This window comes from Medicago sativa, chromosome 3, assembly GCF_051527215.1.
Source record: "Medicago sativa cultivar Bolivia chromosome 3, Bolivia_mono, whole genome shotgun sequence".
NCBI classification, from domain to species: domain Eukaryota; kingdom Viridiplantae; phylum Streptophyta; class Magnoliopsida; order Fabales; family Fabaceae; genus Medicago; species Medicago sativa.
The window spans coordinates 11,410,208-11,515,423 of NC_140751.1; the positions used below are offsets into that span (position 1 = coordinate 11,410,208).

General features: G+C 35.5%; 7 protein-coding genes and 5 long non-coding RNA genes across 17 annotated transcripts; 10 read left to right on the top strand and 2 right to left on the bottom strand.

Moving 5' to 3' along the window:
• The first annotated feature begins 27,517 nt into the window (after nt 1-27,517).
• LOC146935709 (ankyrin repeat-containing protein BDA1-like) lies at nt 27,518-29,535 on the top strand. Its single transcript, XM_085750812.1, has 2 exons — nt 27,518-28,301; nt 28,452-29,535. Exons 1-2 carry the CDS (start codon nt 27,675-27,677, stop codon nt 29,145-29,147), a joined length of 1,323 nt encoding a protein of 440 aa, XP_085606938.1. The 5' UTR covers nt 27,518-27,674; the 3' UTR covers nt 29,148-29,535.
• A 6,813-nt stretch (nt 29,536-36,348) lies between these two features.
• Nucleotides 36,349-38,447, top strand: LOC146935710 (uncharacterized). The gene is made up of 2 exons (XR_015030336.1): nt 36,349-36,783; nt 38,196-38,447. It is a non-coding gene; the product is annotated as an uncharacterized LOC146935710 (long non-coding RNA).
• A 295-nt stretch (nt 38,448-38,742) lies between these two features.
• Nucleotides 38,743-41,805, top strand: LOC146935711 (uncharacterized). Its single transcript, XM_085749085.1, has 2 exons — nt 38,743-40,974; nt 41,776-41,805. Exons 1-2 carry the CDS (start codon nt 38,743-38,745, stop codon nt 41,803-41,805), a joined length of 2,262 nt encoding a protein of 753 aa, XP_085605211.1.
• A 608-nt stretch (nt 41,806-42,413) lies between these two features.
• Nucleotides 42,414-45,278, top strand: LOC146935712 (uncharacterized). 2 transcript variants are annotated; one of them, XR_015030333.1, is made up of 2 exons: nt 42,414-43,614; nt 45,027-45,278. XR_015030333.1 is itself a non-coding variant. In XM_085750813.1 (2 exons), the coding sequence occupies exon 1, from the start codon at nt 42,490-42,492 to the stop codon at nt 43,108-43,110; it is 621 nt and encodes a 206-aa protein (XP_085606939.1). In that variant the 5' UTR covers nt 42,414-42,489; the 3' UTR covers nt 43,111; nt 45,027-45,278. The 2 variants fall into 2 exon arrangements, 1 of the variants encoding a protein (XP_085606939.1); XM_085750813.1 differs by having other exon boundaries at nt 42,414-43,111.
• Nucleotides 45,279-45,573: 295 nt separating this feature from the next.
• LOC146935713 (uncharacterized) lies at nt 45,574-48,425 on the top strand. The gene is made up of 2 exons (XM_085749086.1): nt 45,574-47,828; nt 48,371-48,425. The coding sequence occupies exons 1-2, from the start codon at nt 45,574-45,576 to the stop codon at nt 48,423-48,425; spliced, it is 2,310 nt and encodes a 769-aa protein (XP_085605212.1).
• Nucleotides 48,426-49,429: 1,004 nt separating this feature from the next.
• On the top strand, nt 49,430-52,106 carry LOC146935714 (uncharacterized). The gene is made up of 2 exons (XR_015030334.1): nt 49,430-50,445; nt 51,855-52,106. It is a non-coding gene; the product is annotated as an uncharacterized LOC146935714 (long non-coding RNA).
• Nucleotides 52,107-52,401: 295 nt separating this feature from the next.
• On the top strand, nt 52,402-55,464 carry LOC146935715 (uncharacterized). The gene is made up of 2 exons (XM_085749087.1): nt 52,402-54,633; nt 55,435-55,464. The coding sequence occupies exons 1-2, from the start codon at nt 52,402-52,404 to the stop codon at nt 55,462-55,464; spliced, it is 2,262 nt and encodes a 753-aa protein (XP_085605213.1).
• An 821-nt stretch (nt 55,465-56,285) lies between these two features.
• Nucleotides 56,286-58,947, top strand: LOC146935716 (uncharacterized). The gene is made up of 2 exons (XR_015030335.1): nt 56,286-57,271; nt 58,696-58,947. It is a non-coding gene; the product is annotated as an uncharacterized LOC146935716 (long non-coding RNA).
• Nucleotides 58,948-64,047: 5,100 nt separating this feature from the next.
• On the top strand, nt 64,048-65,134 carry LOC146935717 (uncharacterized). The gene is made up of 2 exons (XR_015030337.1): nt 64,048-64,174; nt 64,672-65,134. It is a non-coding gene; the product is annotated as an uncharacterized LOC146935717 (long non-coding RNA).
• Nucleotides 65,135-77,846: 12,712 nt separating this feature from the next.
• Nucleotides 77,847-81,079, top strand: LOC146935718 (protein FAR1-RELATED SEQUENCE 4-like). The gene is made up of 6 exons (XM_085750815.1): nt 77,847-77,990; nt 78,202-80,354; nt 80,426-80,497; nt 80,599-80,694; nt 80,777-80,833; nt 80,922-81,079. The coding sequence occupies exons 1-6, from the start codon at nt 77,969-77,971 to the stop codon at nt 80,973-80,975; spliced, it is 2,454 nt and encodes an 817-aa protein (XP_085606941.1). The 5' UTR covers nt 77,847-77,968; the 3' UTR covers nt 80,976-81,079.
• An 856-nt stretch (nt 81,080-81,935) lies between these two features.
• On the bottom strand, nt 81,936-84,227 carry LOC146935719 (uncharacterized). Its single transcript, XR_015030338.1, has 2 exons — nt 83,884-84,227; nt 81,936-82,612 (listed from the first exon to the last, which is right to left on the bottom strand). It is a non-coding gene; the product is annotated as an uncharacterized LOC146935719 (long non-coding RNA).
• Nucleotides 84,228-85,700: 1,473 nt separating this feature from the next.
• On the bottom strand, nt 85,701-89,813 carry LOC146935720 (uncharacterized). Of its 5 annotated transcripts, XM_085750817.1 has the most exons (9): nt 89,478-89,813; nt 89,076-89,138; nt 88,833-88,948; nt 88,434-88,610; nt 88,250-88,342; nt 88,043-88,147; nt 87,581-87,952; nt 87,368-87,454; nt 85,701-85,937 (listed from the first exon to the last, which is right to left on the bottom strand). In XM_085750817.1, the coding sequence occupies exons 2-9, from the start codon at nt 89,122-89,124 to the stop codon at nt 85,929-85,931; spliced, it is 1,008 nt and encodes a 335-aa protein (XP_085606943.1). In that variant the 5' UTR covers nt 89,125-89,138; nt 89,478-89,813; the 3' UTR covers nt 85,701-85,928. The 5 variants fall into 5 exon arrangements, with proteins under 5 accessions (XP_085606943.1, XP_085606942.1, XP_085606945.1 ...); XM_085750816.1 differs by lacking the exon at nt 89,478-89,813 and having other exon boundaries at nt 89,076-89,445; XM_085750819.1 differs by lacking the exon at nt 89,478-89,813 and having other exon boundaries at nt 88,697-88,948; nt 89,076-89,153.
• Nucleotides 89,814-105,216: the final 15,403 nt, after the last annotated feature.

Genomic DNA, 105,216 nt, shown 5'->3' on the forward strand with positions numbered 1-105,216 from the left:
GAAATGATACAATATTTACATGTAAATGACTTATGTTGATTAAATGTTTAGATGTTTGCATGTTTATGTTGTAGTTTTTAGTTTTAGGGTATCTGTGTAATTTGCATTCCAAATGTTTGATGAAATGTTTGAATGAGTTTTTCATTTATTGCTATTAATTTCTTATGGTGTAGATCTGAAGCAATGGACAATTATCCAGTAGATCCAATCACAATGTTAGTTGAAGTCTGCTTCAACAGTGGAAAGCCCAGCAAGTTGTTCAGAGTGTGGGTCAATGTCACGTTAAAAGATTTAAAGGATCAGCTGGATCAAATAGACCAACGACTTAACCACAAAGACACAAGGAGGGTGGAAGACGTTGGGTCTCAACGTCCATCGATCACCTCAGTCGGGAGATTTACGTTTAGCTGGATGATGCTCGCAAATGACAACGACGTGAGGAGCATGTTCTCGATATTTGGCCAGCACGACATGTTCCCGAAAATCAAGATGGATGCTTCGTTGTTGAGATCACCTGAATATATTATCAAGAGTCTGATTCTGCCAAATGAAGATGTTTAGGTAGTATTATTGTGTTGTGTCATTATTTTGTTGAATTTTAGTTGAATTCTTGCTAGTTTGCTGAAGATGTTGGCATTGAAGTGTCTTATACTTAGCATAAAGGTTTGCAAGTCTCTTTGGAAACTCAAAAGAATGAAGAGAACATATTTAGGTTTTCACATCGAATTCCTTTGTATAAGATGAGTGTGACAAACATCGAATTCTCTGTCAATTGAAACTTGTCAGTTGGTAGGGCAGTAGGATTAAGTTCAAAAGGATATATTGGAATCCATTCCTATTCATTGATACCCATCTTATATGAAGGGATTCGATGTGAGAACATGTATACATGAGTTGGTAAAATACATGTGATGTGTTCTCTTCATTCTTTTGATTTTTCAAAGATACTAGCGAGTTTATACACTAAGTATAAGACACTTCAAAGCCAACATTTTCGGCAAACTTTCATGACTTAATTTAATTCCAACATCATGATGATACCACATATTTAAGGAGAATGTAATGTAATGTAACACTTTGTTTATTGCTCGATTTGAACAGAGATCAAATTAAAACTAAATAAATTTGTTGTATTTTATTATTTTGGAATTGATTTTGCGTGCTTGTCTATTTTTAGTTATGATTTATTTTGGATCATGAGTGAAATGGTCTTTCTAACGAATGCTTTTAAAAAATGAACATAACATATTGTACGTTTAAGGGCTTAAAAAATTAGCATCTTTATGAAGAATTGATGGTTTGTTAGCTTATCTAAAACCAACACAAGTTAACTCAAGTTGACCACCAACGCAAGTTAACTCACGTTTGTTCAACGTAACTTAACTCACGTTGATGGTACCGAACGTGAGTTAACTCTGTTATACCCTAATTTTGGACCTAAAAATACTTGTTTAATTCTTCTTTTCTTGCATTATAAGTCATTTGATATGTCTCTGATTAATTGCATCTTTCTCTGCATTTTATTTCAATATTATTTGCAAAATTCATGTAAAAGGGTATTTTAGTCATTTCCTGCATTCAACTCATTTTAATCTTTGAAAATTGTTTGAGTCTTTCCTTGTTTCAATCTCATGTCAAAATTCATTTCAGAAAGTATCAGTTGAGTCATTTTTTAGTCAGTTTAGCCCCTAGGGGCATTTTAGTCATTTCCTATGTCAAAAGTTCTTTCAGTCTTTTAAAGATTTGTTTGAGTCCTTTCAAGTAGTTTGAATAAGTCTCTGTTTCATTCTATGTCAAAACCCATTTTAAAAATTGCATTTAAAGTCATTTTGAGTCAGTTTTGCCCCTAGGGGCATTTTAGTCTTTTCATGTGTTAAAACCCTGTTTAAATTCTAAAAATTGTCTCTGAGTATTTTAATTCGCTTGTATAAACTCTTGCTTTAATCCCTTGTTAAAAAATCATTTTAAAATTGCATTTGAGTCGTTTTAGTCCCTAGGGGGCGTTTTGGTCATTTCACATAAAAACTCTTGTCTGCTTCGTTGTTTTTAATCGTCTCGCTTTACGTTAATTTTCAATTTACTTTTTTCAATTCAATTTTAGTTTAATTTTCATTTTAGTCCTCGTACTTTTGTTATTTACATTTTAATCCCTTTTAAGTTTGTTAGAGTCCAAGTGCCATGTGTCCAAATGTTATTGGCCTTTAAAAGTTTGTTACAAGTCAAGTCCATGTGGCATTTCCTCATTGGTCCAAGTTTACCACATCACCTATATAAGTCAAACTTGTGGTCAATTTTCATTCAACTAATCATTTTTTTACACCAATTTTATTTTTCAATTATTTTACACAAAATCATAATTATTTTTCCCCCACTTTCTCTCTCCTTTAACCATCTTCACCTCTAACCACCACATTCATCACCAAAACCACCCTAACAACCTTTTCTTTCAACTCTAACAACTTTTCACCACCACCAAAACCACCCTAACAACCTCTAACCGCCACTTCCACCACCCTAACTAACTCAATTTTTCACAAAAACAATCCAAAATTCAACGATCCTCCATCAATTCCTCCAAATAATTTCACTTCTTTATCCAATCTTCGAACAATTCAGCAATTGGACTGGCCTTGCGCGGAATCAGACACGACGGTAACGGAATTGGATTGAAACAGAATCGAAGCTTTCAACAATTGTTTTCGGATTCCACCTTCAGCAACACAAATTGAAATCGAATCACACTTCAACCTCAAATTCGAACTCAACGACTTCAGCAAGTTCGAAATTACGAGACTATTACAGCCAAAAACCGAGTCAGATCAGAGCAAGAAGAAGTTAAACGCAACCGCAACCGTCTTCAGGTGAAGCAAAGCTCAGCGACGACAACACAAGCCGTCGTGAATCAATACGGAACGAAGGTATATTTCTTCCTCTCTTTTTCGTTCTTGATGGTTGTTGTTAGATCTAGAAACTTTGGTGTCGTATTTGAAAATTTTGATGCTGGATCCGATTAGAGGGCGAAGAGAGCTTCGATTTGGTATAAAACTTCTTCGAAAACGGAGCTGTTTTGAACTCCGACACGGTGGTGCACCACCGGCCACCGTGCCGGAAAGTCTTTATCTCGCCTGAGAAGAAGAGGTGTGCGGCTCTGTTTTTATGAAAGAAGAGAGAGATGAGAGCATATGTTTTGAGTGGTAGAAAGGAAAAAACGTGGAACATAACAACATCATCCTTTTATACCCACTCCATTTGGAGCTGCTCCACCAACCCATGGATCCTTCTCTATAACCGACCCATCTGGGTAGTCCAGCCCAGTGTGTGGTTCTGTTTTACTTGCACCCCCCTGTCTGTGTATTTGTAATGAATCTTGCTGTTTACACCCCCCTGTATATTGTTTTCATGCATAAAAATTCTATAAGAAAATTCCAATGTGTTCTTGATACCTTTTTTGTGAATCTTGATGACTTTTGCATGTTAAATCTTGATCAACATGTGTGAAAATATTTTTGTGCCTTTGTCAATTCAATTCATGCTAGTTTTTCTTTTGTGCTAAAATTGTGTTCGAAGTTTCTAAGACTTGGGTGAATTTTTGTGTGATTAGTTGTTGGCACTTGATGTTTGCTTTTGGAAAATAATTACATGTTATAACCTACTTCAAAAATAATGTGTGTTTGTTTTTGTTATTTTTGCCACTTTTTGTTAAGATTTTTGTGAAAATTGTGATGTGATTTTGTCCTTGAATTTTGGTGCATAAGTGTGACTTTGAGCATGCCATTCTTGGAGTGATTTTGTTTCTTGATTTAGCACATGCTTGCTGTTCTTGTTATGGATCCTTCACCTTGTGAACAATGTGGATTTTCTTGTGTTAAATAAAGTGCAAATAGGCTTGAAAATACTATGATTGTATTGCATGCTAATGTCCCTTAATTTCTCACATCATGATGAATTTAAAACCTTTGGAATTTTACCATTAATGTGAGGATTCTAGGCCTTAGTTTCGCATTAGAATTTTAGTAATCTTTCAAGTACTATTTCATCATGTTTTTTGATTAAGTTCTTGGTTATCTCTTTGTTAATTTCTAGTTACTTTAATTCTCTTTACTTATTTCCATTTCTTTTCTATATTTTTGTGCTACTAACCCTTTTCCTTTCATGTTTCATGAGCATATTTCATCCCTCAATTTTAGTTTCATTTCTTGCACTTTAATTTCGTGCCGTTTAAATTCATGCAAAAATTAGAATGTAAAACTTAGGAGCTTTTGTAATATTTTACTTCATGCAATTTCAATTTCTTGGCAAAGGGGCCATAGAATGTATCTAGGGTATGATGTAAAGGACAACGGACTCTAATGATGTACACCGACACAAGCACCGACACATGCACACACACCACTTTAGATATATACCTAGAATATGCATGTTTAGATGTATGTTTAGGATTGTATGTTTAGATGAATGTTTAGGCTTTATACTTAGAAAAATCATTTTCCAAAAAATATGAATAAACTTCACTCAAATCATTTTCAAAATAAACCTTGGGATCAAAATCCCATTGAATTTTCCTTTTGCATTTTCTTAATCAAATTTCAATGAACTTTAATCATACTTTGACTTTCTTTTGCAAATCACTAATCCAACCTCACAATTTCATAAATCTCATGCCCTTGAGGCCTCTCAATCTCCATTCTTCAAAATTCATTTTCAAACTTAAAATCAACCAACAAAAACAAAAACATTTTTGGAAGAGAACTACGGTGGATTTGATCCCTTAATCGGGTACGTAGGCAAGGAACAAAATTCCTTCAATTCAACTAAAATAAAAATTCAAACACATTCTTCTCCCTCCAATTCTTCACTTAGAACATTCTTAGGTTTAATAAACACTTTCAAAATAGCATTTAAAAATAAAGTGCGCGCGTAGAAATTAAAGACGGTTCCTATAGGATACTATAGTCGTTATGGGTGCCTAACACCTTCCCGTAGCGAAAACAACTCCCGGACCTCGATTCTCAAGGGTTTTGCTTACTTTTTCCCTTCCCAAGAAAAAATAAGATATCACCGGTTTAAAAGGTTCAAACGTAATCAATGTTTGACACCCGAAAAACCAAGATAAAACAGCTGGCGACTCCACTGGGGAGATTCGAGAGTTACGCCTAGTCTTTATTTCCACGCTTGTGCTTGTATTTTTACTTGCTTCCTTTACTTGCTTTCCTATGAGAATAAATGTTTAAATTCTTGCAAACGTGTGGGGTGAGAATATCAAAAGTCCTGCACCCGGGCTGAGTGAACTTAGGATTTAGGGGGGATATAATCGACAATTCATTCCGGGGGTTGCCTCGTGTTTTGGATTATGCGATCAATCCCACATAGCTGAGGCATTTTGGAGGTGATGTTGTCGGCGCGAGTTGTCGCGTTTAGGCACTTTACTTCTAATTGTTCTATGACGCTATGAACCGTAGATAACCAAACCCATCCATGGCCATTTTCTAGGATGTAGTGCGGAGGCTAAACCGGGTGTTGTCTCGAGTTTTAGTCGTCACGCGATACTACACTCAAGTTAGACCTTCCACGTATAATCATGGAGCGAGAGTTGTCTCGTGACACCATGAGATACGTCGGAGAGGTTGCAACTTGGGAACCTTCTTAGAACCCGGTTACTATTTCCTAAAACCATAGTTTCACCGGACACCGTGTCCACCCATGACTCCTCGACTTTGAACTTCAACCCACCATGTTTTCTCCGAACTTGAACATAATCACGCATTCATGCATACATGCATACATGCATAAACTTTTTTCCATGCATTTATCGGAGGACTTAGACAAGTCATCTTTTGAACATCACGGATGTGAACACCAAGTGATACCATCTCAACTAAACTTTTAGTTTTGATCAAGATTTTCAAATAAAACCGTGTTTCTCCGTGATGTTCACAACCACTTTGACAAGTCCTCTGACAAAAAAGAGTCTTTTCGCATTTGCATATCATGCGTCATATGCATCATTCATCGGTCACAAATGGCTTCCCGTGCTCATTGTCTCCTGGTTCTTCTGCCGCAGTCTGAAAGGTGGCTCGTGCTCGCAAGATTCACCAACCAGATAGAGTTTATCAGACAAGATTGTACCAGAGAAGAAACATGGCTAACCTTGAGGAAGAGAATGCCAGCCCCTCGGGCCAGCCCAATCTATTGAAGAGTCTAATCTGGATGAAATTCTGAGGCTTATCAAAAAGAGCGATTATAAGATTGTTGACCAGCTGCTGCAAACTCCGTCAAAGATATCCATCTTGTCTCTGCTCATGAGCTCAGAGGCTCACAGGAAAGTATTGATGAAGGTACTGGAACAAGCTTATGTTGATCATGAAGTCTCTGTGGATCAGTTTGATGGAATAGTGGGTAACATCACTGCTTGTAATAACTTGGGGTTTGGCGATGATGGGCTCCCCGAAACGGGAAAACACCACAACTTGGCTCTACATATCTCAGTACACTGCAAGTCTGACATGATATCCAATGTGTTGGTAGACACTGGATCGTCTCTGAATGTAATGCCTGAATCCACCCTAAGGCAATTGAGCCATCACGGAATTTCTCTGAGGGGTAGCAGCTATCTGGTTAAAGCTTTTGATGGATCCCGCAAGGATGTTCTCGGGGAAGTGGACTTGCCAATCACCGTCGGTCCCGAGACATTTCAAATAACTTTCCAAGTCATGGATATCAATGCTTCCTACAGTTGTCTCCTCGGAAGACCATGGATCCACGACGTTGGAGCAGTCACATCCACTTTGCATCAGAAGCTCAAGTTCATGAGAAACGGTAAGGTTGTCACCGTATATGGTGAGGAGGCATATCTAGTTAGCCATGTATCATCGTTCTCTTGTGTTGAAGCAGGATCCGCGGAAGGAACGTCGTTTCAAGGATTGACCGTTGAGGGCGCAGAACCCCGGAGGGCTGGTGCTAGCATGGCCTCACTGAAAGATGCCCAGAAGGCTGTCCAAGCAGGGCAAGCTGCTGGCTGGGGCAAGGTGATTCAGATCTTGGAAAACAAGCGTAAAGAGGGCCTTGGATTCTCCCCGACATCTGCTGTTTCAAAGGGAACTTTCTACAGTGCTGGGTACATCAACGCTATTACTAAAGATGCTGCTGAAGGTGGTTACGTGCCTACCTTTGTTATACCAGGAGGCACTGTGAGAAATTGGGAAGCCATTGATGTTCCTTTAGTCATGCATGCTTCCATGTAATGTGTTTTGTTGCTCATGTCTTTTGTTTTCAAAATAACAATCCTTTCGCTCTGCCCAAGGCGAAAGTGATATCTTTGTAAGGGCGTGTTTGTTTCGGCATTGCCGTTAATCAATAAAAAGTTGTCGTCTTTCTCACGACTCTTTGTTTTTTTACTTTTTAGTGCCTTTTTCTTGGAAATAATGGTAATGCCAGAAAAAACCAAAACATCTGTATTTTTCTTATTAATTTCAAAAATCTGCATGAAAAACTTTTTCTAAAATCATCCCAATCATATTATGCAGATTGAACCATAATAAACCCGTTGAACACAGTGACCCTATGGTTCCTCCAAATTTTGAATTCCCTGTATATGAAGCTGAAGATGAGGATGATGATGAAGAGATACCGTATGAGATCACTCGACTGCTTGAACAAGAAAGAAGAGCCATTCAGCCTCACCAGGAAGAGATCGAGCTCATCAACCTGGGTACTGAAGAAAACAAGCGAGAAATCAAGATTGGTGCTGCACTTGGGCCCGAAGTGAAAAAGAAGATTACTCAGCTTCTCCATGACTATCCAGATGTCTTTGCATGGTCCTATGAAGATATGCCGGGTCTAGATCCCAATATTGTGGAGCATCGGATACCGACAAGACCTGATTGTCCTCCTGTCAAACAGAAATTGAGAAGGTCTCGTCCAGACATGGCTCTTAAGATCAAGGCTGAAATACAAAAGCAAATTGATGCGGGCTTCCTCATGACAGCTGAATATCCTGAGTGGATTGCTAACATCGTACCAGTACCAAAGAAAGACGGGAAAGTTCGAATGTGTGTTGATTACAGAGATTTGAATAAAGCCAGTCCAAAAGATAACTTCCCATTGCCTCATATTGATGTGCTTGTTGACAGTACTGCTCAGTCTAAAGTATTCTCCTTCATGGATGGTTTCTCTGGCTACAACCAGATCCGGATGTCACCTGAAGATAGAGAAAAGACGTCCTTCATCACTCCATGGGGAACATTCTGTTATAAAGTAATGCCGTTCGGTTTGATAAATGCTGGTGCTACCTATCAAAGAGGTATGACAACTCTATTTCACGATATGATTCACAAAGAGATTGAAGTATATGTTGATGACATGATTGTGAAGTCAAGTGATGAAGAGCAGCATGTTGTGTATTTGAAAAAGATGTTTGAAAGACTGAGAAAGTACAAGCTGCGGTTGAATCCTAATAAGTGCACATTTGGTGTAAGATCGGGAAAGTTGCTAGGCTTCATTGTCAGTCAAAAAGGTATTGAAGTTGATCCTGACAAAGTCCGAGCCGTCAGAAAGATGCCGGCCCCTCAAACTGAGAAGCAAGTCAGAGGTTTCCTCGGACGTCTGAATTACATTTCAAGATTCATATCTCACATGACTACTACTTGTGGTCCAATTTTCAAATTGCTCAGAAAGAATCAGCCTGTTGTATGGAATGATGAATGTCAGGAAGCTTTTGATAGTATTAAAGAATACCTGTTGGAGCCACCTATCCTTGTCCCGCCAATGGAAGGAAGGCCTTTGATTATGTATCTATCAGTGTTAGATGATTCAGCGGGTTGTGTTCTCGGTCAGCAAGATGAGACTGGTAAGAAAGAGCATGCTATCTACTATCTGAGCAAGAATTTCACCGACTGTGAGACTCGGTATACAATGCTTGAAAAGACATGTTGTGCTTTGGCTTGGGCTGCCAAACGCCTGCGTCATTATATGGTGAATCATACAACTTGGTTGATATCCCGAATGGATCCAATCAAGTACATCTTTGAAAAGCCTGCTGTTACTGGAAAGATCGCACGTTGGCAGATGTTGTTGTCTGAATATGACATTGTATACAAAGCTCAGAAAGCAATCAAAGGAAGTGTCCTTGCTGAGCATCTTGCTTGCCAACCTCTTGATGATTACCAGCCAATTAAGTTTGATTTCCCTGATGAAGAGATTATGTATCTAAAAGCAAAAGACTGTGAAGAGCCACTGATCAATGAAGGGCCCGATCCCAATAGCAAGTGGGGATTGGTGTTTGATGGTGCTGTTAATGCTTATGGTAAAGGAATTGGGGCCATCATTGTAACTCCGCAGGGGCACCACATTCCTTTCACCGCTCGAATAACCTTTGACTGCACAAACAACATAGCTGAATATGAAGCATGCATCTTGGGCATCGAAGAAGCCCTTGACCTGAGAATCAAACACCTTGACATCTATGGAGATTCTGCACTTGTTATCAATCAGATAAAGGGTGAATGGGAAACTCATCATGAGAAGCTGATCCCATACCGTGACTATGCAAGACGTCTGTTGACATACTTTACCAAGGTTGAGCTGCACCACATCCCTCGGGATGAAAACCAAATGGCTGATGCTCTTGCTACTTTGTCTTCTATGTTTCGTGTCAATCACTGGAATGATGTGCCTGTAATCAAAGTGCAGCGTCTTGATAGACCCGCTCATGTGTTTACTATTGAAAATATGCCAGGTCAAGCTGATAGAGATGTGAATGATAAAAAGCCTTGGTATTACAACATCAAACAATTCTTGCAGAATCGTGAATATCCACCTGGTGCTTCCAACAGGGATAAAAAGACTATGAGACGATGGGCTAGCAAATTCCTTCTGGACGGAGAAATCCTATACAAGAGGAACTACGATATGGTCTTGTTGAGATGTGTTGACAAACAAGAAGCCGAGAAGTTGATGCATGATGTACATGATGGTACTTTTGGGACCCATGCTTCGGGCCACACCATGTCAAGAAAGCTATTGAGAGCTGGCTATTACTGGATAACTATGGAGCGTGACTGCCACAAACATGCTAAAAGATGCCACAAATGTCAAATTTATGCTGACAAGATTCATGTGCCTCCACACGCCCTCAATGTTATATCTTCCCCATGGCCTTTCTCTATGTGGGGCATTGACATGATCGGAAGGATTGAACCGAAGGCTTCCAATGGACATCGTTTCATTCTAGTGGCAATTGACTATTTCACCAAGTGGGTTGAAGCTGCTTCTTATGCAAATGTGACCAAGCAAGTGGTAGTGAAGTTTATCAAGAATAATATCATCTGTCGATATGGTGTTCCCAACAAGATCATCACTGACAATGGTTCCAATCTGAACAATAGCATGATGCAAGCTTTATGTGAAGAATTCAAGATTGAACATCACAACTCTTCTCCGTATAGACCTCAGATGAATGGTGCAGTGGAGGCCGCTAACAAGAACATCAAGAAGATTGTTCAGAAGATGGTCACTACTTACAAAGATTGGCATGAAATGCTACCTTTTGCCCTGCATGGTTACCGTACTACAGTGCGCAGTTCAACCGGGGCAACTCCTTTCTCTCTTGTATATGGTATGGAAGCAGTTCTCCCTTTGGAAGTGGAGATTCCATCTCTTCGAGTAATCATGGAAGCAAAGTTAACTGAGGCTGAATGGTGTCAAAGTCGGTATGATCAATTGAATCTTATTGAAGAGAAACGTATGGATGCTTTGACTCATGGACAGTTGTATCAAGTTCGAATGAAGAACGCTTTTGACAAGAAGGTCCGACCTCGAGAATTCAAGGAAGGCGAACTTGTATTGAAAAGAAGAATAAGTCAGCAACCCGACCCAAGGGGCAAGTGGACACCTAACTATGAAGGTCCTTATGTTGTCAAGAAGGCTTTCTCTGGTGGTGCTTTGATTCTTACGCACATGGATGGTGTTGAGCTTCCAAATTCTGTTAATGCCGATATAGTCAAGAAATACTTTGTCTAGAAAGAAAAGAACAGCGTGGTAGGTCGAAAACCCGAAAGGGCGGCCTAGGCAAAAATGCGCTTCCCGGTGGATCGAAAACCCGAAAGGGCGATCCAGGCAAAAGTTAGGGACAAAAAAATGAATATGAAAAAGCTCGCTGAGATTGTACGCAACTCAGGCAAGAATGAGCGCCTCGATGAGCCGAAAACCCGAAAGGGCGGTTCATGCAAAAATGAGGTTGATAAAAGACAAGTAACTATATCTGGCAAATCACCATCACCCCTTGGGGCATCTGCAACTGTCAACGATCGTCTTCATCAGAGGCTTCTGTACTTGCGAATTCAAAATTTCTATGAAATGTAGCGGTCATCGTGTTCAATGTATCACCAACCAATAAAATTACCATTTTCCAAGCTTTGTAAGTCCGTGAAGTCATGCCTTTGGCTGACTTTCACTCTTCTACATCAATTTGAGCCTGTGCTATTGTTTGAAACTCTATTTTGCCTTCTACTTTCAATGCTTTATACAAAATATTTCCTTTCCATTTGATAAATGTCAATGTCTGAAACAAACATTTTTGAAAATTAAAACATTTTTTCTGTCTATTTTGAAAGCAAACCTGAGCAACAGGGTACATTTCAATGAAACATGCATGAATGAATGAATATCAATGTCTATTTCAATACATGTTACAAGCAGGTTACTCCCCAGGATGATCTGTGGTCAATGGCAAGAATGAAAAAACAGAATGAAAATGAAAAAGAAAAATGCAAATAAAAAGCTCGCTAAGCTGAAAACCCGAAAGGGCGACTTAGGCAAAAATGAGCACCCCGCTGATTGACAACCTATGAAGGCAATTCAGGCAAAAATGGGGCAATGAAAAGAATCTTATTCCCCGGTGAATCGAAAACCCGAAAGGGCGGTTCAGGCAAAAATGGGGTTTGAAAATGAAAAATGAAAGAATGAAAAGAATATAAAAGCATTGACCACAGATGCGAACATCCAATGTTTACCCAGCACTGACACGCCTAGCAACGGCGACCTGTATCCAAGAACCTTCCAAGGGTCCCTCCTCTACAAGTTTTACTGCCCTCAGCCATGGTTTCGATACGTCTCTCAACGACGGTCTCTCCAAAGAGGTTTTCCCCTGTGAATATGTCGCAGCACGAGCCACTACGTGCCCAATCTTCCAATGTCTCGTCTGCCTTTGTGAAACTTTCTTGTCAAGTTACAAGCCAATCATGCATTTCAAGCATTCATACATGCATAATCATGCATTTTATGTGCTCATACATCCAATAATCTTGCTATACCATACATACATGTTGCATATCCAACTGTCAACTGTCAAATTCAATGCCAATTTCAATTTCAATTTCAAATGTCAATATTCAATGTCAATGTCAAATGCAAATGTCAAATGTCAATGTCAAATATCCAATGTCAAATGTCAAATGTCAATGTCAATGTCAATGTCAAATGTCAATGTCAAATATCCAATGTCAAATGTCAATTTCAAATGACAATGTCAATGTCAAATGCAAATGTCAAATGTCAAATGTCAAATGTCAATGTTAAATGTCAATGTCAAAAGTCAATAGCCAATGCCAATGTTAAATGTCAATGTCAATTTCAATGTCAATGTCAATGTCAATGCCAATGTTAAATGTCAATGTCAATTTCAATGTCAATGTCAATGTCAATGTCAATGCCAATGTCAAATGTCAATGTCAATGTCAATGTCAATGTCAATTTCAATTGCCAAGTCAATGTCAATGTCAATGTCAATGTCAATGTCAATTTCAATTGTCAAGCCAATGTCAATGTCAATGTCAATTTCAACTCAATTCAAATCAATGTCAATTTACTCTTGGGCCAACAAAAATGGTCATGTCTATTTTCAAATCAGGTCAATGACGATTTACCCTCAATTGGTATCTTGTTAAACCAGACTCTCAATTTGTATCTTGTTACTGGTCAAGTGCCAGGTTCGATCCAAAAAAGAACCACTTGTACCTGTTCATATACCTATGCTTTCGGTCAAACGGCAAGTTCGATAGAACAGTTTGTACCCAGCTCATGCTTTGTTATCAGTCAGACGGCAAGTTCAATCTGAAGAACAGTTTGTACCCAGCTTATGCTTTGTTATCGGTCAAACGACAAGTTCGATCTAAGAGAACAGTCTGCACTCTCCCACATGATGTGGTGATAATCCAAAAAGCAAGTTCGATCCAAAGAAACAGCTTGTATCAACCCTTTTGTCTATGTCTCCAGCCAAACGGCCAGTTCGATCCGAAGAACAGTTTGTGTCTGTCTATCTGTTTGTATTTTCAATCAAGTGTCAAGTTCAATCCAAAGAACAGCTTGTATCTGCCTATATGTCTATGTTTCCGATCAAGTGTCAAGTTCGATCCAAAGAACAGCTTGTATCTGCCTATATGTCTATGTTTCCGGTCAAGTGCCAAGTTCGATCCAAAGAACAGCTTGTACCTGTCTATTTGTTGCCCGTTCTTTCTACCTTGATGTCTATAAATCCCTTTGTGGTGTGACACAGCCCGTAGATTCCGGTTCGATTGTCATGCATTCATAAATGAAATGTTGCATGACATTCATGTTTTTGAAAATCTGAAAGCGTATTTTTATGTCCAAAAGCAGTGCAAATGTTAATATTTAAGTATCTTCGTCCCGTCAATTCTAAGACTTCGTCTCTTGACTCTCCGGACAAAGAAACTTAAATAGGGGCAGCTGTTATACCCTAATTTTGGACCTAAAAATACTTGTTTAATTCTTCTTTTCTTGCATTATAAGTCATTTGATATGTCTCTGATTAATTGCATCTTTCTCTGCATTTTATTTCAATATTATTTGCAAAATTCATGTAAAAGGGTATTTTAGTCATTTCCTGCATTCAACTCATTTTAATCTTTGAAAATTGTTTGAGTCTTTCCTTGTTTCAATCTCATGTCAAAATTCATTTCAGAAAGTATCAGTTGAGTCATTTTTTAGTCAGTTTAGCCCCTAGGGGCATTTTAGTCATTTCCTATGTCAAAAGTTCTTTCAGTCTTTTAAAGATTTGTTTGAGTCCTTTCAAGTAGTTTGAATAAGTCTCTGTTTCATTCTATGTCAAAACCCATTTTAAAAATTGCATTTAAAGTCATTTTGAGTCAGTTTTGCCCCTAGGGGCATTTTAGTCTTTTCATGTGTTAAAACCCTGTTTAAATTCTAAAAATTGTCTCTGAGTATTTTAATTCGCTTGTATAAACTCTTGCTTTAATCCCTTGTTAAAAAATCATTTTAAAATTGCATTTGAGTCGTTTTAGTCCCTAGGGGGCGTTTTGGTCATTTCACATAAAAACTCTTGTCTGCTTCGTTGTTTTTAATCGTCTCGCTTTACGTTAATTTTCAATTTACTTTTTTCAATTCAATTTTAGTTTAATTTTCATTTTAGTCCTCGTACTTTTGTTATTTACATTTTAATCCCTTTTAAGTTTGTTAGAGTCCAAGTGCCATGTGTCCAAATGTTATTGGCCTTTAAAAGTTTGTTACAAGTCAAGTCCATGTGGCATTTCCTCATTGGTCCAAGTTTACCACATCACCTATATAAGTCAAACTTGTGGTCAATTTTCATTCAACTAATCATTTTTTTACACCAATTTTATTTTTCAATTATTTTACACAAAATCATAATTATTTTTCCCCCACTTTCTCTCTCCTTTAACCATCTTCACCTCTAACCACCACATTCATCACCAAAACCACCCTAACAACCTTTTCTTTCAACTCTAACAACTTTTCACCACCACCAAAACCACCCTAACAACCTCTAACCGCCACTTCCACCACCCTAACTAACTCAATTTTTCACAAAAACAATCCAAAATTCAACGATCCTCCATCAATTCCTCCAAATAATTTCACTTCTTTATCCAATCTTCGAACAATTCAGCAATTGGACTGGCCTTGCGCGGAATCAGACACGACGGTAACGGAATTGGATTGAAACAGAATCGAAGCTTTCAACAATTGTTTTCGGATTCCACCTTCAGCAACACAAATTGAAATCGAATCACACTTCAACCTCAAATTCGAACTCAACGACTTCAGCAAGTTCGAAATTACGAGACTATTACAGCCAAAAACCGAGTCAGATCAGAGCAAGAAGAAGTTAAACGCAACCGCAACCGTCTTCAGGTGAAGCAAAGCTCAGCGACGACAACACAAGCCGTCGTGAATCAATACGGAACGAAGGTATATTTCTTCCTCTCTTTTTCGTTCTTGATGGTTGTTGTTAGATCTAGAAACTTTGGTGTCGTATTTGAAAATTTTGATGCTGGATCCGATTAGAGGGCGAAGAGAGCTTCGATTTGGTATAAAACTTCTTCGAAAACGGAGCTGTTTTGAACTCCGACACGGTGGTGCACCACCGGCCACCGTGCCGGAAAGTCTTTATCTCGCCTGAGAAGAAGAGGTGTGCGGCTCTGTTTTTATGAAAGAAGAGAGAGATGAGAGCATATGTTTTGAGTGGTAGAAAGGAAAAAACGTGGAACATAACAACATCATCCTTTTATACCCACTCCATTTGGAGCTGCTCCACCAACCCATGGATCCTTCTCTATAACCGACCCATCTGGGTAGTCCAGCCCAGTGTGTGGTTCTGTTTTACTTGCACCCCCCTGTCTGTGTATTTGTAATGAATCTTGCTGTTTACACCCCCCTGTATATTGTTTTCATGCATAAAAATTCTATAAGAAAATTCCAATGTGTTCTTGATACCTTTTTTGTGAATCTTGATGACTTTTGCATGTTAAATCTTGATCAACATGTGTGAAAATATTTTTGTGCCTTTGTCAATTCAATTCATGCTAGTTTTTCTTTTGTGCTAAAATTGTGTTCGAAGTTTCTAAGACTTGGGTGAATTTTTGTGTGATTAGTTGTTGGCACTTGATGTTTGCTTTTGGAAAATAATTACATGTTATAACCTACTTCAAAAATAATGTGTGTTTGTTTTTGTTATTTTTGCCACTTTTTGTTAAGATTTTTGTGAAAATTGTGATGTGATTTTGTCCTTGAATTTTGGTGCATAAGTGTGACTTTGAGCATGCCATTCTTGGAGTGATTTTGTTTCTTGATTTAGCACATGCTTGCTGTTCTTGTTATGGATCCTTCACCTTGTGAACAATGTGGATTTTCTTGTGTTAAATAAAGTGCAAATAGGCTTGAAAATACTATGATTGTATTGCATGCTAATGTCCCTTAATTTCTCACATCATGATGAATTTAAAACCTTTGGAATTTTACCATTAATGTGAGGATTCTAGGCCTTAGTTTCGCATTAGAATTTTAGTAATCTTTCAAGTACTATTTCATCATGTTTTTTGATTAAGTTCTTGGTTATCTCTTTGTTAATTTCTAGTTACTTTAATTCTCTTTACTTATTTCCATTTCTTTTCTATATTTTTGTGCTACTAACCCTTTTCCTTTCATGTTTCATGAGCATATTTCATCCCTCAATTTTAGTTTCATTTCTTGCACTTTAATTTCGTGCCGTTTAAATTCATGCAAAAATTAGAATGTAAAACTTAGGAGCTTTTGTAATATTTTACTTCATGCAATTTCAATTTCTTGGCAAAGGGGCCATAGAATGTATCTAGGGTATGATGTAAAGGACAACGGACTCTAATGATGTACACCGACACAAGCACCGACACATGCACACACACCACTTTAGATATATACCTAGAATATGCATGTTTAGATGTATGTTTAGGATTGTATGTTTAGATGAATGTTTAGGCTTTATACTTAGAAAAATCATTTTCCAAAAAATATGAATAAACTTCACTCAAATCATTTTCAAAATAAACCTTGGGATCAAAATCCCATTGAATTTTCCTTTTGCATTTTCTTAATCAAATTTCAATGAACTTTAATCATACTTTGACTTTCTTTTGCAAATCACTAATCCAACCTCACAATTTCATAAATCTCATGCCCTTGAGGCCTCTCAATCTCCATTCTTCAAAATTCATTTTCAAACTTAAAATCAACCAACAAAAACAAAAACATTTTTGGAAGAGAACTACGGTGGATTTGATCCCTTAATCGGGTACGTAGGCAAGGAACAAAATTCCTTCAATTCAACTAAAATAAAAATTCAAACACATTCTTCTCCCTCCAATTCTTCACTTAGAACATTCTTAGGTTTAATAAACACTTTCAAAATAGCATTTAAAAATAAAGTGCGCGCGTAGAAATTAAAGACGGTTCCTATAGGATACTATAGTCGTTATGGGTGCCTAACACCTTCCCGTAGCGAAAACAACTCCCGGACCTCGATTCTCAAGGGTTTTGCTTACTTTTTCCCTTCCCAAGAAAAAATAAGATATCACCGGTTTAAAAGGTTCAAACGTAATCAATGTTTGACACCCGAAAAACCAAGATAAAACAAACTCATGTTGGGGTTATTTTAGGAAGCTTGAGGTGGGAATATGCAAAAATGTTTGGGAGAAGAACAGTTTTCGGGTAAATACCCATGTTGTAAGGTTTGGGATCAGCATGCACATTATAAAAACTATAACTATAATTTTATATAATTCTAAAATTAATTAATCCTAAGTCTTTGATATTTATTCTAATATGCACTTATTTTATACTTTAGATGCTTTTTATTTAGCTAAATAGTACAATGTGTAATATTTTATACATTGATTTGAAAGATTTTTTATCATATTTTAATTAACTTGTGATGTTTTTCTATTATTTATTATCTTTTTGTTGTTAAACTACAAGTCATTGGTGCAGGTACATGCGCTTAGGCGCCCAGAAAGTACGGGGATAGACACCAAATTTATTTTCCACAAAGGTATAAGCTAAGGTAAAAGCATTTTTTATAAACGTAGATATGAAAATGTGCATTATAGTACCCTTTCCAAAAGGTAGCCATTGTCATCCTCAAGTAACCACTCCAAGAGAAAAGTTTAAGAGATAAAGATAAGTAAGTTTATTCAAGACATCCTAAAAAACTTGAAAATAAAAAATTGTAAAAGACAAAATAAAACAGAATTTGAGCCTTATTTATAACTTTGTGAACCTTTAAGAGAAGTTCGTGATCCTCCATCCAATTTGGAGTCTATTTCATCCTTCTTTATCAGATCGCATGTGTTGTGATCGAAGTTGTTTGCTTCCAAATTTGACTTTTGCACAGCAATCTTTGAAGGAGTTATATTTTTAGCATGCGCAGCAAACTTGGACTTGGCACAACAACCATAATTCGACAAAATTTCAATTGTGTGGTTGTTAACATTCTCGCAAGCACAGCTAGCCAGAACCTCCTAATTGTTGTTAGCCTTGATATCTCTAGCAGGACCATCAACACGTGGAAGCAGCAATGTAAAACAAAAAGCAAACCCTAGCAGAGCCCCATTCACCAAGAATCAACTATTTTTTTAAAGAAAATATTTCTTATATTATAAGGTATTTGGTATTAGGAAAAGGTTAATTTTTTAAATCTTGGAATTTGGTTAACATGTAGATAAAATTAGTTTGAAATTTGAATTCTTTAAAAAGAATTAATTTAAAAAAAATGACATGATTGGATGATAAGTACATATTCTACCAATTTTATGGAGTATTCACCTTAGCAAAAATGTCTCTTTTGCAAGTTTTACTTTACAACCATTATATTTGATCACCTTGTATTTCTACATGTTTATTCAAAATGTAATTTTATCTCTATTTCTGTCTTCCTATCTCACTGTCAATTTATTATATTTTCACATCACTCTCTGTTACTTCCATCTCTGTCAAGCTGTATACACTCATGTGGATGTACACCAAACATTTTCCTTTACTTTAAGTCATAAACTTAATTTGCAGCTTATGCCATAACAATTTGTCATGATAAATGATTATGTATAAGCCATTTAGAAAGACTACTATTTTTGGTACATTTTCCTAAATTATTACGTCTGTTCTTTACTTTATATCAGGGCTAAATATGTTTTTATATAGTCTCCTTAAATAATTCTGCTTTTATTTTTACTCCCTCTAAAATTTCCTTACCAACGGTGGATCTTGGTGGGATTGGGCTGCTAGCATGTCTAGTCCTCAACAAATTTTTAACATATAGTCTAATATGTGAGTATGTGACATTATTTACAGTCAATAGTAAAAGGCCATAGAAAGTATTCGAAATCACGTATAGGGTTATTTACAGTCGATATTAAACTAATCAATCAATATGAGTTTATTATCCGTTAGACTTTTTTAAGCAAACACAAATTCAACCAACCAATCAATATAACACAGTCATAAAAATTATTTAACATAATATCTGGATTACAAAGCATTTACTCTCAAGTGATATGTATTCATGACACATATATAACATGATACTCGAGGTTGAAATGAAAAGAAACATCATTTCATAGCTACAAAGTAGCAAATTACATTACAATAGAAAACAAACAGCCCCGTAACTAGGATCACTTATTCAATATAGATATATTATTCAGAAGCCTCTATCATTGCATGCTTTAGAAATGAGTTTTAATTGGATATATAGTGCTTACAATGCATGAGGACATTTAAAAGGATGTGATGAACTAAGGCTTATCAATTGGTGACTTGTTCACTTGATTTTTTGGCTTGTAAACAGTTGGTTTGTACACAGGTGGGACTGGCGGCGGCCTGCCACGTCTTGGTGGTAAAACCGGGGTAGGAGGGACCGGCGGCGGCCTGCCCTTTCTTGGTGGTAAAACAGGAGTAGAATGTATATATTCATGAATACCAAACCCTTGAGGGATGAGAATTAGAGATGCAAGGAACCATACTAGAAAGGATAGGGAAAAAGAAGCCATTCTTAGTTACTGATTTTCAGTCTTGGTGGATAAAGCATAGAGAGTACTACTCATGTTTTATACTGGGCATCAATGAGTGAAGGGGAGGTGCAATTATTGATTAGATTACGTCAGGGCTGTTGTCACATGCCTAGGATTTAACCTACACCCCACAAACCTAACCAAACTTTCTAAAAGGGACGTCCTTCGGGGTGATTTTATATTTTCTGTTTTTTGGATTTTAAAGTTTAATTTGATGAAAATAAAACATATTTAGGTATAATGAGGTTGAATTGATTTTTAATTTAATTTGAAAATAATTTTCACTTATTTTAAACCACAAAAATAGATTTTATAGTTCTTGTTTTTGTTTTATCTTTAAGAGTGGGTCTTGTAGTGTAAGCTTTGAAGTTCAGAGTATCCTACTCTCAAGCTTAAATGTTTAAATATTTTGTGTCAATTTCTATATTGAGTCGGTTCATATAGTGTTTTACCTTTTCTTTAGTTGAGTCCCACGCTTAATACTTTTTAGATCGAATACTGAGTTTTTAAATATATTGCATCTATTATACCACATATATGATATATATTAATATTTTTTTTAATAAGTCAAAATGAGATATATATTAACAACCAAATAGGAATCCCTCGAGCACAAGGTGTACTAGAGAGACTACAAAAAGTTTACAAAATTACTATCCAAACAAAAGCAGCGTCAACCAATGCTCAACCAAGCTAACAGGACTTGCCACCACAAATGATAGCCAAAAGGAAAGTTAGCATATTTTGCCTTCAGCTATCAAAAAGAAATCAATCGTACATTATCTAACAATTGCATATATGTATATATAACATGTGGAACAAAAAACCAATTATGTTGTTAAGTTCTTTTTAAGGATTCTTTCAAATAAAAAAAAAAATTTGTGATATTATTTTTTCAACAATGATATAAACAGACACTCTTTATTTTTCTACACTCATTCAATAAATTATTTTTTTATATCTCTCTTCTTCCATCACATCACTAAACTATCATATCTATGATATAGCTCTCTTTTTCTCTTTTGTTTTAAGGTATATATATTCATGGTGTACGTACAAAACATTTTCATTATGTTTTTAAGTTCTTGCATCAAAATTCCTACAAAAGCTTTGGGTCGGCACTATATTATCGGCACTACAAAAGCTTTGCATCAACATTTTCATTATGTTTTTATGTTTTGTATGTATTTTTGTATAGGTGTCTACAAAAAACCAGATCAAAATTTGATTTCTAGGTCGATGTTTTGATTTTTTGGCGCTTTAAAAATCCATTATTAATCCGTCCCTTGTCGGAAAATTCTAATTTTTTGTGGGAGATTTTTTTTTTATGTCCCAAAAATGTCTGCTAAATATCATTAAAAAATTCAACCTTTAGTTCACTTTTTCAGATTTTATGTTTGCACAAAAAATTTACCATTTTTCTACAAAATTGGACTACAACTAATTATAGTTGTACCAAAGGTATTTAACTACAATTGCATGCAGCAAACTGCAATTAACTACAACTGGGGGTAAAATTGTCTTTTCCATGTGTTTTTAACCAATTGTTCCCGTGGGAAAAGCAATTTTCACACGATGTTAGCTGCAGCCTGCTACAACGGTAGAAAGCCCAATTTGTTCAAGGTTTGGGTTGTATCATGTTCGGGTCGGTATTGGTTATCGACGTCCACCGATTGACTCAGCCGGGAGATTGCAGTTCAGCGAGATGATGCTCAGGAATGACGATGATGTGAGGAGCATGTTCACGATATTTGGTCAGCATAGTATGTTCTCGATAATCACGTTGGATGTTTCCTTGCTGTGATCTTCTAAAGATATTCTCCAGAGTATGATTCAGCCTGATGAAGATAAGGTTGTATTATTATGTCGTGTCAATATTTTGTTGGATTTTTTTTTGAACAATTATTTTGTTGGATTTTAGTTTAATTCTTGTTAGTTTGCTAAAGATGTTTGCATTGAAGTGTCTTATACTTAGTTAAGGTTTGTCAGCCTCTTTGAAAACTCGAAAGAACAAAGAGAACACGTTATATATTCTACCTAATGAGTTGTACAAATTCTCACATCAAATTCATTCATATAAGAAGAGGGTGACGAAAGGGAATGCATTTCTAAGAATTTTTTTTAGATTGATCATACACCTCTGTCAATTGAAACATGTCAGTTGGCAGGGCAGTAGGATAAATTTTCAAATAATATATTGGAATGCATTCCTTTTTGTCACAACTCATCTTATATATATATGAAGAAATTTGGTGTGAGAATTTGTACCATTCATTAGGTAGAATACAAAATGAGTTTTCTCCATTCTTTCGAGTTTTCTCCATTCTTTCGAGTTTTCAACATTAATTCCAACATCATGATGATACAAGATCCTTATGGAAAATGTAATGTGACGCAAGGCTACATTTACTGCCCGATTTGAACATAGATGAAATTAAATAGTAAATGTTAATTTGTCGAGTTCTATTGTTTTGGAATTGATTTAGTGTACTTGAGTATTTTTAGTTATGATTTATTTTAGAAATTATTTAATTGATCATTCTAAGACATGCTTATCATTGAGCAAATGAACGCGTTTACAAAATGTATTGAATGACTGGAAATGAAAAAAAAAATGAACATAAGATTTTGTCAATGAATGAATATGGTGATCATAAGGTATTGTGAATGAATGAATGTGGTGAATGAATGTAGTATTAGTCGATGATGGATATTGTGAAAGATGAACATTTAGGTGCTTAAAAAATAACAAATATGTCAAGAATTTTTCTTCTGTTAGCATACCTAAAACTGGCGCATGTTAACTGTCGCTGGGGTCAGTGCAAGTTAACTCACGCAGGGTGCCGAGCGGCATATAACTTACGTTGGGGTTAATTGTAGAAATTCGAAGTTCAACCCCTCTTACGTTGGGGTTAATTGTAAAAACACTTGGAATTATATAGAGTGTCACTGTTGCTGTTATAGAATTCTTTAAAACGAGATTCATGCCTAAAATTATAAACAATACCTATGTGACTTTGATTCCCAAGGTTCCTAATGCTACATCAACAAAGAACTAAAGACCCATAGCTTGTTGCTCGGTGATGTACAAGATTATATCTATAGTCTTAACAAATAGAATGTAAGGGGTTCTTAATATCATAGTTAGTGATAGTCAATCTGCATTCATCAAAGGGAGGGTGATATTTGATAATATCATTTTAAGTCATGAGCTTGTCAAAGGTTATGGAAGGAAAGGGACCTCTCCAAGATGTATGCTAAAAATTGACTTACAAAATGAATATGATTCTCTTGAATGACCTTTTGTTAAATATCTTATATATGCTTGAATTGGGGTTTCCTTATAAATTTGTGAGCTGGGTGATGGCATGTATTACCACTGCATCTTACACTTTCAATGTTAATGGTGTTCTGACTAGCCCCTTTCAAGCTAAAAAGGGACTTAGACAGGGTGATCCAATCTCTCCTTACTTCTTTGTGGTCTATATATAATATTTGAATAGGTGTCTTATGCAGCTCAAGAACAACTCAGACTTTAGATATCATCCTAGGCGTAAAAGGCTGAATTTAACACATGTTTGTTTTGCTGATGACTTGCTACTTTTTTCAAGAGGTGATATGAGATGTATTACTCAGTTGTTAGAAGCTTTTAATATGTTTTCTGCTGCCACTGGTCTCAAAGCTAACCAAGCTAAGAGCTCAATTTATTTTGGTGGTGTAATTGTAAGTGTTCAAAGAGGTTGTATACAATTTATTCTGAAATATTCTGGCATTCCTTTCTTTCCAAATCATATACTGAGTTACACAATCACTATCACTCTACCCAGTTGATGTGTACCATTGCTCCTGTTGCATTGACTTTGAATATATATATTGCATCACATCCTGCCAATTACTAGTATTAATGTTCATTTTGTTCCATTGTGTTGCACCTTTCCACACAGTCTCAGAATACTCACAGGTAAAGAAAAGATGAGAGTGAGTTTCATTTTCCTTTTTGCACAAAGTACACAATTGGGCACATTGTACTCCAACTTTACTCAATATATCACAAGTTGGCAATCTACCATGTATAGCTAGCCAAGAAACAAACAAACAAATCGGAGGATCAGGGTTATTACATGTCATTTTCCTCCAAGCAACCTTGGCAAAATCACCTCTTAAATCACTATACATTCACTTAATTGAAAAGTGGTGAAAGACATTACCATTGACATTTGAATAGGTCTTTGCTGCATCAAACATTTTCACTAATCATCATCAGTCAACTCGGGAGCTCCTCGACAAAATCAAAGAGGTTGTATACATTAGAGGTCTGAAAACTAATCAGCTTAAGAGGCGAATGTTAAGATTGTGAGGTGCTGGGACCATCTTCTTGCTTTTTTGTTTTGTTTTGTTTTTTTTAATGAGCTTAGCTCTTGTTTCTTTGTTGTTATGGTTTTTTTCCATGTAGTTTGTAATAACTGTGTTTTGGTTAATGAAAGTAATCTCTTTTTACCAAAATTTTAACAGGGAGAAGAGTAATTTTCTATATCTTTCTGATTAATCGAACATCAAACTCCATACTGACTTGAAAAAATATCGAGAAAAAGGTGATAAGTATTTTTATTTGTGATATGTATATATACACACAAACACCGGTGCTGCCTCCGATGAGAGACTTGAGAGACCTGCATAGGTCTCCTACCGTGGGAGATCCCCTCCTCCTTTTTTTTTTTTTTGGTTTCAAATCAATTAGAAACCTTTTGATATACATAAAATTAGACATTGAATGACTGTGATGTATACGGAATATGAATCACTAAAGTTAATATTTAATCATAAATCTCAATTTTTAAATATGAAATGAAAATTGGAATTAAACTTAGGAAAGGATGTTTTTGGAATTAAATTTTATTTTAATACATTTAAAAAAATATTTTAATCATATTCAGCTGCAGAAGTTCGATAAAAAATATGCAATACAACTGAATATAATTTAAATGATTTTTTTTTTGAAATGTATCAAAAAAAAAATTAATTTTAGAGAAGTTTAACTAAAATTATCAAACTTTATAATAATGTTTTAGCAATTGTAACCAACAAATAAAAAACTAAACATAATGTTTCAAGACGTTCCTGGGTTTTTTTTTTTTGGTGGTGACTGAGGTTTGAACTCCAGACCTTGCATATATTATGCATTGTCCCTACCAACTGAGCTAAGCTCACAAGGACCGTTCATGGGTTTTTAAAAATTTGTGACGATTTCCAAAACACCCTTTCCAAAGTTTAATTCCATTTCTATTTCATTTTTTAGAATCAAGATTTTTGTTTAAATATTAACTTTACTGGGTCATATTCCTTATACATCACTACCAAAAAAAACAAAAATTAGTGAGGGAAATTTAGAGATGGAAAACTTGAAATCCCTCTCTAATTTCGTTACTAAATTATGCGACCAAAGAATTTGTGAGGGATTTTACTTTTTCTGTCGCTAATTTCCCTCCCTAATTTTGCTTTTCCTAGTAGTGGCATAGTCATTCAATGTCTTTCATGTATATCTAATGGTTCCTAATTGATTTGAAAAAGAAAAAAAAAAGAAAAAGAGGGGTGAGTCTCCCTCGGTAGGAGACCTATACTGGTCTGTCACCGGAAACAGCGCCCACAAACCCCTATAAAGAAATATGTATGTATTATTCTTTATTTAAGAAAAAAAATATGTATTATTCTTGTTTTGAGATTAGGATATGTTATTTCTTTTTCTTTTTCTGATAAAGAGAGGATATGTTATGTTATGTTATTTTTTTTTTCAATCAACAAAATTTTATTAAAAACCAGGTCTCTGGACAAGAAAAACAGAGACCAATGCTACATAAAGTACAAACTAAAGGCGCCGTATATAGGCGAAACACCTGAAAAACAAACATCATCAAAGAAATATACTGTAAACATTATTAACTAATATAACTAGTGTACCAGAGCACTCTTTAACTAAAGGTCATAGAAATATACCATTTAATTAAAGGTCATAGAAATATACCATTTAAGCAAAATTTTATTAAAAACCAAGTCTCTGCACAAGAAGAACAGAGACCAGTGCTACATAAAGTACAAACTAAAGGCGCCGTATATAGGCGAAACACCTAAAAAACAAACATCATCAAAGAAATATATTGTAAACATAATTAACTAATATAACGAGTGTACCGGAACACTCTTTAACTAAAGGTCATAGAAATATACCATTTAATTAAAGGTCATGGAAATATATCATTTAATACTACAATTTTCAACACAAAATTTCATAGAAATATACCATTTAATTAAAGGTTTTAAAAAGTGTCTGGGTATGCTCGTTAGCATTTCTCAACTAATATTATGATCTTTATTCCCTCATTTAAACTATAAGCATATTTCATTCTCGCATATTGTGCTTTCAATTTCTCTCTAGTCTCTCAAGTCGTCTTCTCCTTTCATTCTTCTCCTTCCTATATTCCATTATTGATCTTCTAAGAGGAAATCCCCTTCTTATAGATTTCAATTTATTTTTCCATCTTACGCAATTTATAATTTGTTTATTATTATAATGAGATTCGTTATATATATATATATATATATATATATATATATATATATATATATAATATGCTATAAATTGATATATATGGTGTGTCTGCTATTCAAAATTCTTGGATATGCTACAGTATATAATGCCTCTAGTAGAAATTTCTGACTCCGCGAAATGGATGCTACTGTATATAATGTTTCTTGAGTGGCACTTAAACGGGAAGCTTATAATTTGGTGACTTGACATTTGGAGGATTGTAAAGTGAAGTTCACACATTTAGATTATGATAGAAATTTATAAGATTTAATTGATTTTTGTATTGATCTAAAAAACATTGCTAACCGCCTAACCCTGTAGTGTACAGTTTACCGAAAAACATTGCCATCATTTTAATTAAGAATGTGCTTTTAATTAATGGGCTAAGCCTTAATGTCGTTTTCTTTGTCGGTGTTTTTTCTTCTTTTCTTGTTTATCTTTTGGTTTTGCTTAATAGCTTCTACGGTAAGTCGTAAGAGTAAAAAAAAGAAAAGTCTTTTTAGCTGCTAGCACTCGTGAACCCTTCGGTGAATTATTTAGACATCATACATAAAGATTCAAGCAATACAACAGCCTTAGACATTTGTTAAGAAAACATATTTGTCATATTTTGTTTAAATACTAAAATGAAATTTACTATTTTATTTTTATCCGTGCTTAAACATATTTTAAATATATAGAATCTGTTTTTTTTTTTTTATATCAAAAGCGATGTAGGTTGTTAACTTAATCTTTAATGTTTTAAGTGGCATATAGACACACACACATACATACATACTAACGTTTAGACAGCACTTTGTGCCTGTTTATCCGTTTTCTTATTGCGCTAACTGGCATATACCAATAGTTTTTTATCAAATTTTGATTAAAATTATATGTATAAAGAATAAATATTTTGTATTTTCATATTATAACATGCTAAATTTTTTTTAAAAAAAAAATATAACAAATTAAACTTATTTTTTCAACAGTACCAACACTATAACAAATATAATATCTTTAAAAAAAATATAGCAAATATTATATAAATTCTTATCGCTCTAGTGACACAAACAAAATATGATTTTTGTAGTCAAATTTGCTTAAGAGTAAACTGAAAGGAGAAAAGGTAAACAAAAAATGATCTACTTTCTTTATATAAAGCAAAGAGTAATGAAAATTGAAACAACCTACCAAAAACCAAGAAAGTTGTTTTATCTTGCACACACTACTGAAGAATGAGTGCTTCAAACATGAATAGCACAAATAATGGTGACCGATTGAAAGTTGCAGCTGAAGCAGGTGATATAGATCTCCTTTATACAGTAATTCAAGATGATCCATTCATTTTGGAGATGATAGATTTAATACCATTTGTTGAAACTCCTTTGCATATTGCTGCATCTATGGGTCATCTCCAATTTGCCTCCGAGATTATGAAGTTAAAACCTTCATTTGCTTGGAAACTAAATCAACAAGGATTCAGTCCTATCCATCTTGCTATGCAAAACAACCAAAAAAGTATGGTTAATCGCTTTGTGAACTTCAATAAGGACCTTGTTAGAGTTGAAGGAAGAAATGGCATAACTCCTCTTCATTTTGCGAGTCAAATTGGCGAGGTTGAACTTTTAGCTAGTTTTCTCTTTGCTTGTCCGGAATCTATTGAATACTTGACTGTGAGGTTTGAGACTGCATTGCATATTGCTGTTATGAATGAACAGTATGAGGCACTTCAAGTGCTTCTCGGCTGGCTCAAAACAAATAAACAAAGAGGTGCGGATTTGCTGAAATATAAAATATTAAACCAGGAGGATGAGAATGGCAACACCATCTTGCACATTTCAGCGCTAAGTAGCGACCCACAGGTAATCATTTTTTTTATTTGATGAACACGAAAGAAATCGTATAAATTAGACTGATGGTTTGGATCTAGCACACTAAATTTGTAGATTTTTAGTTGCTAATTTGAATGATCTCTAACAACAGTATTTTTTATTAATTTCATGGTAGCACAGGCGCTCCAATTGTTGATAAAGACTAGGATAAATTTGTGCGCGAAGAACTTGGAAAACAAAACATCATTAGACATGGCAGTCACTAGAGAGATCAAGAGTATATTATTAAGTGTTGGAGCAAAACCTAGCTCGGAAGTCACCAATACACCCACACTTGCACATAAATTTAAATCAAATACTTCGTTTATGGGTAAAGTGTTACTTTATTTAGTCGGCCTTAGAAACGATATATCAAAGGAGCAACACAACACTTGGTTGATAGTTGCGACTCTTGTTGCAACCGCCACCTTTCAATCGGCAATGTCTCCACCGGGTGGAGTATATCAGGTTAATGCTAGTGACAGTAGTTTGAACATCACTTCAGCCAATTCTACTATTTCTTCCACGGGAAATGCTGGGAAATCGGTCTTGCCAGGAGCTTATTTCAATATGTTTATATATCTGAATATGCTATCTTTTTCCCTATCAACTATAACAATATTAATTCTGATCCCAGCTGGTGGAAGATTAAGCACTCTAGTATTCTATCCAGTGGCTTCATTTGTGGGTTGTTATATCTTTTCTTTCGTCGTGATAGCACCAACAAACGCCAGTTCAATATTTCTTTACATCTTTTCGGTTTTATTTATGGCATGTTGGCTTTTAATATTATTATATGGCTCTCTAAATAATTTCCGTGCAGCGTTAAGAAACTGAATAGATCATAACATTGTTGCAATAATGGAAACATGAATCAAAGGTTATTGTCACAAGATAGATGATGGTACGATTGCTAATGAGATCTGCAACTCAAAAACAGTTCTGGCCAAATTCACAAACAACAATATTTCAACGTGGGTTTGAAATTTACCTTGTCATTGTTATCATTGTTTCTGTTCAACTTTAGCAAAATATGTGCAGTTTTTTTCTGCTGTTTCTTTTGGTGGTGACCATGGGTTTTGAGGTTTGGTGTTTCCCTTCGGGTGTTCTATATTTGCTGGATTTTGTGGCCAGTTTTTTATGCCTTTCAGTGCTCCTGCCGTGTTACACAGGGAGAGTTTTGTAAAAAAAATTGTAGTCCGTGTATAAAATTTTATTTTAATCATATCTTGCATTTTTCTTTTCGGCGTAAACCAGCTATCATCGGCGCAAACTAATCCAATCTTATCATATCTAGCGCTTTTGGGTATATGCATTGATAGTTTTTTTTTTTTTGGACGAAATACATTAAAGGAAATCAATTATATGTCTTTCATTGATAATGATCAAGAGTATAAATAGTTACAATAATGATCAAGAGTAAACCAGCTATCATCGGCGCAAACTAATCCAATCTTATCATATCTAAGCGCTTTAGGGTATATGCATTGATAGTTTTTTTTGTGTGGAAGAAATACGTTAAAGGAAATCAATTACGTGTCTTTCATTGATAATGATCAAGAGTATATATAGTTACAATAGGTAGAGTCAAACCTAGGTGGGTAATTACAAAATAATGGAGAGTAATTACAAAATAATAACCAACATAATTAGTAACATAATTACATAAAGTCAAACATTCCATCACACCCCCGTAGTCGAAGCGGGAGGTTCACGGATGCTTAGGCTGGTCCTGAAATCATCAAAAAGAACTCGAGGTAGGCCTTTGGTGAAGATGTCAGCAATCTAATGACGAGAAGGAACATGAAAGACGCGTGCCTGGCCACGCACGACCTTTTCCCGAACAAAGTGAATGTCCATCTCAATATGCTTAGTACGTTGATGCTGCAATGGATTACTAAAAAGGCAGATGGCACTAACATTATCACAGTACACCAAAGTAGTCTGGGAAAGTAGGTAGTGAAGCTCTAAGAGAAGATTGTGAAGCCAACATGATTTAGAAACCACGTTACAACACCCCTGTACTCAGCTTCTGCACTGGAGCGAGAAAGCGTGGGTTGTCGTTTGGAAGACCAGGAAATGAGGTTGTCACCAAGAAACACACAATATCCAGAGGTAGAACGACGGGTGTTAGGACATCCACCCAAATCAACATCAGTCTAGGAGATAAGTTTCTCAATAGGGGATGGATAGAGATGCAAACCATAGTGTAGGGTGCCCTGAACATAACGCATGATGTGTTTGAGGGCAAGCATGTGGTCGGTGCAAGGGGCATGCATGTGAAGGCACACATGTTAGACAACATAAGAAATGTAAGGTCGGGTGAAAGTAAGATACCGCAGGGCTCCTTCAAGACTTCGATATAAAGTGGGATCGTTGTATGAACTGTTGGCGGTAGTACTAAGCTTCTAACTGGTGTCAATTGGAGTAGCAGAAGGTTTGCACGAGGCCAAGCCTGCTCGAGCAATAATATCACTAGCATAAGTACTCTAGCTGAGGAAGAGTCCACCGTCATGTCTAGTCACGGCAATGCCGAAGAAATAACTCAGTAGACCCAAATCCTTCATGGAAAACTCAGATGCAAGGAGTGCCATAATGGATTTTCGAAGATCATGGGTGGAGGTGATGAAGAAGATGTCATCAATAAAAAGCAAGATGTCAGCCATATCAGAGCCACGCCGGTAGATAAAGAGTAAGTGATTTGAAGTGTTATGTTGAAATCTAATGGTGGAGACAAAGTCAACAAAGCACTGGTACCAGGCACGAGACGCTTGCTTAAGACCATATAGTGATTTTCGCAAATGGCACACATAATTTAAGTGATGAAGATCATGAAAACCCAGTGGCTGATGCATGTAGACTGTCTCATGAAGGTCACCATGTAGAAATGCATTCAAAACATTTAGCTGATGAATAAGCCAGAATTTGGATAGAGCAATGGTGAGAACGGTGCGAATCGTCACCGGTTTTACTATATGACTAAATGTCTCATCACAATCTAGACCTGCAATCTGTTGAAGTAGATAAAATAGTCACAAGAAAGGGGGGTTTGAATTGTGACCCTTTAAAAATTATCCTGAAACTTAAAAGTTATTCTCAAGTAGTTTACTTGGAATGGTTAAGTTAACTTTCTGAACTCAGAACGTTCTGAAGTTCATACACAGAAACTGATTAATAAAGTAAATGTGTTGGTGTGTGTTGTGTATACTAAAATTAAAGAGTATAAGGAAGAAAGAAAGAACACACAGAGATTTATAGAGGTTCACCCAATGTGGGCTAGTCCTCTCCTCACAATCTTGTGAGAGTTTCCACTATGATGCTTGAGATAACCTCTCAAGTCCTGCACCTTACAATCTTTGTTCACCTGAACAATTACAATCCTGTATTCTCTAAGCCTCAGCAGGCTTGCACCTTCTTGCTAAGTTACCCACTTAGACTTTTACAACCTTTTCTCAAACTAACACTTTAGTACCCCTAAAGCTAGATGAGACTTAGTTACAATTTGTATGGAAGTTGAATGTTTGTGAATCAAACAGAGGAGGAAGAAGAGAAAGGAGTTATCTTAGAGATAACAAGGAGTATTGATTTGCACTAAGTAATGAAAGCCTTAGAGATTGATCAATTTCAGTTTGCAAGAGCTTCAAACAAAATCAAAGTTATTTTCTTGTATGCTTTGCAATGGTGCAAGTAATGCTGAGCCTTTGAACTGTATTTATAGAGTCCTTGGGCTCAAATAGCCGTTGTGGGGTGTCCAATGGTGTTATGCCATGTGTCCTGGGTCCCACAAGCTTTTACTTGAAATTATGGGCAAACATTCTGATCTCTGATGAACTTCAGAATGTTGTTGCGTTCATGATGATCTTCATCTGGGTTCATCATGTTCTTCATCTGGGTTCATCATATATGAATGAACATATGAAGTTCTGGGCGTGTCATATGCTTTTCATATGAATTTTTGGGCAATAACCAAAGTATGGACTTTTCTTCATACTTCAGAAAGTTCAGTTGCCAGATCTGCCTTGGAACTTGGTGCAGGAGGATATAGTGGGATTCTGCATCTTCATACACAGGCTTTGAGAGATTGTGTGGTCCTTGTTCTGTACCAACTCTCATACGTGTCTATCTCTGATTGAGCAAGACATATTTGCTTTGCTTTGGCTTTTGCTTTTCACCTACTGTACTGTTCATAAAGTAAGCCTGTGCTGAGCTGAACATTCTGACCATCAGAATGTTCCATTTGTTTCACTTAGGATGATTTGTAAGACTACTGTCATACCCCAATTTTTGACCTAAGATACCACTGACACGCGTCGTTTAACCCTGAGTAATCCCCGACTTTTCAGTAAAAAAATTCGGCAGAGAGGTATTTTAAAATACCTCATTTTTGGTTCCGAGTCGGGCCCTCTTCTCTCTTTATTTTTATTTTTTTATTTCATTTTTAATTCCATCTTTTATTTAAGCTTTTTTTTCATTAACTAACTTTAATTTTGTTTTAAAAAAAAGTATTTCTTTATTTTTATCTCATCCTTTTTAGTCTTTATCCCTTTTTTTATTTTAATTCATTATTTAGTCTTTATCCCTTTTTTATTATTTTCTTTTCTAGTCTTTATCTCTTTTTTTATTTTATTATTATTGTCCAACAAAATCCAAAAAAATATACATGTTTATCTTTTTTTTCTTTATTTATTTTTATTTATTTATATTATTAGATGATATGTACAAAAAGTCCAATCCAAAACCTGCAAGCTGTAAAACGCAGATGTGTTCTTCCTCCATCTTAGTCCCAAAATTCAGCAACAAATTCTTTTTCTCCTCCCCAAGCCAAGCATTCAGTTACTTCCTTTTAAAACCTAGCCCTCACACTATAAAACCAAGTCTGCACAGCCAAGAAAAACACACAAAAATTTCACCAAACACACAAACAATGTCATATTTTCATAACCCTAGTTTTTTCAGTTTTGAGTTTTATTTTAATTTCAATAGGAACCCTAGCTGTCGTGTTTTTAATAGTTCCCTAGCTGTCGTGTTTTTAATAGTTCTGAATGATATTTTCTTTTCAATAGAAACTTTCAATTTTCCCTTATTCTTTGCATTCCCGTTACTGTAGCAGCAGTGCCTCCAAATTTAATTCTAATTCCTTATATGACATGAGTTGAGGCACCCGTATCAATATACAATTTGGATTGAATTCCCTTGTGGTGCCGTTTTACAAATCTGTTTTGCTACGTGGTTGCTTTCTTGTTTGCTGCACTTATTTATTTAATTCCATTGCCGCCTTGTTTCTCTATGATATATTCAATTCCAATTCTTGTTAATGCTCCATCGTTACTGTTGATTTATTTGATTCCAACTCCTATTACTTGATTTCAATCCTTATTAAATTTTATTTTATTTTTGCTGCTACGTTCTCATTCCATCCCAATTATTTTTTCTTGTGCTTGTTCCATTTCATTCAATTTAGAATTGTTGCTGCCATGTTATTACCCAATTACCTTGTTTCATATTGCTACACTTTCTCACTTTTTTTTGGTACAAGGCACTTTCTTACTTTAAATTCCAATTGTGAATCATTGCTGCTGCTACTGTGTCGTATTATACATATACTCTAATTGTTGCTGCGTGGTTGTTTAGTTTCCACTTCCAATTGTTTTGAATTGTTGCTAGCCGCTGCTGCTTATTTTATTTAGAGAATCCATCAAAGTGACAGTGTTTGCCGTGGCTGTTCTATTCCGTTCCGATCGCAAGGCTGTGGCTGCTCTCCAAAGTTAAAAGGTTTCATCATAAAGAGAATTGGTGGCCCCCTTGCATTTTCTTTATTTCTGCATTTTATTATTTTTATGTTTATTAGATTAGGTTGCATAATTATCATTCATTTATTTATTGCATATTTATTTTTATGTCATTTAGAATGTATATTTAGGCTTTAATGTAAATCATTCATGCATTTTTTAGTTTAGCACTATCATCTTTCATTTTTATTTACTTATTATTATGTCATTTATTTTTATTGCACATGACTTAGAATGTAAATTTAGGCTTAATGTAAATCATGCATATTTATTTTCCCCCCGCAGACTTTAGAATGTATATTTAGGCTTAATGTAAATTTATCATGCATATTTATTTTCTCGCAGACTTTAGAATGTATGTTAGGCTTAATGTAAATATCATGCATGTGTGTGTGTGTGTATGCTTTATTTTTATGCTCTATAGTTTAGGTTAAAGGTTTTTGTGGGGATCCAACGTCACCACAAAATACCTACGTTTTTATTTTTTTGCTCCGATAGCTTTAATTTTAGTTTAGTTATTATTCAAAAACAACAAAAACATGCAAATAGTTCAAAAACACAAAAACATTTTCATAAACAAACCTTGATCTTAAATCAAGTGACGTCTTTTTTTTCATTTTATTTTCTTAATCAAATATCAATCAACTTAACTTTATTTCGAGTCCATTTTCTTTCAAATTAAAAAACACAAACAAATTTATTTGCCATTTGGCTTTCTTTCATTTTAAAACCTTTTTCAAAACTAATAAAAAACACTCAACCAATCAAAACGTCAATTTCTACCCCGAACTACGAGGTTTTGATCCCTCACGGGTACGTAGGCAGAGGATACTCGTCCTTCCAAATCATTAAAATGTAGATAATTAGGTCCTCCTTTATTAATCATTTCAAATTCTTTTTTTCTTCAAAAATAAGCAAGTTATAGCACATTATTTAAATAAAACCAAGAGGTTCCCGTAGAGTACTACGGACATAAAGGGTGCTAACACCTTCCCTTCATGTAACTAACCCCCGAACCCTAAATCTTTTCAAATATGGGGTAGTTTGAACTTTTTTTCCCCTTTTCTTAAAAAATTAAATGTTCGGTCGTGAAATAATTAGTGAGTCAATAAGCTAATCAAATAGCCTTGATCTCCGAAAAATGACGCGACAACTACCATTTGATGTAATCAAATCCTAATAGTGAGACACCATGAAGAGCAGTGATATTAACATCTAGGATGATATTCTCTTGTGGAATATTCCTAGGACTTTAATGTTCATAGTCTTAAATGAACATAAAGTATCCTTTTTGACATAATCCTTGTATATGCCTTTATTGCTTGATTGATCCATGCAAAAGTACTTCTCTTGACATTTATTTATGTCACATGTGCCTTGCATGACCTTGATCCATGTTCTTGAGATTTTGGGCTTGTATAGAAGCAACCTTCTGATCTCATGTGCGAACATTCTGATCTCTGAGCAACATTCTGATCTAACCTTCTGATCTCAGTGTTAGATCTTGTATTCAAATGTCCTTTGATTTCTTGTTTCTTGGTATGATTTAAACCTTGTTCCTGTCTTAGTAAAACACTCAAGAGCACAAGTTAAATACCAAGGAAATAATCAAAGTCCATTAATTCTTTAATCATATTGGTTTATTATCTTTAAAATTAATTAGGGATTTTGCCTCAACATCTGTGACCTGCCATCACCTACAAGAGGAGCTTTGTAATGCTCAAAACCACCATTAGATTTCTTTTATGACGAAAAATCCACATACAACGAATAATGTTAACATCACAAGGTCGTGGAACCAAATCCCGCGTATTATTTCTAATAAGAGCATTAAACTCATACTCCGTTGCAGATTTCCAATTAGGGTCAGATAGGGCTAGTTTAGGGTTTTTGGGAAGAGGTGAGATGTGTGGATCATCAATGGTAACAGAAAGGTTAAAGAGCTTTCTAGGTTTGAGTAATGCTAGCAACACTCTCTCTAATACTCACTCCTCTATTGGTTTAAATCATTGTGGGTCTACACTTTGAAAATTGAACCTACACAAAATTGTGGGACATACATTGATTTCATCCAATAAAATTGTGAGTACTAGAGAGAGTGTTGAAAAGATAGTGTTGCTAGCATTCCTCTTCTAGGTTTATAGCTACCTCGCAGGCTACGGGTTTCCATAGTCTGAGTAGGTGTTGCAGGTTGGATCAGTGGCGCATGCTTGGCTATGGGTGTAACACCCCATTTTTATTTAATTATTTTTAGTAGATGTGTGAGTATTTTTATATGAATTTATTTGTTAAATAGATGATTTTATGTGAAATATGTGTTTTGGGTGATTTTATGTGATATATGGTGTGATGCTATTTTATTATATGATTTATAGAGTTGTGTTTTATTTGAATGAATATTGTCTTATTATTTGTGGAAATAATAGGAGAAATAGAAATAGGTAGAAATAGTATTTATTTTAGTTAATGAGAATTAAGTAAATAATTATGAGAGTTTAGTGGGAGTTAAGTGAGAAAAGGAAAGAGTTATATTTTTGAGAGTAAAAGAAAGAAAAGTGAGAACAGAAACATTTTCACGTACAATTGAGAAACAACTGGTTTTGGAGAGGAAGAGGAGAAGAACCAAGAGAGAGCTAGGAAGGAATCGATTGTTGTAGCTATTCGTTCATTTTTGCTGAATTAAGGTAAGGGTGGGATTCCTTTCAATAATCGTGATATATAATTTGAAAATTGATGAATTTGTTGTTCTTGGTTTCTAGGGTTTGAGAAGTTATGATAGATGATGAATTATGATGAAATTTGTTGTTGAATTGCATAATTATATGTTGTTTTGTTCCCTATGTTGTATACTAAACCTGTAAACATGTTTCTAAGACAATTTGGGTGATTAAGGGATCAAAGATGGGATTTTCGGGTGAAACTATGTTGAAATCGCACTTTTGAAAAGCTGTTTTTTTGACCTGGTACTGTCAAAAGCGTGGCACGTTTTGGGCATCGTGGCACGATTTTAAAATGTCGAAAGTTGGGTTTTTCTGGTCGTAAAAACGTGGCACGTTTTCCAAAATCGTGGCACGTTTTCTGCAAACTTTCTCCTCGATTGTTCACTGATTTTCACCCGTTTCTGTGTTGAATTAGCTTTCGGTGTAAACATGAAAGTTGTAGATAATTAAGTTAGCTTTATAATGGCCTTGGTTTGGAGTGGAAAAGATTTGTAGATTTTGAGTTATGATAAAAATAGTTCAGGTGGGTCTTCAGAAAATTTTAAGAAAAACTTAGCATAACTAATCTCTAGTTAGTCCAAAAACTTATGGTTGGTTTTCCAACTTCAAACTTAAGTGTTAGGGATTTAGTTGAGGTGTTTTATTGATATTTGACTTATGTTCTATTGATCAAAACTTAATTGCTTTTGGGGGATGTTTTAGACTTTGAGATGAATGTAATTGATTTATATATATGCTATGTTGTTGATTTCCGTTGTTGACGTTGTTGCATCATCTAATGTCAAAGTTGGGGAGTGTGTCATAATTGTTTTAGGCACATATGTTGTTGTTGTAGTCGCTGTTGAAGTTGTATGTTGATATACACAAGTTGAGTCCATTTGCATACTCACATCTGTTGGGGGCTTATGCCCTGGAATGTTCATCATTCAACCCGTTGGGGGCTTATGCCCTGGAATGTTTATCATTCACCTGTTGGGGGCTTATGCCCTGGGATGCTTTAACCATCCAAATCGTTGGGGGCTTATGCCCTGGAATGCTTAGCATTCAACGCGCGTAGATTGGTACCACCTGCATGATGCATTAGTTGTTGTTGTCGTAGCATTGTTGGGTTGTTGTTGTCGTTGTAGCATTGTCGAGTTGTTGTCGTTGTCGCATTGTCGAGTTGTCGGTGTCGTTGTGGATAATGTTGTTGTTGTACCTTGTTGCTGAAAATAATTATGTCGTTGCTTATGTGTTTATTTAAATACATTATTAATGATGCCTGTTGTGATATGCTTTGTTGTTTTCATTAATTTGATGAATTATATATTATTATTATTGGATAAGTTTCTCACCCCTTCTGCGTATATGTTGCCTCGACCGTGGGTAATGTGCAGGTACTGATGACTTGTAGGTTTGGTCGGCTCAAGTGTCTAGGGCTCTGATACATACTAGGATGGGGAAATCGTTGCGAATGTCTTCTCATTCTTTTATGTATCACATATTTTGGAAAAGACTTGCTATTAGAGTTTATCGTTGTTGAAAATAAAGTTGAATTATGTTGGGGCCTTTGTGCCAAGATTTTCATTAATGTTGAATTTTGGTTGAAATTATATTTTAAAGAATTATTCCGCTGCAGTTTATTAAGATTCTTTATGTTGGCCTTAAATAAATAGATATTTTCTATTTATGAATTTTTGAAAAGTAGTGTGACACTCCGTTGTGTGATTACTCTGATTATAATAATTAATATTACGTTGTTGGGAGAACGGGGTGTTACAATTGGTATCAGAGCAGGTCGGTCCGTCCGGCCAATTAGTAGAGTCGTGTCGAGCCATGTAGAGTTGTTTGACAATTTATATTGTCTTAGTTGTGCTGATTTTTGTTGTTATGTAGAGTAAAGACCTGGAGGCTGCGAATATTATCTGTTACAAGAGAAATAGAATGGCTGGAAGAAACGATGCTGCGGTGGCTGCTGCGTTGGAAGCTGTAGCCCAAGCTATAGGACAACAACAGAATGTTGGTGCTGGTGTTAATGCAGATGTAAGAATGTTGGAGGCCTTTCTGAGGAATCATACTCCTACTTTCAAAGGAAGGTACGACCCTGATGGAGCACAGACATGGCTCAAAGAAGTTGAAAGAGTTTTCAGGGTTATGCAATGTACTGATGACCAGAAGGTGCGTTTTGGTACGCACATGCTAGCTGAGGAAGCTGATGACTGGTGGATGAGTCTCTTACCTGAATTAGAGCAAGGTGATGCAGTTGTGACTTGGGTTGTGTTTAGGAGAGAGTTCCTAAGCAGATATTTCCCTGAGGATGTTCGCGGAAGAAAAGAGATTGAGTTCCTTGAGCTGAAGCAAGGAAACATGTCGGTGACAGAGTATGCAGCCAAGTTTGTGGAGCTGGCTCAGTTCTATCCACACTATACTGGAGATAATGCTGAGTTTTCCAAGTGCATAAAGTTTGAGAATGGTCTGCGTGCTGATATTATGCGGGCCATTGGTTACCAACAGATCCGTGACTTTTCTGCTTTGGTGAGCAGATGCAGAATCTATGAAGATGATACCAAAGCTCACTACAAGGTGATGAGTGACCGTAGGGGTAAGGGACAGCAGAGTCGTCCGAAGCCTTACAGTGCCCCTGCTGACAAGGGCAAACAGAGGATGCCTGAGGAAAGGAGACCCAAGGGAAGAGATGTTCAAGCTGAGATAGTTTGCTACAAGTGTGGTGAGAAAGGCCACAAGAGTAATGCATGTACTCAACGGGATGAGAAGAAGTGTCATCGTTGTGGCAAGAAAGGGCATATCATGGCTGAGTGCAAGCGTGGTGACATGGTTTGCTTCAATTGTGATGAAGAGGGTCATCTTAGTTCTCAGTGCAAGAAGCCTAAGAAGACTCAGACTAGTGGGAAGGTGTTTGCATTGGCCGGTACACAAACGGCTAATGAAGATCGACTTATCAGAGGTACTTGTTTCTTTAATGGTACTCCTTTAATTGCTATTATTGATACTGGTGCTACACATTGTTTCATTGCTGTTGATTGTGCAAATAAGTTGGGTTTAGTTATGTCAAGTATGCCTGTGGAAATGGTTGTTGAAACTCCAGCTAAGGGTTCAGTAACCACATCGTTTGTTTGTCAGAGTTGCCCTATATCCATGTATGGTAGAGATTTTGAAGTTGATCTTGTATGTTTGCCATTGACGGGTATGGATGTGATCCTTGGTATGAACTGGTTGGAATACAACCATGTGCATATTAATTGTTTTAGAAAGACGGTGTACTTTTCTTCTGCTGAAGAAGAGAGTGGAGCAGAATTTTTATCTACCAAGCAGCTGAAGCGGTTAGAGCATGATGGAAACTTAATGTTTTCCTTGATGGCGTATTTGTCTGTAGAGAGTCAGTCGATAATTGATAGATTGCCCGTGGTGAATGAATTTCCTGAAGTTTTTCCTGATGAGATTCCAGATGTGCCACCAGAGAGGGAGGTTGAATTTTCGATTGATCTTGTACCGGGTACGAAGCCTGTGTCGATGGCTCCTTACCGTATGTCAGCCTCCGAGTTGGCAGAATTGAAGAAGCAGTTGGAAGAATTGCTTGATAAGAAGTTTATAAGACCGAGTGTCTCACCTTGGGGAGCGCCGGTATTGTTGGTGAAGAAGAAGGATGGTAGCATGAGATTGTGCATAGATTACCGTCAGCTTAATAAAGTGACGATAAAGAACAGGTATCCACTTCCGAGAATTGACGACTTGATGGATCAATTAGTGGGTGCTCGCGTGTTTAGTAAAATTGATTTGAGGTCAGGTTACCATCAGATTAAGGTGAAGGATGAAGATATGCAGAAGACGGCCTTTAGGACACGGTATGGCCATTATGAGTATAAAGTGATGCCCTTCGGTGTCACTAATGCGCCAGGTGTGTTCATGGAGTATATGAACAGAATTTTTCATGCTTTTCTGGATAAGTTTGTTGTTGTATTTATTGATGATATCTTGATTTATTCTAAGACTGAAGAAGAGCATGCAGAACATCTGAAGATTGTGTTGCAGGTGCTGAAAGAAAAGAAGTTGTATGCAAAATTGTCAAAGTGCGAGTTATGGTTAAGTGAAGTAAGTTTCCTTGGCCATATTATTTCTGGTAGTGGTATTGCAGTGGACCCATCGAAGGTTGAAGCGGTATCACAGTGGGAGACTCCTAAGTCAGTTACGGAGATTAGAAGTTTTCTTGGTTTGGCTGGTTATTACCGTAGATTTATCGAAGGATTTTCGAGGTTGGCACTTCCATTGACTCAGTTGACCGGTAAAGGTAAAGCTTTTGTGTGGGATGCTCAGTGTGAGAGTAATTTCAATGAGTTGAAGCAAAGATTGACGACGGCTCCAATTTTGATTTTGCCAGAGCCAGATAAACCTTTTGTTGTTTATTGTGACGCGTCCAAGTTGGGCTTGGGTGGTGTGCTGATGCAAGATGGTAAGGTAGTGGCTTATGCTTCTAGACAGTTGAGAATTCATGAGAAGAATTATCCTACACATGATTTAGAGTTGGCTGCTGTGGTTTTTGTGTTGAAAATTTGGAGACATTATTTATATGGTTCCAGATTTGAAGTGTTTAGTGATCATAAAAGTTTGAAATATTTATTTGATCAAAAGGAGTTGAATATGAGGCAGAGAAGGTGGCTAGAGTTGTTGAAAGATTATGATTTTGGTTTGAATTATCATCCGGGTAAAGCTAATGTGGTTGCAGATGCCTTGAGTCGGAAGACGTTGCACATGTCAGCTATGATGGTGAAAGAATTTGAATTGCTGGAACAGTTTAGAGACTTAAGTCTTGTTTGTGAATTGGCACCTCAGAGTGTGCAGTTGGGTATGCTGAAAATTAATAATGATTTCTTGAAGAGTATCAAAGAAGCCCAGGAGGTTGATGTGAAATTTGTAGACTTGATGGGTGCTAGTAATCAGAATGCAAATGGTGATTTTCAGGTTGATAATCAAGGAATGTTGAGATTCTGAGGTAGGATTTGTATTCCTGATAATAATGAATTGAAAAAGTTGATTTTAGAAGAAAGTCACAGAAGCAACTTGAGTATCCATCCGGGAACTACAAAGATGTACCACGACTTGAAGAAACTGTTTTGGTGGTCTGGGTTGAAGCGAGATGTCGCACAATTTGTATATGCTTGTTTGACTTGTCAGAAATCAAAAGTTGAACATCAGAAGCCTGCTGGTTTGTTGACGCCTTTAGATGTGCCTGAATGGAAATGGGATAGCATCTCCATGGATTTTGTGACTAGTTTACCAAACACTCAAAGAGGGCATGATGCCATTTGGGTTGTTGTCGATAGATTGACGAAGTCGGCACATTTTATTCCAATTAATATCACTTATTCGGTAGCTCAGTTGGCGGAGATTTATATTCATAATATTGTGAAGTTGCATGGTGTCCCGTCGAGTATTGTGTCGGATAGAGATTCGAGGTTCGCTTCGAGATTTTGGAAGAGCTTGCAAGAAGCTTTGGACTCTCAGCTGAAGTTGAGTTCAGCGTATCATCCGCAAACAGATGGTCAGTCAGAAAGAACGATTCAATCATTAGAAGATTTGTTGAGGGTGTGTGTACTTGAGCAAGGTGGAGCTTAGGACAGTCACCTACCATTGATAGAGTTCACGTACAACAATAGTTACCATTCGAGTATTGGTATGGCACCTTTCGAAGCTTTATATGGTCGAAGGTGTAGGACTCCTTTATGTTGGTTTGAGTCGGGTGAAAGTATTGTGTTGGGACCTGAAATAGTTCAGCAGACTACAGAGAAGGTCAAGATGATAAGAGAGCATATGAAAGAGTCGCAGAGTCGACAGAAGAGTTATCATGACAAGCGTAGGAAAGACCTTGAGTTTCAAGAGGGTGACCATGTGTTCTTGAGAGTCACTCCTATGACCGGTGTGGGTCGTGCATTGAAGTCCAAGAAGTTAACTCCAAAATTTATTGGTCCTTATCAAATATCTGAGAGAATTGGCACGGTGGCTTATAGAGTCGGGTTGCCACCACATCTTTCGAACTTGCATGATGTGTTTCATGTGTCGCAACTTCGGAAGTATGTAGCGGATCCTTCACATGTTATTCCTAGAGATGATGTGCAAGTTAGAGACAACCTTACGGTGGAGACTTTACCTTTGAGGATTGATGATCGCAAGGTGAAGACGTTGAGAGGCAAAGATATACCTCTAGTGAGAGTTGTTTGGGGAGGAGCAACTGGTGAAAGTCTTACTTGGGAGTTGGAGAGTAAGATGCAGGAGTCATATCCTGAGTTGTTTGCTTGAGGTAATATTTCGAGGACGAAATTCTATAAGTTGGGGAGAGTTGTAACACCCCATTTTTATTTAATTATTTTTAGTAGATGTGTGAGTATTTTTATATGAATTTATTTGTTAAATAGATGATTTTATGTGAAATATGTGTTTTGGGTGATTTTATGTGATATATGGTGTGATGCTATTTTATTATATGATTTATAGAGTTGTGTTTTATTTGAATGAATATTGTCTTATTATTTGTGGAAATAATAGGAGAAATAGAAATAGGTAGAAATAGTATTTATTTTAGTTAATGAGAATTAAGTAAATAATTATGAGAGTTTAGTGGGAGTTAAGTGAGAAAAGGAAAGAGTTATATTTTTGAGAGTAAAAGAAAGAAAAGTGAGAACAGAAACATTTTCACGTACAATTGAGAAACAACTGGTTTTGGAGAGGAAGAGGAGAAGAACCAAGAGAGAGCTAGGAAGGAATCGATTGTTGTAGCTATTCGTTCATTTTTGCTGAATTAAGGTAAGGGTGGGATTCCTTTCAATAATCGTGATATATAATTTGAAAATTGATGAATTTGTTGTTCTTGGTTTCTAGGGTTTGAGAAGTTATGATAGATGATGAATTATGATGAAATTTGTTGTTGAATTGCATAATTATATGTTGTTTTGTTCCCTATGTTGTATACTAAACCTGTAAACATGTTTCTAAGACAATTTGGGTGATTAAGGGATCAAAGATGGGATTTTTGGGTGAAACTATGTTGAAATCGCACTTTTGAAAAGCTGTTTTTTTGACCTGGTACTGTCAAAAGCGTGGCACGTTTTGGGCATCGTGGCACGATTTTAAAATGTCGAAAGTTGGGTTTTTCTGGTCGTAAAAACGTGGCACGTTTTCCAAAATCGTGACACGTTTTCTGCAAACTTTCTCCTCAATTGTTCACTGATTTTCACCCGTTTCTGTGTTGAATTAGCTTTCGGTGAAAACATGAAAGTTGTAGATAATTAAGTTAGCTTTATAATGGCCTTGGTTTGGAGTGGAAAAGATTTGTAGATTTTGAGTTATGATAAAAATAGTTCAGGTGGGTCTTCAGAAAATTTTAAGAAAAACTTAGCATAACTAATCTCTAGTTAGTCCAAAAACTTATGGTTGGTTTTCCAACTTCAAACTTAAGTGTTAGGGATTTAGTTGAGGTGTTTTATTGATATTTGACTTATGTTCTATTGATCAAAACTTAATTGCTTTTGGGGGATGTTTTAGACTTTGAGATGAATGTAATTGATTTATATATATGCTATGTTGTTGATTTCCGTTGTTGACGTTGTTGCATCATCTAATGTCAAAGTTGGGGAGTGTGTCATAATTGTTTTAGGCACATATGTTGTTGTTGTAGTCGCTGTTGAAGTTGTATGTTGATATACACAAGTTGAGTCCATTTGCATACTCACATCTGTTGGGGGCTTATGCCCTGGAATGTTCATCATTCAACCCGTTGGGGGCTTATGCCCTGGAATGTTTATCATTCACCTGTTGGGGGCTTATGCCCTGGGATGCTTTAACCATCCAAATCGTTGGGGGCTTATGCCCTGGAATGCTTAGCATTCAACGCGCGTAGATTGGTACCACCTGCATGATGCATTAGTTGTTGTTGTCGTAGCATTGTTGGGTTGTTGTTGTCGTTGTAGCATTGTCGAGTTGTTGTCGTTGTCGCATTGTCGAGTTGTCGGTGTCGTTGTGGATAATGTTGTTGTTGTACCTTGTTGCTGAAAATAATTATGTCGTTGCTTATGTGTTTATTTAAATACATTATTAATGATGCCTGTTGTGATATGCTTTGTTGTTTTCATTAATTTGATGAATTATATATTATTATTATTGGATAAGTTTCTCACCCCTTCTGCGTATATGTTGCCTCGACCGTGGGTAATGTGCAGGTACTGATGACTTGTAGGTTTGGTCGGCTCAAGTGTCTAGGGCTCTGATACATACTAGGATGGGGAAATCGTTGCGAATGTCTTCTCATTCTTTTATGTATCACATATTTTGGAAAAGACTTGCTATTAGAGTTTATCGTTGTTGAAAATAAAGTTGAATTATGTTGGGGCCTTTGTGCCAAGATTTTCATTAATGTTGAATTTTGGTTGAAATTATATTTTAAAGAATTATTCCGCTGCAGTTTATTAAGATTCTTTATGTTGGCCTTAAATAAATAGATATTTTCTATTTATGAATTTTTGAAAAGTAGTGTGACACTCCGTTGTGTGATTACTCTGATTATAATAATTAATATTACGTTGTTGGGAGAACGGGGTGTTACAATTGGTATCAGAGCAGGTCGGTCCGTCCGGCCAATTAGTAGAGTCGTGTCGAGCCATGTAGAGTTGTTTGACAATTTATATTGTCTTAGTTGTGCTGATTTTTGTTGTTATGTAGAGTAAAGACCTGGAGGCTGCGAATATTATCTGTTACAAGAGAAATAGAATGGCTGGAAGAAACGATGCTGCGGTGGCTGCTGCGTTGGAAGCTGTAGCCCAAGCTATAGGACAACAACAGAATGTTGGTGCTGGTGTTAATGCAGATGTAAGAATGTTGGAGGCCTTTCTGAGGAATCATACTCCTACTTTCAAAGGAAGGTACGACCCTGATGGAGCACAGACATGGCTCAAAGAAGTTGAAAGAGTTTTCAGGGTTATGCAATGTACTGATGACCAGAAGGTGCGTTTTGGTACGCACATGCTAGCTGAGGAAGCTGATGACTGGTGGATGAGTCTCTTACCTGAATTAGAGCAAGGTGATGCAGTTGTGACTTGGGTTGTGTTTAGGAGAGAGTTCCTAAGCAGATATTTCCCTGAGGATGTTCGCGGAAGAAAAGAGATTGAGTTCCTTGAGCTGAAGCAAGGAAACATGTCGGTGACAGAGTATGCAGCCAAGTTTGTGGAGCTGGCTCAGTTCTATCCACACTATACTGGAGATAATGCTGAGTTTTCCAAGTGCATAAAGTTTGAGAATGGTCTGCGTGCTGATATTATGCGGGCCATTGGTTACCAACAGATCCGTGACTTTTCTGCTTTGGTGAGCAGATGCAGAATCTATGAAGATGATACCAAAGCTCACTACAAGGTGATGAGTGACCGTAGGGGTAAGGGACAGCAGAGTCGTCCGAAGCCTTACAGTGCCCCTGCTGACAAGGGCAAACAGAGGATGCCTGAGGAAAGGAGACCCAAGGGAAGAGATGTTCAAGCTGAGATAGTTTGCTACAAGTGTGGTGAGAAAGGCCACAAGAGTAATGCATGTACTCAACGGGATGAGAAGAAGTGTCATCGTTGTGGCAAGAAAGGGCATATCATGGCTGAGTGCAAGCGTGGTGACATGGTTTGCTTCAATTGTGATGAAGAGGGTCATCTTAGTTCTCAGTGCAAGAAGCCTAAGAAGACTCAGACTAGTGGGAAGGTGTTTGCATTGGCCGGTACACAAACGGCTAATGAAGATCGACTTATCAGAGGTACTTGTTTCTTTAATGGTACTCCTTTAATTGCTATTATTGATACTGGTGCTACACATTGTTTCATTGCTGTTGATTGTGCAAATAAGTTGGGTTTAGTTATGTCAAGTATGCCTGTGGAAATGGTTGTTGAAACTCCAGCTAAGGGTTCAGTAACCACATCGTTTGTTTGTCAGAGTTGCCCTATATCCATGTATGGTAGAGATTTTGAAGTTGATCTTGTATGTTTGCCATTGACGGGTATGGATGTGATCCTTGGTATGAACTGGTTGGAATACAACCATGTGCATATTAATTGTTTTAGAAAGACGGTGTACTTTTCTTCTGCTGAAGAAGAGAGTGGAGCAGAATTTTTATCTACCAAGCAGCTGAAGCGGTTAGAGCATGATGGAAACTTAATGTTTTCCTTGATGGCGTATTTGTCTGTAGAGAGTCAGTCGATAATTGATAGATTGCCCGTGGTGAATGAATTTCCTGAAGTTTTTCCTGATGAGATTCCAGATGTGCCACCAGAGAGGGAGGTTGAATTTTCGATTGATCTTGTACCGGGTACGAAGCCTGTGTCGATGGCTCCTTACCGTATGTCAGCCTCCGAGTTGGCAGAATTGAAGAAGCAGTTGGAAGAATTGCTTGATAAGAAGTTTATAAGACCGAGTGTCTCACCTTGGGGAGCGCCGGTATTGTTGGTGAAGAAGAAGGATGGTAGCATGAGATTGTGCATAGATTACCGTCAGCTTAATAAAGTGACGATAAAGAACAGGTATCCACTTCCGAGAATTGACGACTTGATGGATCAATTAGTGGGTGCTCGCGTGTTTAGTAAAATTGATTTGAGGTCAGGTTACCATCAGATTAAGGTGAAGGATGAAGATATGCAGAAGACGGCCTTTAGGACACGGTATGGCCATTATGAGTATAAAGTGATGCCCTTCGGTGTCACTAATGCGCCAGGTGTGTTCATGGAGTATATGAACAGAATTTTTCATGCTTTTCTGGATAAGTTTGTTGTTGTATTTATTGATGATATCTTGATTTATTCTAAGACTGAAGAAGAGCATGCAGAACATCTGAAGATTGTGTTGCAGGTGCTGAAAGAAAAGAAGTTGTATGCAAAATTGTCAAAGTGCGAGTTATGGTTAAGTGAAGTAAGTTTCCTTGGCCATATTATTTCTGGTAGTGGTATTGCAGTGGACCCATCGAAGGTTGAAGCGGTATCACAGTGGGAGACTCCTAAGTCAGTTACGGAGATTAGAAGTTTTCTTGGTTTGGCTGGTTATTACCGTAGATTTATCGAAGGATTTTCGAGGTTGGCACTTCCATTGACTCAGTTGACCGGTAAAGGTAAAGCTTTTGTGTGGGATGCTCAGTGTGAGAGTAATTTCAATGAGTTGAAGCGAAGATTGACGACGGCTCCAATTTTGATTTTGCCAGAGCCAGATAAACCTTTTGTTGTTTATTGTGACGCGTCCAAGTTGGGCTTGGGTGGTGTGCTGATGCAAGATGGTAAGGTAGTGGCTTATGCTTCTAGACAGTTGAGAATTCATGAGAAGAATTATCCTACACATGATTTAGAGTTGGCTGCTGTGGTTTTTGTGTTGAAAATTTGGAGACATTATTTATATGGTTCCAGATTTGAAGTGTTTAGTGATCATAAAAGTTTGAAATATTTATTTGATCAAAAGGAGTTGAATATGAGGCAGAGAAGGTGGCTAGAGTTGTTGAAAGATTATGATTTTGGTTTGAATTATCATCCGGGTAAAGCTAATGTGGTTGCAGATGCCTTGAGTCGGAAGACGTTGCACATGTCAGCTATGATGGTGAAAGAATTTGAATTGCTGGAACAGTTTAGAGACTTAAGTCTTGTTTGTGAATTGGCACCTCAGAGTGTGCAGTTGGGTATGCTGAAAATTAATAATGATTTCTTGAAGAGTATCAAAGAAGCCCAGGAGGTTGATGTGAAATTTGTAGACTTGATGGGTGCTAGTAATCAGAATGCAAATGGTGATTTTCAGGTTGATAATCAAGGAATGTTGAGATTCTGAGGTAGGATTTGTATTCCTGATAATAATGAATTGAAAAAGTTGATTTTAGAAGAAAGTCACAGAAGCAACTTGAGTATCCATCCGGGAACTACAAAGATGTACCACGACTTGAAGAAACTGTTTTGGTGGTCTGGGTTGAAGCGAGATGTCGCACAATTTGTATATGCTTGTTTGACTTGTCAGAAATCGAAAGTTGAACATCAGAAGCCTGCTGGTTTGTTGACGCCTTTAGATGTGCCTGAATGGAAATGGGATAGCATCTCCATGGATTTTGTGACTAGTTTACCAAACACTCAAAGAGGGCATGATGCCATTTGGGTTGTTGTCGATAGATTGACGAAGTCGGCACATTTTATTCCAATTAATATCACTTATTCGGTAGCTCAGTTGGCGGAGATTTATATTCATAATATTGTGAAGTTGCATGGTGTCCCGTCGAGTATTGTGTCGGATAGAGATCCGAGGTTCGCTTTGAGATTTTGGAAGAGCTTGCAAGAAGCTTTGGACTCTCAGCTGAAGTTGAGTTCAGCGTATCATCCGCAAACAGATGGTCAGTCAGAAAGAACGATTCAATCATTAGAAGATTTGTTGAGGGTGTGTGTACTTGAGCAAGGTGGAGCTTAGGACAGTCACCTACCATTGATAGAGTTCACGTACAACAATAGTTACCATTCGAGTATTGGTATGGCACCTTTCGAAGCTTTATATGGTCGAAGGTGTAGGACTCCTTTATGTTGGTTTGAGTCGGGTGAAAGTATTATGTTGGGACCTGAAATAGTTCAGCAGACTACAGAGAAGGTCAAGATGATAAGAGAGCATATGAAAGAGTCGCAGAGTCGACAGAAGAGTTATCATGACAAGCGTAGGAAAGACCTTGAGTTTCAAGAGGGTGACCATGTGTTCTTGAGAGTCACTCCTATGACCGGTGTGGGTCGTGCATTGAAGTCCAAGAAGTTAACTCCAAAATTTATTGGTCCTTATCAAATATCTGAGAGAATTGGCACGGTGGCTTATAGAGTCGGGTTGCCACCACATCTTTCGAACTTGCATGATGTGTTTCATGTGTCGCAACTTCGGAAGTATGTAGCGGATCCTTCACATGTTATTCCTAGAGATGATGTGCAAGTTAGAGACAACCTTACGGTGGAGACTTTACCTTTGAGGATTGATGATCGCAAGGTGAAGACGTTGAGAGGCAAAGATATACCTCTAGTGAGAGTTGTTTGGGGAGGAGCAACTGGTGAAAGTCTTACTTGGGAGTTGGAGAGTAAGATGCAGGAGTCATATCCTGAGTTGTTTGCTTGAGGTAATATTTCGAGGACGAAATTCTATAAGTTGGGGAGAGTTGTAACACCCCATTTTTATTTAATTATTTTTAGTAGATGTGTGAGTATTTTTATATGAATTTATTTGTTAAATAGATGATTTTATGTGAAATATGTGTTTTGGGTGATTTTATGTGATATATGGTGTGATGCTATTTTATTATATGATTTATAGAGTTGTGTTTTATTTGAATGAATATTGTCTTATTATTTGTGGAAATAATAGGAGAAATAGAAATAGGTAGAAATAGTATTTATTTTAGTTAATGAGAATTAAGTAAATAATTATGAGAGTTTAGTGGGAGTTAAGTGAGAAAAGGAAAGAGTTATATTTTTGAGAGTAAAAGAAAGAAAAGTGAGAACAGAAACATTTTCACGTACAATTGAGAAACAACTGGTTTTGGAGAGGAAGAGGAGAAGAACCAAGAGAGAGCTAGGAAGGAATCGATTGTTGTAGCTATTCGTTCATTTTTGCTGAATTAAGGTAAGGGTGGGATTCCTTTCAATAATCGTGATATATAATTTGAAAATTGATGAATTTGTTGTTCTTGGTTTCTAGGGTTTGAGAAGTTATGATAGATGATGAATTATGATGAAATTTGTTGTTGAATTGCATAATTATATGTTGTTTTGTTCCCTATGTTGTATACTAAACCTGTAAACATGTTTCTAAGACAATTTGGGTGATTAAGGGATCAAAGATGGGATTTTCGGGTGAAACTATGTTGAAATCGCACTTTTGAAAAGCTGTTTTTTTGACCTGGTACTGTCAAAAGCGTGGCACGTTTTGGGCATCGTGGCACGATTTTAAAATGTCGAAAGTTGGGTTTTTCTGGTCGTAAAAACGTGGCACGTTTTCCAAAATCGTGGCACGTTTTCTGCAAACTTTCTCCTCGATTGTTCACTGATTTTCACCCGTTTCTGTGTTGAATTAGCTTTCGGTGTAAACATGAAAGTTGTAGATAATTAAGTTAGATTTATAATGGCCTTGGTTTGGAGTGGAAAAGATTTGTAGATTTTGAGTTATGATAAAAATAGTTCAGGTGGGTCTTCAGAAAATTTTAAGAAAAACTTAGCATAACTAATCTCTAGTTAGTCCAAAAACTTATGGTTGGTTTTCCAACTTCAAACTTAAGTGTTAGGGATTTAGTTGAGGTGTTTTATTGATATTTGACTTATGTTCTATTGATCAAAACTTAATTGCTTTTGGGGGATGTTTTAGACTTTGAGATGAATGTAATTGATTTATATATATGCTATGTTGTTGATTTCCGTTGTTGACGTTGTTGCATCATCTAATGTCAAAGTTGGGGAGTGTGTCATAATTGTTTTAGGCACATATGTTGTTGTTGTAGTCGCTGTTGAAGTTGTATGTTGATATACACAAGTTGAGTCCATTTGCATACTCACATCTGTTGGGGGCTTATGCCCTGGAATGTTCATCATTCAACCCGTTGGGGGCTTATGCCCTGGAATGTTTATCATTCACCTGTTGGGGGCTTATGCCCTGGGATGCTTTAACCATCCAAATCGTTGGGGGCTTATGCCCTGGAATGCTTAGCATTCAACGCGCGTAGATTGGTACCACCTGCATGATGCATTAGTTGTTGTTGTCGTAGCATTGTTGGGTTGTTGTTGTCGTTGTAGCATTGTCGAGTTGTTGTCGTTGTCGCATTGTCGAGTTGTCGGTGTCGTTGTGGATAATGTTGTTGTTGTACCTTGTTGCTGAAAATAATTATGTCGTTGCTTATGTGTTTATTTAAATACATTATTAATGATGCCTGTTGTGATATGCTTTGTTGTTTTCATTAATTTGATGAATTATATATTATTATTGGATAAGTTTCTCACCCCTTCTGCGTATATGTTGCCTCGACCGTGGGTAATGTGCAGGTACTGATGACTTGTAGGTTTGGTCGGCTCAAGTGTCTAGGGCTCTGATACATACTAGGATGGGGAAATCGTTGCGAATGTCTTCTCATTCTTTTATGTATCACATATTTTGGAAAAGACTTGCTATTAGAGTTTATCGTTGTTGAAAATAAAGTTGAATTATGTTGGGGCCTTTGTGCCAAGATTTTCATTAATGTTGAATTTTGGTTGAAATTATATTTTAAAGAATTATTCCGCTGCAGTTTATTAAGATTCTTTATGTTGGCCTTAAATAAATAGATATTTTCTATTTATGAATTTTTGAAAAGTAGTGTGACACTCCGTTGTGTGATTACTCTGATTATAATAATTAATATTACGTTGTTGGGAGAACGGGGTGTTACAATTGGTATCAGAGCAGGTCGGTCCGTCCGGCCAATTAGTAGAGTCGTGTCGAGCCATGTAGAGTTGTTTGACAATTTATATTGTCTTAGTTGTGCTGATTTTTGTTGTTATGTAGAGTAAAGACCTGGAGGCTGCGAATATTATCTGTTACAAGAGAAATAGAATGGCTGGAAGAAACGATGCTGCGGTGGCTGCTGCGTTGGAAGCTGTAGCCCAAGCTATAGGACAACAACAGAATGTTGGTGCTGGTGTTAATGCAGATGTAAGAATGTTGGAGGCCTTTCTGAGGAATCATCCTCCTACTTTCAAAGGAAGGTACGACCCTGATGGAGCACAGACATGGCTCAAAGAAGTTGAAAGAGTTTTCAGGGTTATGCAATGTACTGATGACCAGAAGGTGCGTTTTGGTACGCACATGCTAGCTGAGGAAGCTGATGACTGGTGGATGAGTCTCTTACCTGAATTAGAGCAAGGTGATGCAGTTGTGACTTGGGTTGTGTTTAGGAGAGAGTTCCTAAGCAGATATTTCCCTGAGGATGTTCGCGGAAGAAAAGAGATTGAGTTCCTTGAGCTGAAGCAAGGAAACATGTCGGTGACAGAGTATGCAGCCAAGTTTGTGGAGCTGGCTCAGTTCTATCCACACTATACTGGAGATAATGCTGAGTTTTCCAAGTGCATAAAGTTTGAGAATGGTCTGCGTGCTGATATTATGCGGGCCATTGGTTACCAACAGATCCGTGACTTTTCTGCTTTGGTGAGCAGATGCAGAATCTATGAAGATGATACCAAAGCTCACTACAAGGTGATGAGTGACCGTAGGGGTAAGGGACAGCAGAGTCGTCCGAAGCCTTACAGTGCCCCTGCTGACAAGGGCAAACAGAGGATGCCTGAGGAAAGGAGACCCAAGGGAAGAGATGTTCAAGCTGAGATAGTTTGCTACAAGTGTGGTGAGAAAGGCCACAAGAGTAATGCATGTACTCAACGGGATGAGAAGAAGTGTCATCGTTGTGGCAAGAAAGGGCATATCATGGCTGAGTGCAAGCGTGGTGACATGGTTTGCTTCAATTGTGATGAAGAGGGTCATCTTAGTTCTCAGTGCAAGAAGCCTAAGAAGACTCAGACTAGTGGGAAGGTGTTTGCATTGGCCGGTACACAAACGGCTAATGAAGATCGACTTATCAGAGGTACTTGTTTCTTTAATGGTACTCCTTTAATTGCTATTATTGATACTGGTGCTACACATTGTTTCATTGCTGTTGATTGTGCAAATAAGTTGGGTTTAGTTATGTCAAGTATGCCTGTGGAAATGGTTGTTGAAACTCCAGCTAAGGGTTCAGTAACCACATCGTTTGTTTGTCAGAGTTGCCCTATATCCATGTATGGTAGAGATTTTGAAGTTGATCTTGTATGTTTGCCATTGACGGGTATGGATGTGATCCTTGGTATGAACTGGTTGGAATACAACCATGTGCATATTAATTGTTTTAGAAAGACGGTGTACTTTTCTTCTGCTGAAGAAGAGAGTGGAGCAGAATTTTTATCTACCAAGCAGCTGAAGCGGTTAGAGCATGATGGAAACTTAATGTTTTCCTTGATGGCGTATTTGTCTGTAGAGAGTCAGTCGATAATTGATAGATTGCCCGTGGTGAATGAATTTCCTGAAGTTTTTCCTGATGAGATTCCAGATGTGCCACCAGAGAGGGAGGTTGAATTTTCGATTGATCTTGTACCGGGTACGAAGCCTGTGTCGATGGCTCCTTACCGTATGTCAGCCTCCGAGTTGGCAGAATTGAAGAAGCAGTTGGAAGAATTGCTTGATAAGAAGTTTATAAGACCGAGTGTCTCACCTTGGGGAGCGCCGGTATTGTTGGTGAAGAAGAAGGATGGTAGCATGAGATTGTGCATAGATTACCGTCAGCTTAATAAAGTGACGATAAAGAACAGGTATCCACTTCCGAGAATTGACGACTTGATGGATCAATTAGTGGGTGCTCGCGTGTTTAGTAAAATTGATTTGAGGTCAGGTTACCATCAGATTAAGGTGAAGGATGAAGATATGCAGAAGAAGGCCTTTAGGACACGGTATGGCCATTATGAGTATAAAGTGATGCCCTTCGGTGTCACTAATGCGCCAGGTGTGTTCATGGAGTATATGAACAGAATTTTTCATGCTTTTCTGGATAAGTTTGTTGTTGTATTTATTGATGATATCTTGATTTATTCTAAGACTGAAGAAGAGCATGCAGAACATCTGAAGATTGTGTTGCAGGTGCTGAAAGAAAAGAAGTTGTATGCAAAATTGTCAAAGTGCGAGTTATGGTTAAGTGAAGTAAGTTTCCTTGGCCATATTATTTCTGGTAGTGGTATTGCAGTGGACCCATCGAAGGTTGAAGCGGTATCACAGTGGGAGACTCCTAAGTCAGTTACGGAGATTAGAAGTTTTCTTGGTTTGGCTGGTTATTACCGTAGATTTATCGAAGGATTTTCGAGGTTGGCACTTCCATTGACTCAGTTGACCGGTAAAGGTAAAGCTTTTGTGTGGGATGCTCAGTGTGAGAGTAATTTCAATGAGTTGAAGCGAAGATTGACGACGGCTCCAATTTTGATTTTGCCAGAGCCAGATAAACCTTTTGTTGTTTATTGTGACGCGTCCAAGTTGGGCTTGGGTGGTGTGCTGATGCAAGATGGTAAGGTAGTGGCTTATGCTTCTAGACAGTTGAGAATTCATGAGAAGAATTATCCTACACATGATTTAGAGTTGGCTGCTGTGGTTTTTGTGTTGAAAATTTGGAGACATTATTTATATGGTTCCAGATTTGAAGTGTTTAGTGATCATAAAAGTTTGAAATATTTATTTGATCAAAATGAGTTGAATATGAGGCAGAGAAGGTGGCTAGAGTTGTTGAAAGATTATGATTTTGGTTTGAATTATCATCCGGGTAAAGCTAATGTGGTTGCAGATGCCTTGAGTCGGAAGACGTTGCACATGTCAGCTATGATGGTGAAAGAATTTGAATTGCTGGAACAGTTTAGAGACTTAAGTCTTGTTTGTGAATTGGCACCTCAGAGTGTGCAGTTGGGTATGCTGAAAATTAATAATGATTTCTTGAAGAGTATCAAAGAAGCCCAGGAGGTTGATGTGAAATTTGTAGACTTGATGGGTGCTAGTAATCAGAATGCAAATGGTGATTTTCAGGTTGATAATCAAGGAATGTTGAGATTCTGAGGTAGGATTTGTATTCCTGATAATAATGAATTGAAAAAGTTGATTTTAGAAGAAAGTCACAGAAGCAACTTGAGTATCCATGGGAACTACAAAGATGTACCACGACTTGAAGAAACTGTTTTGGTGGTCTGGGTTGAAGCGAGATGTCGCACAATTTGTATATGCTTGTTTGACTTGTCAGAAATCGAAAGTTGAACATCAGAAGCCTGCTGGTTTGTTGACGCCTTTAGATGTGCCTGAATGGAAATGGGATAGCATCTCCATGGATTTTGTGACTAGTTTACCAAACACTCAAAGAGGGCATGATGCCATTTGGGTTGTTGTCGATAGATTGACGAAGTCGGCACATTTTATTCCAATTAATATCACTTATTCGGTAGCTCAGTTGGCGGAGATTTATATTCATAATATTGTGAAGTTGCATGGTGTCCCGTCGAGTATTGTGTCGGATAGAGATCCGAGGTTTGCTTCGAGATTTTGGAAGAGCTTGCAAGAAGCTTTGGACTCTCAGCTGAAGTTGAGTTCAGCGTATCATCCGCAAACAGATGGTCAGTCAGAAAGAACGATTCAATCATTAGAAGATTTGTTGAGGGTGTGTGTACTTGAGCAAGGTGGAGCTTAGGACAGTCACCTACCATTGATAGAGTTCACGTACAACAATAGTTACCATTCGAGTATTGGTATGGCACCTTTCGAAGCTTTATATGGTCGAAGGTGTAGGACTCCTTTATGTTGGTTTGAGTCGGGTGAAAGTATTATGTTGGGACCTGAAATAGTTCAGCAGACTACAGAGAAGGTTAAGATGATAAGAGAGCATATGAAAGAGTCGCAGAGTCGACAGAAGAGTTATCATGACAAGCGTAGGAAAGACCTTGAGTTTCAAGAGGGTGACCATGTGTTCTTGAGAGTCACTCCTATGACCGGTGTGGGTCGTGCATTGAAGTCCAAGAAGTTAACTCCAAAATTTATTGGTCCTTATCAAATATCTGAGAGAATTGGCACGGTGGCTTATAGAGTCGGGTTGCCACCACATCTTTCGAACTTGCATGATGTGTTTCATGTGTCGCAACTTCGGAAGTATGTAGCGGATCCTTCACATGTTATTCCTAGAGATGATGTGCAAGTTAGAGACAACCTTACGGTGGAGACTTTACCTTTGAGGATTGATGATCGCAAGGTGAAGACGTTGAGAGGCAAAGATATACCTCTAGTGAGAGTTGTTTGGGGAGGAGCAACTGGTGAAAGTCTTACTTGGGAGTTGGAGAGTAAGATGCAGGAGTCATATCCTGAGTTGTTTGCTTGAGGTAATATTTCGAGGACGAAATTCTATAAGTTGGGGAGAGTTGTAACACCCCATTTTTATTTAATTATTTTTAGTAGATGTGTGAGTATTTTTATATGAATTTATTTGTTAAATAGATGATTTTATGTGAAATATGTGTTTTGGGTGATTTTATGTGATATATGGTGTGATGCTATTTTATTATATGATTTATAGAGTTGTGTTTTATTTGAATGAATATTGTCTTATTATTTGTGGAAATAATAGGAGAAATAGAAATAGGTAGAAATAGTATTTATTTTAGTTAATGAGAATTAAGTAAATAATTATGAGAGTTTAGTGGGAGTTAAGTGAGAAAAGGAAAGAGTTATATTTTTGAGAGTAAAAGAAAGAAAAGTGAGAACAGAAACATTTTCACGTACAATTGAGAAACAACTGGTTTTGGAGAGGAAGAGGAGAAGAACCAAGAGAGAGCTAGGAAGGAATCGATTGTTGTAGCTATTCGTTCATTTTTGCTGAATTAAGGTAAGGGTGGGATTCCTTTCAATAATCGTGATATATAATTTGAAAATTGATGAATTTGTTGTTCTTGGTTTCTAGGGTTTGAGAAGTTATGATAGATGATGAATTATGATGAAATTTGTTGTTGAATTGCATAATTATATGTTGTTTTGTTCCCTATGTTGTATACTAAACCTGTAAACATGTTTCTAAGACAATTTGGGTGATTAAGGGATCAAAGATGGGATTTTCGGGTGAAACTATGTTGAAATCGCACTTTTGAAAAGCTGTTTTTTTGACCTGGTACTGTCAAAAGCGTGGCACGTTTTGGGCATCGTGGCACGATTTTAAAATGTCGAAAGTTGGGTTTTTCTGGTCGTAAAAACGTGGCACGTTTTCCAAAATCGTGGCACGTTTTCTGCAAACTTTCTCCTCGATTGTTCACTGATTTTCACCCGTTTCTGTGTTGAATTAGCTTTCGGTGTAAACATGAAAGTTGTAGATAATTAAGTTAGATTTATAATGGCCTTGGTTTGGAGTGGAAAAGATTTGTAGATTTTGAGTTATGATAAAAATAGTTCAGGTGGGTCTTCAGAAAATTTTAAGAAAAACTTAGCATAACTAATCTCTAGTTAGTCCAAAAACTTATGGTTGGTTTTCCAACTTCAAACTTAAGTGTTAGGGATTTAGTTGAGGTGTTTTATTGATATTTGACTTATGTTCTATTGATCAAAACTTAATTGCTTTTGGGGGATGTTTTAGACTTTGAGATGAATGTAATTGATTTATATATATGCTATGTTGTTGATTTCCGTTGTTGACGTTGTTGCATCATCTAATGTCAAAGTTGGGGAGTGTGTCATAATTGTTTTAGGCACATATGTTGTTGTTGTAGTCGCTGTTGAAGTTGTATGTTGATATACACAAGTTGAGTCCATTTGCATACTCACATCTGTTGGGGGCTTATGCCCTGGAATGTTCATCATTCAACCCGTTGGGGGCTTATGCCCTGGAATGTTCATCATTCACCTGTTGGGGGCTTATGCCCTGGGATTCTTTAACCATCCAAATCGTTGGGGGCTTATGCCCTGGAATGCTTAGCATTCAACGCGCGTAGATTGGTACCACCTGCATGATGCATTAGTTGTTGTTGTCGTAGCATTGTTGGGTTGTTGTTGTCGTTGTAGCATTGTCGAGTTGTTGTCGTTGTCGCATTGTCGAGTTGTCGGTGTCGTTGTGGATAATGTTGTTGTTGTCGTTGTTGTTGTACCTTGTTGCTGAAAATAATTATGTCGTTGCTTATGTGTTTATTTAAATACATTATTAATGATGCCTGTTGTGATATGCTTTGTTGTTTTCATTAATTTGATGAATTATATATTATTATTATTGGATAAGTTTCTCACCCCTTCTGCGTATATGTTGCCTCGACCGTAGGTAATGTGCAGGTACTGATGACTTGTAGGTTTGGTCGGCTCAAGTGTCTAGGGCTCTGATACATACTAGGATGGGGAAATCGTTGCGAATGTCTTCTCATTCTTTTATGTATCACATATTTTGGAAAAGACTTGCTATTAGAGTTTATCGTTGTTGAAAATAAAGTTGAATTATGTTGGGGCCTTTGTGCCAAGATTTTCATTAATGTTGAATTTTGGTTGAAATTATATTTTAAAGAATTATTCCGCTGCAGTTTATTAAGATTCTTTATGTTGGCCTTAAATAAATAGATATTTTCTATTTATGAATTTTTGAAAAGTAGTGTGACACTCCGTTGTGTGATTACTCTGATTATAATAATTAATATTACGTTGTTCGGAGAACGGGGTGTTACAAAGGGTGTTGGTGATAAGGAGATATCGAGTGTATTAGTGGATGGGGAAGAGGATGTCATGGTGGTGGAGGAGGTAGGAGAATGATTATGTGATCTTGTGGGTGAGATAGACGAATGGTCAAGTATAGGAGGTGATGCACAGGGTGTTAGCCAATATATTTTACTAGCTGTAATAAATGTGGTCAAGGTATAGTTGACCTAGATTTAAAGAAGATTCGAACAGAGTGTTGTATTGAAAGCAAATTTAGGTTCGAAGATGGTAGAAGACTTCGACAGAGCAGTTTTCGAAGGTGGTTATCAACAGTTATTCTTTAAGTCAGTTTGTATTTTAAGTTTGTTTTCAAATAAGCAAAACTGTCGACTTGTGGCAGTTGTAGTTTGAATTTCAAAGAAGTGTAGTTATTTCTAGACTTAGTATAAATAGTAGTTTTTCATAGGAAAAACGGGTCACAATTCCATCATACAAACTTACACTCAAAGTATCCGTATGGAAGCGAGAAACGAGTCACAAGTTGCAATGTATGAATCTGTGTACCAACTTTTGTTTAATCAATACAATTTACCTTTTTTTCTTTAAGTGTTCTTGCACTTTACTTTATTAAGTTCGATTGAGTTCAAGTGGATTGAATTCGATTGTTTTTATCATATTTCTTATATTTTCGACACCAGAGACACAGAATTTCTAACAACAAGAACAAACACAATATGTCCTAAGATTTACTGGTTGATCTTGCAAGTTACCATTTGTAAACCAGCGGTTGTTTACGAAAATCCAACGTAAACAAATTGGCACACCCGGTGGGACTGTTTGTGCTTTTTGTTTATAGTTTTTGTTAGAGTTTCTTTTAATTCTGGTTTGTTTTGTTGTGTATGCAATTAAGAAACAAGAAATTGCTTTTTAATATGACACGCGCTAACAACCAAAAGAAAACAAATCCAACATCTTCAAATGAAGATGTGGATCAAGTGACGGTTGAAGATGATGTTCCATCCCCAGAGAATGTTAGAACATCACAGGCTGTTCCAACTAGTAATACAGCCACTCAAATATCGTCTCAGGCCATGCCTTCGATGGCCACAGTAATTTCTCAAGCCATGCCTTCGATGGTTACCCAAACTTCCCATGATTATCCAAATAATACTTCTATTCAAGGAGTTTGGGATCATAGATCAATGCCATATGGTATGCCATCATCATTGATGCAAGGCTTACAAACTAGTGGTAATATGTTTTCAGAAAATTTAAATGTTTCATTACCACAACTTTTTGGTCCTGGGGTATCTACCACATATAGAAGTCCCCAACAAAATTTAACCAATGCTTCTATGGCTGCCATTAGGCAAACTATGGAAGAAACTAATCATGATATGGTTAATATGATGACCCAACAAATTGGTACTGTCATAAATCCTTTAATTCGAGACACCAGCACTAGTTATCAAAGGTTGTCTGATCAAATGGAAAGAATTGCTAATTTCTTTGGCGCTCCACCAATCCAAAATACCCAATTGCCTCAAAATCGAAATTTGAGGGCAATTGAAATAATTGCTGATGAACCAGTGGTTCGAAATCATGAAAATATTGTCCAACCACAAGTAGTACAACCACAAGTTCAGGCAGAACCTGAAAGACAACCCATTTTGGTTAATAGAAACCAAGATGCCGATCAAGTGGTTTTACAAGCCCGTCGAAACAATTTCGATGGTCAGAATAATATAGCGGGTATTGTCGAGGCTTTGTTAGCCCAAAATGGTTTTAATATGGGTTTACATAGACCAAATTTTGTGTCTCCTTTGTCTGAGTATGTTTTAGACGCTGAATTGCCTAGAAATTGGAAAATTCCAAAGTTTACCAAATTTGCTGGAGAAACTAATGAATCTACTGTCGAACACATTGCTAGGTTTCTCATGGAAGCAGGAAATATTGCAGAAAATGAAAATTTGAGAATGAAATATTTCCCAAGTTCTTTGACAAAAAATGCTTTTACTTGGTTTACAACTTTACCTCCTCATTCAATTTATAGTTGGAACCAATTAGAAAAAGCCTTTCATGAACAATTTTACATGGGTCAATCTAAGATTAGTTTGAAAGAATTGGCCAGTGTTCGACGTAAAAGTCATGAGTCAATCGATGATTATCTCAATAGGTTTCGTCTCCTTAAGGCTAGATGTTTTACTTCTGTTCCAGAATATGAATTGGTCGAAATGGCTGCTGGTGGCCTCGATTATTCTGTTCGAAAGAAATTAGATACCCAGTACTTAAGAGACATGGCCCAATTGGCAGACAGAGTTCGACAAGTTGAAAGACTTAAAGCTGAAAAAACTAGAACTCATAACAAATTTCCTAAAAAGGAAAAAATTGCCTATATAGAAACAGGAGATAGTGAACCCGAATTCGATTGGGGTTTAGATATCGTTGAAGACAATGATATAAACCTAGCAGAAATAAAAGATGGACCTCCATATGCTTGTAAAATGTTGAGGCCATCCAATGGAAAAAATCCTGAAGATCCCAAGAGTGACAAATATCCTTCTAAAACTTATACTTTTGATATGACTAAAAGTGAAGAAATTTTTGATCTTTTAGTTAATGATGGCATAATATTAGTGCCACCTAATATGAAGTTGCCTCCTTTGGAACAAAGGAAGAAAAGAGGATTTTGTAAATTCCATGGTTTTTTAGGTCATAACCTATCTCGATGTACTCGTTTCAGGGATTCTGTACAAAAAGCTCTTGATGAAGGGAGGCTGAAATTTGGAGAGAAATCAAAACAGCAAGTGGATGGAGATCCTATGAAAAAGGCAGAGTCCATGTTTGCTGATGTTTCTGCCAATGTGGCAGAATCCATGTTTGCTGGTATTTCTATCAATATGGTGGAAATTTCAGAGAATATTGATGCAGAAATGGTTACTGAGGACCATCAAATTGAAGAGCCAGTGGTTACTGAAGATCAATTGGCCAAGGAAATGGAGAAAGCATATCCAAAGGCTGAAGAAGATTTGGTTGATTTTTTAAACCGATGTAAAATATCTAACACCAATGCTATGCTTTGTCCTCGATGCAGTGCAGTGTTCGATAAAGAAGCTGCGAAATCAGTTGAAGGATATCAACCTCAAACAAAACGTAAAGGAGGGTGGTTCGAGAACCGTTCTAAATTTGGCTTTAACAAAAGAGGTGTTCCTTACAAGATGAAAACTTCAGAGAAGTATCAAGTGAATAACCATAAGAAGACGTTCGTTCCTTCATCGAAGTCTCCTATTGATACTTGGGTTTTCTCTGGGGGCAAGAAAACTGGTCATTCTGCGCCTCCAGCACCACCAACAAAATGGGTAAAAAGAGCTGTCAAAGTTCCAGACCAACCAGAGAGTTCTAATCCTAACAAGTATGCTTACAAAAATAACTATAAAGGTAAGAATCCTATGACTAGAACTCAATGGCGCCATTTTCAACGCCAGAAAAAGGAAGGAGTTTTGAAAGATGTCACTAATGATGACAAAAGTAAGGGAAAACAACCAATAGTTTTCGAAATGGTTAAAAAACCAGCTACTGAAAGAATTTTCCCTCCATTATCTTCTGCTTTAAACATCCCCAAAGGGGATGATGATATTCTAACTTCTACTTTTTCAGATTCTGAATCAAGTCTTGACATTATATGTGTGGTTTCTGTACTACCAATTGAATATGCATATGATGTATCTTCGAAGGCCAATCATGATGATGAATGTGATTTCACTAAGGAAATGGCTCGTCATAGGCCTCTGTGTTATTACGTTATGAACAATGGCTGCATCGAAGATCAACATGCAGTGTTCGAAAAACCTGATGATAGCATGAAGCTTCATTTAAAGCCTTTGTTTATTCAAGCTAAATTAAATGGTGTTGGAATTAACAAAGTGTTAGTAGATGGTGGTGCTACTGTTAATCTCCTACCACAATCTTTTCTAAGGAAACTTGGTATTTATGAATGTGATTTGAAACCACATAATGTAGTGCTCACTAATTATGAGGGATCTACTGGACAATCTCTTGGTGTTATCGAACTAGAATTGGTAGTAGGAAGCATAACCAGAGCAACTGTGTTTTTGGTAGTTCCTTCTAAAGCCAATTTCAATGCATTATTAGGGAGGGAATGGATCCATGCTGTAGGTGCAGTTCCTTCTACAATGCATCAAAGGATTGTGATTTGGAGGAAAGATGGTTTGGTAGAGAATATTGAGGCTGATCAGAGTTATTATTTCAAAGCTGAAGTTGATAATCAAAATATCAACAAAAAGAACTTTGACAAACAGCTTCAATATATTGCACCATTCATGGAAAATGATGCATCAAGTTCTATGACTAAAGAAGAAAAATTCTTTGTAAAACTTGCACCAGAATGGGGTTTTCGTTGGAAAACTGCATTCGACGATGACTTCGTAGTGGTGAACAATGAAGATTGCCATGAGAAGATACCTGTAAAGGAAACAGATTTGCTGAAGACAAGAAGTACTTCGTACAAGAGGGTTACTGATGACCAAGGATATTCAGCAAATGGAATCTCACCAACTGGGTGGGATATCAATAATTGATCAATGGTTGAGCCCAGCATATGGGAAAAGATTACGGCTTATGTAGCCGAGAAAAACTTCGATTTGGCTGAAACAGCCAAAGAAGAAGAGGTCTTCGATGCTTCAGTAGAAAATAATTCTGATGACCTCGTTGATGATCAAAAATTAGACTGTATTTACGATGATGAACCTTTGGGTTTTGAAGAAGATCCAATGGAATCTACAATAAAAATGAAGGCCCAAGATCCTCTTGAAGAAGTGGATATAGGAGATGGTTCTGTAAAAAGACCAACATACATAAGTTCAAAGATTCCTAAGAGCTTCAGAGATCGAATTGTGGCGCTTTTGAAAAATTACAAGGATTGCTTTGCTTGGGATTATCATGAAATTCCTGGTTTGAGTAGAAAGGTTGTAGAGTTGCAATTGCCAATCAGGACAGACAAGAAACCAGTGAAGCAAATTCCAAGAAGGTTTGCACCAGAGATTCTACCAAAAATAAAAGAAGAGATCGAAAGACTCCTCAAATGTGGCTTCATCAGACCTGCAAGGTATGTTGATTGGTTAGCTAATGTAGTTCCTGTTAAAAAGAAAAATGGAAGTATAAGAGTTTGTATTGATTTTAGAGATTTAAATCTCGCCACTCCTAAAGATGAATATCCTATGCCAGTAGCAGAAATGTTGGTAGATTCTGCAGCAGGTTTCGAATATTTGAGTATGCTTGATGGTTATTCAGGTTATAATCAAATATTTATTGCTGAAGAAGATGTTTCTGAAACAGCATTTCGATGCCCAGGGGCATTAGGATGTTATGAGTGGATAGTAATGCCATTTGGTTTTAAAAATGCTGGTGCTACATATCAAAGAGCAATGAATTCAATGTTTCATGATTTAATTGAAGATTTTATGCAAATTTACATTGATGATATTGTTGTGAAATCATCTTCTGAAAACAAACACTTAGAACATTTACGTTTATCATTCGAAAGGATGAGACAATATGGATTAAAAATGAATCCATTAAAATGTGCGTTTGGTGTTTGTGCAGGTGATTTTTTAGGATTTGTTGTCCATAAAAAGGGCATCGAAATCAATCAAAATAAGACTAAAGCTATAATGGAGGCTAAAGCACCCTCTACCAAAAAAGAGTTGCAGTCTTTATTAGGCAAAATAAATTTCCTCAGAAGATTTATATCTAATCTAAGTGGCAGAGCACAAGCATTCTCGTCATTACTTCGATTAAAGAAAGAGGAAATTTTTAGATGGGAGCCTGAACACCAAAAGGCATTTGAAGACATAAAGTCATATTTATCTAATCCTCCTATTCTTTCACCTTTGTTGAAAGACAAAAAGATGAAGTTATATATAGCATCATCTGAAAGAACTATAGGGAGTATGTTAGCACAAGAGGATGAAAATGGTGTAGAAAGAGCCATTTATTATCTTAGTAGAGTTTTAAGTGATGTTGAAACAAGATATCATCCTAGTGAAAAATTATGTCTTTGTTTGTATTTCTCATGTGTGAAACTTAAGCATTATATAAGACCTTTTGATGTTTATGTTTATTCCCATTTCGATATTATTAAGCACATGTTATCTAAACCTATTCTGCATAGTAGAGTTGGTAAATGGGCTTTGGCACTCACAGAATATTCTTTAACTTATCAATCTTTGAAAACTGTGAAAGGCCAAATAGTGGCTGATTTTATTGCTGATCATTCCATTGAAGAACCTGTGACTGGGGGCATCGAAACATTTCCATGGACATTGTATTTCGACGGGTCTAGTCATAAAAATGGTTCTGGAATAGGTATAGTTATTGTTTCACCAACAAATGAAGTAACCAAATATAAATTTCGAATTAGCCAATATTGTTCGAATAATGAGGCAGAATATGAAGCCTTAATAAATGGTTTAGAGATTTTGCTCGAACTGGGGGCAAAATGTTTAATTATTAGAGGTGATTCTGAATTAGTAATAAAGCAAATAACAAAAGAATATAAATGCCTCAAAGAAACTTTGATAATGTATTACACTATAGTTAATGCATTACTTAAACATTTTGTTCAAATTGAAGTTCAACATGTTCCTAGAGCAGAAAATCAAGAAGCTAATGATTTAGCTCAATTAGCTTCTGGATACAAACTTTCGAAGGAACAAGAGCAAGAGGTTATTGAAATTAAAACAAAGCGTAATTCGATAGACATTGTGCCTAACAAATTGTTAAGACCAAAACTTGGGGGCATGGAAGCATCTCAAGGATACCTTCAGAGTGCAAAATTTTCTGAAATTTTGGTCATTACAATTTGGATGATAATGATTGGCGAAAACCCATAGTCAATTTTTTGGAAAATCCAGATGGCACAACTTGTAGAAAAGTCAAATATAGAGCCTTGAGTTATGTGATAATAGGCAATGAATTATTTAAAAAGACTCCAGAAGGAGTTTTACTTAAATGCCTTAGTGAAGCAGAAGCATATTTGGCTGTATCGAATACTCATAGTGGTGCTTGTGGTACACATCAAGCAGGCCATAAAATAAAATGGCTTTTGTTTCGACAAGGTGTTTATTGGCCAACCATGTTAAAAGATTGCATAAATTTTGCTAAAGGTTGTAAAGAATGTCAAGAACATGCTGGAATTCAAAAAGTACCAGCCAGTGAATTACATTCAATAGTGAAACCTTGGCCATTCAGAGGATGGGCTTTAGATGTAATTGGGGAAATTAAACCTAAGTCATCCAAAGGCTACAAATATATTTTGGTTGGAATAGATTATTTCACTAAATGGATAGAAGCTGTTCCACTAAAAGATGTTACTCAAGATGAAGTTATAAACTTCATTCAAAAATTTATTATTTATAGATTTGGCATACCAGAAACTATTACTACAGATCAAGGATCTGTATTTACTGGTCGAAAGATGGTAAAATTTGCTGAAGAAATAGGATATAAATTGTTGACTTCAACACCATATTATGCTCAGGCAAATGGTCAGGTAGAAGCAGCAAATAAGAATTTGATTACTATAATCAAAAGAAAAGCTAGCCAAAAGAAAAAACCCAAAGAATGGCATGAGTTTCTTTATGAAGCTTTATGGGCAGTTCGAACTTCTCCTAAAGAATCTATAAATACTACTCCTTTTTGATTAACATTTGGCCATGATGCTGTATTGCCAACAGAAATCTTACTTCAATCTACTCGAATTCAAAGACAAATCGAAATTCCAACAAATCAATATTTGGATATGATGTTGGATGAATTAGTAGATATTGATGAAGAAAGATTAATGGCTTTAGAAGTGCTTACAAAGCAAAAAGAAAGAATAGCAAAAGCCTATAACAAAAGAGTTAAATCGAAATTATTCCTGCAAGGGGACTTAGTTTGGAAAGTTATCTTGCCTATGGATAAAAAGGATCGATGTTTAGGAAAATGGTCTCCTAGTTGGGAAGGACCATGGAAAATTCTAAGAGTTTTTTCGAATAATGCGTATGAGATCGAAGAACTACAAGAAGATCAGAGAATTCTACGCATAAACGGTAAATATTTGAAAAAATATAAACCGATGTTACAAGAAATTAAAATTACACAAGAGTAATTTGATTCGAAATAAAAACTTGGCATTAATTTAAAAATGCCAACTGATGGGCAGGTTACATCGAAATGCTTAAAATGGAAAAACCATTACAAAAGAAAACATAAAATACTTAAAGACTAAAAAGCATTTAAAGATGGTTTTCACCATTCAGTTACAATCCCAAAACGATCGAGAAACCAACGAATTTCCGTATCGAGACGACACCTGAAGCAAGCATTGACCAAGTAGTATTCATGATCTGGCCCAGGTAGAAGTGCATACCAGCCTCCAATTCTCCCATCTCCTGCACAGTTGTGGTAGTTGTTGCAAAAACGACGCCTAGTAAGCCAAATAGGCATGGGCCTATTCCACCAAGGACAGCGAAATCGATAAGTTGAAGTCCCTCCCAAAATGTCGCTTCGAAATTCTGCCAATCGATGTGTCCATGCAAGATCTTCGAAGTCTTCGAGGATGTTTTCTGGCATAGGCATGGAGAGTGCATTGATGAGAAGACGGTAGTACCTTGCACTCAGAGAGCCAGTGGCGTTGATAGCAGTAGTGAGGAGGCGTTTCATTTCTTCAATGTTTGGATTAGCATCCAACATGTGTTGAGTGCTTCGAAGAATACAAAACATGGCGTTGCCATGATTCCAGAGTCTAAGTTTAAAAGCAAACTTAGAATGAGCCACCATAGCATTGTTGTACCATTCATTGGGGTCGTAGAGGAAGTAGAGGACATCATTTCCAAAAGCCCTAGAAACTTCAGAATCCTCACTGACACGCCAATGCCTGCTACTGGTATGGCGAAAGGCGAAAAGATCTTTCCTGCTTTGAGCAGCAATCTTTGCAGCAATCTTGACTAAAAGATCATCACTCAGATTATCAATGGTGGTCATGATGATTTGGGAAAGAAAGCTTTGAGTAAGAAGGATTTTTCAGACGAAGACGAAACAAAGAAAAGAGTGATTTTTATAAAAGGAAAATCATATTTATAGGGGAGGGAAGTTGAAAGAAGTGGTTCAATCAGACGGTTCTTCTTGCTTTGAAGATGATGACACGTGGGAACAGTTATTCTGATGGCCAATGGTTACTTAACTTTGTAATCTGAGGGAAGTTTTAAAGGTTTTCTTTTAAAAGGATTAATCTGTGTTAAAAGGTTATTTATTTGTTTTATTTCTTTTCAACTTCCTAGACAAGTTTAACTTGTTGGGTTAAACAAAAAAGTTACTTTTTTGTTTCCTCATCATTAAAATGTCTTGGAAATTGTTCCAATCTTATTTGGATTTAAATAAAATTTGAATTCGATATAAGAAAATAAGAAAGGAATTTCGATGATTGAAAAGAAATTGTCATTCGAAACAGAAAATGGTCCATAAAATTGTTATAAAGACATTACAGACCAAGATATTCGATAAGGCTGAAATAAAATAAAAGTCTTAGAGAATAAAATAGAAACAGAACTAAATCTCAAATGATGAGATGAGTTTCTCGATTTGGCTCTTGTATTCAGCCAGTTGAGTATCGAGAGCATGGTTGTCACTTGCAAGTTGAGCAATGGTAGACTCTAGTTCCTTGGAGAGCTTGAATTTGTTAACAGCTTCATTGGCTTCTTGATTTCTGGCTTCATCCTTAGCCAAAATTTCAGCTTTCTGAGCTTCCAGCTCTTTAATCTTGGCATCGATGTCAACCACTTGCTGCTTCGCATTGTTTCTTTCTTGCTGAAGAGTTTTAAATTTTTCTTGGAAGAATGACAGTTCGATCACAATTTGATCATGATACGCTTTCTTCTCTTCCATTTGAGCTTGATCAATTTTCCTCTTCTGGAAGTTTTGATTAGCACTCTCCAACATTGGTTCAAGATAGTTAAACAGGTTTCGAAATTTCCAACCAGTTGGGAGAGCACCAAGCTTTTCAAATAAACTCCTGATTTCAGCAAGAGCTCCAGCATCCTTTTCAATCAACTCTAGCAAGTTGGCTTCGATGATCTTCTTTTGAAATTCTGCTAGCAGGTTGTTCTTTGAAGTCTCAGAGGGATTTCCCTTGGATGAATCAGAAGTTTGGCCAGTGCTAGTTGAGAAAAGAGTATTACTCTTAGCTATCAAGGCAAAAGCGTTGAAAGGATCATCTTTGGCCAATCGATCGATTTCTTCCAGATCGATCATAGGAGTATCTTGTTGAGCAATCATCTCTGCATCACCAGGAGCATCTTGTCGAGTAGTGATTTTTGTATCTCCAGTAGCAAAGTTTGATACATTATCTCCAAGGGTGGGTGCAGAATAAGATTGATCATTGTTGAGTGATTCATCATTTACCAAGTCATCAGTGGGTGTTTCTGTTTGTTGTTGTTGAGAAAGATTCACTTTAAGACCTTCTGGACTGCTAGGATTATCATGCTCATCTTCTTTGTCTTTAGCAATTGGTGAAGTGGTCTTCGAAGAAGGAAGGTCTTGCCCATGTTGTGATGGATTAGCTTGTTCTTGTTCGATACCCTAAAAAGAATAAGATAAATGCTTAAAACAAGGCACTTAGAAATATTTCGTATAAAATATGGTTTTGATAAAATACCTTCGAACCATTATCACCAACATGTGAATGAGCACTAGAGAGGTTCCTTCGATGCAGCCTCAGATTTCTTCGATTCAACTTCTTTAGTTTGGGAAGCTTTCTTTTTCTTCTTGTCAGACTTGCTTTTTGAGGTGTTCTGGGTGCTGGCATCATCGAGCTTTGTTTCTCCTGGAGTTAAAGGCAAAGCTGAAATATGTGATTATACAGATAAGTACTATTTTTTCTAAAAATAGTATTAATATATTTTAGTAAAGGAAAAAATCATACCCATGATACTGGGAGTTTCGATTCGAACTTGGGATAATTCATAGCCAAGTTCACCACTATATTGATATAAATTGCATTTAGCATAGGTTACTAAATTATTCTGTGGGATTTTGAAATTATAAAGTAACCATATTGGGTATGGTGGCCTAAAGGCCAAAGCAAGATTACAAGATGGAAATTTTGCTAGTCTCATTTTCTTTTCTAAAACATAAAGATATTTATTGGGTGTTCCAGGGGGAAAAATTGTTTCTGGAATTTTTTCTCGAATTTTGTCTCTCAAGGTCTGAGCAGCATAATATACTGTCCTCCTTGGATGTAAAGGGTTATATGCTGTTTGATAATATCTTTGAAATTGCTGAATTTCTTTAATGTGCGTACCTCTAGTCTTCTTGTCTTTGTTCTGCAAAGTGTGAAAAGTACTGGTCAGTTGAGGCAGCAATTCATCAGGATTCCCTCGATTGGATTGGCGTATGTAATAATTTCGCCACCATCGAAAGAATGTTTCAGAGCATGCAAATGATGTTGAGAAATATGTAGGCTCGAACACAGTTGTTCTCTTGGCTTGAATTATGGATTTCCACACAGGTTCGATCAGAGGAATTTTCCATTCACTTATACTTTTGAACAAAGAGCTAGGTTTCGATTGAACCATACCAAACTGTCTAGCTACATGGTTAGGTTGGTAACCATATACTCCATAAGGGCTACCAGGTGTAAGTCTGCTAGATAGATAGGTAGGGGTCAAATAAGCTTCCCATATAGCATTGATTTCTGTTTTGTTGGCTGTTTTTGAAGTAGTGGGAAAATCCTCTTTGAACCAGTTAGGTCCATATTTCCTAGTGGTAAATGGTGCCATTATAGGGGTGAAAATGGGACAATCAAGCAAGGTTTTGTAAGCATTCTCAAAAAGTTGTTGCGAAGATTTGTTCCCATCAGGGTGAAACATAGCTAAGCCTATACCTTCAGTGGTCCTTTCTGAGTATGCTGATGTGTAAGAGGAAGGTAGGATCGAAGCAAGTTTTGATCCAAAAATGGCTAAAAGCCATAGTTGGAACAACCATATGGGTCCTGATACAACTAAATTCCCACCAGTTCGGGGATAATCTCTAAGATTATTAGTTGTATGGTTAAGGGTTTCATACAAAGAACCTAGAATCAGTTTGCTTAAACAGATATCTGTTCCTTCATGTAACTGATTAGCTAGACACATGAATTTCTTAGGGACTTGTACTGACCTTGAGCAAAAAACATGCATGGATAACCAGTAGGTCAAGAAAGCTACATGTTCATCTGCAGATACTTCAACACATTTGGTATCATGGTTGTTAGCTATAAACAAACCATAGGCAGGGCTATCGAAATTTACTGAGTATTGAGAGGTGGTAACATCTGGATTAAAGGTGTATCCAGTTGGTTTTAAGCTAGTAAGGCCGGCCACATCTAAAAGGGTAGGAGTGAGCATTCCACATTTCAAGTGAAGGCTGTTGTTCGATGGGTTCCAAAAATGTAAAGCAGCAAATATCAATTCATTATGGTATTTTGGACCATATCGAGATATTTGGATGAGATCAAAAATCCCTTTCTCCTTCCAGAATTGTCCCTTTTGTTTTTGAACTTTGTCTAACCAAGCAATGTATTATGGAGAAGGTTTTGGTTCAGTCCTAATTTTGGATTTTACAAAACTTAGGTCAAAAGGACCTTTTGTGAAAATTAAAGGAGGTTGAGTTTCAATACATGGAAAAAGAGAGTTAATTTCTGGAGTTTCAGGTTCTAGAGAAATGGGGCCTAAGAATGCATGTGGAGTATCAGTACAAGGGATGATTACCTGGGTTTTCCAGATAGCTTTTTCAGCTTCATTGATCTCTGGTTCGTTAACAAAAGCAGGAGCAGCATTGGCGATTTCTTCAGTGAAATCAATGGGTTCTTCGCGATTCACATGAGAAGTTCCTGCTGCGTTTGTCATTGTTTCAATGTTTTTGTGAGAAGTTGATGAATAGTGAAGATTTCGTGTTTAAAGATAGGAGTTGCAGAAAATTCGAAGTTTTTTCTTTGAGAGAATTTTGGCGGAGAAGAGGAACAGTGAAAGTGAAAATGAAATGGTGAAAGGTGAGAAGAGTAAAGGTGAGTTTGTTTCTATATGGACCTTTGATCATGACACATGTCAAGATCTTATTTTGACAGTTTTACCATTAAAAATGGCGTCTTTTCCAATATTAGAGAACGTGGCCCACTAACTAAGATTGTGGGGTCAGTATTTAAAGGAAATTTGAATTAGTTTTGAATTAAATACTGACATCATTCATTTCGATGGAGAATGTTAGTTATTTTTTCAAAAACGTCTTTTTCTTCTTCGGTGAAATCGAAAATGGCGTTTCTGGGGGGCAATTTGTTAGCCAATATATTTTACTAGCTGTAATAAATGTGGTCAAAGTATAGTTGACCTAGATTTAAAGAAGATTCGAACAGAGTGTTGTATTGAAAGCAAATTTAGGTTCGAAGATGGTAGAAGACTTCGACAGAGCAGTTTTCGAAGGTGGTTATCAACAGTTATTCTTTAAGTCAGTTTGTATTTTAAGTTTGTTTTCAAATAAGCAAAACTGTCGACTTGTGGCAGTTGTAGTTTGAATTTCAAAGAAGTGTAGTTATTTCTAGACTTAGTATAAATAGTAGTTTTTCATAGGAAAAACGGGTCACAATTCCATCATACAAACTTACACTCAAAGTATCCGTATGGAAGCGAGAAACGAGTCACAAGTTGCAATGTATGAATCTGTGTACCAACTTTTGTTTAATCAATACAATTTATCTTTTTTTCTTTAAGTGTTCTTGCACTTTACTTTATTAAGTTCGATTGAGTTCAAGTGGATTGAATTCGATTGTTTTTATCATATTTCTTATATTTTCGACACCAGAGACACAGAATTTCTAACAACAAGAACAAACACAATATGTCCTAAGATTTACTGGTTGATCTTGCAAGTTACCATTTGTAAACCAGCGGTTGTTTACGAAAATCCAACGTAAACACAGGGAAGGTCATTGGGAAGAGGTTGCAAGGTGGGATTTGTCCATTGATGGATAACAGATGAGTGCAAGTCATCGGTGAAACAATCGTAGGCAGTGAGAGGTAGGGAAGGCTTGTGGGCAAAGGGAAATTGTGTCTCATCAAACATGACATGCCGTGAAAAGATGATCTTTCTAAGCGACAAATCAAAACATTTGTAGCCTCTTTGGTTAATGGGATACCCGAACAAGACACACGAGGTCGGGCATGGTTGTAGTTTGTTAATGGTAGTGGATGGAAACAAAGGAAAACAAAGACAACCAAAGACACGAAGATGTGTGTAGGAGGGGTCACAATGATATAGAAGATGAGTTGGAGAGTAATTTTCTAGATTCTTTTAGGGAAGGATATTAAGAAGATATGTGGCCATTTGAAGTGCATGATGCCAAAATGAGGGAGGAACAGACGAATGAGCGAGAAGAGTGCAAATCTTGTTGTTAATAGTGTGTATCTTACGTTCTGCTTTGCCATTTTGAGATTATGTGTGAGGGCTAGAGAAACGAAAAAAATGACCGTTATCAACACAATATTTATGAAATAGTGAATTATTATATTCACGCCTATTATCACATTGAAAACATTTGATAGTTTGATAAAATTGGGTGCAAATTTGATTGGAAAGTGAAATGAAAATTTCAAAAACTTGAGACTTGTTGCTTACAAGAAATGTCCACAAAAAATCAGAATAATTATCCAATAATAAAACATAATACCGATAACCAAAGGAGCTTAAAATTGGTGATGTCCAAAAATCACTATGTAAAATATCAAATGCGTTAAAGTAACATTTTTGGATGAATTAAAAGGCAACTTAACATGTTTGTCAAACTCACAAGAATTACAAATAGTCTTAGTGCTCCATAGTTCACTACTAATGAACTAATTTTTATAAAATACCCAAGCAGTGAAATGTAGTTTTTGTTCCATTCTGCTCCATTCCACTCCATTTTATTATATTCCATTACACTCCAATTTGTTATGTTCCTAGTGTGAAAATGACTCAAAATTGGAGTTTCTGGAAACTGCCAAAATCGGGGCCCGAATTGTGCAGTCCGGGGGCCCAAATTTGGCTATGTGTTTTCAGCCTTTTCTTTACATGAAAACTCGGTGGCCGAATGGAGGAATTCGGGAGACACTAGGGTTGGGATTGTTTGATTCACCTTGGGAAACACTGTTAGGATTGAGTCTCTTGGTCACGGGAAAAGATTGAGACTTTGGGTAGAATTAGGTTTGAAGACTTATTATTGTAACCCTTTGATATCTCTTTGTAAAGTTACTCATCATTATAGTGGAACGGAGGGCTGCTCTCTCCCCCATACTAGGTCAGTATTGGACCGAACTAGGTAAACAAATTTTGTGTGTTCTCTCTTCTTTTCTCCTGTTGTTTTCTACTTTTACTTGTGTTTATAATTGTGATATTGGTTGCTTGATTACTTTGCTCCACACATCAATTATTTATTGGTGTGATTTTCAACGAATTCACAACAATTTCTTCAATCCAAACAAAGCCTTAGTTATTCCAATATATATTTTTTTTAGATGGAATCCAATCAACATATTGTGTGCTTCATTTTTCCATAAGGTCAACACACTTTGGTTGACCTGGTGGTATTGACATGGGACATGTGAGCATATTCCTCGTTAAGTCTTAGGTTTGATTTACCCTAGTGCCAATTTGACTGAACTAATTTATCTTCTTAAAAAAAAATCCATATGATCCCATGTCTAGTGGATTAATCGATGAAAATGTTAAATCGAATTATTTATTCTATAAAAAAAATTGATATAGTTGACAAAGCGCGCACTAATTTTACACCACAAATATGATAGGAGTTTTTGTCTCTAGAATCTTCGGTGCAGGTTCATTTCTTGATTGAAGGAATTTTTTTAAAAATCTCCATATCGTAGATGAAAAACAAAATCCTTGCATGTGTAGCTTTGAGCATACAACTAGGAGGGACGGATCTAGAAATTTTCCAATAAGTGTGGTCGAGGTCATCTATCATATATATATATATATATATATATATATATATATATATATATATATATATATATATATATATATATGGGGTTTGCTATGATACACCCACTAGTTTTTATTAAGGTGTGTTTTAGCAAAGATATAACTAAAAAGTTGTTAAATACACCTTAAGGTAAATGTTGCTAAAACACACCTTCAAAAAAATAAGTGGGTGTATGTTAGCAACTCTTATAGGCATTTGCTAGAATACACCCACTTATTTTTTAAAAGGTGTGTTCTAGCAAATTATAACTAAAAAGTAGTTAAATGCACCTTAAGGTGTAGTTTGGTAGAACACTCCACATAAAAACTAGTGGGTGTGTTCTACCAAATCCCTTTAATAATATTTGTGAGATAGTTTGTCTTTAATGGATTGAATGAGTTTATGTGGGGGCAACTTATAATTTGAAGAGGGGTCAAACTGTAAAATTATTAGGTTGCTAGTTAAAAAAATATTGAAGAAGTGGGGTCAGCTGCCCCCAATTACTTCCAAGTGCATCCATGCCTGCAACTAACACTAATTGATTCCTTCAACAAAAAAACAAAAAAAACTAACACTAATTGATGAAACGACGGTTACCAACAGAGCCTATGTAGCTGAGAAAGGGTAAAATTGAAATAACAAAAAAAGTTATAAGCTTTTAGATAATCAATAAGGGGTTACCAAACAGAGATATAAGTTATAAGCTTGTGATGAAACAACGGTTACCAACAGAGCCTACGTAGCTTATGGAGCTAACATAATTAATAGTGAGGGATGTCTAATGAAGATTGGTAGTAGTGTTATTTTGTTCATGAAGTTACAGTTATAAATATTATAAGGGAAATGTTAACAAGTTCTTCCGGGGTACTGGTTAAGGAAACAAATATGGTAATATTTGTATTGATTGTTGTGTAATCAATGCATTAAAAACTTAAAAAGTGTCTTTTTTTATTTAGAATTTCTTCTTTTAGCTTCCTTAACCAGTGCCCTCAGAGCACTGGTTAACATGACCCTTAAAGTAATTAGGTCGATATGAACTTGGTTATATCATAGATGACGTTGTATTAGACAAACGGAAATGAATAATTCATCTCTGGACTGGTATGGGTAGACCATTTCTATTTGATTGTCCAGGTCAAGCCAGCCACGTCTTCCGTCTTCAGTCAACACTGGTTTGATTGTTCAAGTCAAGCCAGCGATTGTTCAAGTCAAGCCAGCCAGCTCAGTACGCCTCCAGTCAACACTGGTTTGATTGTTCAAGTCAAGCCAGTCAGCTCAGTACGCCTCCAGTCAACATTTGTCTGATTGTTCAAGTCAAGCTAGCCAGCTCATCTCCTCTTAACTTAATTCCACATGTCACGTATAGACGATCATCGCGTCTCAACTCCACGCGCCTAGTACGGATGAGTCGCTTCCTAGTCCACGCGCGGCCGTACTTAAAGCAGACAACCAATAGAAGGCTCTGGATCACAACTTAATGGGCCTTGAATGATCAGAGAAAGACCCATTAAACCAACACTTTGAGGACTATAAAAGGGGAACACTTGGATGTTTGATGGGACAAATCCTAGGTATTGAAAACAGTGTATTATTCATTTACTTCTTGAGACTCCACCTAGGACGTTTCATTGAGCAGCTCACATGTTGTAATAAATTTGTGTTTACATACGTGAACAATCTCTCACTCTACTTAGGGCTAGCCTATTGTCAAACGCTGCATATGAGAAGGACTATGCAAAACTTACAATTTATATTTCTGGAAAACTTATTTCGAATTTTCTACATGTTATGAAAAATTCAAATTTCTGTTTTCCGAGTAGAACATCGATAAACGGTTCAATATCATCACAATCTCCAAATCATAAACTTCAATTTATTTGCAAATCTAGAGCATATATATCACGATTTTCTATCATGATTTGCATTGATACAACACATATATTTTAGGAAAATGCAAAACCTCCGAGCCACAACAACCGCATTTCAATTCATGAACTTTACTATATTATATACAAGATGAAGATATATAAAACAAAGCATTGGTAACTAGGACCATTTACTTAGTAGATAGAGTATTGTTTTTTTTAAACAACAAATTTTATTTATATGCTAACCCAACACAAGAAGTGAAGAGGATAGAGGAAACACACAAGACAACAGATACATAAAGACAATTAAACCACCTAAACAACCCTTAATACAATACAATAGAATAACATCAGAAAAACCAGCCACCTAAACTTCCTTGTACCATGAAACAAAGTCAGGTCGCGTTGATTTTTAGGCTGGAGGGCAATGTTTGTTTCGGAAGTTCTCGACTTTCTTCGACAACGGGTAGTGATGTTTGCAGAAATCGGGTAAATGGGGTATATGTACTGGTTTATCTTTTGGGAATATTTTTGGGATAATTTTTGTAACTCCGGGGGGTAAGGTAAATGCATCAGCAAAATGTTGAGGAACAAACATAAGAGCAGCAAGGAACAACACTTTTAAGGATAAGAAAAAGAAATTAGCCATTTTAAGAAGTGATATTATTATTAGTGTTGGTGCATAATACATAGGGAGTTATCTGGTTGAAAAATGCTGTTTCTCCCGAAAATTTTCAACCCGAGAGTGTCCCGAGAGTGACGTGGCTATTTTTTTTTAAATATTAAAACAATTAATTAATAAAATAAAAACAAAACAAAATAGGTTGTCCCCATCCACCGCTAATTAACTAGAAATTAGCAACCTGCAAAAATCTAATGGAAACAGCGATCTGATTGGGTTATCACCGACGGTTAGCAACCTGCAAAAATCTAATTAGAGGTACTTTTTTCAACCGCAAAGCTTTGATTGAAACAACAAGATTCCAGAAGTCAAGTTGTAATGGAAACAGTGCAAAAATCAAGTAAGTTAACTACCTTAAATTGGGTTATCACCCATCCCTCATCAACTGATCAAACTACCTTTATATGATAAATCAATTTTGATTTTGCTTTTTGATATTGAAACTGATTTGGATTAGCCTAGATTTGTATTTAATGCTTATTGTGATGTTGTTATCACTTATATTTTTTAGTCAATTAACATAAGTTTTTTTTTTTAATTTATTGCATTAGTGGAAGAAGCATTTGTATCTTCTGATGAAGAGGAAATCAGAGAGGGAAATAATAATTTTGATGATAGTTTAGAAGAAGATATTGTTCATGAAGATGAAAAACCTCAGGTTGGAACTATATTTAGCTCTAAAGATGAACTTTTTGAGTATTACAAGAGTTATGCCCAATCTATGGGTTTTGGAGTTACTAAACTTAGTAACAAAAATACAGATGATGGGAAAAAATACTTTACTCTAGCATGTAGTCGTGGATCAAAGTATGTGAGTAAGGCGAAGAAGCTTTTGAACCCAAATCCTTTAACAAAAACCCAGTGTAAGGCTAGATTGAATGCATGTATTTCTTTAGATGGAACAGTTACTATTACAAAACTTTTTCTTGAGCATAATCATGATCTAATCCCTGACAAAGCACGCTATTTTAGAAGTAGTAAGTTTTTGGATCCTCGTTTGAAAAGGAGGTTAGAACTCAATGATCAAGCTGGAATAAATGTAAGCAGAAATTTTCGATCAATGGTTGTTGAAGCAAATGGTTATGAGAATATGACATTTGGTGAAAAGGATTGCAGAAACTACATAGATAAAGTGAGGAGACTACGACTTGGGGCTGGAGATGCTGAGGCTATTCAAAATTATTTCGTTAAAATGCAAAAGCAAGATAGTCAGTTCTATTATGTAATAGACATTGATGATAAAAGTCGCTTACGAAATGTTTTTTGGGCAGATGCGAGATGTAGGGCTGCATATGAATATTTTGGTGAAGTCGTAACATTTGACACTACTTACTTAACAAATAAGTATGACATGCCTTTTGCCCCATTTGTTGGAGTAAACCATCATGGCCAATCTGTGTTGTTGGGCTGTGCTTTATTGTCGAAGGAGGATACTAAGTCCTTTACTTGGTTATTCCAAACATGGTTAGACTGCATGCATGGACGTGCTCCAAATGCCATAATTACCGATCAAGACAGATCCATGAAAAATGCAATTGCGGCTGTTTTCCCAAAAGCTCGTCATCGATGGTGTTTGTGGCATATAATGAAAAAGGTTCCAGAAAAGCTAAGTAGATACTCCGATTACGAGTCTATGAAAACACTTTTGCATGATGCTGTATATGATTCTTTGAGTAAGAGTGATTTCATGGAAAAGTGGGAAAGAATGATTGAAGATTTTGAACTTCATGATAATGAATGGTTGAAGGGGTTATTTGATGAAAGAAATCGTTGGGTTCCTGCATATGTGAGAGACACGTTTTGGGCGGGAATGTCAACGACTCAAAGAAGTGAAAGTATGAACTCGTTTTTTGATGGATATGTAAATTCAAAGACAGCATTGAAGCAATTTGTTGAACAATATGACAATGCATTGAGAGATAAAGTTGAAAAGGAAAACAAGGCTGATTTTGGTTCATTTAATACAATGATAGCTTGTATAAGTCATTTTGGCTTTGAGTTGCAATTCCAGAAAGCATTCACCAATGCAAAATTCAAAGAATTTCAAGTGGAGGTTGCTTCTATGATTTACTGTCATACTTGCTTTGAGAGATTGGAAGGATCAAATTCTATATATTCTGTTATAGAGAGCAAGAAAAACTTTGACATAATTAAAGATATAGTGTTTGAGGTATCCTTCAATGAGAAAGACTTTGAGTTACGTTGTATGTGTTGTTTGTTTCAATTCAAAGGTATTTTATGTAGGCATATCCTTTGTGTTCTTAAGTTAACAGGAAAAACAGAGTCATTGCCATCCTCTTATATTTTCTCTCAGTGGAGGAAGGATATAAGACGAAGACATACCCTTGTTAAATGTGGTTTTGATCATTTAGTTGGAAATGCTAAATTGCAAAGAGTTGATAAAGCATGTGCTGACTTTTATGAAGTTGCTTCTGAGGTGATTAATACCGATGATGATTTGTTTAAAATGAGGAATTGGATCAAGGAAGTAAAAAATGAGTTTACCTCTAAAGAAGCATCCCCTGGTATTGTGGAAGATGGTTCAGTTCAAAATCAAGTGATTAAAATTCTTGACCCTATACCGACTCGAAGTAAAGGGCGTCCTCCTTCAAAAAGGAAGTCTTCTAAAGTTGATCAAATTATGAAGAAAATTTCAAAAAAGAAGACCCAAAAAAGAAGTCAACAGAGTGTAAATCAACAAGAGGTAATTTTAAGATTTGTCTACATCTAAAGTAATAATTTTGAATATGTCTAATATTCAATATTTAATGGCAGGGCCTGTGTGCATCTAAAGTACAAGAGAGTGTTCAAGTAGTTGATGTAGTTGGCACACAAGAGAGTGTTCAAGTAAGTTAACTTAATTTCTTTTTATTTCTTAACTTTAGTTCTAAATGCTCAATGAGACACTGCATACTGATTGTCTATGTTTAATACGTATATGTTTTTAGGGGGAACAAATTAGTTTTGGGAGGAATGGACATGGTGGTGTAAATAATTTAGCTCCCTTCAATCCAAATTCAATACTTATGAGTGAAGTAAATCAGGTGCAAGCATAAAATCTAGTGCTCTTTAGTTTCCTGTAACATTAATATTGTGGATCTAACAAGTATTTTCCATGTTATTTAGGTTCCATTTTATTCTCAAGTCATGAATCATGGTGTTTCCTATTTTGAATTGTTACAGGTACTAGATTTTATTATAGTCACTGTTATTTTTAAAATTAAATATTTCGATACAAATTCATTAATTATGTCGGTTGTTCTCTTTGTAGGCACAACACCATGTGAATGATCCGTCGTCGTCATCAATAACACGTGAATCATAAATACAAGTAGTGAAGATTGTTCTTTTGCTCGGGCACTGCTGCTGCGTTTGGTGGAGTGTTTTATTTCGTGTTTTTCCTTTGCTAGGGCACTGCTGCTGCTGTCATGGGCTTGTTGGCCTCCTTGGCAGCAAAGGTTTTAAGTCTGGGGGAACTGCTGCATCTGTCAAGTGCTTGACAAGTTTTGGTTTGGCCGTCATGTGCTTGGTCTGGGCTAGTTGGCCTCCTTGACAGCATAGACTTTTACATTAGGGGGTGCTGCTGATGTTAGTAGTGTTAGGGTGTATTCTGTTTGGTTTTTTCCATTGTAGCCGCATATATACGATACCTTGGTTTTGGTTTTCATGTGTTGGTTTCCTACTGCCACAACTGTTACGTCTTGTACGTCTTTGTACGTTTTCGAATATGTCTAACGTTTAAGAATTGGAGTGGTATAATGAGGTTATATATTCATGTTTCGATGAAATTTATCTTCACAGGGTTTCTATTCATTTTTAAATCTGCTATGTAAGGCTGCATTGTAAGGGCTCATGCTACATGTTGAAGCTTGGCATAAGGCTGCACATTTTTTTTTCTGTACAATTCTATGTTTCTGGTTTTATCATCTTGTGGTCCAGAAACTAGTATTTCATGTTCCTTTTGGGCCGGCAAATTGTTGTCAGCTAAAACTTGTTCATCAGGGTTTTCATTTAAATGGATTAAAACATGAAAATAAGATTTCAAAAGGGAAGCCTGAAACTGTTTTAGTTACATAAAGTTTGAGTATAAAAGGAACAAAGGAACCCTGCATAAAATGAAAAAGGCAACACAAATGTTATATGAAATATCACACCCAAATAAATTTTGTTACTAACATCAAAGTGAAAGTTGACTAAATTAAACCTCCTACACAAGATGTAATAACCTGCCAATAAGTTTATGAGTAAAGTGAAAAGAACTGAACACAGAGAGAGAAGAGCAAAGTCAGATAAATCTCATCTTATTCAATTAGTGTAAAAGTGATTACAAGGGAGCATATTTATAGTAGCCCAGCTCTAACAATGCTATTGGGTTATGTAACTAACCCCCTACTTATTTGCTAAACTAATTACACAGTTGTTTCTACAAAGTTTACACCACAAATCAAATCCTACATTGACTCAACATATAAAAAAAATTAAAAAAATCACTACTCTAGTGCCAAGTTACTACTGTACAGGTCCGCAAACCCCATGAGCAAAACCGCCTTAATTGAGTGAGATGAACGAAGAAATACAATTGAACACGCTCCAATCAATAAATAGTTTCTTCTTCATTTTGTTGTCGTCTTTCAATTCACTTGTACCTTATCAGTCTCATGTCATCACTTTGTTTCCTTGTGAATGCATGCACTGCCATCATGTTTGTAGTGTCCAGCAGTAAGCCATGTAGTGTAATCTGAGTCCTTATTTCATTCTTTAAAAAATAAGGTAACCAGACACTTTGGCTGGCACAGCCTTGTGCAAGAATCAGAAGATAAAACGTGCCTTCAATCTTATATGGGGCAAATGTAGGAACATGATGCCAGCACCAATTGAATTGTGTGTGAGTCATATTATTGTCCCAAACTGCCAACAGAGGAGTCTTCACATGCAGATGTGATTGTGAAAAACCATTCCCATCTTCACATGTATGGAGAATACGACAGAAAACATGAAGAGGAATATTAGAAGCATAAACAATAAATCATGAGATTGTTCAAAGTATCCCTATGGAATTTGATTCAAAGTAACCAAAGGACTGAAGTGCATCACTAGATTTGTCAAGTATGACACCAGAATCTTATCCAAGTAATATAACTTAAGGCAAAACAATGATAAACAGTACAATTTAAAGATGCATCATATAACACCCGATTGCTTGCATTACATAATAACTCCAACAATTAATTTGAACAGACTGATGAGCTTAGGAAATAAATCGGAAAACAAAACATTTTACATGTTAGAATTTAAACTTTAGAAGAGCAGTTAAATACTAGTAAAGAAAAACCATTACAGTACCAAAATTCACACCCATAGCTTAGCCCCCACCTCCCACAGCCAAACACAAACAAAAATATCAATAAAACATCAGCTGCCCCTGCCAAAACAGTCCCAGAAAACACTGCACAGCAGGCAGAAACAGCACTAACAGCAGCTGTTCTGTCCTGACAGCAGTCATAACCGAGCCAGCAGACCCCCCAAACTGACAGACTCGCGAAACACCAAAGGGCTGCCACTGCCTTACCTCAAGAGGCAATCTCTAGGTGCCAACTCCACTCGTAAAATAAGCTAAAAAAATGGACACTTCATATAGTCACATATACGTATTTTTTACCCTACTGCAACAAGACTTCAAGAGTCATTTCTCTGAATAAGGCCACTCCTACACAGATTAAATGATGCCATTATATCTATCAAAACCAAGACTTGGGACTTAGGAGCAACCATTTAGATCCAAATCATTTTTAATAGTTTTGCTGTTTTTCTAAATCATATTCAGCATCTGAAATTGCAAGCTACTTCGCATTTGATCAATTATTATTATTGTTCATTTACTTGCCTGACCAAAGTACCAAACTATCTTATAGAACAATTCAAGCAAACATAACTTCAAGCCATATCTAAAGATGAAACATGGCAATACAGATCAACAAAATCAACAAATTCCTGATACAGGAACTTTAAAACACAACTCACAAATTGAAAGAAAAAATCAACAAAACACACCCAGAAACATTGCTTTAAGACTTCTATGGTAATTTCTGGAACTTAAAAGCACAGTCTTTAGTGATTAATCTCACTTATACCTCTCCTTAAGTTGAATATGATGTAACTTATGACCAACAAGATGATTTTTTTAGAATTGACAGAAACAACCAAAAATCAATTCAATTTACATAGGAAATTACCTCAATTTGAAGGATAAAATTACCCAATTTCTATATAAAATCAATGAAGGAAGCAGATGAATGGCGACACCAAAATACGGCAGTGTATCGACAACGAAACACGGCGAAGGAACGGCGGCAACAAAACATTGAAAAGGTACGGCGACAGGAAAATACGGCGGCAAAGGAACGACGATGGTGTCATATTAGAGAAACGGCGAGACAAAACACCATGGATGGATGGAGAACGTGGGTGTGGTGGGTGTTTCAGTAATTTTCCCTCAGACTTCCACGATGGTGTTTTGATTTGGGAAAGAACGGATTGTTGCGCAAAATTTCTTCTACACGTCATGTACATGTCACTCGGGACACTCTCGCGATTGATTTTGTCGGGAGATATAGCATGACTGTAATGGCTCTATCTCTCCACTTGGTTGCACACCAATATGGTTTAGCTGAAAAAATTGTTTAAATTTTCAACAATGTTACACTAATAGGTACCATGTATTTGATAAATTTTATACACTTTTTTTTAAATAATTACTTTTATTAAATCACCCGTAGCAAGAAAGAAAAAACAAAAAACTTTTAATTAGCCGCTATAGTTTTATGTCCATAGTCTAAATACATTATTGTTGTCATTTACTAAAATTATTAATCTATATTCTTTTTTTTTTTTTTGAAATAATAATCTATATTCTTATTGATGTCATTTATCTCAATAGTCCATATACGAAGACTACCTCAAAAAAAAATTAACGTATGAAGATTTTTTTTTTTAAGGAGAATCAACGATCTGGATAATACAATATCCTTATTTTATTTATTTGAGTTTGAATGGCAACCACCAAGGTCACGTATAGAAAAGAATACCTTCCTACCAATCGTACATGATGCCATCGACACAACAAAATATAGGTCCCATAATATGGTATCCTTATCCTTATAAATATGATTAAAAAAAAATCTCGTTAAGTTGTAGGATTTTTTTTAAGTTGGAAAATATTAACGAGTATCTTCGGAGCACTCTTTAAGCATCCAAAGTGGTAAGATTTTATGAAATTGAACATTTATTGCATTGGAAATGGAAGTCTTTACTTTTCTTTTAAAGAATAATTTCTTCATTATGAATGTTTAAAGAGTACTTCGGGGACACTCGTTAACAAGACTCTTTTAAATTTTAGGATGTTAGCATTTCCCTAAGACACATGTTAAAGATAGGGATGTCAATCGATACGAGTAGTATGATATCCGTCCCCGCACCGTTGGATATGGTACCCGTGCCTGTACTCATACCCAGGCGGGTATCTCTATACGGTTAATCACTACAAGAAAAAAGGTTTTTGACAGCGACATATGTCGTTGAGAAAAATGCAAAGTTGCTGCGAAATGTGCTTTTCCCAGCGAAAAATATATCGCTGCATGACGTTGGCATAAGTGCTAAAGCGAAAAGTTTTGCAAGGACACTTATTGTTGACTTATGTCACATATTACAATGACTATTTCGTTGCGATAAAGTATTTTCCTCAACAACTAAAGTTGTTGTGATAAGTTGTTTTTTGTCAACAATACAAGCTGCTGCTATTTTTTATCGTCACAATGACTATATTAGTTGTGATAAGTTGTTTTTATCAACAAAACAAATTGCTGCTATTTTTTATTAATCGTAACAACCAGAGTAATTGGTATAAATTACATTTCCCAACAACTTATGTCATTTAATAAAAATGCTTATTTTTAAACTTTTATTTTCTAATAAAATTAGTATCAATCACATTTGTAATTTAAATTGTTATAATTATTCAAAAGTAAATTATATTAGAATATAAGTCACAATATTAAATAATGGACAAGCAAAGTACTATAACATTAAAATATAAAATGCCATAAATTATCCTTCTTAACACAAAAAAACTAATAATCATAATGGTTTTCTCATAAAAAAAGAAAAACTAAAAATTAACAAACATAACAAATAAAATTGTGGCTCCAGCTAGAAACAATATCAATTCTTCTTTTTTGTAGCTTTTCTTTGAATCTTTTTTTGTGAAGCAATTGAATCATCCTTACTTGACCTGCAATTTCAACATAATCGAATTAATATTTTGAATAGGAGGGCAATGCACACGGGATTATGGACATAATTTGAGATATTTTTAATTGAATGTAATCATGTATTAATGTTGTGGTGTCCAACACCGACACATGTACAAAGCTTGACATAGAGAAAGAACATCACATTAGTCACTAAAGAAAAGATTTAGAGTAATATTCAATTAAATTATACATACAAATACAAATTAACATATTAGAATAATGGTAAAACAAAATAATTAAGAATGTTGAAAGATTATACACAGTGAAGCATGTCTTAGACCATGTACCTAATAAGCGAGATACAACAAGAGATATTATTTGATTGAATTTTACAATTCCACATTTAAGCCAACGACAAAGTCTATTTTTGTTTGTTAATTATTTGACTCTAAAGTTTCTTTTAATACAGTTTTGGTACATAAGTCCTAAGTAGTCACTTTGAGTTATGGTAATAGTCTGCTGCTTATACTTTGTATACCAGTTTATATCAGTAATTTGAGGTTATAGGGAAGCTAAATAACCATTCCTAATTAGATTTGGTAAGGTTGGTATTAAAGATTCAAATTCCATGTTTAATTAGTTCTAACCTTTCATAATATTTTTTCTTCTTTCAAAATTCTACCAAGTATAAACTCTTTATGTGCCTAAGCTAATGTCCACACATATTTTTCTGCATAATTATGCAGAAAATCCAGAGGTACCAAAAGTCCTTAGATAAGCCAAATGATCACCTTCATTTGATTTTTTAATCCAATACCTAGAACTTGGATATTCCTAGGGACCACTTAGCTATTTAATCAAAGTTTTGAATTCTACAACTTGTAGTATTTAAGGCACACAAGTATCATCATAATTGAAACAGAGCACACAACGTATCAATCACAAGAATGTAAGAAACTAGTAGCCATATTATCTCAAACACCAATCAACCAAACAACACATGAATGAAACTTAATTCGCAACATCCTAACATACATATGAACACATGCTTGTTTTTAGCTTATCTAGATATCATCAAAATTTTCCTGCAGAAAAACTAGTGGAATATTTTACGTCATTCAAACCACCCAAAGATCTTAGATTTTACGTCATGCATGTATCGAGTTATTTATGTCAGTCCTGCCCAATGCCCTCCTATTCATTATCTTATAAACTCAATAAAACCAACATAATCCAATGACCAAACTCAATGAGACAAAGATTATGGACATGAGCCTTAGCCACCTAAAAACCACATGAGTTAGACTCCCTTATCCTCCATTTTTTATTTTAAAAACAGCATATATTATTAACCAACCCCAGCACAAGCAGTACCTAAAGGGTAAGAGTGTAGTATACATAAAAGGCCAAAGCCAGCTGAACAAAAAAACAAAACAGCAGAACACCACTAAAGTCAAGAAAAAATTACTTGCAATTTCTCCGAAGCCGTGTTATTATCCTTGTGAACAAGTTCAGACATTATATTAATTGCACTAGAAAATTGTCCGCCAATACCCTATAAAAATATTAAAAATAACACCCATAACAAATTTAATAAAATAAACAAAGAGATTTTAATATATAATACAAAATTAAAAATTTATTATATTTTTGTACCAACTATGGTTATTTATATACTTACTTGGAAATTCATCATTTGACTAAACATATTTGTCATTTTTTCCTCAACTTGTTTCTCCATATTTTCTCCTAGTTGCCTTTGACTCTCTTCAAATTTTGCCGTCATTTCTTCCCTCATGTTTCTCTCTTTTTCGAGTCGAGTCTCAACTTCTTTTAACTTCATCTCTAAATCTTGTCTTTTTTCACACTCCTTTTCTAATTGTTCTTGCAAATCAGACCTTCCCTTTAGGGGTTTAATTCCAGCTCCCAACCCACGACAATATCCTGATCGCTCTCCCACAACTGATTTAAAAGCAATATTCGTAATCAAATCTTTATCAGTGTCCCCATATCCAGCTTCTAGGTGATATGAAGAAGCTTCTTCAACCCTCATCTATTTAAAAATGTAAATTATAAATTAAAACTAGAATAAAAAATTAATCACAATTATATATGTTTAACAAATCAAAAAAGGATGTCATACATGAACATTCTTAGAAGCATCATTTATCCATTCTCCGTTGCTGTTTGTGTGAGTCATTCTCCATAAATCCTTATAGTTGGGCTCCTTTTCAGTTTCAGGATCTCTCTAAAAGCAAATTTTCATAATCACAAAATATAAATACATTTAAGTTATCAAGTCAATGATAAATATACCAAAAAAAGGGAGATTTGATATTTTATATTTTACCGCGTCATAGCTAACAGCTTGAAATGACTTCCTTCCACATCTATGATTAATAACTTGTTTAGATTTATTTGATTTGTTCCTTTTACTAATTTCCTGTAAATAACACAAGTAGAAATATAGTAGATGTTTATATAGTAAATCTACTACAAACATACCTTGAATTCAGACTTGAAAAATAATCTACCAAGTACTTCCAAGCTTCTTCACTTAAATCTTCTGGTTTATTTTCCAAAGCTATCTCATTTGTCTTGTATTGGCTAAAGTGTTTATGAAATCTACATCTATGATTTCGATATAGTCTTTTAGCAGTATCAATAATAACATCTCTATTATGCTTTGTATTATCAATATCAAAAGTATCCTGCACTCAACAATTAAGATGGAAACTATAGTGAGTACTCTGCAAAAGCAATCAATTAAATAAAAAGGCACAAGATTATGATTTACCAAAACTTTTGATACTATCTTGTTTTCTGTCTCTTGTGAAATTTTTCCTCCATTTATTGACATTAAAAGGTGCATTTTTTAGGACAACAATAGAGACCTCAGTCACAAAATTAGCAGCTCCTGATACAACACCTACCATTTTATCTGTCGGAATAACAACATGCAATTTTCCAGTAACGCTCTTCTTTTTCTTTTTTGCAACACTTAAACCAATAGTTCTTCCTTTTCCAACTTTTTGTGCATTAGAACATTCTATAGCATTTTTACCCGAAAAAAAAAAAAAGTGAAGAGAAGTATAATGTGAAATTTCAAGATAAAAATATAAGAACAAATAGTATGTGAATAATAAAAATTAAAGTCAAGCAAATCAATTAAGTACCTTCTTGATGTTGACTTATATTGTTATTTGAAGAATTTGGAAGTTGCATCTCTGAATCATGATCTGGGGGTGACATAACTAAATAAAATAAATGACAAAATATATTAAATCATCAAAAACATTAATTCCCAATTCCCAATTCTTCCCCTCTTAGCAACATTAAACTGACAAATTTGTTACATTAATTCCCAATTCTTCCCCTTTTAGCAACATTCACAGTCAAACAAAAATAACCCTAGATTTTGATTGAGAGAGAAAGCCAGCGGAAAAAAATCATTGACAAACCCCAAAAACAAGCCATTCATGCAATCAAACATTTTACCAAAATTGATCAAAGGAAAATTGTAGTATATAAACGATTCATGAAATCAAACTATATTTTGGAGGCAGCAAAAAACTTACCTAGGGAAAAAAAATTGAATTCTGATTATGAAAGAAATTACAATGTGAACTCTGAATCTCCAAGAAATTCAAAGAGATTTGAAGGCTAATGATCTGATTCCTTTAGCGGTGCTCTGTATCTCTCGTTACCTCCATTGTGCAGGGTTTTTTACTTTTACTCATGAAACCGTAATGGGTATATGTTTGGAGTAAGAGAAGATAATGGGTATCAGTTACTGAAGAGTCATGAGAAAGTGCTCAACCAAAGTTATTTTAGCGCTAAACAATACCGCCAAATTTTCGTTAAAATTATAATTCCATTAAATTTGTTTTTTTTTTTTTGTTAAATAAGTTTATTGTTATTATCCTTAAAAAAAGTTTATGGTTATTAATTATTAATAATATCATAGATAAGTTTATGGTTACCTAAATATGTAAAAAAAAATAAAAAATTGGTTTTCACTATTGCTGATTGTGTTCAGCTCAAATTTTCATTCTTCTAAAAACCCTTAATTCTACTCATGACCATACCCAAATAAAAATCATAACTTAATTAAAGAACTGACCCAACCTCTTTGATTTTGTTGTTCTTAGCCGCCACACCTATGGAGTTGTAGAATTGCAATCACCAGTTTAAAGAAGAAGGGGTAATTGGGCTTCCGTATATTTTCTTTTCTACACAAAATAAGTACTCCCTCCGGTCCTATTTATAAGAGAAATTTTGGTCAACAAAAGTTGATGTATCTGGTTAACAATTCAGTCCAGATCCATCAACTTTTGTTGACCCAACTTTCTCTTATAAATAGGACCGGAGGGAGTATTTAAATTATTTTGTATCAATTTATTTTTTTTAAGGAAAAATACAATTTTTTTTTGACAAAAGAAACAAATACAATGTTGAAATTAAACAAGTTCCAAAGCACATATACTATGTTAATTATTTTGATGTTTTAAAAAGGTATATGCTAATTAATATTATATAAATTTCTCAAAAATATGAATATATTAATAAAATGCAATAAAGACATATTCAAAAGTTTTAAAAATCTTCTTTCAAAAAAAAAGTTTTAAAAATCTACAATTAATTTCTTAAAAAAAATTCTATAATTAATTAAAATTAATAATAATATTTAAATAATTGTATAAAATAGAAATGACATCTAATTTCTTCTTTTTTTTATTTTTAGGAAAAGGAACATATCAGCAAGTATAAAGCTCTTTCGAGAATCGAAGAGAACAGGAACCAAACACAACCGGTCACGTCAAAACCACATATTGAACCAGATCGATGGGTCAACACAATGGTCACCAACCATGCCCTTTCTAGTTAAAAGAACCAACAGACCCTTTCGGGTTTACGAATCCAACCAAAAGCTAGGAACCAAAACCACCCCAGTCTTTGAAAGAAAAATGAATGGAAAAGAGAAACCGTTGGCGACGAAGGAGCAACCGCGACGGTAAAACCAAAACATAAACCTTTCGAAACGGTGGAGGCAAGCTGCAAAAACAACCCACCAACACAGATCCGGAACTGAAGCCGACATAAAACCCCAAACAGAAAGCCAGCAATGATAAAACTGAAACTGAAGCCGACATAAAACCCCAAACAGAAAGCCAGCAACGATAGAACCGGCATCCCAAAAACACCATCGACGACCCACCAAGACGAAGATGAAAAACTGAAACCACCAGAGCGAAGACGACGGGCAACTCCGGTGAATCAAAACGAGTTGTGGCGGCGCCGACGAATGAAACCCCACAAGGGTCTTAGGTGATGGAAGCCAACAAAGCCGAGCAACCACCACCACTCTGCGGATCTACATCTTGTTTAGGAAAGTTTGGATTTGGGAGAAGAGAAATTGGTGTGCGACTGTTATAGAGTACAAACAACATTCATTAAAACCCATTTTTGTAATTGTGCATTCAAAATCATTTTTGATCCATATCATCCAAAGAACATGAATTGATAAGAATCGCGTTGATGTCAGTGCAACCAAACATAAATTAATTTACATTCAACTCACTTTGAATGAAAATCAATTCTGTTAAAATCAATTCCATTAATTAGAATCGATTGTCCTCACCGGCAAACCAAACACACACTTAGTGTCTCCTTTTTCTTTTGTTTTTATGTCACTTGAAGCACTTTTTTCACATTGCTTGTTGGCCAACGGTGAATTTTAGTTTTTTTTTTCTAATATTTTTTTTTTAAGGAAGTAATACTTGGTGTTCCTTGATTATTATTTTTTTAATATTAATTAGTTGCAAGATATGTGATGCGGTTTCCTCCAGAACAAAATTATAATTTAAAACTTAGTGGCATTGAATAAACCTACAAACTTGGAGAAACTTATAACAGACTTTACAAATCTTACGGAAATATGCTTAAAACTTGTATGAACCAACAAACGTACAATTTTTTTTTTAAAGAACAAACGTACAAACTTGTATTGCATATAAAAAAAAAATTGTATTGCAATTCAAGAACAAACGTACAAACTTGTATTGCATATAAAAAAATTGTATTATTTCCAACGATAATAATTGTTGTTGAGATAAGTCATTTTTTTAAATTGTTGTGAAGAAAAGAAACTTATCACAACGACTTAAATAAGTCGTTGCTATATGCATATCAAAAAATTGTAATATTTCCAACGATAAAATTGTTGTTGGATAAGTCATTTTTCCCAGCAAAAACGAAATTGCTGTGAAAAAAAAAACAACATATTACAACGACTTAAATAAGTCGTTGCTATATGTATATAAAAAAAATTGTATTATTTACAACGATAATAATTGTTGTTGGGATAAGTCATTTTTCCCAGCGATAACGAAATTGTTGTGAAAAAAACAACTTATTACAACGACTTAAATAAGTCGTTGCTATATGCATATCAAAAATTTGTATTATTTACAACAATAATAATTGTTGTTGGGATAAGTCATTTTTCCCATCGATAAATAAATTGTTGTGAAAAAAAAAAACAACTTATTACAACGACTTAAATAAGTCGTTGCTATAAGCGTATTATTGACAACAAATTGATTGTTGTTGAGAAAAAGTCGCTGCTAAATATCTTATTTCTTGTAGTGAATCCACGGGTATTTAGATACCCACGGATATATAGTGTTTAGCGTTTGAGACATGAGTAAACTAGGTTTTTATTTTAGACACCAAACTCTTATATACATGTATATTTTAGTAATTTACTTAATTTATTAACGGGTATCGATACCCTTGAGCACATGTATCATCAAATCTATGTCCGTGTCCATAAAGTGACGGGAAGTTAAATACCCGTTTATTATACCCGCGGGAAGTTAAATATCCGTTTATTAAAGATTTTATAAATCATTCATCATTTTACTCAGACATGATCATCATTTAAATCATTCATCCCGGATGGGGGAATTAGTTCTTTCACCACGACTTATGTGTTAAGGACCTCCTTTTCCCACATGAAGTTGTGGGTCGGGTCGAGACTTACATAACTCGCATATATTTGGTCATTACGACCGTATACGAAGATTACCCTAAAAAAAACGCATGAAGATTTATTTTAAAGGAGAATCAACCATCTGGATAATACAATATCCTTATTTTATTTATTTGAATGTGAATGGCATCGACACAACAAAAGATAGGTTCCATAATATGGCGCCGTAATATCCTCATCCTTATAAATATGATTCAACAAAAACAAAAAAAAACCTTGATAAGTTGTAGGATTTTTTTGAGTTGGAAAATATTAACGAGTATCTTCGGAGAACTCTTTAAGCATCACAAGTGGTAAGATTTTATGAAAGTTGGACATTTATTGCATTGGAAATTGAAGTCTTTACTTTTCTTTTAAAGAATAATCTCTTCATTATGAATACTTAAAGAGTGCTTCGGAGACACTGATTAACAAGACTCTTTTAAGTTTCAGGATGTTAGCATTTCCCTAAGACACATGTTAAAGATAGGGGTAATTAATAGAACAGTGGTATATGAGTAACAACGGGGTTATAATGAGTTTTCTACAAGTTAACAAAACTTTCAAATTTCAGTTTTATCGAATGTATTCTTAAATGATCAATCAATGATTCAATATAATCACAATCTCAAAATCATAAACTTTATTTATTTTCAAATCTAGAGCACATATAGAGGGAGAAGATTGTCTCATGTGGTTTTCTCTCATGTGTAATGTTGGAACTTGTGTTGGGGGTCTGCTGCAATAATTTGACCAAGAAGATGATGTAGATGAATACGATGAAGTGTGCACATAAATTCCAAAGATTGTTGTATATCTTGATTGTTGGGAAGAGGCTGCTGCACTTGAAACCTGAAAAGTTTAATAGTTATGCATGTAAACTCAAAGCGTATGGGGTTGTCATACTAACCTTTAGGTTCGATTCGCCCCCACCAATAACTTTATATTGGATGCAATAAGGAATGACCGGCGAATCCCCTTCAGGATACTATGAGTTCCTTGACGTGTATTGCACAACCACATCAAGCGTATCTCCTAACAGTATTTTACAGATTTATGGTTCCAGCAATTCACTCATGCATTAGAGAATTGATGGATGATTTAGAGTAAGAGAATGAGGGAGAATTATTTTGTTAATGCAACAAAATTCTGTCCAAAATTGTGTGTTGTAGTTCTATCTAACTAATGCCCAAATGCCAAGCATTTATAGTGCATTATATGACCCTTCATATATATGAGAGAAAACACCCCTTTGATTTGAAACAATGTTATGGTTCATTAAACATCCCTTTGTCAAAGGTTATAATCATATACACTTGAATCAATGCAAAGGTTCATTAAGCACCCCTTTGCCAAAGGTTATAATCATATACATTTGAATCAATACAAATGTTCATTAAGCATCCCTTTGCCAAAGGTTCCAATGTATATGAATGATTCTCATGAAGAGTTACCACTTTTGGTTCTAAAGTGATTCCATTATTTTGGAAATCACCAACAATCCCCCACCATTTTCAAAATACTAAATCTCATAAATCCGGAAATTTCATGCCTTCAGATAATGGTATCTCGCGATTTGAACCATTACTTAGTAAGTTAAGTTTTCGCTCATTCCCAAATAGTATGGTAGGCAAGCTTTGAACCAACTATTCATTAGAACAAGTGGGCATAACTTACACATAGAATCTCGGTACCATTGATAAAGAGACTTGTAAGATGACACATTAAGAAGGCCTTGTGTCATATATCCCTTTTCATGAGAATTTAAGAGTCAAACCCTTGAACTCCGTGAAGCGGCCAAACTTCATTCTCACATAGGTAGACTATATCGGAAATGCCCCATAAGTATGCATTCCAGCAAATATATGTTATATGTCCATTAAGAGGAAAACTTCATCCTACCCTTTTTCTTCTTATGGTCCAAGTACTTTACCCCTTGGGATGTTATCTATCGTCAAGTACTTCAATCACTCTAATAGTGTACTTTCACCATTGAACCCAAGACTTGATGCTACTCAAGTATGGGTTGAGTTTCCACCATTGGTGATCAATTAGATTTGGGTTTGTACCACATCCCTAATAATGTCTTCAATGTTTTCAACATCATTTCCAAAGACATCATTCCTTGTCAATCATTTCGTCAAATAATTGCAAGATTTTCTTTTAACTTTTATAAAATTTGAATATTCAATTCTTCACATAGATTTTGTATTCTCATAGCTATGCCCATGGATCAACTTATATACTCTTGATAGTATTCACCAACTATCATCAAACCATGACACTTTTGTCAATTGAGTATATTGTAATAATGCACAAACTTTTATATCATTACACCTTTGCTATAACAATATTTAACATGCATTTAATTTGAACTTCAACTTTTCTTTTATATCTAGCCAAGATATATCATACATTGAACGCATTAAACATACATAGCAAAATAAAACTTGATCATAAAAGAATGTCATAACCAAACTTCATAAGATGGGATTAAACATGCAAGTCATATACTCCACATAAAATTAAATATAACACAAACATTTTGATTTTAGTTATCGTATAGCTAATACATATATCATAAATTCATTGTGTTAAATTCAAGTTTATGTTTAAATATGTTCAATGCTAAATTTCAATAAACAATCACGTAGAAAAATAAACAATGAACCAAAATCATTAATATTCTCTATGACTTTCTTCCATGAACATATATCAACTTACAATAATTCAAAACATACCCAACTTATTTTAATATCATGATAAACAAGAAATTAACCATTACTTTTCATATTGTCATGTACATATAATATCAATACAATATTAATGATAATAATTTCTTACACAAAGTAAATAATATCATTAAAGCAACCACTTGATATTTTGACAATTTTTTTTGAAGAAATATTTTGACAATTTATCTACATTACTTTTATAAATAAAATAGTGTTTAAACATTCTTAACATATTACTATACTCATCAAAATTCATATACTTGAACAATTTCTAAATCATGTATCTATATGTCACCACATGATAAATCTAACATTCATATTTTACTTAAATATTATACATGCATTAAAGAGCATCAAGCATATCAGTCATATTTATCATCCATCATTTTCAAAGAGTCACATATTTATCCAAAATACTTATCTAATTCTGTTCTTGAATTATTTCAAAATCATGCATGTATTGATCTAACACCATATGATAAATCTAACATAAATAAATTACTTTTAGATAATACACATGCATTTAGAACACTAAATATTTCATAATAGGTAATCACTTATATGCACATTATCTCATGTTCAAATTAACATCAAATAGATTTCAAACGATAAATTTCATACATATCAAAATTTTTCATGCATATATTATCTACAACCACATGTAAATTTAACATAAACACATCACATATGAAATATTTATCCATAAATTTCCACAACATATGTTCATAAAAGGAATTTGTTTACCGTTCACTGTAGTCTTGGATGAAAATGTAAGCTTTCATCTCTCCCAAAATTGCAGCCACTAATCACAAGTAAATCATAAATCGAACCTAAAGATTGTTGGAACTTGTGTTGGGGGTCTGCTGCAATAACTTGACCAAGAAGATGATGAAGATGATGAAGATGAAAACGAAGAAGTGTGCACATAAATTCCAAAGATTGTTGTATATCTTGATTGTTGGGAAGAGGCTGCTGCACTTGAAACCTGAAAAGTTTAATAGTTATGCATGTAAACTCAAAGCGTATGGGGTTGCCATACTAACCTTTAGGTTCGATTCGCCCCCACCAATAACTTTATATTGGATGCAATAAGGAATGACCGGCGAATCCCCTTCAGGATACTATGAGTTCCTTGACACTACAAGAAACATTACATTTTGCCAGGGGCAAAATCCCTGAGAAAAGGACAAAATCCCTGGGAAAAGGGACGTTTGTGAGGGAATTTGCCAGGGGCGGAAACACTGGCAAAACACCTCGTCGCAAACATTTTATGAGGGGTTACAGCCCTGGGAAAAAAACGAGGGGCTAAACCCCTGGCATATGTCCTGGCTTTTTCCCTGTCTTAACCCCTGGCATATTCCCTCACTTTTTCTGCAACTGTGCAGTCTGGTCTGATTGCTGACTGACTAATTTGACTGATGGAAGATCAAATCAAATCAGTATATACCAGGGACTTGCGAGGAGATTAACCCCTGGCAAATGGTAGTATATTATTTTTTTAAAAAAATGTTTTATTTATAAAACCCAATTTTTATTAAATAATTAAATGTTTTAAAAATAATTTTAATTGATAATAAGCCAAATTTCATTAAAATTGTTTTTTTAATTTAATCATTTTACTCACAAACTTATAATTACAATTTTCAACAATAAGCCAAATTAGTTGAACTGTTTAATCATTTGGCTTATATATACTATTTAATCATACAATAAGCCAATCTTAAAATAACACTATTTTTTTATGAACTGTTTTATTTTTAGCTATTTATAACACAACAATTTCAATGGAAAAAGGAAAACAGTTTTAATTTTAAAAAAAAAACGAAACAGATTTTGATGGAACTATATTAAAAAATTAATTCCTTCAATTTAAAAAAGAAAACAGTTTTAAAATGAAAACATTTTTATTATTATTAATTTTCAATTAAAAATCCTAACTCTTTAGTTTTACTTTCAAAATAAAATAAAAATAGTCAATTTATACCTATTTAAATTTTTATATAGATTAAAAATAGTTTTCAGTTACACTATAATAAAAACAGTTTTCTGTACATTAAAAAAAGTTTTAAAAAACAGTTTTCTCTACATTAAAAAAAACAGTTTTAAACTTTAAAAAATAAAAAGTTTTTTTAAATTAAAAAAAAAACAGTTCTGGTTTTTTAAAATAAAAAGCAATTCGAAAAAAAAAATAGATGTTATAAAAAAATTGTTGGGCCACATTTATTTTTTCATTCTAATATAACTATAAATAAGCATATATTCAACAGTTCTACCAAATCAAACATATATTCAACATTAATATTCATGCCTTAAAAAAATAAACATGCATCTTAATTGTTAAACACTAAATCAAACACGAAAGATTGAAGGAAGAGAGATTATAACACAATATGGAAGCTTCTTTAAATTTACTTAGAGAAAAAAATGAGAAGAGTGAAGAAAATTTGTGTAGTAGAGAGTGCAGGAAACCATGGAGGAAGTTGGTGTAGAAGAGAGAAAAAATTTAAGTGTGAAGGAAATGAGAAGAGTGAGGTTGTTGTCTTAGTGCCCGTTTGGTTCAGCTTTGAATATAATTGATTCTGAGAGAATTGATTCTGATAGAATTGATTCTGACAGAATTGATTCTGAGAAAATTGATTTATGTTTGGATACAATTATGTAGAATTGATTAAACAAAATGATTTATGTTTGGATGCAATTATGTAGAATTGCTTTTGAATGTATAATTACTAAAATAGACATAACTAAAGGAGAATTGATAAAGAATGATAATTGATAAAGGGCAATAAAGTAAAATAACATGTTGTAATAATAAAATATACAAACCTATACACGTTGTTCAAGGAGAATTGATTCTAGAAAAGCTAGAAGCTAGGATTTGTAGCTTCATGGAGAATTGCTTTTGGAGGATAAAAGCAATTCTGAAAAGCTGAACCAAACACGTTGTTTTTGGCTAGAATTGCTTTTGGCACTGTAGAGAATTGATTTTGGGCTAAAATTGCTTCTCAGAAGCCAAACCAAACAGGCCCTTAATATAGCACCGAAAATAACACATGGGCAATGCAAGGGCCTACCCCTCACAATTACACTCCAATCACATGTGTGGCCACAATTTTTGCAACTTATTGTCAAGTCAATAATAGGCTTTTGCAGAGCCTTGTCAAGTCAAGCAGAGATTCCTCTCCCTTTTCCATTTCCGAGGGGCTTTCCTTGGCTTTAGCCCTCGGTTTTTTCTGCTTTTGAATTTTATCTTTGGCGCCTAATTTAAAGACAGGGGTTGTGTCTATTTGTGAGGGACAAACCCCTGGGTTATGGTAAGTGGTCCCCAAATCCTTATATGTCCATATGCGAGGGGTTATCCTTGGTATTTTCCCTGACAAATTTGCCAGGGGTTTCATGCCCCTGTCAAAATCCCTGGCAAATATGCATATTTCTTGTAGTGTGACGTGTATTGCACAACCACATCAAGCGTATCTCCTAACAGTATTTTACAGATTTATGGTTCCAGCAATTCACTCATGCATTAGAGAATTGATGGATGATTTAGAGTAAGAGAATGAGGGAGAATTATTTTGTTAATGCAACAAAATTCTGTCTAAAATTGTGTGTTGTAGTTCTTTCTAATTAATGCCCAAATGCCAAACATTTATAGTGCATTATATGACCCTTCATATGAGAGAAAACACCCCTTTGATTCGAAACAATGTTATGGTTCATTAAACATCCCTTTGTCAAAGGTTATAATCATATACACTTGAATCAATGAAAAGGTTCATTAAGCACCCCTTTGCCAAAGGTTATAATCATATACATTTGAATCAATGCAAATGTTCATTAAGCATCCCTTTGCCAAAGGTTCCAATGTATATGAATGATTCTCATGAAGAGTTACCACTTTTGGTTCTAAAGTGATTCCATTATTTTGGAAATCACCAACATGTAATCCAGGTCCTATTAAATAAGTAAGATAATGTGTTTGTAATATCAAAAAAATAAAATAAAAGAGAATGATTAAAGATGGATAGTGGGGCATTGTAGAAAACAGGAGGGATCTCCACTCAGAAAATCCACTCCCCACATATAGCACGATTTTCTCTCATAATTTACTTTGATATAACACATATTAAGTTCTTAGCTTGCCCAAATATTCGGGATTTACATTGATATAACACATATTAAGTTCTTATGTAAAAGATGTTCGCAGAGGTGGAATAAGAAAGATGGAAAACCTCCAAGCCAAATTATACACAAGACATACAAATTATACATGGTAACTAGGACCACTTATTTAGTAGATATTGATATACCTAACTAGGATCACTTTTTTTTTTATAAGGTAACTAGTATCAATAATAATAATTAGAATAATGTCACACATCGAATAATATGAAGAAATATGCAAAGGCTTGGTCATATAAATAAAAGCCCTGTGTATTAGCAGTTATTGTACCAATAGCATTACTTCTACTATTCAAAATCTGTAATTATCAATTACATTATACAATTTCTTTCTTTCTATTTCTCTATATGGTATCAGACTTAAACGGTCCAGCCCCCTCTCCCTCTCCCTCTAAATAAGGACGCCGTTCCTAACCTCTGCCACCACCCTTGCCGCCATGGCCACCGACAGCTATACCTCAATCACCAATCCCTATGAACCATCCTAACAACTTGCCTGCATCACCCTTGGCAGTGTAACCAAACTTCTTCCCACCAATTACCTTAATTGGCAACTCCAGGTTGAAGCTTTCCTTAATTGCTAAATGCTAACCCTAATTATGTATTTCCTTCCAACACTTCTTCAATTTGAAATTCAAAAAAATTTGTTAGGAACCATGAACTGCATTAATGCAGATATGATATGTATTTGGTTGGAAAAATATATTATTACTTTTAGTAAATATCAAAGTGTAATTATTCTTTTAAGAGATGTACGTGTAATTTAGAAATTCTATTAATTGAAGTGACTTTATTTTTTATGCTTAAGTATAAAAGTAATAAATAAAATTGACCCGTGCAACAATATAATAATATTGTATTCTTTTTATCTTTTTTCTTTATAATTTTTTTAAAAAAATGAGAAGATAATGCCCCAATAATATATTGTGATAAAATAAAATAACAGTCTTTAATTGATTAGTTTTTCAAAACTAAAATGAATTTGATAAGATTCAAGTGTCATTGAATGACATAGTAAGACAAATTTGATTGTAATATTGTATCTCTAATAATCTAATTTGCGTTTATTGATCGACCCATGATCTTACTAGTTAAAGATTATATTGGCGTTTACTGATCGACCCATAATCTTACGGGATAAAGATTATTCATTGGTCTCTATTATAGTCGACAAGACTCGTGCTTCGCACCGGTCAAAAGTCTAGTTTAGTAGATATTGATATACCTTTTGGCGTTCATGTTTTACAAATGTGTGGGTGGACCACGCTGATAATATGGATAGTATGCCCGGTTTTCATTCGATTTGTAAACTTGACTATATTATACACAAGAATGTAAAACAAAGCATTTACTTGGTAGATAATATTTTCTTTTTAAACAGAAATTTTTTATTCATAAGCTAACCCAACACAAGAAGTGAAGAGAGACTATAGAGGAAAAACACAAGGTAACAATACATAAAGGCAACTAAACCAAGGCTAAAAAGCCACAACACAAAACCACCCGAACAACCCTTAATACAATAAAACCATAACAGAAAAACCTTAACCAAATCAAGCAAAAATACCCGGACCTTCCCCTAACCCAAAATCGAACCAGTTGCCATCAACAGCTAAATACTTGAACCAAAACAATTACTTAGTACATTTTGATATGCCTTGCCGTGTTGATGTTTTAGAAATGTGCAGGTGGAGGGCAATTACTGGGTCGGTTATGCCCGTTTTTCTTCGAGCAGGGATTTAATGAGGGCTTTTGGGATGGTTTAGGACGACGGAAAGGGGGTAAATGTCCTGGGAGCTGTTTGGATGGAGGGAAATGAGGTAAATGCCTTATGATACCTGGAGGGAGATGTATGGCATCAACAGCAAAATGTTGAGGAGCAAGCATAAGAGCAGCAAGGAATAACACTAGTAAGGATAAGAAAAAGGAATTAGCCATTTTATTTTAAGAAGTGATATTATTACTAGTGTTGTGTTGGTGCATAATACATAAGGAGTTAACTGGTTTTATACTAGTTATAGACTCAATGTGAGTCTATGGTCAATCAAAGTCAAAATTTTGTATGAATTATTCAACAATGTTACACTCATACCCATAGGTTCTATGTATTTGGAAAACTAGTTGATGATCAGTACCTACCCATCCTTTAAATTTCCACACAACAAGACCATTTAGTAATATTGGCTCTATCTCTCCACTTGTTTGCCCACCATGGTTTAGCTGAAAAAACAGTGTACTGGAGGTGCACCTTGTTTTAATAACATTAATATATTGATATTACTATTTATATATGCATTGAACCCTGTATGATTTATTTGTCATTTATGCTTGAATATAAAAATACAAAACAGTGTTTTTTCTCATTAAAAAATTTAATTAATTTATAAAGATTTTTAATAACTTAGTGTTTACCAATTGCACTCATTAATTCTTAATTATAGAATGATTGTGAACTCATTTTAGATCCTCCAAAAATGAAGAAAGCTCATTCTTAGGACAACACAAAATGGAAGAAAACCAAGATTGTTGGCATATTGGTAGACTATTTCTGTTTGACAAATTCAATAAGCTAGTTTATAGTTTATAAGTCCGAATGATTAAAAAATGTATGTTTCATAACTGTTTTATCATCACAAGTTTTATAGTTTATTTTATTAGTTTATAGCTTATTTTTTAGACGTTAAATAACGTTTGAGATTATAGGTTATCATTTTTTATTTCATGTTTACCTTTATTATTTTGTTTAATATTTATTTTTATCCTTTTTAATATATACTATATATAAAGAAAATAGAGGGATTTTGGGATGACTTTTTTGTTATTCCAATTATACCTTTAAATAAATAAAAAATCAAATAATGTTATATTCTTGGTGTTATTAAAAAGATAAGAATTTTTGTTATATTATTGTTGTCACTGACAACGATAAATATTGTTTGTTGAGTTTGTTACATTTGAAAGTCACATATATTTATACTTATAATTTTAATCTATATCAAAAAATTTATATAAAATATCGTTTGTAATTTACACGCAGAATTGATAATTTATACACGTTAACGTAGTAAAAAGAGCAGAAAGATGAACACGTGAGTGCCCGTCTTTTCGCTAATTTATTATAAAGAAAATGTTAAATGTTCAGTTCTTTTGGTCATACTACACGAATTATTTGGTAGCTTGGGTATATGTTACTAATGTTAATTTCACTCTCACTTTAATTATGTTACTCCACAGTCCCTCTGAAATTGTGTTTCTCTTTTTGCCCTAAAACTTCTCTCTTGGCATCCAAAATTCAAAACTCCCATATTGTATGATTCATGAAGATTTTTTGCTTCAAAACATTGCATCAAGTCTTTTCAAACACAGACAACAAGGTAAGGTATCATTCCTTCCATTTAGCGTTATTTGAATCGTATTTTTTTCTGTAAACTAAACTCTTTCAGATTATATAATATGAATCAAATTGTTCCTGGTTCGGATTATATAATTTGAACTACTTCTATATATGTTGTTTTGTTATTTTGTGGATATTTGTTAATGAAACAGTAGCATGGGTTATATGTGGTTCCATCTGGGTCGTGCACTTCTTAAAATGTCGGAATTTGAAAAGTTAAAGTACAAGCTTGATTGTGCGCCACAGCACCGTAGAAACAAACACGATTGTGCACTTCAGAAGCATGACCATGCGCCCCTCTAAACGCGCAAAATGTCAAAAGTTGGAAAGGTGAACACGACCGTGCGTCTTGTGCAGAAAAAATAGTTATTACAACCTCTTAATTCTTTGGTTTATGGCTTGTAACTCATTTTTAATATATTGTCTGAGGCTCTAGGCTATAAATAGACCTCACTTCTAAGGAAAAAAGGATCTTAGATACTTGTAAACTTACTCTAAAGTTGAAAGCATAATTTTGCATTGTTCTAAGTTCTTTGTTCTTTATTTTTCATTTCTTTACATTTTTGTTCTTTACTTTTATGTTCTTTACATTTTCAGTTATTTATCTTCATGTCTTTATATTTTAATCTCTCGTCTACTATGATCATGTGTGGGTAAACTCTTCTAATCTTGGGATTGTTGGAATAATCTAATGATTGAATCCTAATCAACCCAAGTCTAGACTCTATTTTATAAGAATCCATTTTATAATCTAATATCATCGTTATTAATTTTTAAAACAAATATCAAACGAAGAACCCGAGAGGTAATGTTTGATATTATTATAACTTTACGATTAATCACTTCGCCTTGTCCCAAGACTCGTGCTTGGGGGGCTGTGAATGGCCAACCTATGAACAAATCGTGATACATACCCCCTAGGGGGCTCTAAGAAGAAGATAACACCTCCCTAGGAGGACCCTCCAAATCGGGATGATAGATACCCAAGGAGGCGTACAAACCATAAAACGAAGTAAGGTCTAAAATTTTCAGCAGAGCAACCACCTTGCCTTCTCCAAAGACTCGTGCTTGGGGGGTTGTGAACCGTCATAATATTTCTAAAGGCTTAAAAGCCCTCTAGAAAGGCTCTAAGCCCTCTAGAATGGCTCAGACGCCCTCCAGAGGGGCTCATGAGGCCTAGGCGCGCCCTTCTTAGGGCGCCGCCTTTCTTAGCTTATAGAAACCTCTAGAAACCGCCTAAAATACACAAATACCCCTGTTGCTTGGGGACCAAGCAACCGAAACCCAAGCCCGCAGGCTATAAATGCCACTCTTGAGAGCAATTCTCATGGCATCCAATAAACAATCTAACCCTAGATTCTCTTATTGTACTTTTTGCAAGTACAGTTGGTGCCGTCTGTGGGAACCTCGGTAAAACTAACCTAGGTCACACTCATAATCCTAAAAACCTACCGGCGATCTCTAAATAACGATGGTCGGCGAAGATCACAACAACCTTTGATCGTGATGTTGTAGCAACTATGCATCTACAAAATAGAACAGCTGAAGCAGCGGAGCAGATGCCTTCAGACCTCTATGACAAACGATCCATAAAAAACACCGTTTCCAGAATAGCTCCCGCTCTCCCTGGTTTGGAACGATTTCTTAATTACCTTTTTTCAATGTGTTTCACGTGTTTTGATAGCATGTTACTGTTTGTTTTTTGAATTTAACTCAATATGTGTCGTATTATCTCTATGATTCTAGTATATCCTTTTGTTGATAGTCGCCCGTATGTTTTTCTTATCGCAATCACATGTGACAAACAAACTCATAATCTAAGCCATATAATTACCCGTAACTAGCACATACAACGGTTGATGAGAAAGAAGCACTTTGTATTTTAACCTGAACATTCGTAGAGAGTACGTAGGAGTTACAATTAAATTGCTTGCAGCCAATCAACTATTTGTAATTATCGTTTCTTTTACGATTCA

What these genes read in the sequence shown, in the direction of transcription:
- LOC146935718 (XM_085750815.1), top strand. Translation starts at nt 77,969, where the DNA reads ATGGAAACAGTGCAAAAATCAA. An exon ending in AGAGTGTAAATCAACAAGAG is followed by an intron (nt 80,355 to 80,425) that starts GTAATTTTAAGA and finishes ATTTAATGGCAG; the next exon opens with GGCCTGTGTGCATCTAAAGT. An exon ending in GCACACAAGAGAGTGTTCAA is followed by an intron (nt 80,498 to 80,598) that starts GTAAGTTAACTT and finishes ATATGTTTTTAG; the next exon opens with GGGGAACAAATTAGTTTTGG.
- LOC146935712 (XM_085750813.1), top strand. Translation starts at nt 42,490, where the DNA reads ATGGCACCTTTCGAAGCTTTATATGGTCGAAGGTGTAGGACTCCTTTA.
- LOC146935711 (XM_085749085.1), top strand. Translation starts at nt 38,743, where the DNA reads ATGGCTGGAAGAAACGATGCTGCGGTGGCTGCTGCGTTGGAAGCTGTA. An exon ending in ACCCATCGAAGGTTGAAGCG is followed by an intron (nt 40,975 to 41,775) that starts GTATCACAGTGG and finishes GGTGATTTTCAG; the next exon opens with GTTGATAATCAAGGAATGTT.
- LOC146935720 (XM_085750816.1), bottom strand. Translation starts at nt 89,151, where the DNA reads ATGTCACCCCCAGATCATGATTCAGAGATGCAACTTCCAAATTCTTCA. An exon ending in AAGCTGTTAGCTATGACGCG is followed by an intron (nt 88,148 to 88,249) that starts GTAAAATATAAA and finishes ATTTGCTTTTAG; the next exon opens with AGAGATCCTGAAACTGAAAA. An exon ending in GTCAAATGATGAATTTCCAA is followed by an intron (nt 87,455 to 87,580) that starts GTAAGTATATAA and finishes ATATTTTTATAG; the next exon opens with GGTATTGGCGGACAATTTTC.
- LOC146935709 (XM_085750812.1), top strand. Translation starts at nt 27,675, where the DNA reads ATGAGTGCTTCAAACATGAATAGCACAAATAATGGTGACCGATTGAAA. An exon ending in CGCTAAGTAGCGACCCACAG is followed by an intron (nt 28,302 to 28,451) that starts GTAATCATTTTT and finishes ATGGTAGCACAG; the next exon opens with GCGCTCCAATTGTTGATAAA.
- LOC146935715 (XM_085749087.1), top strand. Translation starts at nt 52,402, where the DNA reads ATGGCTGGAAGAAACGATGCTGCGGTGGCTGCTGCGTTGGAAGCTGTA. An exon ending in ACCCATCGAAGGTTGAAGCG is followed by an intron (nt 54,634 to 55,434) that starts GTATCACAGTGG and finishes GGTGATTTTCAG; the next exon opens with GTTGATAATCAAGGAATGTT.
- LOC146935713 (XM_085749086.1), top strand. Translation starts at nt 45,574, where the DNA reads ATGGCTGGAAGAAACGATGCTGCGGTGGCTGCTGCGTTGGAAGCTGTA. An exon ending in TCACAGTGGGAGACTCCTAA is followed by an intron (nt 47,829 to 48,370) that starts GTCAGTTACGGA and finishes ATGTGGTTGCAG; the next exon opens with ATGCCTTGAGTCGGAAGACG.